The 113,713-nt window shown below is 41.5% G+C and overlaps 1 protein-coding gene and 1 long non-coding RNA gene across 10 annotated transcripts; one reads left to right on the forward strand and one right to left on the reverse strand.

Annotated features, from left to right (window-relative positions):
- Positions 1 to 7,128: 7,128 nt before the first annotated feature.
- Positions 7,129 to 107,149, reverse strand: LOC145446766 (voltage-dependent L-type calcium channel subunit alpha-1D-like). 9 transcript variants are annotated; one of them, XM_080325126.1, is made up of 41 exons: positions 107,003 to 107,149; positions 82,327 to 82,636; positions 77,709 to 77,814; positions 68,566 to 68,705; positions 67,708 to 67,817; positions 64,583 to 64,735; positions 61,980 to 62,182; positions 61,775 to 61,878; positions 57,762 to 57,925; positions 55,379 to 55,454; positions 54,536 to 54,562; positions 52,320 to 52,480; positions 46,503 to 46,660; positions 45,707 to 45,774; positions 45,435 to 45,645; positions 42,660 to 42,910; positions 41,659 to 41,772; positions 40,338 to 40,523; positions 39,476 to 39,613; positions 39,240 to 39,416; positions 38,117 to 38,235; positions 36,354 to 36,483; positions 35,498 to 35,644; positions 35,231 to 35,432; positions 34,181 to 34,339; positions 33,318 to 33,428; positions 31,642 to 31,728; positions 28,663 to 28,788; positions 27,337 to 27,494; positions 25,720 to 25,894; positions 25,534 to 25,661; positions 23,673 to 23,872; positions 22,505 to 22,606; positions 22,298 to 22,440; positions 21,070 to 21,195; positions 20,552 to 20,694; positions 19,100 to 19,441; positions 17,812 to 18,429; positions 14,885 to 15,047; positions 9,870 to 9,955; positions 7,129 to 8,270 (listed from the first exon to the last, which is right to left on the reverse strand). In XM_080325126.1, exons 1-41 carry the CDS (start codon positions 107,034 to 107,036, stop codon positions 8,129 to 8,131), a joined length of 6,498 nt encoding a protein of 2,165 aa, XP_080181252.1. In that variant the 5' UTR covers positions 107,037 to 107,149; the 3' UTR covers positions 7,129 to 8,128. The 9 variants fall into 9 exon arrangements, with proteins under 9 accessions (XP_080181252.1, XP_080181251.1, XP_080181250.1 ...); XM_080325125.1 differs by lacking the exons at positions 31,642 to 31,728; positions 107,003 to 107,149 and adding exons at positions 30,976 to 31,056; positions 97,227 to 97,533 and having other exon boundaries at positions 28,663 to 28,785; XM_080325124.1 differs by lacking the exons at positions 31,642 to 31,728; positions 107,003 to 107,149 and adding exons at positions 30,976 to 31,056; positions 97,227 to 97,533.
- LOC145446770 (uncharacterized) lies at positions 25,894 to 27,336 on the forward strand. Its single transcript, XR_013917345.1, has 2 exons — positions 25,894 to 26,268; positions 26,901 to 27,336. It is a non-coding gene; the product is annotated as an uncharacterized LOC145446770 (long non-coding RNA).
- Positions 107,150 to 113,713: the final 6,564 nt, after the last annotated feature.

Below are 113,713 nucleotides of genomic sequence, written 5' to 3' on the forward strand. Positions count from 1 at the left end.
CTTAAATTTTACTAAGGTACACCTCGTAATTACTGATGAGAGTTCTTTGACCTCGGAAACTGTTAGGTTAACGTGAGATAGTATAACTGTAATTACACGGAAGTTACTTGTGTAAGGCTATAATGAGAGTAGTTTACCACGCTCTTTAACACCTCTGATTATATTATCGCCAAATGTTAGTTAAATGACCGAGGGTTTCAGCATTGTTCAGGTTGATTAGATTGAGGCTTCCGTAAACGAAAATCTATTTGTGAATACTGAATCATTTCGCATTGACGATGGTGCATGATGAATCAAACTAGACGGAGAGATATGGATGATCATTGCAAGAGTCAGCGTCGAAGATACGGAAATGAATCGCATATATAGGTTGGTCAGATCAGGGGTTCCTAAACATGCATGGGCTGAGGTCCAAATTTGGGTCACGAAACCTTCCAGATAGAGTCGCGAAATATTTTAGGTTCACCGGAAATAGAAACATTGTATTTTCCTAATAATGAACTTTTCAAACCTGTCTAAAATTATAATTATCATCGCACTGCATGGCGTAAAAGCCCGCTCGGTATAAAATAAAACGGTACTCTGATTCAAAATTTTCGAGCTTTCTTGGTCATGATACAAGGAAATGGGCCTAAATGTTACGTAGAATCGCTAAAGCATCCTTTTATCGTGACCCAAAATGGAACGCTAAGATTGTCGCATTACATTCCATCAACGAAGCATAGCGCCATAAGTGAACAATATGAGATTTAATATTCCAATGATTGTTGAATTTGTTGAGGATAAGGCATTGCATACTTATGTGCAGTGTGATCATGCTGAGTTTTCTGCTTTGTCTTACCTAAAAAGCAGACGGATTGCCATCTTTAGTATTTAACCTCGAATTATGATGGTGCTTAACGGCCTGGTGCTCTGTGGTCTGTGATGAGTATAGGTTAATATACTACTACACACACACGAAATACACCACAAGTCGCACATGTATCACCGGGGATGATAACTTCATTCTTACTCTCATACGTTTTACTAGTGATGGTGTGAACCTCATGACGTCACATGACGTCATGTTGCTAATTCCAACCCTATATTCCAGGGACGTCATAGTCTATATTAATGTACTTGTATATACACGATACCAGCGACGACTCGGGCCACATAATGCCACAATGCCGAAGTACATATTGGCGTTTTAAACGTCTCTAAATGTATCAACTGAAGCGATCAAATTATATAATAATCCCATAAAATCAATGTCTTCCGTCGCTTTGCCCACAATTAAGTTATACAGCAGTATACATCCCATACGCGCGGATTTGGTTTTTATAATACAGTAAACATATGAAGTCAAGATTGACCCCCTACGCCTGTTAGATTTTTTACATCAGAAAACGATATCAATCTCACTGATTGGTTGAATAAGGAGCATTCGCTGACTACATGTAGTGTATTTCGTTATTTCGTTCTTGATGTTGTGTGATTGCGGGTCAAGCTCACGGCAGAGAGCCACTAAATATTCACAAACCGATAGCTGGATATTTCGAGCCAACTTTGTAACAACGCAAGTAAAATTTTTGAGATTATCAGGGTGCATGCTCGTTTAGTATTGATTTATTTTATGCTGCCAGCCAGCGCCATGCATAGAGTGGCCCGCATTTGAAACGCAATAAATTTAGACCAAAGATGTTATAATGAAGTGAAAATTGTAATATATGAAAAAATTTCACAGTGCAGAACCTACCAAGGTTCGTTTATGAACGTGAACCTCTAAATTTCTGAGGTTTACACACAGAACGCGAACGTTCACCTCACATTCACACCATCCCCACGTTTTAGATGTCAAATTTCATTTTCATTAATATTTCATCAGTTCAAAAAGCCACCAGATTGCGATTTAATGGTAAAGCCTTTTCGCACTGTATTTTGTGAAAAATTTACAAGTGACAAGAACAGTCTTCTAATAGTAATATTAAGTTGCATGAAATTTTACACAAAATTGCTTCTTAACAAAATGCGTGAGTCGCGAGATCGAAAAAGTATTTGAAAACCCCTGGGTTAGATAACATGCGAAAGTGGGAGCACGATGTTTTCTGCATTATAGCTTGGTATTGTACTGCATCACGTTGTACTGTTGATCTGTTTACTTTGTTATTTCAAGACCTCATGTGAATATGTCTCCAGTACACGCATCCTCCATTTCCCGTGCATTCAATCCATATGTGAAGATTTTAACTAATTTCAATTCATTACGATATAGCTCACAATCATTGGTAATTCATAAACGAGAGGTATATAACTAGCTACAGTTCTTTGGAGGCCATTTCGCGAGGTTGGTTATGTTCGCGTCGAACTCAAAAAACTCTCTTGGACTTCTGCGGTCAGTTCAGGTCGTTGGATCACATATACATATAGCCTGTACTCTTGAGAAGTCTCACGACTCACATTTAGTTCACGCGAGGATGAATGCTATTGTCCGTTCGCACTGACGTGTCATGTTGCGCTGATTTATAGCGCGAAATCATTATATTTTAAACTGCTTATTATCGCCGAATTCGTATGGTTCTATTCACTACTGATCATGGTATGGTATAAGAAGCGTTTAATTACACATATAGTGTTCAGCAATACATATAAATTTTGGTGACGACAGAAGGCCACTTCTTGAATGCTCGCGTAGAATGAGATATACATGTATTCGATTATTTTCATGCATGTATATGGTTTAATTGTACAATATGTTGAATATAGTCGTGGAATGCACACTGTATGTCAAATAAATGTGATGTTAGTTTGATTCCGCAAATTGTAGCAGTGACAACGACTTTTGTGACAGACATCTGAATAATTTTGCGCTGATATAATTCGGTTTGGGGGAGTCATATCAATGCACGATACACCCAGCCGACGCCTGTAGGTTGTGTTTGACTGAGTATCAAGGATGCAAATCACTCATTTCAGCGTCCACTAATGATCTATGCGTGACATACGTAACCGAGATCGCTGTTGAGTTAAGGCCACCATGCGTTTCAAGTTATACGTAGTCACTGAAAATTTCATTTACATCATACATACATATTGCATTAGACATTTCTATATCATGGTGTCAATTGCATAGGGTTACCATACGTCCTCTTTTAAGTGGATTCGTCCTCTTTTTTGACTTTTTTTAAAGGGTCTTCGGAGGTCGCCCTTTTGTCCTTTTTTTGAGATTTTGTCCTCTTTTCTGAGAATTTTGGTCATATTTATAGCAAAATTCGACTGAGATGCTGTAAATTAACACCGAAGTGACGCTCCGGCGGGTATTTCGGGAGCCGAGTGGAAAGTTGACCTTTTTTTAGTCAACCGACCACAAAGTGGGAAAAATTTACCATTTTTTGAGGATTCTACTCCGATTTTGCAAGTCTGAATATTCTGAAAAAGTGTCCTCTTTTTAGATTTCCAAAATATGGTAATCCTACCATTGCAGCATATCGAGCCATACCAGACCGGTTGTTCTCACTTCTCATAAAGGAAAGATGAATCCTAATCGTCTTGACGCAACAAACTTGCACCTCTAAATGCTGAATCATTTCTTTCATACACAACGACAATATGTCACGGCGCGCACATGATATGACGCAGTTTACATGAGTATAATGAAATTTTTCTAATCATGTTTTGTAATTGCAGAAAGGGTTGCGGAAGCGACACATTACATGCCTATCCCATTCAATCTCATTCCACGTGAAGTCAACCCAAAAACCAATAGCGTAGCCGCAGTAAATGACTTTATACGACGCTAAATTTCAATTAGAACAGGGGATTTCAACTTATATTGGTCATGACGCTGTTGTCAGCGTGCCATTGAGGTTACATGGTATACAGCAGGGGTCGCCAACTCAAAACGGGTCGCGGGCCACGTACTTTTCAAATTTCGTAGAGGCCGCGGGCCGGAGAAATGCAATATTGGGACCAAATTGCCGCACCGTTTAGCAACCACGTTGTTCAAACTTTACGTTAGTACAACGCCGTGCTCCCTAACATTGGCGACTGTCATAATAGGTACCACAAAAGAAGCAATAATGTATAAAAGTAGTGAAAACACAACAAGAAATATCATGTTAATTACTTTCGTTTTATTTTGAACTATCAGCTGCGCACGATACCCGGCAACGCTTTGCATCGACAAAGCACTACAGCAGTGGCGGCCAACCAGTGACCCGTGAGATATCTCTCGAAATTAGTTAAAACATCAAAAAATAAATTTATCCAGGTAATTTATTGTGAACTTGCAAGACCAACCAAAGTTTGATTACCCTGACGGCGAAATTTCGGATATTAAGGACCAAAATATCAGTTCCGAAGCATTTGCGTAGCCAGGGGCCAGCCACATTTTTCGTAGATCTTTGTATATGACCACGGAGTAGAATATTTCGTGGAGATTTATTTGACTCGATATTTTTCTTGGCACTTCGAATGATTTATTGTCACTCGAATTTTTGCTTTTAGTATTGGTGCCTCTCCAGAAAATTAAAAATACCCCAAATTTACAGAATTATATTCGCAATTATGAGAGAACGTGCCGTCCAACAAGCGACTTCGCTTCCACACTCACAGAAAGATCGTCGTCGATGAAACCTTAGCGCAAAATGATAAATGCATGTTCACCGAATCTTCGATATCAATATGTCCGTCCATGCGCCGGAAAATCCTGTCCTTGCCAAATGAGCATGTAGAAGTAATATTGTTATTAAGCAAATTTATCTATAAACTTTGAATATATTTTGCGCTTTGCGCGGCTACCGCTTTCCTGCGCGGGAGTTTTCATTACATAATTGTTATAGATTTTGATGCGTAGTAATATAAGTCTTGCTTTCACCGTTACCTTATCCGGTTCGCTCCTATTGGATGACTATACAAGAGGTCATCAACATTCAAGTGGCTTGATCTCATGTGGCCCCTGGGCCGAAAAGGTTGGCCACCCATGCACTAAGGGAATCAATATTGAGGCTGGCGAGACACGTTACTTTAGCTGAAAGACTGTCTTCTCCTAAAGCTTGATCTTGTGGGAAAGCCGTAAGTCATTTCTAAGCGTCTTGGTCTTGGCAGTGTCTGGGTCATTGAACTTCGCGGCCATATGCCCAATATGCCCATTGCCCAATGCCCATTCATATCGGCTGATTCTCCTTCGATGGCATCCTGTTGGCAGCGTCGAAGCCGTTGTAGCCAGTGAGGAATAGTGATGTTGGGCACTGGCGAATAGCTTATTTTGAAACAGCAATAACAACAACATTTTGAAACTGAAATATATTTCTGCATTTCTAAATACTTTACTTATCGTTCTTTCGAAATCTGAAATCGCAAAACATGACCTCGCGGGCCGCGTGTTGGTGACCCCTGGTCCCTCTATTCCTATCAAAGTTACAATACGGAATTCTTTGTTGGGGTGCTGCCTGCAAGAATACAATTGACCCACTGCAAAAACTTCAAAATCGAATCATCCGTATCATTGCCAAAGCCCCACAGGGGCCTGGATGTGCAACTGATAAATCGCTTCTCAAAAGATTTGGTGTTCTAAACTTAGAAGATATGAGAAAGCTAGAAATTGCCAAGTTTGTGTATCAGTTCCATTGCGGTCAATGTCCCTCAAATTTCAACGACTATACTTCACCTCAAAAACAAAAGCGCACAAGTACAGCACACGCGCGTCATCGAAGAACAACTACCATATGATCAGGACTGAATACAAGAAAACGCATTGCTCTATCAAGTATGCCGGACCCCAATTGTGGAACAGCATCTCGCCGGCTATCCGACAGTCGTCGAGCATGCCCGCATTCAAGTCGAAATACAAGCAATTTCTTCTAAATCAATACTAGCCAGTCTTAAGGATTACCGGACCACGACCTAACATCGACCTCGCCCTCCGCCACATGCCACCTCATTTTGTCGCTTGCGTCTTATATTCTCTGCATTACTTTTCATTCAGTGTGCATGCGTCTTATTTACTTCGCCTAGGCTAAGGTGGGTGTCTGATCTTAATGGTTACTCCAAGTTGTTTCGACACCTTCCTATCTTTTCATTGTATCGCAGTCTTGTGATGTTTTGAAACGATAAAAATATTAATAAACCTGATTGATTGATCCCTGATATACAGTGATATCAGTTATCATGTTAATATTTCCTCATCATATCCACAAATCAGTAAAAATTGTCTTATGCAATTGCCATTCACTACAACGTAACTGGATGAGTCAGCATTTCCATCCAAACCGCGCAACCGACTTGATGCTGCAGCTGACATTGGCTGCTCGCGCTTATCGACAGCATCCAGAATATAAAGTCATGAAGACAACAGATGGCAACGACCTTTCCATTATATTGCAGTAAATTCTTATTGGATTAATTTCGTGTGTTGCTGAAACTCGGCCGCAGAGCCTCACGATGATGGTGTATAAATGATGAGTTTCTACAGCATAAAAATGTAATTGTTTGAACTTGTTTTAGTAACATCTTATCAAATAGCAAACAGGGGAAATAAAGAATTAAATTCCAAAGAATTGTTTCGTGGAAACATGTCGCCTCGCAACTACAATTACCAGCTGGTACCGAGGATCGAGTGAGCAGGAATGCGCATTCCGCAGTCTAGCAGAATTATTCGGGCGCTTGGAAATGCGACAGGGCATTTGCCTTGTTATATGTTAATGATTTCTGCGCCCCGAGTCTCATACGGCTAAGAAACCACCTCAGTCACATCGCAAACGTTCCTATACCGCGAGGTCAAATTTGTTCGTGAACTGGTCTGAACTCAGCAGCACTGCGCGAAAATACCAGGCAAATCTCATTGTCCGTACTTCCATTGGAACAACAGGCTGAAGATCCGCTTTGTACCAGCATAATATGCAGCACGGAAGCCATATATTTAGGCGCGCTCAGGGAGCTTTGAAGTCGTGGGTGGGATGATTTTCGCACAGTGCGCTATGGAACCGTTTAGGCGCCACTTTATGCAGTCTTGTTGCCTCCAGGTTATTGTTAACTTTTGTCGAGCACTCATTTCCGAGTAGTAATAACCACTGACCACGTCCAACGACCCTAATCATCTGCACTAATCGCATAGTAATATCATCACGAAATCACGTCGCAATAGACACATTCGGTAAAACCATATAGCATTTATTTCGTCATTCAAAATCAGTAACCACAGTATAGATGTTGATAAAGACAAGTCACCACAGACGCAGACCCTCACTTTGGAGTGACGAAACGACCAGTACAAGAAATATTCGCGAACGGCGACCCAGCGAAGGTAAAATGGATTTGTGTACACCAGTACAAAATAACAATATTCACAAAGACGCCCTTCGTAATCAGGCCGTTTTATCGTACGCCTATCGTGAACCAAAACCCGGAATATCAAAAAACGTACAAAACAAGCCAATTGGTCATGGCTCTGTCATTAACAGGAGTTGCCCCTATTCGACAACAAGACAGCCTATTGCCGATACTTGACTTTACGGTCGACCTTGCTGAGATACAATACCGGCGCATTCGATTAGTTGCAACTCTATGTTACGTCATAGCGATGTCATGGTATCCGTCGTCAAAAGGTAAGAATTGATAACATTCACAGAAACGGAGTTCAATGTACTGATGAGTGATAGCGCGCTTTATACAACAAGGTCGTGATAACGTGCGATCAACACTAACAATTAAGGTGCTCCAGGATTGTAAATCGGTCTCAAGTTAACCGACAAAGGTATGATATCTGAAATAGGTTACTGCAATTCATGTATCATCTTCGGGTTGAAAAATCGAATGCTATTATGAGCCCAGACAGTCGCATACCTTAGATATAAAGAATATAATATTGATAAGCCAAGAACTCTGCCTCCTGAGCGCGGCTGGACCGTGGTGGTGCGCGCTAGGTGATGCATTAAAAATGCGGGCCAAGTTAAAGTGAGGGCCGAAATGGTCGTTGCTCGAAATCTGCTGCTCAAACACTGTGAAGGGGATACCATTCCGCAATGACTCTTGGTCAACACCGTCGTAATAAAGAAATGTTTGTATTCGGCGTCAACCAACTCCTTGTCGCCTACCGCCAGGCTTGTGAGGCTCCTATCAACGCGAGGACATTCGCCACCGCGCCGCTGGCTCATTTGGCTTTGGGCACGATTATTTCGTCGGCCAAATCCGGTTCCGCGTCGTTGCTATCCGGTATCCTCAGGCTGGTCGCTTCTTTACGAAAGTTAGGCATCGGACGGGGTCCTTCTTTAGTCGAGTCATCTTCGGATACCCTGCAAGGATCGATGACTGGTGACGAATCGTTAATAGAAAGCAGTTTCGGGATGAAAGTGCGTCAGATTTATAAGTGAAATTGACACTACCGGGGCCGTATCATCGTAACGTATTAAAGTTTCGAAAATTCTACCTATTCGTAGTGTCATTGAACATTTTTGATGCATCTTGCAATTTCAAACGTAACCACAGCTAAATGCTTGCGATCCCTAGACCAGATTTACTACTTCCCTCAGAAATTGTCAGGCCTTTAATATTCTACTTCCGCTTGAAGTAGTTTTGACATGTCTTGAAAATCTCCACTTCTACTTGTAATTTAGTAGAAATTCACGACATTATTTCTATTCCTGCTTGAGTAGCTTTGGTGACTGACTCCGCTACCTCTGTATAACGCACGCCACCTGGTTTGACATGTGCGGCACACATATCACGTGTCTGTTGTAATCCGGTATCAATTCTATCTGGATATACGGCACATCCATCAAAAAGTGGCAGTGATCAGTTCTACAAGAACTAATATTTTAATATTCCAGTGTTATAGAATATATACAATTATACATACAGGGCTGGCTGGCCTCATTTTCACCTAGTTGACAGTTGACACTATCTATTGACTAAAAAATAAAAAAGGATATCATTTTTGACCAGCCCTATAATCACGGACCCATTACCGGCAATTGAATCTATGATGAGCACTATGAATAAGACAAATTATGGACATACGGTGTGTCAAACGGGGCGAACATGTAGGTTTATAACACTAATTCATTCCTGCTATAGTTTCTTCCAACAGTGGTGTAGCAGCCACTTGGCGGTTGTGGCTCTGAGCCAGGGGCGGCAGGCTGCAAGGGGGCGGCAAAATGTGAATGAGAAACTTTTTTTAGTCAACACATCGAGATTTCCAGTAAATATAATTGAAAAGATTGAAACTTTTTCAATATTTCAATATCTGAGCGGCATTTTCAACGAAAGCTAGAGTCGGCAGCACATGCTCCTATGCCACTGCTTCGCAATAAGGACTGATGTTATAAATAACTACTACACGGAAACCTTGTGTACATAGCTGCAGCATGATGAAACTTATTTGACGTGGGAGGGGGAGGTGACAGGTGCACACGGAATTTCTTAATACCACGGGGCCACGGCAGCGTAATAAGAACATATCATGTTGTTCTGGGGTAGATAGAGGGAAGAATGCGTCTTCCACTTCTGAATGCACGTTATTCTAGTTATATAGGACCCTTGGCGGAATTGGTCGGCTAATTATGTCACCGTATAATCTATTGACACCACAGACAAATTTTTACTACGGCGATCGTTCTTCACATCACCATTCACCAGTTCCGTTAGTAAGTTTGTGTCGTATTGCATAGCATCACGTTGATGAATGGCCGTGACGTGCACGCTTCAAGGGTCGTTCAAACTGTCTCTTGACGGCCTACTTTATTCAACATGACGCAGCATTTCTTTACCATGCATCAAATAATTACCTACATGCAGTGACTGCAGGTCCATTGTTCTATTCATTATTCGCTATAGGTCCTGGTCTCGCCAAATAGTACACACCATTTCAAATCATCAACATTCAATAACCATACCTTTCTTGGCGGCAGAGCTTATTCGTCGCTGAACCCGACAATCGGTACCGGTTGTCTGCCAAATGCTGTTTCCTGCCGTTCCGTTGCTATAAACAGAGGATAGGATTTAGGACAAACCGCAGCCACAGCGCGTGGAGTGTTTTGAAAATATCACGTAGGATATGGATATGGGATATCCGGCAATGGAAAAAGCGCGACGTATTGGGTTGCGCAGTCACGTTTCAAATGAATATTATGATTTACAAAAAGGGGCCAATTACGACGATGCCAATACCAACTGTCTCGACAGTCAATGTGTCGCAAGCATTCGAAGAGACGATGCAATTCTGCATCAAAGCAACCCCGATTGGGATTCAATCTGCCCAGCACTGCTCAATACTGCAGGTAAAGGATGCAAATGCATAGACATTTTTTTCTCGCTGAATCACTTGTGACGGAGCGGTCAACTAGGCTGTATCCGCGCTAGATACATTCACCTAATTACTGATTCATGCAACGCGTCAGTCATTACATACCCTCACTCGACGACATGGTTATTTGGATCTCCATTTTGAGTGTTGCGTGCCGACTTCACTGTCAACCCAGATTGTTAGGCTCAAACCGCACAATCAAAGGGGTCGCTCCCATCAACATGGCAATGGGTGTATGAATTAGGCTATTCTGAATAAAGGAACGAAATACACGCATCGATCACAGCGTTTGCGGTCAATGTATTTGTGATGTAACAATGGAGGCCCGGCGTATCGTTAAGAAGCCGAACTAAGCGATTTAGCCGACACCGGTTACTTGATGACTTGAAATTGACTCGTAAACTTCGCTTCGAGCCCCGAGTAAATCCACATTTCTGAAACGTCGTATCAAGTCAAGTCATTTTGCAAAGTGACTCGATTCATCCCAACACTGATACGTGAGCGTGAGGCCAGGGGTAAACGTGGCTAGTAGTGGGACAGAACCAGAGTACGTTTGGCACTTGCACCACATAGCCAAGTGGTTATCTTTTTAAACTCTGAAAAGGTTTTGAGGCAAAATTACTTACTTTTTACCATTCGTATTTGAAAAGTAAAAATTAGATTTAAGGTTAAGTTTTTATCACTTTTATGAGCGAAATTTCCACAACAGCCGTGTGAAACAGCCCGTGTATCACGAAAACTGTACGTATATTCGAGGCAGGGCTGTAATGACCGGAGTCACGACTCGAGTCGCGATTTTTGGTGACTCGACTTGACTTGAGTAATTTTATCAAATGCGTACAATGACGCGACTCGACACAAATGAATTTTTGTAATGACTCGACTTGTACTCGTGGTGCACTACTCGAACCAAGTCATATGACTCGAGACTAGGAAAGCAAAGACAGACATTGTATAGTAACATCGATGAATAGTAAAGTTACCACTATACGTGTTTCGTCTCTGAGTCCTGACAGTTGGGAAATAGGGCCAGAAACTGTTAAGACCGAGGTAAATTACTACATTGTGAATGCGAGACATTCTATATCACCCGTGCAGAGTTGAAAAAAGACGGTTGAACCGGATTGAACTGAAAACTGAACAATGAACATGATGACTTGGACTCGGGCTCGACCCTATACTCCCTGACTTGGACTTGACTCGGTGGTGAATTGAAAATGACTAGACTTGACTCGAGTCAAAACTATAAAAGTGAGAATGACTTGTGACACGGAAACTTGCGACTTGACTACAACCCTGATTCGATGATTACATCTATTCGTAACGTCAATAATCGTTTTGCGTTAGTCACGAATAAACATTGCAATTTTGAAGGGCCCACCAACTACAAAAGCATGCGACTCCACGACAAGTGTGCTTTTTGAAACTATTATACTTGAGTACTAGTCAAACTGTTCATTTTCTACTTTCACTTCTACTTTTACTTGAGTACTGGGACTACTTCGACCACCTCTGAACAGAACCTAAAAGTAGCTCGTACAGCGAGATCGATTTCGGATATATCTGATACTAAAAGGACTTTCCGTTTGATCTTTTATCCAGAATTCACGGCACAGTGCATCAATTGAGATATCTATCTCAAATGAAACGATAAAGCGATGAAAACTAGCAGTACGCATCTGCCCAACCGTCATTAACGGAGAGCTACTAGGAGCTGAAAATCATCCCGGATAACCTAGCCCCAATACGGCAAAACTAACGCGGCATGAGCACAGTAAATAAACATCAGTATACCTTGCAATTGGCGCGAAGTGGGCTATTAGTTTTCGAGTTGGAGTGTATAATAAGGAAATAGCGGCATTGCATAGAACAATACTCCAATCCCGCCTACTGTATTCACAGCGTCGGGCTAAATCCGAATAAACAAGGAATATGCAAATTTTGTAAAGTGTAGCATGTTAGATGCGTGTGATACAATGCTGATGATGCAAATTCAAAGAAGACTTGAACGTGAATAGCTGCGTTCGACATTCCATTGTCTAGTCCGGTCAGTGCCGGGAACAAAAATGCTAACGGCGGACTAACCATTCACAGCATTTAGACTAGGATTGATAACAATCACGTATCGCAAGTGCATTATCAGGCTTCTTCGATGTCTTTACAAATACCAGTCTTTATGCGGGCGTTGTAATATAACACGCTATTCACTTCGTATCGCTTTATAGTGTGTACAGTTAATTCACGCAACACCCCGAAACCATAGCGGCTAAAGTTCAATTTCAGTTGATTTACGCGTCAGCGATATAATACCCGACTACATTCCCATTCAAGTGATACGGTTACAATCCCGCAGTTTCCTGTGCAGAAACGCGGGAAAGACGAGGGAAACCCGTCGTAGTCGGCCTACCAGTCGAATCGCGTTTTGCCAACGCAGTTTCGCGGTAACGTTTATGGGATACGGCGATGACCTCTAGCAGCCATACCTTGACTATCTAGCGACTGTCTTGATCGTGATCATTGATCGCGTAATCAATCACAAAATTTACTCAGGGAAGCACTGTGCGTCCAATATCACTTTCTAAGGCGATGTGAACTCAGACTGATCTTAAATCCGGCCGAATGACCGCTCGAATAATCACGGTATATAAATTGTGAGTCTACGGGCTGAAATCAGACATTGGACAATATCAAACTTCGGGTTCGGACCAAAACTATCGAGTTCTCGTCGAACATGCACGACCCGAGTTCCCCATAAGCACTCGCGTCCGGTATCCGTCGGTATATTCAAGTAGGTTTTGCCTATACTTGCGCTGCTTACTTAACAACTTCCACTTCTACTTAACAGCTTTGTGACAAAACTACTTTTTACAATTTGTATTTTGTAAAGTAGAAAGAAGCTGGGGAGATGTTTGCATCGTCTTTATGAATTTAATTATCATTACGACTGGTCGAAACACCCCCTGTATCCATTTTCAAAAATACCATTACTTGACATGCCATTAATCATTTTGAGTCAGTAGCGAAGATAGATCTTGCAATTCCGAAAGCAGCCACATTCGATTAACTGCTTACAGTACGCGTCCCCTCGAAGAAATCTATTTTTAACCATACATGGCTACTACGACCACCCTGGTCACGCCTACGGACGAAACTACGTAATTCAAGGACAGAATAATATATTATACAATTTACACTCGTCGCGTTGATAAAATTCGGAATAATTCGGAATCCTGTGTCATTGGCGTGCGGTTATTGATTGCAGCAGCAACGAATATGAAGCTATTGCGTTGTCGCACGCCGCACGTTTGGACATCGCTCTATTTCTAGCACCGCCGACGTAACTAACGATCGAGGGAACTCGCGTAAACGACGGTCGCTCTGTCACGAAACACATGATAACTTGGAATTCGTGATCGCGCGCAAAGTGAATCACTAAAGCAGAGGTTAACAGTTCAAGAATACAGCCAGCGGTGGTCAAAGTTGACATCGTTGGCAGTCAAGCAGAAGAAGCTATTTCCAAGTTAGTAATAAGTATTCTGGACGTAGTTTTGCACAATTACTGAAACCTGTTCAGTAGAAGTAGTCCAAAATGACAATCCCAATAGTGTAAGTACGCAAAACATACTGAGTACTCCGAAAAAGTAAAAGTAATTCGTTACTGACCACCGCAGAATGCAGTTACGGGTTCAATACTGCGAAAATCCGCACGAGCCTTTGTCATTGTCGTGCACTCTGCTCGTCGTGGTTGGCAGCGTTAAAAAGTCTCATTACTAGGGTTGGGCGCCAAGATGCGAGCACTCGAATCAGAATCAAGTATTTATTGGTCGAGTCGAATAGTGGAAGACGAGTCTATTATACACTCAGTTCCATTAAGATTTCACTCGTCAACGAGAATTATGGTATCGATACAATTTTGCCACCTCGGACGACTTGAAACCTGGACTGGTCGTAAGAAACATGTAGTACAAAGCATGTTGGTGGAAACGGCATTTCTGTGGTATACCCACAACATCAGCAAAGTGCAATGAAATAGGTATGGTCGAAAATACTAAATTCTCTTTAATGTGATGTGGGACAGGCATTATTTCTCATGGGTCACATAAAAGGTACGAGATAACGCAGTGGTATAATCCACAGCTTCAACACCAATGGGTGGCGGGTTCGATTCCGACCGAGGACGACTCCAGAATTCCTACCCAAGTATTGAAGGTTTATCTAAGCTGCACCTCGCCATCTGATCTGCGCAAGCGGTGTCTTAAAAAAGTCTAGAAGTGGGCCGTATACTACAAGTCGGCAGATACAGAATCAAACAAAAGACAATCGGCCTGGTGTAAAAGGTTATTGTTGTCAACAAACACCACGAATAGCACAAACAAACATAAAAGGTTGATATTGGAACTTTCCCGTCCTCCATTGTCATTTGACGACATATTGAGTGTTACCCCAATAGATTTTCAGCCTAATAATTTACGCGATGCAGAATCAAATGACCGAGGTACCCGATTTAGACCAGCCTTTTACTCGATACAATGTCAATTGTTGAGTATGCACAGTTCACACATTTTCTGCAAGCGCGATGCGCAATTAGAACACACGGATCCATACCTGAAGAAATTGCATATCCCTCTGCCTGGCGTTTCGAGCGTCACTTGCCACGCCACAGCGGATGACGTCGCCGGGCGCTTGATCACGCGGGCCGCCCGCTTCATAGTCGTCGTCTTCCAAGGAGTTCCCCATCACGACGCCGCAGTTTCGCAACGCTGGCAATCTGTCGCGGAATGCGTGGTCATGAGGTGCAGTCGCGCTTTGCTTAGAGTCGGCGGAGGTCACATTACGTCGTTCATTTCACCATATAACCGGGCAGAATGAATTGCGTAACATTTCAGAACGGCCGCAATATTATTTTTATTGATTTGCTAAATCCGTGTAGAATTACCCAAAGCACGCAATGTGTAATATATTTAACGGACTGGGATACTGTCAGTGAAATCGCTGAGTCGCATTTACTTTCGGGAAACGCATAATATATTCGCTCAACTGGGAGATGTCGCTTCACGCAATTTTCGTATCCACATTTTCATCATGCAGCAAAATCGACTTCTTCTGCGATTCATATAGAATTAAATTACCGCAGGCTGTCAAAGAAGTTATCACTGCTACTCAAGTAGAAGTAATAGCGTAAATTTCTACTCAATCAGAAGTAGAAATTCCACAATAAGTGAAGAAGTGTTCGTTCTAGGCCTGTTTTTGCCTAAAACAGAAGAAAATTGTGCATGACGTGAAGACACTATGGAACAGGTTTTCGACAAAATGACAACATTTCAAATCTACGCAGAGCACCCCACCATCACACTTTGAATACCAATGCAACAAATATATCTAACACATCGTACATTGCACTGATACCAAGTCAAAACTTTATTTTTATCATAACTGCCAAATGATTCTCCACTGAACGGAGAGGCCATCGAATGGCTAATACGTCACGCATATGGCGAGTAGTTGAATGCGTCACAGATTGTACGTACGTTTGACATGATACTGCTAAAAGGGAATACATTGATTCGGCAATAGATCGTATTCTTTTCACGTGAACAAGAATACACGGCTATGTGCAGAACGTTGCATCAATAATGGACCAAATTAAAAAGTAAGTTTGTCGCTGCTACCCCACTCATGTTGTATAGCGTCGGGTCATACTATCGAGCATACCGCAGGCCGGCTTGCAATCTTGAGTATTTCCGCGGCTTTTGTGCATAAAGCAATCGAAACAGACGCCACTACTTCCAAGCGTGCTCGGGTACAATGTCAGTGCACGCGATCTTTAAATTTGTAACCGTTTGTCGAATTATCTGCCGGCGAAAATCCCCGAAATCTGGCAGCGCGCGACGCGTGCACTTCGCAGAATCATGTCACGTGAGCGTTACACACATAATGGCAGCCGGTCACTCGTTCCCGGAATGCACTGGAAGGTCACGTGCCGGATTCCATTTTAATCCACTTTTCGGTGCAACATGTCGTGACCCGTTATAATTGTCACGCATACCCGCACGCGCTCGAGCAGAGTTACTGAAATAGCCGAGATCAAAAAGAAAGGAAGGCGTTATAAAACTGTTTCCGAAAAGTCCAAGTTCCGCTCGCGTTGGGGCTGAATAGTCCTAGCACCCCGGATGCGATGAATAAGGATCACCTATAGAGCTGAGCACAATTATCCATGTACTCCAATATCAACTGAATATTAAAACATTAATTACAATGATTCAAGCAGACTGAGAGAAATTAGACACGCCTCGCGATTAACTAAGAGTTGTATCATCAACGAGAGTTTGGTTTCGATGTTTTTCCATCGCGGAAGCCTTGAAACATCGATTGGCCGCATCAGAGCATCTAAAACATGTACTATAGTACAACGCAACGCACGGCAGTAGAAATGACATTTCTGAGAAGTCGACAACAACATCGGCATTGTCGCTAAAGACAATGAAATAGGTATGGTCCAAAAATAATAAATAACGTGCATATCATTATGTGGTGTAGAACAGGCGTTGTTTTCTTTGCGGTCGCATAAAATGTACATATTGGCCCTTTCCACAGCATCCATACTCTTATAACGTAATAGTGAGTTATACTCGAATATTGGACTCGACCTAATCATCGCCCTACAAACTGCTCACTTTTCAAAACTCGCAACTAGAACTGGCACTAGAACTAACGAGCGACCTTTAAAAAACACAACAAACTCGATTCAATCCCAAAGGAACTCGGTTATTTTAATTTCGGAATCGGATCGGGTTTCCACATGAACTTCAATACAAGTTTAACATGGGAGTGGTTTCTGCTCCAATGGGTTACCGTATTTTGGCAATCTGAAAAGAGAGCACTTTTTGAAAATTTCTCAGACTCAAAATTCTGGAGTAAATCAGGAAAAAGTGGTAAATTCTTTTCCCGATTTTATGGTTGGTTGACTAAAATAAAAAAAAAAGTCAGCTTTCCGGCTCAGCTTCCGAAATATCGAATTTCTATGAGATTTTCCGTTGGTTGACTAAAATAAAGTCATTTTTCTGGCTCAAGTCCCGAAAAGCCCGCCGGACCGTCACTTGAGCGCTTATTTCCTATATCTCAGTCCAATTCCCGCGTACATTTAACGAAGATTTAAAAAAACAGCACAAATTCTCAAAAAAGAGGACATTTAAGCGTCCTCCGAGGACACTTTCAAAAAAGTAAAAAAAGAGGACAAAGAGGTCGTATGGTAATCCTATGGTTACGCCACTGTTGGTAATGATGACTCTGAGTAACCGATGGCTGCAGGAATATCACACAACATAACACGATTAACACCCGTACCAAATTCGCGCCAAACGAGTACACCTGATTTTTAGTTTTTCTGCCACTGAAGTGTTACTTAAATGCGCAACTATAACGAGAACTCATATTTCTCAAAAAGACAGTATAGTTAGTTGACCGTATGAACTAACTAGCTGGTAGTTTGTACAAATCTGCCAACGATGGCTACTTTAATCACCGCAGCTCACCTCCTGTATGAGTTTTCCGCTCTGTTGGTGAACAGCGGCGTCTGCTCCGTCGTAAAATCGCCAGAACCTCGCTCGCCCCTGCGTTGCGGGCTCCTATGCACGACAGCCGGCACCAGCCGCGCTCCGGCAGCGGTCGGAATCTGCGGCAGCCTCCTACGCGGTCGCGGCTGGCTCGGCGAGCGACCGCTGAAGGCACTGGGAAGCAGCGGGCTGTTGACAGTTCGCGCATGCGCGCACGCATCGTCCGAGTCTACGCCTTCGTCGGAGCGGTAGTCGTCCGAAAACGAAGACGACGAAGAGCTGGACGCGATCTCCTCGATGTTAAATGAGTCCGAGCCTTGCCTAGTCAGCTGATTTCTGCGTTGCCTTTCTATCTTACGAGACAGCTCTAGCTCGGTGGGGAGGTCCCCGGTGGTTGGGGATTTGTCGCGCAGCTGCGGGCGGTCCGCGCGCGGTTTTTCCGCGGCCAGCGACAGTCTGTAGCCTTTTTTAACGAGGTTGCGCGATTTACCGCAATAGCACGGGCGCGCGTCGCTTCCCAGGGACTTGGACGTTTGCAGCTCGCCCCTGCGGTCCAGGGAGCAGAAAGACGTGCCGTCGTACTTTTGCTTGCCCCTCCTGCAAGTAGATAGGAGGTTCAGGTTGTATTTAAAGTGTTAAAAGCAGTTATAATTCCTATGCAAGTTGAAGTAGCGGTTTTCATGATGTTCCAAAACTACTTCAGCTAGGAGAAAATAGATGCAAGGTCCAACAAATACTGGAATAGCTATAGGTTAAAAAGTAGATTTGGTTGAGGAATCGCATATTTTTAGCTGCCAATAGTTAATCGCAGTTGGCTGTTTTGGAAATCGCAAAATGCATCTTCGCGGCCGATGAAAAATGACTAATCAAAGTAAAGATAGTATTAGTGCAATTTTCCAAATAAAATCAGTTACTTTGATTCAGGGTCTCTTTCGCTCAGTTGTTATTGAAATTGTACTCATTTAGGTGATACAAACCTCAAAAGTACTCCATAATATACAAAATAGAAACTAGGAAAAGTCGTTTTTGTCGAAAAAATCGGTCAAGTAGAAGTGGAAGTAATCTAAAAACATACCTAATTGAGTAAGTAGTACAATTAGGCAAAACATACTTGAGTACTCCACAAACATGGAGGTACTTTGTACGTAATCACCTCTGACTACTTCCATACCGCCAAACTCCAGCGCAGCGACATATTATGCAGGCCTAGCACTGTTATTACGGGGCTTGACCAAGCCAAAACGAAAGCGCTTATGTTAAAACTCACATCTCCTCCTCCAAAGACAACGCCCGCCGCTCGGAGCTACCGAAACACCTTTGCTTCCGTGGCAACGGCAGCTTCCCGGCGGCAGAGTTGTTGTTATTATTGTGACTCGGGCTAGCGTAACTCTCGCCGTGCAGGACAGCATCGCCGCGACTACCAGTAGGCAGAGATTTGATCGCTACCGGCTTGTAACTGTCAGTGGATTTGCTGGAAGATTGATGTTTCGGCGTGTTGCATACGCTCTCGGCGTGGCCGTTATTGGGATCGTGCGTGGATGACGTCACGGCGGGTGTGTCGCGGGAGTTGCTCGCGACGCTGCCAGGCGCTGGGCGATTCGCGACAGGACTGGAAATTGAGAGACAGGCTTAATATGTCATGTAATGTCGGAATTGATGTCACGCGTCAGAGAATGACCGTGCGTTTTCATGCACCAGTTTAGGCATGAGCTTTATCAAGTTTTCGACTTGGCATAACCTCCATGTAACACGGATCTGGTAGGCCTACGCAAGCTTCAACATTAGTTCAGTCGTAGTATAGGGCACTGTTGGGATAACTTGAGTCAATTTTTTCGTATGACTCGACTTGACTCGAGTCACTTTGCAAAAATGACTAGACTTGACTCGGCACTTCAGAAATGTGGGAGTAAAATTTTCGAGTCAATTTCAAGTCATTAAGTAAACGGTGTCGATTAAATCACCCTATCTTATGTATGTTCGGGTTGTTTGCGATACGCCGGTGTCACTTGTGAGAGAAACCAGTCATTCAATGATCGTACGTTTCACTGATTCTCCATTGCTACATCACAAATAAGTTGCCGCAAACGAAACGATCACAGCTTATGTTGTATAGGTAGTAGCAGTAGATTTATCTACTAATAGCAGTAGCGCATGGTCATTAATGAAGTACTACTTTTTCGGGGTGGGCTACCCAATTAGGTTTTGCCAATATACGTGGTTTTGCTTTCAGAATACTTCCACCTCTTGAGGTTGCTCGTCAAAGCTACGGTTATTACACCATTTACCACGGTATTATGTAAAGTAGAAAGGAATGTTGGGATAGGTTTCGATCACGTTTGTGAGTGAAATCGTCGTACCAAATGGGCGGAATAGACCCTTTATCGCAACGATTTGCACTGCCATAAGTCATTTTGCGTTAGTCGCAAAGATGCATCGTATAATTTCTTAGGTAGCCACCGCGTATGTATAATAGAATAAAATAGATAAATAATCAGAATTTTAGAGCGTTACATCTACTTCTACTCGAGTAAGTCTAGCTACTTTGACCTTTGACTTCGGACTACTTTGATGTCCTCTGGATATACATACTGTGTATATGCAGTGCGCTTAAATGGTTAGGTATTTCGTCGAAAACAACACGGCCATAGGTATATTCAACGTAACTGCAGAGTAACCCGATGCCGTAACGAAAACAATACCGGAAACTACGTAGTCGCACCTTTTCTCTGGCCGTTCGTCGCGCCTACCAGAGTCCTGATCCGCGATTTCGTTTTGCATTTTCAACGGGCGAATCGCGGCGTCCAACCTTACGTCCGTCTTCGCGTGTTCTGGCTTACCCGCCCCAAACAAGCCGTGACGGCGCTGCGCGAAGAAATTACGTCACAATCACGCTAAATTACAAGCACAGGTAGGCCTATATATGAACACTGAACAGAGGTTCGAGATTTGCCGTGAGCAATACTGGTATCCACCTATTCTCTTAGCCTAGCCTCATTTTGCTGATACCGGTACATCTGCTTTGGTACAGTTACGATCAGTCGTCGCCAGTCGGGTTCAAGTTGGTTCTATCACAAAAGTGAAATTTTCAGCTGGCTCTGTTACAAAAAGTGATTGCCAGTAACCAGTAATGCTAACCGGTTCGGTGATCTCATAACATGTCGCGAGACGGTTTGTAAAACAGCTGCAAACCAGTAGAAGCCGACCGCTGCTCACGACAATTGCTTGTGAATCCCTTACCCGATGGATCGGCTCGTTTTCGGACATGAGCGACGCCCGGTCTGACTCGTCGCCGTTAGTAAGCAGTGTACCGGAGATGGCGCGCTTCAATTCCGGACCGTAGTCTTGTACCATGCGTATGCCAGCCTGCGTAATAATATTATTCACTGAGTGCGTACGGTTGAGTGTAACGAAACGGGTTAGAGTTTGAGCGTGCTTGGCCCTGTCACGTAGTGTATAGTTTTATACAGAGGTAGTAACGAAGTACATCTACATTTCGGAGTACTCTAGTTCTAGTACAGTGGTTCTCAACCGTTTTAACCTAGCGGACCGGCAAAATTTCAAAATCCATAATTCGCCACAAATTTAATTACGACGACTTGAATGTAATATTGGAAACTCCATTTACCGATGACTTTTTGATACTACATATTTATACGTCGTTCCATTGAAGTTACTGTTGAATAGTATAATCATATTGAAATGAACCCGAATATTTTCGGCTGACACTCGTCAGTGGTAATCGTCAGTGAAGTTCTGTACCTCCAAGAAGCTCTTGAAGTTACTGTAAGTGTAAGGCGAAGTTCGCGATGTCTTGTTAAAGACCACCAACTTGATTGTGATTGTTCGGTATCCTTTGAAAGAACTCGATCGCGGACCCCCTTTGTGCGCGCGTACCCCAAATATTTGAGAAGCCGCTGACTGGAAAGTCATATCAAGCTGCACTAAATTTACGTTATTACATGCCTGAAATAAGCTAACTAATGACTAGACAAGGTAGACCTGACGTCATTCTCAAAGTATCATCTGTTTATGTGCTTTCATGATGACGACCCTAAGGGCTCCGTGGACCCCATTTCAAGAACCCCTGCTGTAGGCTCTATTATAATGCCCAGAGTTGCTCAATTGACGTTTGTTTAAAATTCTCCAAGTGACCTATACGGCGATTATCTGCGAAAATGATGCGACCCATCAGGACTTTTTAGATCTTCGTTTTCAACATCTACATGAAGTAGATTTTAGATGATTTGGAAATTTTGGTTGATTCATGGTGTTAGGTATTGCTATATGTACTGCGTTCCTGCGTACTACATTTGAGCTTATTCTAATTTGTCAAGCATCATTTGGTTTAATATGTTGTGTTTGATTTGTACCGCTGTATAATTCTGAGGTATGATCTGTTTTCTTGTGTCATATTTTGGGTGTGAATATACACACTCTTTTCTGTAAGATTGCAGGTTCTGTATACCTGCAGTGTATACGCGTTTGTGTTGTTCCCCTGAGCGTTCGTTTTCGCCTCCAGCGCCTCCTTTTCCTTGCGCTTTCTGAACTTCCGAAAATAGTCCTGTATCAGATGCGTGGCGTAAAACTTCCCGACCGTGATGTCGTCGTCTGTTACAAAAACCGGAGCCGGGCGTGAGCATAGTTTAGGGCGCTTTTAAACCGCGCTACATACTTCCACCGGCAGGCACGACCTGATCCAGCAGCGTGTCGCTGGTGCGCTTCCACATTTTCTTAATCACGGCCCGCAGTTCGTCGTTGGCTTGGTCGATGTTACCTTAGGAGAACGGCGACCGGTTAGCGAAATCGGAAACGTACGCGCTGCGATACGGAGTGATACGATACGCAAAGGAAATGGCACGGTCGCGCGCATCCTGTGCAGTGTGCATTCACACGAGACGTACCTCTAGTCAATAATCGGTGTTCCTTACCGAGGGCTGGGCACAATGATTAAGTGCTAGAATGCGAAGCGAGTATTACTTGTCAGGATTTGAGTTTTCGAGTGCTGAAATTACACGCCCCGTTCTACCAGGAGTTGATTGATCAATGTGAATTATAGGTTCGATATGTTGTGACAAACGTGGAAGCGATGAAACCTCGATTGATCGTATCAGAGCATCCGACACACGAACAACAACAGCTGAGTATGCGACACTTTACTCTATAACCCCCAAACTAACCTTTATCCCAACCCTAAACCCGAAATTAACGCTTACTCAAACCCTGACCGAGTCCGACCCTCACACAAACTTTAACCGACATTCTCGACTGTCGCATGCTCATATGTCTACGGCCATCCGAAACATGTAGTGGAAAGCTCTGCATGTGGAACGACATATCTGTGAAGTAGCGATCAACCAACAGCATTGTTGCAAAGTGTAATGACTAGGGCAGTCAAATCCGCGGAAAGTTGCATTTATTTTTCACAAAGTCGCACTAAAAAGTTGCATTTATGGAGAAGTTCCTTGGTATTATTAGGGCATGAGATACTCGAATCGATCTATATGCAAGACGCTGTAGCAAAACACAGTGTTGGCGCCTTCAACAAAATCAATAGCCTGAAAAAATTGACTTAGGGAAAATAGAATTTTCGACGGTCTTGCCCTAGTAATGACATAGAAATGGCCGACGGCCGTACAAATCATCTTTATGTGGAGTAGAACTGTCTTCATTTTATTTGCGGCCGCCTGAAAGGTACGAATTTGAACTTTCCAGATCATCCACACTCCTATGACGTCATAATGAGTGACACGTGAATACCAGACTTGACTCGAGGCATGATGCTCGATTCAGTATTTCATTAAGTACTCAATTTTGCTCAGCGCTATATGAAACCTCCTTACCTTGTGTTTTGATTTTGAGTGACGTGCGTACCAACGCGAACAGCGTGGCGTTAAACATCACAGTGCCGTCGTGATTCAAGGGCATGTTCATCGTGACCAGCTTTCTACAGGCAGTGCGCTGGGGACAGACCCGGCCGAAGCCCAGAGGCGGGTTAATGCTTCGCAGTAGGTTGACGACTTCCATGTGCTTCAAACGGCCACTGTTGAATGACAAGTGTGAAAAGAACAACGTCGGTGTATACGTGGTGCGTAAAAGCAAGCGATTTGAAGTTTGATTCCGCTTTGTTTTGACATCATTAGTGAGTTACTTCGCCACAGATAAACCATAACGCAGTGGCGGCCCGCCCCATAGGGCAATATGACAATATCAACCACACTTTCTTTTTTTATAAACGAAGAGCGAGGAGCATGTATTAAAATTAGATTTTCTCTCGTATACTGGTTCAACCTTCCAAGATAGGCCAAGAGTATTTGATTACATATAGTTTCAAGAGGAAGTTCGTGTAGATTGTCAATTGATTGGTGGCAAATATTAAATATTTCAAAACGCTAATACAATCATGATGTTGCTATTGGCTACGACACCATCATATAGGCCCCATCGAACCACTCTTTTATTACGATTTCTTCGTTAAACACGCTCCAAGCCACGATGAACTGACGTTTCTGGTTGACACAATTTCCGTCGTTGGGGGCAGACGTGGACAACTAGATAACTGCGTTAATTAGAGCGAAATGCCTCTAATTTAATTCTATTCTAATTTGTAAAATGTTCCTTTACGCTAATTCTAATTATAATAGAATTTGTGAAATGTTTCCATTCTCTATTTTCAATTCAATTCTAATCTAATTTCTGGATTTCCTGAAAATGCTACGGGGAACTGTATAGTGCGAAACGAGCCAAGCTTGGTGTTCAGACATTTGCTATTCTCATGCTTACGAGAATGGAATCTGATTCGATATGATATGACCTCAATCCAGTGTCCACGTTTTCGCGAATCCAGTAATTCCAATTCTAATCATGTTGGGGAAGTTATTCTGACTTCCGAAACGGTTGAATCAGAAGTGAACTTGGTTCAATAACCAAACCACACGGGTCGGTACCGCATGTGTAGAATGGGCGTATTGATTTGATTTTTGCTGCTCTCAAGTAGCGTATTTACGATGCAAAATTTATCATCACAGATTAGGTGTCACACGGGCGTGAACATAGTTTCCCTTGACTGTGGCTGATAGACATCGATGGATTGGATGCATAGCGCCGTCACGTGGATTCCAAAATGATTCGCAATGGATGAATGTATGTATAGGTGGGGGGGGGGGGGTGCTTCTCGGCAAACTGAGGCGTTTTGCACCATGCCTGTTTATTCAAGGAACTATAAGTCCCCAGTGGACAATATAACGAAGTCTTACAGCTTTTCAATAGCGAACTAAACGAAAGTGGAATATTGTGACTGTGTGCAGATTGAACTAGATGAACCCTGTATCAATCGTAGCGATTGCATGATGTAACAAAATGCTCGAGCGTCTCTGGTTGATTACATGTGTCACACAGTCGAAATAGATGTAGGATAACAAAATCGCATTCTACCATTCGCAAATGGGATATGCAGCTCGCGGACGTTTAGAAATCCCTACACACCGATCAGCTACTCTTTTCAATATTTATTATGATATATATGTATTTATTATGTATTTCCATAGGGATTTGTGAAGTTGATTCGTTTTTACCCACCGGAATGGGTGTGAAAGCAAAATTCGGTACCAGAATGAGCCGTTTACCGGATTTGCACCTGCGCCATGGTGGATCTGGAAGTGCGCGTTTTTCAGTTACAGTGTATAAATAATAAGTAATCGGTACCTAGCAGACGGGTCATATTCCGACCACACCCTGGCAAATTCATCTAAATGGTGTAGTCCCAGAATGGACCAATCGCGTGTGAGGTAATCAAAGTTGTCCATGATGACAGCGACGAATAGATTGATAATCTGCAAAGGAAAGCGATGTCAAACGCAAATCACCAGCCTATGAACAACAAAGCCATACCAAGAAAGCGCACAGCATGTAAAACGATAAGAAATATGAATAAGCGAAATTGCTGCCGCAGGTGAACTTTGCCTCTTCCCCGGCTCCCGCGGCTTGCCAATCGGACCTGTCGTCGCATTCCTTGCCAGCTGCGCACGCCAGCATAACCTCCTGCCACGCTTCTCCGGTGGCGCATCTGTTGTTATGAGCGACGGTTCGCATAAATTGAGAAGTCTATTTCATGGTGAATATCGAGTGAGTAATCCGACAATGTGATATTAAAGTTGAACGATGAATATCCGCACAATTTCGAACCAAACTGTTGACAAAGTCCATTGAACAGATTATTCATATCAGAGGTAGCTAATGTAGTCAGCGTTGTTAAAAGTGATGCAAACCGATCTAAACAATACTTTGTACTGCACAGAAGCCAAAGGTTAAAACGTTGAAGTGAAAGTTGTCTGAAACCTGAGTAAGTATAGCGAAAGTATACAATACCAAATAGAGTACCCATGTAAACGTAGAAGTACTTTGCTAGGTACCCCTCTGATCAGTATGTACACTAGGGCTGTTCAAAAATAACTTTTTTCTCCCGATTCAAGCCGGTCACCTCTTAAATCGTCAGGTTGCAGTAGAAAACCTTGCTCACCAAATTTCACTCGATTCCAACCAGTAAAGGCCTCCGCAGATCCAATTAAAATTTTTAATTTATTATGGAAAATTTTTAAAATAAAATTCCAAATTTTTCTGCCAACCCCATGAAATTGTTAAGCTTTCTTCAAAGACGTTGCAAAACAAATTTGAGTCAATTCCGACCAGTAGAAGCGGAGTTATGTGAGTTTTTCGTTGATAAATCGCGGATTATCCACCAATCAAGGATAATCCGAGAAATATCATCGAAAAACTCACATAACTCCGCTTCTACTGGTCGGAATTGACTCAAATTTGTTTTGCAACGTCTTTGAAGAAAGCTCAACAATTTCATGGGGTTGGCAGAAAAATTTGGAAATTTTTATTTTTTATTTTCCATAATAAATTAAAAATTTTAATTGGATCTGCGGAGGCCTTTACTGGTTGGAATCGAGTGAAATTTGGTGAGCAAGGTTTTTTACTGCAACCTGACGATTTGAGAGGTGACCGGCTTGAATCGGGAGAAAAAAGTTATTTTTGAACAGCCCTAATGTACACTGTACGTTAACAAGCAGACGTGGTAAAGTAGGCGTACATGATGCTCAAGTACAAGAAGTAATGTAGAAAAATTATACTGGTTACTGGAGCAATTTTCAAGCGAAAATTACTTCTTGTGAAAGTACAAATTGCAAAGTCAGATGAATAAAATATTTAGTTTTAATAAGTGGATTGGGATTCGGAGCAGTAGCTTTCTGCTATTCAATCTCCGGAGAGAGTTTCATTTATTGCAAGATACATTATCGCAACTAACGCAAAATGAGCATATGGCGCGCGCAAATATGGCAGCAATTATCGAAATTATATTCAGTCAACGTGATGTAGGGACTACGTCTCTGATTTTTTGGACTCATGTGGATGATCCAGATCTGCATAAATAGCACTTTCCGCTTGAAAAAAATACGAAAGGACCCCGATTCAATTCACGAGAGTGCGATAACAATCCACAACCTGAAGAGCAGAAGCACCGAAACCATGAACGTCTGGAAATTGTTGTTGCGGTTGATTTGCTCGCCGTCGATGGGTTTGATTTTACCGAAGATCTGCATTCCGATGACCGCGTAAATGAAGAAGAGCAGCACGATGAGCAGGGCCACGTAGGGCAGGGCCTGAACAAATATGTCCATCAGAAATTTTGAAGGATAAAATTTAAAATATACACGGGATGATATTCCGGCGCGATAAACATTTACTGGGAAAGGAAACGTGCGTGAAAGATTAGCTGTCACATCGCATCGGTAAGAATATAATTGATGGCAAAATCGTGATCCACATATGTGTATTCTGTATCAGTTGCATGTATCTTATTTTGTATCCTTATTGATAAATGGTTCGCTTTACTTGTAGTTTCATTTATTTATTTCCATTGTAATGCGCCATTGATTGTAATGTGTGTACTTCTTCAGGTGCCGACTGTATAGTAAGGCCGCGCGCCTATAAACTAAGACATTTTACAAAGTAACTGCGTTCATTGTGTCCATTACTTTGATTAGTTCGCTGGTGAATAATAGATGAGCGCACCAGGCAAGCGGGATCTTCAATACCTAAATAACTGTACTCCGAGACACAAAGACTGCATGGCACTAATTTTTATTGCCAGATGGGCGCTTATTGAGTCGCAGACTACTCATGCCTAATTCATTTAGTACCGTGATCACACGCAATATAGACCTAGCTGACCACTCCGACGACTGTATAATACCTCTGCTTTGCCTACACTAAGACGGGGATCAATTCTAATCCGTAACGTCTGTTCTAAATGATCGATTTACTAAATCTCGCAATGTCCGTATTAAATAGCAGAATCAGTCAACATCGTTAATTAGTGGATGCATCTTCAAGATGACAGATAAAAGCGACACAAGTTGCATTGTTGCATGTCTATTATGGGTTGTACTTATTTCAAGTTACAAGGAAATATAGTGGCGCTTTGATTGGAATCAGGCTTGGATAACTTTGCAATCATTCAGTCCTCGACTCTCTTTGCTTGCAACCATAAATTGACGATGGGATTTGGCTCTATTCGCGTCAAGATCAACCAATTTGATGTATATTGTATAATATGAACTTAATACAGCCAAATACTCCAATTTTGATCACGTGCTATGAGGGCAGGCGAAATCGTTGGTGCAATCGGTTCAATTACTCCAAACGACTAGACCGAAATGCGACTCTTTTGCTGCTCCTACTTCTCTTCCGAGCACTGTACACGGTCATTGATATTTCAAATCACCAGAATGACTCGAATCGGCGGGGCTTTACAAACGAAACACTCACTTGGAATGACTTGATGAAAGTCCAGAGCAACGTTCTAATCCCTTCTCCGCGACTCAGCAACTTGACGAGTCGAAGCACGCGGAACAGACGGAAGAAATTGATGCTGAAAGATTTTTCTCCCCCCTGCTGAGTTTTAGCACAGCGTTAAGACAAAACAAACGAGGGCTAAAGATCCACGGAAGTGCATGCAAAGCGAACGTGTCGAATTTACGGGCAGTACGCAGTAGTACGAGTGAGGCACGAAGTTAGATATGAACAGGGTCGTATACTTTGAACACGGTGAGAATTCTTAAATATGAAAAGCGGACTATACACGGAGCAAAATTGAATTGAAGTTGAATCGCGCGAGGCGCAATTTTGTTTTAGTTGACTGCCGCATCGCCCCCCCCCCCCAGTTTGAGAACCATTGCTTTGGAGGATCTGGAGTTTCATTTACGGAGCAGCATTGACTGGGAATGGGGTCAGGGTCAAACTAATCGCAAGTCACGCGATAGAATGGATGGTGACTGCCACCTACCGGTAGAGGTGGTCGCTGACTTCTACTTTTAACTGAGTCGAAAGTTGAGTCGTTGCTTATACTTCAGCATCAGCGATGCCTACCTTGACTCCATTTGGCAACACAAAGGTCACAGTGGGATAGTAATGATCACTGGTCAGCGTTGTGCGGATGCTGGTGGTGAATTTGGTGTGTGGTTAACTCCAAATCATGACTATTGCTCTATGTATAGTCCGAATATCATATTTGAGAATCCTCCCATCAACAGTCACAACATTGCATGCCATCAAACTATCCGTTGGGATTGCTAGCATTCTGGTTGTATTTTGTGATAAGACGATAAGGGTAGGGTTACCATACGTCCTCTTTTAAGAGGATTTGTCCTCTTTTTTGACTTTTTTGAAAGTGTCCTCGGAGGACGCCCTTTTGTCCTCTTTTTTGAGATTTTGTCCTCTTTTTTGAAAATTTAGGTCAGATTTAGAGCAAATTGCGACTGATATGCCGTAAATAAGCACAGAAGTGACGCTCTGGCGGGTATTTCGGAGTGAAAAACGGTGATTTTAGCTCTTTTAGCTCTTTTTTTTTTTTTTAGTCAACCGATCACAAAGTGGGAAAAATTCACCGGTTTTTGAGAATTCTTCTCCGGTTTTGCAAGTCTCAAATTTCTGAAAAAGTGTCCTCTTTTAAGATTTACAAAATATGGTAAGCCTAGATAAGGGGGGGGGGGGGGGGGGCACGAAAGTTTTCACTGTAATAAAGGGGGCGTGTCTAAAAAAATTGAGAAACACTGTAGTAGGGTGACGAGCTAGGTCAACATGTACCATAGAATCTCAACAGCGAGACGACAAATGCAGTATAAAGTAGGCCTACTTGAATGTTCAGATGCATGATTGATGGCAATTTCTTAATTCCAACAAGAAAATGGGTCAATTTTTTCAGCACCGGTGTTCGAGCAAAGCTGACTTCGTGACTTAAGCGAATGATGAACAGCTGTGCATAATTATAGTTGCTGGTATACAGATTGTGTGTGCCACATTGATCCCATGCCATCACTGCATCGCTGCAGTCGGATATTGTAACGACACCGCACTACATAATACAATCTACATTCATTCGGTTAGTTACATTCGTAGGATAGATCCATGCAATCTCATTCTATGCACCAAGTCAGCGCGCTACAAGCGGTCCAATTTAAGCATGGCACTATTGAAGAGTCAAGACGCATGCAGAAGGCAGCAGGTCGCATGCTCCACAAGTATGCAAGATTATGTGAATGCAGTAAAGTGTGCTAAGCATGAGGAGTGTATAAATTATGGATTAAGACTGCGAGTAAATTATCTGCATTAAATACATGTAGAATATATACTTGGGTCAGTTGTGCACACTGTGAGCTCGCAGAATTTTCGACCAAGTCACAAATGAAAACCAATGCTGTAATTACATTAAATACATGTTAAATGTACACTTTGGACAGTTGTGTACACTCACTACACTGTCAGCTCCTAAGATGTTCGATCAAGTCACAAACGAAAACGTAAATCAGTATATGCAAAAACTGCAACTGGGACCATTCAAAACATGTTTCACCTTTTATCTTGATTTTATACCTTACAACATTTGTATCTGTTGAGAGTCGACCGACACCCTGGGAGCGAACCGATTTAAGCGGCCGTTAAGAGCAATGCACCACAACGTATCTAGTTTATGCAGTTTAAGCATCGGCCTAATCTACATAATCATATTTAGAAGTGTAAAAGGTTGTACTAAATGACCTATATGCATCCAACCGCTTCGGTCGAGCGATGCCAAACACTTACGATGAAAGCAGCGACTACATCCACCAAACTTCCAAGCACGACGAACATGTCAAAGACATTCCACAAGTCGCGAACATAATTCTGAGAAAAGAAGAAAGAGAGATGGAAAAGATGACAGCTTACGGAAGCACAGATTCAAGACAGACGAAGGAAAGATATAGAGAAATGAAAGTTTAGGACGGCGGATACGCTGTACGTTAGATGTAGAATGTCATCGTGTACACTGGGCCACAACCCGACAACTCAAAACAAAATGTTGGAACTATAATTTGATGTGAAATTTGTTGCTGTCTTTTGGATGTTAGGCTGGTTATGCGTGGTTTTAGTGAAGTTTCTGAAATCCAAAGTACTGTTGAATCCACTCACAGAAAGTCATTGGTATACATCAATGTACTCTGTAGTGCAATTCCAGTAGTGTTTGTGTTCAGGAAAAGAGCGGCATCGTATGAATATACAGAACGACCAATTGTACCTACCCACGGTCGCACATTCATGGCTACGTTACAGACAGGCAGACATCAAAACCCGGAAGAATATTGAGTCAATATTCATTCCTTGGTTAGAGTTAAGCAACAGACGCTACGCATATAATCAGCAGAAGTCTTCTCTGCATCCGAAAGTGCGTTTACAGACACCGATACAGCCGAGCGGAACAGGCATACTCACGGAATGGAACTCGGAGAATACAATATCGACTACGCTGCCAAGGACTATGAGCGAGTCAAATACATTCCAAGGGTCTTGAAGGTAGACCTACATTATACGGATAGGAATGTAAACACTTGACCCTACACGCAAAATGAAAGTCGTGTAAACTATATCCTTCCATCCCACCACAGGTAAATAAAGACATCAGCACGGTGTAAATGAGCCTAATATACCATATCATGTTATGCATATCTATATACACATCAACAAATAAAGCCTTGTCTCCCTTTCTGAGCATTGTCGTATTCATATAATAAATGAATAAATGAACATATGCATTTAATGCCGCATCACAGTTGCCTTCGAATTTACCTTCAAGAGCTGAATGATAACCTTCTTGTTATAGGAATGGGATGCGCCAGAACACGCCGATGTAAATAGCCTTAGGGTTGCCATACGTCCGGAATTTCCCGGATATGTCCGGAATTTCACTGTAAAAACTGCGTCCGGGAGGAAATTCGAAAATATGCCTAAATGTCCGGAATTTTGAAGGCTTGAAGTAGGCTTAAAATATTTTCGTATATCAACATAAATAATATTATTTTTAAGCAGATGTATGCTATTTGAAATTTTCTTCGCGCTGTGCGCGATTTAACACAAGCATTTTGGTATTAATATGGGGACCACGCACCACCTTCGCAAAAAATGCAATCAAAAATAAATAAAAATAACCATCCTTTACTGAAATAAGTGTAATTGCAGTCGCAATTATAAGATAACGGTATATTCCTAGAGTTGGTTAGGGCCGTTTGGATGCTTTAGTTTAGTCAAAGACAGTTGTTCGTTGTTCTAAACCTGGGGTCGTTTGCCTATTATTTTTGAGCTGGACCGATTAGAGATGGCCTAATTCAAAACCTATGTTGAACTCCACTCCTGTAGACAGTCGTTAGGCGAAGCTTTACTAGTGTGACGTCATATTGACCGACAATGTAATCATACATTATTGTAAAATCCACTAGTGGGCGCTAAAGAGTGTCCGGAATTTGATCCACCAAAATATGGTAACCGTAATAGCTGGAAGCAAGCAATGTGACCTTTCATTTCATAATTCGGGTGACATAATTACGTGCATATTTGTGGATTTGGTCCACTCTCCCGTGATAGCTAGCAGAGATGAGCGGATTTGAAATTTCTATGTCCTAATCCAATCCAAATCCGAACCTTCAAATCCAAATCCAAATCTCTACCTTTTTTAGATTCTAGTCCATGTCCAATCCTAATCCGATTCCAACTGGAAATTCAGAAAAAATACTAATTTATGCAATGGGGGGATTCGAAAATTTTCTTTCACAACCAACGATTCACTTGATTCAAGATAACTAAGTAACCATAATTACATTAATAACTGATCTGAATAAAGTTTGTCGCGATTCGCCACACGACATTTCAATCTCCCAGAAAATAGGTAAAGCCAATCCAAATCCTAATCCGTTCTGAAAAAAATGTCTAATCCAAATCCAATCCAAATCCGACAAAATTTCACAAATCCTGTTTTTTCAAAACCTAATCCTAATCCATGCTCATCTCTGATAGCTAGCTCATCGCGGTCCTGATTTCAAAATTACTTCGCCAATGTTGAACGGTAATGATATCATCAGTGAAAATCAATTAGTAATCAACATCGTTTGCCTTACCCTGAGCCGATACGCGATCAGTTTGAAGATCATCTCGGCCGTAAATAAAGCGGTGAAGATGTAGTTCATAATGTTGAAAACTTTCTCCATTTCATCAGATTGATTGTGGTGCTGAAAAAACAGGGAGATATAGTCACGTGGATATCAGCGCGACTCCACGCGGGAAGCGCGAAAATCAGAAGTGGATGATTCTCAAGAGAAGGTAGTGCTATTTGTGGTGCTTGATTGTATGTACATAGAGAAGAGTGCCGCTTTCAAAACAACGCAACTGAGCAGGCTGGTTAAAACGTGTTAATAGAAGAAAGTGATGTATAGAGACATCTAGATCTCTAGATATTTCTGATTATTTCTTCGTTATTCGCCAATCTAATCAGATATCATACTCTCCAATTCACGGTACGGCCGCTAATGATACAAATATAAGTACATTCAAATACTTAAGTTGCCATGTACATTGTACAAGGACGTTATTTTAGTGTGCCTCCTAATAAAATTGATGCAACCTACCCATTTTTATAGATAAGGCACAAAAATTACCTTCTGCGACTAAAGTAGTGTAAAAGAAACATTGGGGACAAGAGCGTGGATGAAAGCTATCAAATGTGAGCGAATTCGGATTGAATAATCCCGATTGGATAACGAATTTTAACGTAAACTTCCTGTGAAAATCCGAGTTCGTATCTAGCTAGTAGCTATGTGTTGAATATGTCCTAATCCAAGATTCTGATTCGATTTCTCAAAATATGCAAAACCAATTCATCTTGCCTACGTGCAGTCAGATAGAATTATTACCCTTACTGACCAGCTCTATAAGCGCTGTCCATATTGGTGTACCGGGCATTTACAGTCAGCACATTCCTTACCTGTAACGCTAAGCACACCGTGTTCAGTAAAATGAGCGCAAGCATGAAGAACTCAAAGTAGGTAGACGTTGTAACGGCCCACACCGTGTGCTGGCACCTATTCGTGGGTATGTATCTTTTCGTCGGCTTTGCCGTTAGAGCGTACTCCAGACATTGCCTCTGAAAGAAAACAGCGAAGGGTCAATTTGCATGACAGCGTATTGTGTCCTGTGAATGACCAACAACCACAACGTGTCCAATGAAGCGGGCGTGTAGTGCATTAGCCTTTTCCACAAAGATTGAATTGAAGAGGCCATTCGGTGTACAGTACTTCATAATTACACTATAACAATACTTCCATACTGTTTGTTTATTCGAAAACAGCTTTTCGAACGACTCTAATAAGTCAAAAGGTGAATTGATAATATAGGAAGTGGTTTGTTTTTGCGTCATAATTAGGGGATCCGCATATCAATTGCAATGGTTCGAGTACAGTTGTACCAGACGATTTTTCTAGTGCCGAAATCAGCTAACCCCGTAACAATTCCATGCAGCAGGAAGCGCAAGGACACGCATGTTCGTATCAATATCGAGCCTGTCAATTAATTGACTCGCAGCGTTGTCATAAAGGGCTGTAACATTCTGGTTATGGTTATAAAAACGAAATCATATTTGGTGTTCTGGAGCTGGCATTGTTTCATTGGCTGGGCCAAACAATATATCTTCATATGCCGTTGGTCTTCTGTACAAGCTACTTATTTCAGCTGTGTTACTATATGTGACGTCAAAATGATCGATATTAGACTCAAAGCTTTATAATAGAGTTGATTTGAAGATCGAATCGAAATCGAGTCAGTCAAGCACTCGATTTTACTATGGATTACTAACCTGCCAACCTACCGTAGGTTAGTGATCTATAATGTTTATCAGCAATAGCCGTAATAATAGTATATATAGAGTACTAGTAGAGAGTATAGTAACGATATAGTAACGGTACACAGGAGACAGTAACGTGCTCACTGCTCATATTCGCTCGCCTCGCCGAACTCTCATGAAGAAAACTCATCTCACCTGGTTTTTGTCCAGTTCGCAGTTCTGGTACTCTTGCTCGCCCTGCTCTTGAAAAGTGACGATCACGAAACCCACGAAAATATTCATCATAAAGAAGGCAATCACAATAATATAAATGATGTAAAACAGAGCCACCGCCGGCCTGGCGTCGTACTTCGGACCGCGGTCCTCTTCCCACGAGTCGATCGAGCTGTACAGCAGTCTGCGGAATACCATTGGGATAAATTAGTTCGAATCGTGCAAGATAGGAAGAGATCCGCTTCCTACCCGGGCCATCCTTCGAAGGTAGCCACTACGAACAGCGCCAGCATAGCGTTCCAAACGTTGTCGTAGTTGAAATCATTGTTGGTCCATTCACGTTCGACTACTTTCACGCTGTCGTCGTCTGCGCTTGAATACTGTTGGTATCGCCCCCTGAACAGGACCGTATGCCGAGTTTAAACTTAGGAACAGAGGTAGTCACCGTGATAATTCTTGGATTATCCAACGATCGAGGATAATCCGAGAATTATCAAAGAAAAACTCAAATAACCCCGCTTCTACAGGTTGGAATTGAGTCAAATTTGCTTTGCATCGTTTTTGAAAACAGCGCAACAATTTCATGGAGTTGACAGTAAATTTTAACATATTTTTTTTGCAGTTTTGGGTCAATTCAAAATTTTCAAACTGTACGAAATCCGTGAGTACTGGTTGGAATGAATTCAAATTACGTGTGCATTGTTTTTTAAGGCAACCTAACGAATTAATCACGTAGCCAACAAGATTCAGGAAAAAATGTTTTTTTTTGAACAGCCCATGGTCAGCAATGAATTAATTCTACCTCTTTTTGTGACATGATGAATAAATTTCACTCTCTCTCTCTTTCTCTTTCTTTCTCTTTCTCTCTCTCTCCTTTTCTCTCTCTCAATTGGACATTAGCATCCAAATCCAAATTGACTTTCAAATAAATTCTACATTCAAACCCGGTACGAACCAGGGCGTAATATTCGAATTCGGTCAGTCCTCAGGCGAAGTCCAGATCAAGATCAACCCGGATCCGAGATCCGTACGAAATTGATCACGTGACTGCCACGTGTGCGACACATTCCAACACGACGCGATATATAGTCCACAGTCAACTTACACGCACTCTTCTTCCGTCAGTTTCGACAGGTCGCTACACCTTGAAAATCGGCCCTTGAAAAGCTGCACTCCGATACACGCGAACATGAACTGCAGCAGCGTAGTGATGATCATAATGTTGCCGATGGTACCTGGGGAAATATATGGCATCAAATGAGTGAATACAAGTACGGATATCCAAAGGTGGTACTCAAGTAAAGGTAGCGGTATCGGCGTAGATTTCTAGTACTTTACAAGTAGAAATGCAGATTTCCAAACATCTCAAAACTACTTCAGGTGGAAGCAGAAAATGAATATATGAAAGTAGGCCTACTTAAGTGTCAAAAATTAGAAACGTAGATGGTGATCACTTTTGAAATCGCAGTTGCATTTTCGCTGGTAACGTAAAATTAATGTCACTACAAATTCGTGGAATTTCCGAAAATATACTCAGTTGCCGTGATACAAGGGCTATTTCACGCCGTCTTTATTACAGAAACATATCCCAAACATATTTCTACTTTAAAAAATCCGAAGTCTAAAGTAAGTAGTTTAATGGAAAAAACTGTTGAGTAGAAGTGGATATAGTCAAGAAAAGTCAACGGTGGAAGCTGGCAGAACTTAAATGAGCACTCCGAAAGAATACAAGTATTTCGTTGATGATCATATCTGCAGATATGCGGATGTTACTGTACAAGTGTACAGACGGGTAAGTTGATACGCCATACATGTCAAGCCAGTCAAGGTCGTCAGGGAATTTCAGAACAATTATCTCGCTGGAGTGGTTGCGTCGGTTATTTCGCAATCGGTGATATCATTTAATCGCCACGGATCTACCATGCCGAGTACCATACGTTGCGAGTTCGTCAATGCGTAATCACAATCACGCATGGCGTAATCACTAACAGCACTGCGATTTCAATTACGCGACGATGTTGGTAATCAACAGGCATAGACAATTATCACCGAAATATCAAGTCGTCGAAGGATGCATCATGATGTATTATGCTCGATGCTACAGTTGGTGGCAATGGTTGTACTATTCAGTTAACAAAACTGCCAGCACACATATCACGTGCGTCAAGTCAAGAAACTATGTGGCGCTGCATTGTGTAACGTAAAAATATAAGTTAATTCGGACTGGGTCACAACAGACACGCAGATGCGCACTACGCAGTCATCTTATGGAATGGGTTTCACAATTTTTTCCAAAGCGACTTGGTGTTGGCAGATGAGGTTTGGAATGACATTTAAAAGAATATGATTTGTTGCTCGATAAGGAGATTGGATGAAGACGTGACAGTAAACGCGTTGTGGCTTCGGATTGCGAAATATCGCACCAACTCATCACTGGTAATTGGCACTTTTCGACACGAATGTCAAACCATTATTTAGCGAGTATCATGTACTGCAATATGCGTACGGAACACCGAATCATAGTATGTATTTGAGATCACCGGCGCCACACGTTCATTTGGATTAAGCAGAATGAAGATTTGACTATATAGTCAGATTGCTTAGACATTAATTCTCGACGTGGTACGAATTCAATTATATTTTATTTCCTCTTTCATTTCGAATCTTTTGTCGCTACTGATATCATGAAATCAAGCTCCCGAACGCCCAGTATATGAATATGTCAAGACTGCGTGCATCTATTGTACCAAATGTACCAAATGTACCAAATGCCTTCTTCATTTTGTATCTATCATCGATATTAATATCATGAAATCATGCTCTCGAAAATAGAGTATGCAAATATGTCAAGAAACCCTGCAGACTTACTGATCGCCACAATGACGCACTGCACGACGTGTTTGAGACCTTTCGCGCGGTTTATGGCTCGCAACGGACGAAGCACGCGGAAGACACGGAGAATCTTGATGGCGGAGAGCGTGTCCGATCTAAACGCAATAAAAATCCTAAGACGCTTCGAATGGAATGTGCCCGGGAATATATGTACTATTGGACACTCTGATGTGATATCGAGAGTCATAAATCCTTTGTTAAGACAGTGAATAGATGTTCAAAATTCAACTCCTCCGGAAAATGGTCGGATATAATATGCAAGCGTTAGCCGTAATGTCTTCACAATCATGATAATGAAAACAGATTTTGTCGACGGTTGCCAGTGAATTCGACATTCGGTGAGTTCGGAAATAGAAATGTAAATGCTAGTAATAATATTAGTATGCAAGCGATGCATCAATAATATGTTACTAAATTCAGACGAGAATGTTTCGCTAAATGTAAGCGTAAATTGTGATATACGGCACTTGGTTAATTCGGCATGCATGTATTAATGTATTCGCCATTATAAATGTAATAAATATTATTATAATAAAAGAGATGTACCAATATTGTATATTGTATTAATAAATTCGAATATGTCTGTTTCACTCACTAAATGTGTGAGCGTGAAGTGTGATATACGGAGGTCAGAAAATAAATCCGATTTAATAACAAAGAAAAAGGCAGTCGTTCAAGATATTTTGGAAACAACTAACAACAAAAGAATTTTTGATCCCATAAAAAAAACTTGGCATCTGCAGTGCGACAAATATTTCAAGTTACAAAGGAGCATCATTGTATCGATGAAATCGCAACATATCTCTCGATTCTTGACATGCGCGCGATCGGAGAACCAATAAATTATAGCATAATTTCGTCAGACAAGTGATGAAATGTGATCGTCTCGAGGAAACCAGAATGCGAATTCGACTATAGTGGTTTCTCTTCTAGAATTTGTGTTGGAATTTGTGAATAATCAGCGTATGCGTGAGATAGCAATCGCACAAAATTCAAATCCTAAGCACTGTTTCGGCGGTGACATCAAAGGCATTTCACTAATATTAGTACATGAAATCGGAAAAAATCCCTCAAGCAGTGACCTGAGCAGCAAACTTACTTTCCCGAGTTGACAAGCTGGCTGAATATCGACACGAGAGACACCACGACCACCAGAAGATCCAGCAGGTTAAAATAGTTCCGACAAAACGAGCCCTTGTGCAGCACCACCCCGTACGCGACCACTTTCAGCACAATCTCGACCGAAAAGATCGCGGTGAAAACGTAATCCACGTATCTGCGAAAGTAATAATCCACTCGTGAAACGATGACTTGTGCGGGAGCGCAGTACCGCACGTTAAAATTTGGTTGCGCTGGGACGACGGGTCCACGGGATCTTCGCAAGCCAGCGCTATGCTGCTGAGTATGATGCACGCGAGTGTGCCGTTGTTGAATATGTTGTTGTTGACGATTTTGTGGCATAGGATGCGGAATCTGTAGGAAGATAACGGTTACCAGCTGGATATACTGTATACAGAGTTGGTTAGTAACGAATAAGGTTGCATTTAAAACAATCGGCGTTTTAAAACAATTTATTTAAAACATGTTTTAAACAGTGTTTTAAACAAAGGCCTTTGAAAAAAATTGAGTTTTTTTAAGTTGTAAAATTATGCCATAATTGTGTAAATACTTTAAAAAACATGTTGTATGAGCCTACGGACAATTACATCCCGATATAGCCGACGTATATTCCGATATAGGATGGTTGGAACCCTCAAAATAGTCGGTTCAACATTTATAGTGCAGATATTTCGTCAAATGAGCTATTATTTACCCTACATTTTCAATTGTCAATGTCAATCCATTATGACATCACAATTGAATATTCGTGACGACATGGCTTAAAAAATGTTGTAAATTAGGGCCTTGTTTAAACATGTTTGTTTTAAATTGATTTTTGTTTTATATGCAACCCTAGTAACGAAGTACTTCTACTTTTCGAAGTACTGAGGTGGGTATTGCCCACCGGCACCACTTACTCAAGTTGTTATGTTTTCACTTCCACTTCCGGTTGGATCGCTACTTCTATTTTTGCATGAATAGATCTGTACGACATTACTCGACTTTATGAGACTACATGAACAAGACACGAGAGGCATGTTGAATCGTACACCGCGCTACATCACAATTTCAAAACGCCCCGACGACAGTCACTTGCCTGTTATGTCTCGTAAACACAAAGAAAGAGGTGGCCGCAGGCATGGGTACTTCTTCCAATTTCAGCGCGCTTTTGGACAAGCGCCTCGGCCTGGGCCCAACAGGTATCTCCGGCGGGCTGTCGGCGTCGCTCCACTCCGGCAAGTGCTTATCCGAGTTCGTATCGGAAGCCTCCGTGATTTCTATCCTGCGTGGTAAGGTCAAAAGTCTCACATCGAGGACACTTGTACATCGCCACTTACAATCCAGTCATATCATTCAAGATATTATGTAAAGTATGTGGCTGCGCGAAAACTTGATAATTCGTTGCTGACTATGTCAATTACCCGCAAGAGTCTAGCAATGTCACTGTGGAAAAGCGGTTCACCATAAGCATGCGATTCTCTGTTTGATTAGTTTGGTGGCTTCCTTATGCGACCAACGCAATTCAGCAGCGCGACCACACAGTCACGAATGTAAGTAGCACGCGACTATAAGATCTAAACTGACGTAACAGAATCGTATCGCTGAATTGTGAGTGTATATGGAGAAGGGATAGTACTTTACGTCATTATCATTCCGATGGTTTTAAATCGGATTTAATGGAAGTCTGGGCCGTCTGCACTCATAGCTAGTCATTCGTATTCAATTCGGAGTGTATTGGCTAAATAAAACTTCAAAACATCTAGCTGCTACGCGTAATCTGTTCGCAGGAACACTGTAAATACATTGCTACAAATAGAAGTATTTGCTAGATTTCCGCCTTAGCGTATAATGATTCAAGTCCTGCTATCCGCACTTTCTTGCACCAATATTTGCTGTCACGCCTTGAGAGAGAGTTAAAGACACCAATGCCTTTGGAGATATATCTCGGGGTTTACAGTGGTTCTGGGGGTGGTGCATAAAAACGGAAGCCACCTCACGGCTGTCATATATCTTCACCGGAATTGGCGTGTTTGACTCGTTTTCACCCATTTAAATGGGCGTGGAAGCAAGACTTAGCACCAGAGACTTCGGTTTACCTGATACGATCGAAATCGGCGAAATACACGTTTTCATAGGTTTTGGTCATAAAAAGAAATCAATAAAGGTTCTCTAATACAAGACTAGAGGTTTCGAGTTCCAGTCCAATGTCTCTACCGGCATGGTAGCATATTCGCGTTACAAAATTCGGATTCGCAGTTCAAAGCGTCAAAGTTTGAACACTGAAACGCATTGGTGATCGTGATCGAATCGTGACGGCAAATTCTTCAACGAAATAATAGGTCCCGAAAAGAGCTGTGTTCTGTGCAAATTCTCGTGGCCGGGTACCTGATCGCGACTAATCACGAAATTGTTCAAACCTGATCGCTGTGTCTTCGTGAAAAGATCCCTCCTCGTCCACTCGACTCAACGCGTTCCTTTCAACGGGATCCGGAACGTCTTGGCTCGTCTGCTCCTTCTTTTTAAAAAGATTTCTGAAAGGAACCACGCGTCAGCAGCTGAAGACCGAATAAGCGCGGGGATAGACAGCGAGACTAAATTCAGAAATGTCGCTACGGCTCCGAAACCAGAGGGGAACAGAAATTAATAATTACGTAGTCCAACTTTTTGGAGTACTCAAGTAAGTTTTGGCGATTTGTACCTATTACTCGTGTGGTTATGTTCTTAGACTACTTCTACGTCAACTTCAACAGCTGCTTTTAACACTTTCGGTTTTAAAACGTCGAAAGTATAGCCATAGCAAAACTTCGCGCATCACCTTTATCGGTGGAATTGTCATAAGAAGTGATAAGAACCGTGACAGACAGACCCTGTATCACAATAAGTAAATATACTTTAAGTGTATGCGTCTATTTGTAGTGCTATTAGTAATTTTGCGTTAGTCGCTAAGATCCATCTTGAAATTTTGAAAGCAGCCGCATCCCACATCCGATCAACAGCTAAGAGCATGTGACACCTCAAACAAATCTACTTTATAAACCTACTTGGTACGAGTATTATTCAGAGTTTTATTCTTCCAATTGTAGTAGTAGAGATTTGTTGCTTTGAACTACGTTAACTAGTTGAAATCAACTAAGCAGATCCAATTCCGAAGCAACTCATTAATTTCTATTTTATCGGAATCTGGTCGGTTTTCCACAGGAACATCAGTACTACTGTTATCATACGGCAACATGTGTTTTATGTGCTTTTAATGCGCAACCAGAACTAGAACTACTTAATTTTAAAAATGCGCAACTAAAACTAGACTACTCAATTAAAAGAAAATCCGCAACTAGAACTAGAACTACTAAAAACAATAGTTAGCTGACTAACAACTATAGCTAGATTGGTGGATTGTACAGGTATGCTCGGAACTTACCGTATTTTCGTGAGTCTCGCGGTTTTCTTTCGCTTCTTCTCCTCCTCCTTCTCCTTCTGAGCGGCGCCCAAGCTTTCCGCGTCCGCCAGGTTGTCGACCGCGATGGCCAAGAAGACGTTGAGCAGAATGTAATTTCCGCCCACGAACAATATGATGAAGTAGATGCAGGTCACGAAGCCGACGCTTTTCGCGCCGCCGTACGCCGCGATGCCGTTGTACATCACCACGTTCCAGTCCTCGCCGGTCAGGATCTGGAGGCAACAGGCGTCAACTGGGATACACTACCATATTCGAACTAGTAGCTACGATTATACGCACAAAAGCGTGAACTGGAAATTGGGGATGTTCCTTTCGTTTTTATGCACTCCAAATAGATTAGCGGGAAATATACAGGTGTGGTAACCAGTGGTCAGTAATGGAATACTTTTAGTTTTTCGGGGTACTCAAGTAGGTATTGCCTACTTCCGCTACCGACTAAGGTAGTTATGTTTAAGATTAGTTCCACTTCTACTTAACAGATTTTTTAGTCAAAACAACCTCACAGCAATTGGAGAAAATTGGCCTTTTATCACAGTAACTGAACAAATGTTCGAAAATTGGACCCATTTGTGGAATCACTATTTGTTATTGGTCGCGAAGACGCACTTTGGGATCTCAAAAGTAATCAACTTCGATTAACTGCTAAATTTATGCGACTACATACTTCACTAATCTTCAGACCTATATTTTGTGGTTCAACTCGAGGTAGTTTTGGCATAGAAATTGCTACTTCTACTTTTACTTGAGTAGCAACGCTGACTACATGGACCTACTCTGGTGTTAAGCAATTTTCCACCATGTCCATAGCGTATGATGCAAATCAGGCCATCGGTACTTTCTTGCAACCTTATATTGCACCACCCCGGGATATATCTCCACTCGGATTGGTGATTTTGAAACGTTTCCATCCCTTGGAATGGGTGTGAAAGTAGATGTTTGTACCGAAAGGTGTCGCTAACATCAGTTGCATGTTATAAGCTATGGTAGCGATACTCAATTGACGGACCTTTGAAGTACTGTATCCGGACCCTTATCGGCTATAGTATCCATAAGCGGAATATTAGGATATGGCAGACAGGCGGGAGAGTTGACCTTTTTTAATCACTACCACCAGTATAACCAACCATAAAATTGTGGCGAGGTAGCGCATAGTGGTATAATCCACATGTGCAACACCAATGGGTTGTGGATTCGAGTCCGACCGAGGTAGACTCCAGAATTCCTACCCTAGTGTTAGAGGTTTATCCATACGCCTCCTTGTCATCTCATCCGCGTATCCGGTGTCTTACAAAAAGCCTAGAAGTGGGCCGCGCCATAAGTCGGTAGCTACGGGATCAAAATAAGGAATATAGGCCTGGTGTAAATGACCATTGTCACACCATGAATACCACAAAATAACAACAACCGACAAAAATAGGTCGGTGAGATTTCTAGAGTATGGACCTATGGTGCAGATGGGCGACATACACGATTTCCATTTAGTGTGGCACATACGCGTTGGATTGGATAATTCGGTACACTGTTCGTCAGTCGACACCTCGCCGCAGTTAGAATTGAACTTTACACTTAACTAGAACCACAGAATTTAGTCTGGCGTAAATCGGATCGCCATTATTTCAGCATGACTGGGAAGCTTAAATCTGGAACTGAACATTACAAAACAGAACTATCGAGTCGGGGGATTCAAATGCAAACACAGATCTTGAACTCGAAGAAATTCATTACTGGCGTTCAATCATCGGTATACCAGCAGCGAATTGTTGCTCTTCATCCGATATTTGTTCACGAAACCGGCCGGCGGCCTTGAGTGTCTGCTTCTATACACCGCAATTGCATTTCAAAATACACTTCGATAATCCCCCTTAACTCCTAAGATTGATCGGTTTTAAATCCAGCACTAATCTGACGGTGACCTCTGCCCACATGGAACGTGCAACAAGATAAAGGTAACAGTTTCATCAGCTATTTTCATGTCAATTGAGGCGCCGAACATAAAGTGTATAATGTATATGCAATCCGTGTAGTATAGCCTAGAGGTGGCCAAGCAGTCAGGGTCGACTAACCCCATTTTTACTGTGTTACCGGAAAGGGACGCATCACATACACCGAAAGTGGTCAAATCATATAGAAGTGTGAAGAAATTTCTACTGCATTACGAGAATAGAAGTAGAGAGACATGTCAAATAAACTTGAAGTAGTTTCGAAAAGCATATTTCATAGTCTATCGAATAGTAGTCTACTTATTCTATTCAAAATCCACAGTGTGAGAAACAAATCGTTTTTCCTAAAAACTGTAGAATTGGAAGTAGTTCAAGATCATAACCAATGCAGTAAGAAGTGGAAGTACACGCAACACTATACTTGGAATGAGTAGAAGTCCGTTACAGACAACATCTGTATTTTAGCCACCCAACATATTATCAAGTTTATAATGTATGCAATATGCCAATCATTCAGAACCTAAGTGCAGGATTTGTTCACGTGTTACCGCAATAAGCCGCATCATGATGATGATGATGATGATTGGTTTATTAGCAATTTTATCAGTTCAATAAACCACAAAAATGCGATACAATGAAAAGACAGGAAGATGTCGAAGCGACAAGGAGTAGTCTATGGAATCTGACACCCATATATACAATCAATTGGACAAATAACCATATGACTTCGCCTCCCCTCTTACACTCAGACATTTGATTACGCATATTCATTGAAAACATCACCGTATACCGTTACCTGGAACACGGTCAACAGCGCTTGCGGGAACGTGTCGAAATTGGAGCGGATCTTCTCGGTGGACGAGATGCCCACGAACCGCCCGCCGAAAAGCTGCATCCCGAGCAGCGCGAAGATGATAATAAATAGAAAAAGCAAAACCAGCAAGCTGGCGATGGAGCGGATGGAATTGAGCAGAGACGCGACGAGATTGCTCAGCGATTTCCAATACCTGCGCGGATAGAAACCGAAACGTAACGACGGACGATACAACCTTTAGAACCGCGACGAACCTCGTGACTTTAAAAATACGAAGCAGCCGCACGCAACGCAGGACCGAGATGCCTAAAGGCTCCATCACCTGAAAACAGAGTTGGTCATTGGTCAGTTACCATTCAACAGCTGTTCTTCTCAACTTCCACTTCTCTTTGACAAACTTCTCAGGTCAGACTGCTTGAATTCTACGATTTGAATTTTGAAACGTAAAATGTAATAATGTGATACGTTTGCATCACCTATATGAGTGGAATTGTATCACAGTCCCCTAGTATCAAAGTGACGGAATCTGTTTTCGAAGATTGCATCTGTTTATGTCGTGCCGTTAGTTATTTTGCATTAGTCGCGAAGATACATCTTGCAATTTCGAAGGCGTCTCAGATTAACTACTAAAATCATACGACCGACCGACCAAATTTACGTTTTGAAACTACTTATCTGATTAGTTTTGATACCGTTTATGCTTTATTTCCACTTGAAAACGTTGCTTATACTTTTATTTGTGCAGTAATTTTCGGCGTTACTTCTAACTTCTACTTGAGTGGCTAGCTTGAGAACCTATGCTCTGGAATGCCATCAGTTTGTCGATGTAGACCAGAATTTGGAACGGTAAACCACAAGTAAAGTGAACGGTCAAATTTATGGTGTAGAACTGGTACATTTCATCGTTATGTAACTTTTGCACGTAGCTGTAATTGTCTACCATCTGCAAATAGACAAAAGTTCATCCAGTGCCTACCACATCACGGAGAAAATACGTCCCAGATCGCCAACGTTACAGTACACGCAATCACCATAGCTCCATCCAATTACCTTTGAACTTGTCAATATGAGCTCTAGTATCCCGCTCAACACGACGAAGCAATCGAACCGGTTGAAAAGAGAGACGAGGTATTGCTCGAGTCCGCGCGAATATATTTTCATCAACATCTCCAGAGTGAAGAGAACCAGCAAGATCTTGTTCGCCAGATCTGTAGAGGGGCGTTGGTTTTACTGGCGATAATGCATGAATGTCGGCTCACGTATACGTATCAGATGCTATTAAGGCTTTGATGGGTGGATATGTATTGAGGACCAATATATATTGAGAATCAGAACATCGTGCAAGGAAGGAAGACCACCTATTACATCAAGGGGCGGATTTATTCGTAGTCTTGGCTGGGTCAGAAAGTATATTTTGGATGACTTGTGCAGTGTATGTACGACGTACATTGTACAAAGGTTCGGGCTATTTGAAGTGCTTAGTTAATGAATATCACTGGTTCTGAACCTTTAGTAAAAATCTATGGATTTGATAGTTTGATCGAAAGTAAATTTGCAGCGAGAACTTTATATTGGAACGCTATTACACCATATTTTGACAGCGCTTCAATGATGTCCTTCCAAGTATTTTCGTTCTTTCAAAATCAAAAACACCTCAGTAGCGACGAGGTTCCGAAGCACTGATGTAAATGGACAGGATTCGAACTAGCAGCCACCACAACTTGAAACAGCGCACATACAAACTTGACTGGTTCAGAAATACGAGACACATTTCAAAATCCGTTAAATTTGCATGAGCATCGGACCTATATCAACTTGATGCAATGCATTTCGCATTTAGCAGAAAGTATAGTTATAAAATATAGGCGATTAGGGGCATGTCTATTATATAGGGTTACCATAGTTTGGAAATCTGAAAAGAGGACACTTTTTCAAAATTTTCAGACTTGCAATACCGGAGGTAAATCCTGAAAAAATGGTAAATTTTCACCCATTTCGTGTTCGGTTGACTAAAAATAAAGATTTCCTATATTTCAGCCGCATTTTATCCGATTTCCAAAAAAGAGGACAAATCCTCTTCAAAGAGGACGTATGGTAACCCTAGTCTATCATTTAATCGCGGGTTTCCGGAGATCACAAGAAGATCAATAAGTACACTCCAACAATTCAACAGGACATTCACGGCATTTTTGCAAAAATAGATATCCCGCGCGCGCCAAATAGAGCGATCCTTATCAGAGACAATCTGCGCAATGAACACATACCAGAAAATTGGATCAGACGACAATATATGGTTAAAGAGAGATAGCGATCTACCAGGCCACCAGGTGCTTACGTAACACCACTGTGGTAACACCGCACGACATTTCTACTGGGCGGTCATTTATCATTGTGACGCAATATTGGCGCTTTGCAAATTGTGATCGACCAGCGATACAGGCTTATTATGATGCTATTACCGATACTCTTGAAACACTGTACTATTTGACACTATGGAAGGTTGTAAACCTAGATTGGTTGCAATGGCATATCTGTGAAGTCGTGAGCAACTCATAGCATTGTCGCAAAGTGCAATGAAATTGGAATAGTCGAAAAAATAACAAATAATCTTTAATATGATGTAGAACTGGCATAATATTCTTTGTGGTTGCATAGAAGGTACATATTTGAACTTTCCAAATCATTGCGTGTGGTCGTTCACGCCGTGACAATCTCTTGATAGGAGATGAAGTACCGCCGTGCATGTATGATAGAAAACGGGGCTAACGATAAAGGCCACTTGTATGTGTTCTAAGGCGGGGATTCGTTTGATTTAACGGTTTATCACGACCATTACAAAACCTATCCATATTTACGTTACGCGTCTCTGACAGCGGCAAACGCCGAGACGCAATTCCAAGCGAGTCCTCCGCGAAAGCACTCGATGAGTGATCTAATCGCAGGAAAATTTGATGGATCATTGCCACTGCATGGACGCGACATGTAGATTAGCCGTAACCAGACCAGCTATAACATTTGAAGGGCTGATTCCGGTAGCGCGGCAAGGATAGCCACTATAGCCTGTGATAAATGAATGCCACAGGCGGGATTTAGCGTATGCGTTAAGCGTGGAAAGTCCTTGGATACGATTCGCCGCCATGGTGGCATGGCGGGTCTCTCGGCGCGTAAAAATCCGAGACTAACAACAGAGTAATCGTAAGTGGGTCGCGCTATACGTGAAAAATGAGCAATGACCATTGATATAGAACAGGGATTTCCAAACTAGTGGTCGCGAGCCCCGTGGGATCGGTTGCCTGTTCTTAGGGGTCGCGAAGTCAAAAATTAAATACCAATGACCATTGCAAGAATGCCAATTAATCGGATGCTATCGGCGGCTCATTTCAGAATATTTTAGTTCATTTTTCATTATAGAAGAAAACTCGAGCTCCGAGGACTCCGAACCCGGTAAACAAGGCATCCGATTAGTCGAAGCGCCATTTTATAGCGCCACCTGATATAACTTGGTTGGTGCCTGGACTCTGGATATCACTCACTATGAAGTATACTGTCAGTATAATACATACATACACACACGCTCGGCACGGTCGAATAATTTATAGATCGTCAACTGTATTTCGCGTGACGCAACATTTCATGTAGCAGTACTTGACTGTAGTTCCATTTGACATAGATAGAAGTCTTCCAAAATACCTATATAACGTTGCTATAGTCATAGCGTAACGTAGCTATAGTCTTGACTGAGTTCATAATTGCTATTGCTGCGCACATAGTCGCCAGCTTCATACATAGGCCGCGAGTAGCTTTGGCCGAGGGCGCTGACCATTTTGTATTAGCAACCAGCACGCCAAATTGAGAGGTGGGTTCGCGCAGAATATCCAAATCGAAACTTGGTGTCACGACCATAAAAAGTTTGGGAACCACAGATGTAGAACAATATGCATAACAAAACAACACAGTAAATATGTCTTTTGACCTCGACCAGAGGTCCTTGCACGATATACACAGATATGAGTTTTCTTTGGAATGCAAAACCCGCGTAAATACAGATGAATACTATATGTACATCTCACGGAGTAGGATATTGGGATACATTCAGTCCGTTCATTGCAAATGCATATGCGATCGACATAAATACTACGACTAAGACTTCTACGACGCAGTGTGTCTGGTTTCTCAACGGTATTATGTCAGACCAGTGGTTCTCAAACTTTTTTGATAGCGGAACCCTTCAAGTATTCAGGGCGGACTAAAAAAGCCCTCCAATTGGTGGCCCAATCTCGATTTAGGCTATTTGATGCCTGAGAAGTTAACCGATGACTAAAAATGCCACCTCTCTTAATTCTATTTAGGCCAACTAATGACTCGAAAAGCCAGTTACAGCCCCACTCACGGCGTCTTTGCCAATGATTTATCTTTTTTTCAAGTTTCTTAATGATGTATTTAAACCAGTGGTTCCCAACCTTTTTCGGTGGCAGGGACAAATTTAGAATTTCAGAGTACGGTCGGGGCCGCACGAATACCAGGGCAATGAAAGAAACTCAAAATAGTCACCAAAATATGAAAATTGGCATTGTTCCGATCATTCGCTTGACGCCATTGGCAATTGTGTTGCAGCGCTCCCGTTGTTCAGAACAATCAACCTTTGCTGGCTATTTCAGAGTAGTTTTAATGCCCTGGCGAGATTTCAATTGGTATTTTTGGAATCAGTGTGACACTAGCTTTCGATAAACACCGACATATCAAATTATTCGGACGCTTGGGACGCGAGCTATAGGACCACCAATTATGCTACTTTTTGCCGGCTAAGCAGTACGCATCTCGGCGTATTCAATCGTGAGTCACTTGTTGCACATCTATCCGTAAATTAGTTATCAATACACAGAGCCGTAACAGCACTTCGTCAGCCCCCCTCAAAACGTTGCTCTTGGGCCCCCATAGGGTGATAAACCGAACTTCGAAGATCCCCAGACCCCGCTCAGGCTAGATGGCTGTATATCGCTATTTGTCATCTAAATCGGGTGACCGTTTTAGGCAGCTTCTCTCGACTAATCGCGTGCAGCGCAATTCATGATTGAATCGGTCAATATGATCGGCAATTGCATATATATTGGTATCAATTTATATCCTCTCTCTGCTCACGCAATCAGATTGACCGGTTGAGCCGAGTGAGTTGTGTTTGAAAAAGTAAGACCACTCAATAATAATTAAACATCTTCGGGCGTATACCGTTAGCAGGAACGAACAGCACTTCGTTAGGCCCCCCAAAACACTTAGGTCTTGTGCTCCCATAGGGTGATAAACCAAACCCCCCTTCCCGTCCGGTTGTTCGCTTCTGCCACGAAATCAGGATCACCATTTAGTGAGCCAGCGTGGAGTGCGAAAATTTCCAAGGTCAATAAGATCGGGAATTGCATATATATTGCTATCAATTACTTGTCCTCTCTGCTGACGTAATCAAATTTGCCGGTAGAGCTGAGTGAGGTGTCTTGGAAACTGTATAGGGCCCGTATATAATAATTAAACATATTCGGACGGGCGGACCCGTTGGTACGACTTCGTTACATGATGTTATTTCGTGACCTCCAGTCTGCTATATCAAAAAATATGGAATCGCCCAAACGTACTAAACTAAAAGATGTACACGATTTCAAATTGGTAGTTCTTCACTGGCATATAATTCTTCCCTGCGGGATTGTAGCCTATTTGTCTCGTGAGGTTCAGATTGCCAAGACAGGAGCATTCGGCGCCAGTCATTTAGGCGCCTATGGTCAATTATACGCTACCTGTATGTATTTTGTATATACATAACGAAGTTTTCGGTCAGCGTAAGGGCAGTCCTTTTCGGCCAAGGTTTTCTCGCTCTGGCACACTTCTTGGAGTCGCATGTTACATGGCCTAAAACTTTATACGTCTTCGTGCGTCGTGGCGCGGTAATGGCCAACGCCGATATGCCTACTTCTATAGGTCTTGCGTATTTGATCTTGCTGGAAGAGTACCCAATAATTAAGGTATTTTCAGATATGAAATCGCGCGCAGCACGAAAAATTTTTGAAAAAGTTGCATAAAATTTCATAAAATACTCTATAATTTATGCTAAATTCACTAAATAATTTTGGGCCCCCTTCGCGCTCACCCCCCCCCCCCCAATTGGGGGCTTGGGGTGCGGCAGTCACGTTCCTGTCGATACCTATATCTATACCTATAGGTACTGCTCGTTCAACAGGAAAGTTAGCGCACATTACATTGAAACAGCAGTGACGTAATCTTAGCAGTCTACTCACAACTTTCCTGCAATTCTAATTGAAAACTCCAGACTCCAAGCCAAGCAAAAGTCGATTTCTCAATATTTTTGTGGGGGCCGCAAGAAGGCTGGTTGGGGGCCGCATGCGGCCCTCAGGGCCGCGGTTGGGAATCACTGATTTAAACAGTGCATTTTCAACCTCGATTTAAGAACCCCTGCGTTAGCTGATTGGAAGTTGAATATATATTTGTATTTGGACAGTTGAACACGCAGAATACAAATGTTTTTCAAATCGAAATAGGGATTCGGATTTACCATGCCGAATTCAGGTAAAATTAATTCATAGCACGATTTCAACACATGCATCCTAATTAGGTATGTCCCAGTTCAGCAGAGATGTACTTGCGAATAGTGAGGCACTAGTACAAGTCAATACCGGTGACTCAACAAGTACCCGCGAAAAATACTATTATAGGGAGTTGTGGCTCTGCACGATATGCGGTAGACGCCAGAAGGTAAATGTTCAATATGTGACAGGCATAGCAAAATCGCACAAGTTACTACATGAGGAAGCGACTGATCACAAGTAATAAGATCTCAGATTTGCAAAAGCAAGATTCACATACCTTGCACTACTCCAAGCCAATCTGGTTGGTTATGGTGCTCTGACGCTAAAGATACCGCGTTGAGGAATACGAGGGCTATGACTAGCCAATAAAACGTTTTCGACTTTACGATCGCCCGACACCTCCGCCGTGCAATTCGATTCCAATTCTGCCATCGCTGACTGAAATGGAAAGAGACTATGGCATACTATACCGTACTATGCAATCTAGTCAATAGTCGTGTGGGAGAGGTGACAGGGTTGCAAACGCGCCCCCAAACGTGCAACAACGTCCGGTATTTGTGGAAATGTTGACAGGAATTTGGGAAGAAGAATTAAAATAGCGGTCATTTCTCCGGAGACATTACAAAATTTCCGGTGTCACGTGTTAGCTTGCATGACATTTCGTAGCTTTGTTAATATCAACTAGTTTAATGGTGTTATGAATCTCTGTCAGGCATTTTTGAACCCACAAGTTTCATATGTCTCCTTCACCTATGATTCTAGCAATCCAAGAACCGCTATCCAGATTTCACATGCTTCGGGATGACAGTATCGGTCAAAGGATCAGCATAGCGACCAGTATCATAATAAATGACAATCACAATACCGAATAGAGAATTAGACGAGATGGATGGGCTTTTATTGCATATGTAGGGCCATTCGTACATACACTTGCGGCATCCAATCTTGGTGGCTCCAAAAATATCTGCGTAATAACCAGCATCAACTACTATTGACTTATTGATATGGAAAAATCAATTTTACGCCTGGAATTCGAATATTGTGCGATCAATCAATTGCCTAGCAATAGGGAAATGGATGGTGGTGAAAACGCTTATTTATGCATATCTACGTCATGCCTTGATACGGCCCACGACAACGGCAGAAAGTCTCTGTGCGCTCGCGGGCATATGTACATTGTACGATGAGGGTTGTTCAAAAATAGCTTTTTTTCCGGATTCCAGCGGTTCACGGATTAAATTGTCAGGTTACCCTAAAAAACGCTGCACACCAAATTTGGTTCAGTTCTAACAAGTCTGAGCGGCCGCAGAGCTAATTAAAATGTTTAATTTATTAGGAAAAATTGTAAAAAAAAACTAACTTTTCTTTCAAACCCATGAAATTGTTGAGTTGTCTTCAAAAACAATACAAAACAAATTTGAATCAATTCCAACTATTAGAAGCGGAGTTATTTGAGTTTTTCGTTGATACTTCTTGGATTATCCACCGATGAAGAAAAATCCGAGAACTATGGACGAAAAACTCAAATAACTCCGCTTGTATGGGTTGGAATCGAGTCAAATTAGGGTATTAGGGTAACCTGACAGTGAATGGCTGGAATCCGGGAAAAAAATTGTTTTTGAACAACCCTAATTTACAATTAAGGTTGCATTTAAAACAAATGGTTGTTTAAAACACTTTGTTTACAACATGTTTTCAACAGTGTTTTAAACGAAGGCCTTTTAGAAAGAATTGTGTTTTTTTAAGTTGCATAATTATGCCATAATTGTGTAAATACTTTCAAAAAAACCTGTTTTATGAGCCAACGGACGATTACCACCCGATATAGCCGACGGGATGGATGGTTGGAACCCTCAAAATAGTCGGTTCAACAGCTATAATACGTAGATATTTCGTCAAAGGAGCTATATTTACCGTATATTTTCAATTGTCAATGTCAATCCACTATGACGTCACAATTGAATATGTGTGACGTCATGGCTTGAAAAAAATAATAATAAAAAAACATGTTTTAAACAAGGGCCTTGTTTATGTTTGTTTTAAATTGATTTTTGTTTTAAATGCAACCCTGTACAATGTACAATGTACATGTCAGAACTATCTTTGGGTCTTGCTTGAATATATTGATTCACCCCCAAATATTCTACTCTCGTATCATGCCGCATCCAGTTCGATTTATTATCAATCTCGTTAAGTCAGGACAAGATCAAGAGGAAAAACTTAATTAGTTTCACTCACTGAATAAGAAGTTCATTTCAATCCAATGACTGTGGCGGATTCCCAGATTCGAGGCCAAACAAAGACTATTTATCAGCGTAATTCAATCGTAATACTTATTCGCCATGAAAACCGAGCATGAAATTCGGCAAATTTCCAATGTCTGGCATAGTCACAACGATACGTAAAGCAGCAGTATGAAGATGCTTTTAAGAAACATGAAGCGAATCCCTAATTAACACACGAAACAAAATGGAAGAATATAATCATACCGACCTGTAGCACAGCTTACAAAGTTTCCGCCTTCATAAATACATTGTAGTTAGATGGTGACGATGTTGTTGACGACAAAGAGGCGAAACATGGAAACAAAACGAAAATAGAAACGTAAAATTTTCTTCCAAGGGATACAAACGAAAAGCAGCAATTTTGTTGGCATGGAATAACGGAAATAGCTTTTTTAGCAACGTGCAGTTAGCGCCATCGCAGACGGGGATGCTTTTCGCGGTAGCCGTGTTGTTCAATGCTTGTGCACTGTGCAGAGGACATGGACCTTACACGTGACAGATATAGAAGACATGGTTTGTAGTTTGAATGGAAAATAAGTAAGCGCGGTAACGAATAGCCCAAGTGCTTTGGTACAGTCAGGGTGTATGGGTGCATGGGTGCCGGAAAGCGACACCAGCATTCAATAACATGAGCGCAGAGTGACGAATAATGCGCATAACGTCAATGCAGTACCCCGTGCCAACGCGATGATGGATGGAGGTACAGTAATGCTTCTGGCAATCCGTAAAACGGTCGAAACATCGTTGAATTATTCACGATATCACAAATCGAAATGTGCACGTGAACCCGTTTGATTTGCGGTAATTAGCTGGAGTGTTTCGAATCAGCTTGTAGCCACTGTGTATATACACGAGTGTCGCATGGAAATCACCGACGTCATATCCCATTATTTAATCGATAAAACGTTTTGAGACAAACGCAACGGAAAGGTCATCGGTATACGCCTACCACACCGAATTTGCGTCAAATTGCACGAATTTGCACGAAATTGCACGAATTTGCACGGATGAATACTTGCTAACGATCCATGGGTGAAAATGATCAGCGCACCTTTGCATCTGCCACCAATTTTCGTCCAGCTGCAGTCCGGACCAGTCACTCGTCCCGTCATCGTATTGCTCGCCATCTACATCAAATACGAACGTTGTTGAATTCGATATTAGAAAACACGGTGGGGATCAGTTTTATATTACCATGAAAACGATGTAGATTTCGCCCTGTGTTTAAAGATCTATTCCTACACAACTTTAATGTTGGCCACCGCAAACACACCACAAATGCTGGTGAATACAAATTAACTCAGGGTATAATTTAAAATGGACACGGTGCCAGAGCTATCTGTTAAATATGTATGTAATGTTTGTTGAATTTATTGTAAAAAATCCTGCGACAGTTTATACATATCCAAGGTCACTGTGTTGGGTACTGTAGCCAATAAGCGAGACATGCAGAAAATGTGGCTTTAGGATGAGAATTCACGATAAGATGTGTCCGACTGGTTTTTCTGGAAAACTTTATCGAAGACCGTTGGGATGAACTAGTGTAGGCCTGTAGGGGTTTGCAATGAGCGAGTTCAGGCCTATGAGACTTATTAATTTCGAGGCCAAGCCTTTCTGCGTCGGGACACATAAAGACGTAAATTTTGGCCCACAAACTGCTGATAAAATGCGGCGCTAAAACATAAACGACGACATAACCTTGGTCTAAAAATGACCGATGCTGGATGGCCAGACCTTTCGATATGGATATGCTCCGTTATCAGCACGGAATAGTCCCGTTCATGCAATCTGATTAGACAGTAGTATAACTGTGACTGTGACACGCAGAGCATTTTGATTTTCCCTAATTTGAAATCGCGTGCGGCAGATATGTTTTGTAGACTGTAGAGCTATGTTGGGTAGAATTGAGGTGTACGCGTTCTGTATGTCATACATGTCCGAAGAATCATGGAATACAACTGTAGTATTAAAAATGAATTCATTTTCGTGGGTGAGGCTCGTGTTCCAAGACATAATGCAAAAGCCTCAACACGAACATGCGGGTTTTTCGCCCTTTCGACAAACTGCAGCCTCCGGTACCTTTGTGTCAGCTCTCGAAAACGATTTCTGCCAGCAAGCGTATTTCACTCGCGAAAAACACGCTGTATTTTGGACAGGAGTGCAGAACAGATTTTAAGACCTGGCCATCCAAGCACTAGTAGACGTTCATGTACAAAACCCAACAACTCGTTTGACCGAGAAGGGTTTTAGTGAAATAGTTGAAATCAAAACGAGCGAATTCGATTAGTTTGTGCGAATGAAATTTATTTTACCAAAAAAAGTGCGAACGGAGTTCCAAAAGGTTGAAAAGCACTGGTGTAATAGTTAGCAATTCTCGTGTAGTTGAGCAGAACAATCAAAAATAATCCCATCAAACAACTCGAAAGTATAGAGATGCAAACAAACTAAATAATTCATGATTTCACGATGCTACCATTACACACTAATTATTATGATCGATGTGGCTATGCTTTACTACAGGGACAAACCCAATGCTGACATCGCGACGATTTGTGTGAATTTTCAAAAGCTCACATCTAAGGGAACAAATAATCGTGACGGATGCATTACAGTAAATTATTTGGAATGCAGATATAGATAAATGCTTCAGTCTTCAGCTGGTATGTTCGCTAATGGTCTCAGTTTTAATGGTGTCCGGTCAATACCGAGAAAACCATTACCGAGAATGCCATTACCGAGAATGGACATCGCCGAGAATGGATATTTCCGAGAATAGACACCACCGAGAATTGACATTACCGAGAATGCAATATATGCAATGCAGGCATGTTATGCATATGCACAGGTCGTGTGAGTGCATTACGGCGTTGCCACATTCGGTATCGATGCTCAGGCATAAATTTCTCGACAACATCAGTCCCAGTACGCTATATTCTTGACATTGGCCATTCTCGGTAATGTCCATTCTCGGTGGTGTCCATTCTCGGTAATGTCCATTCTCGGTAATGGCATTTTCGGTAATGTCCATTCTCGGTAATGGTTTTCTCGGTATTGGTATAGAACCGTTTTAATTACATACAAGTGCATTTTGTTGTCAATGTCAATGAGTGGTAGGCCGTGATTTGTTCAACAGAGTTAGGCGTAAGTCAGGTAAATATTCGCGAGAATTCATAGCGGGCCATAAGCAGCATTCTAAAATTCGTTGTAGGTTGGAAGTAATTTCCCAGCTTTATACAGCTGCTATTAAAACGCTTGTCTTTCATGACTTCATTTCGAAAAGTCAGCAACAAAAGCGGATATCTACAAAGCGAAACTAGATTGCGAATCGAACGATAAGAATCAACTCCCAATTTCGACGCCAATTCGATTCCCCCGGCGATTTTTCATTCTCATTTATCGAATAACGGGACAGCGCAGGCGGCCTTATCACTCACTGCCTTCCGTCTTGCCATTCTCGTCGTACGCCACCGGATCCAGATCTTCGCCTTGCATTATCCAGGCCTGATATCCGCGGATATCGTCCTCGACTTGTTGAATTTCCCGTAACTTTTGAAACTCGCCGCGGGAATTCGCCTTTTCTCTCTCCTTCGAAAATTCACTGAACGGAAATAGGTACTGAACGGAAAGAAATGCGTTTCTAATATTCGCATGATGCAATTTACGGGTATGAAACAGAGAAGATGCAGATAACTAGTTGTAGTAGGCAATATAGTAATATGAATCGAGATCGATTCATTGATTTATTTATTATTGACACAATGATTCAGTGGGAATGATGTCACTGAAAGTTCTCCTTTATAGTATTTTTAATTCACGACTTTATTCTATTGTGTGCTGTGTGTACAACTGTACACTGTACAGTGTACAATGTACATCAACCGTTTCCAACCTTTTACTAGTCACAGACTCCTTACAGCAGTGGTCGGGAACCTTCGTTGTCCGAAGAGCCGTATTGGCCCTATTTTTTCAATCTCAACTCCCAAAGAGCCATACATGCTAATGAACTGTTACGTCACAAAAGAATATTTGTGACGTCATGTTAGGACTTATTCGAACGCACTACACGGAATTCCTTGTGTGCACCATATTTTCTCTGTAAAACTGGTATTTATTGTTCGAAAATTAAGCTCGAAACGAGAGGTAAGGTATAGACGGGCCAAGCCTCACCATTAATAACGCAATTAATCGTTAATAGCTTAGAATTTATTATAACTGATATTAATCGAATGTGACTGTCACACTAATTCCGAAGTTCTAAATATCCGGCTGTAACATTTACATAACGTTGCGCTACACGACTGCATTTTATCGCCGGTACTACACAGAGCTAAGCTTACTAATCAAGAACGTGGATAGCTATGACGTTGTTTGTAATTCGAGTTTGTAATTGTCACATCCATGCACAACAGTTCATTTCTCACCGTAGATCAAAAAGACAATGCGTATTGGAAAACAGCGTTTTGAAATGGGCGTCGCCATGTATGCTATGCTCTTTGATTAATCAACGCATCGCACAGTTCAAGATTTTGAGTCGGGTACCTAGAATTCGTGAGTGATATTGGCCGCCGGCGTGACAATAGCTTAAATTTGAGGATTTTGAAAAGAGGGGGTCCGAGCCCCTAAACCTGAAGACGACATCGTCTTTACCTCTCAAAGACATGTTTATACTGCCACGACAATAATTGTTCTGGCCGTGATGAAAATTTACCAACCAGTCGCTGCAATATGGATCAATTCAGCAAAAAATAAATATTTGGCAAGGAGCAATATCTTATACCCAAAAGAGCCATATATGACTCGCGAGCCATAGGTTCCCGACCACTGCCTTACAGGAAGGGTTCAAGCTCGTGGGACACTGAATCGTTGAAATCGGTGGTAACCAATGAATTATTTTATAACACTATGCAAGTACGCATTGATCAATGTGTTTAACATTGTACAACCTTAAAATGCGCGAGGTTGCTATGACTTAGATCAGAACTTCTATCATCTTCTGCGACCCAAATTTATGCCTTTTGGGCCCGTGCTTTGGTCGCGCCGCATACTCTGTGAATTACTAGTATATCCGGATCGACCGAGTTCATGGGTGCACACTGCACAGTGCACAGACTGCACAGCACAGTACAAATTACATATCGCCGTTGGTTCTTGCTTTAGATAAGCGAATGCTGTTTTATCATTGGCGGAGCAACGTTCGCGCTATACAATCGGTTACTTTGAACCTGGATACTTGGATACCCTTAATCAAGTTCACAGTTAGGGAGATAGGTATGCATGTCAGCGCCACTCGAATTGAACCTTGTATAATAATCTGCGATTCCAGCAAGCGCCGATGAAGTTATCGATCCGGGCCTATAGTTGCAATGTCACTAGCAAAACTCGCCTCAACCTATCGCTACATTACATAGCTCACGCCATCCAATTTCTAAAACTTGACCACTAGAATATATATAGGAAACGACAACACAAAAATGTGTCGGAAACATTACCCTACTAATCTTCAGTCGTCACAATATAGTAGAATCTCATGGCCCAACTAAACTAAGATATATCATATAATGCAGCCTTTAAATTACCCCTATACATCACATTCATGGTCATTAAACAATATAATATACATATCCCAAGAAAGATGACTGGAGAATGATGGAGATCATTTGTAACTACTGTATTAGGCCCTTTGCTATATCGCCATGCGATGGGAACACCACACATATCAGCTGGAATACTTCAATTGACATAAGCTGCTAACAGTATAGCCTCCGTGTAGACCAAGGATCGGCAACCTACGGCCCGCGGGCCGGATCCGGCCCGCCAAGCGAAATCGTCCGGCCCGCGACATGATAATTAGTTATCACAAGAATACGGCCCGCCGCTTCATAATGAGTTTCAATCTGCAGTGCAGCGCTGCATGAAAAAATGCGGCATTGCTACGATATAATAGTAGCCTACATCGTATTAGTCTATTGTTACGCCATAAAGCGAAGGTGGTTGAAGTAGGAGATGGAGATAGACTAGACTGGATCAGTGCTTATCAATCGGGTATATCTCGCAACCGAAGGTGTTCCATCCTATTTAAAGGGCTGATCACTCTAACGGGGTGTGACAATAAAGGTGTTCTTCCTTAGCTTCAAAAGCGCTTGGTGCATCTCAGACGCAATGACGGAATCTCAAATTATTCAATTATAGATAACTAGCCTCCGTATGTTAGTTAGCCTGTCTATAGTTTGATTTTCCAGAAGGCATATTGTGTGCCAAGACAAAAAACCTGAATAGTGTTTTGGCCACAATGGTGAAAACTGTTAATATGATTTTTGTCTCATCAACTGTATCAGTTACGCCAGATATTACTAGATGCTGAGAATCAATATGGCGATGTCATGTAGGCCTATATCTGTCATGTTCGCTCATTGAGTCGAGCAGCTATGCTTACACGAGTGTATGATCTGCGAAATGAAATAGCAACTTTCGTCAATATTACAAATATCGCCGACTCATAATCTTGTAATCGAATATGGGTATCTCATCTTGCTTTCCTGGTACATTTAACGTCACATCTGAACAAATTGAACTTGCAACTTCAGGGGGAAAACAACTACATACATGAGATGTTGAGGCGCCTTCAAAACAAATCTGTGACGCTGGAAATGTCAACAGTACAACGAAAATTATGCTCACTTTCCTATACTGGAGGAGAGAAAACCTAGTACCAACACTACATTTGTAACTGTGATACGAAATTTAACTACTGAATATTCACCCGCTTTTCCGACATTTCTTGCTTACAAAATGAATTCTGACTATTCAGTACTGTGTTTAATATGGACGCCAATACCATTGCCTGCAAATTTCAAATGGGCCTTTCTGAAATGCGATGCAGTTGAATTGAATGACAAATTTCATACAAAGAGCATATCGCTGCATGACTTTGACAAAGAGTACGTTCTTGAAATTGGTCTTTATCCCAGCTTGACCAGCAATGCAAAAAAAATTGCATCGATTTTTGAAAGCACGTACGCAGGTCAACAATAGTTTCGAACAATGAAATTCACGAAGAGCAAGCTAAGATCACGTATTTCGGACGTCCATTTTGAATAGGGTCTGATTCTTGTTTCATCTGACTTGTTACCAGAAGTTGAAAACCTTACACAAAGCAAGCTGCGTCAATTGTCACAATTATTCTGTGTCGTTGAAGTGTAAATACATGTGTCTTAGGATTGGTATGATTGAGATTGCAGCAATGTAGGATAATATACCGAAGTGAGCGTAAAATATAGTACTAAGAAAAAATCCGGCCCGCCGAAAGGTTGTACACCCGAAATTTGGCCCGCGACTAGCAAAAGGTTGCCGACCCCTGGTGTAGACGCACGGCCGTAAATGCACATAATTTTACTGCCTCAAAAAGTGTTGCAGTTGCATCAAACCTAACACATATCAATACGCTTACCCACTTAAAACACCAAGAATGAGATTCATAACGAAGAATGACCCGATGATGATTAGCGATACAAAATAGAGCCACGGCAGTGCGGCGCCCATAGAGTCGTTCATCTGAAATACAGCTATGATACATTCATTCTGCGCGTGAACCTCGCAATTTCAGCGAGTTCCCGATTAGGCGCGAAGCCCGAAACGTTGTAAAATACACTCACCATGTACAAGACGTCGGTCCAACCTTCCATGGTAATACACTGAAACACTGTTAACACTGAGTAGTACATATTATCGAAATTGACTATTCCCATATTAGGCCCTTCCCACATGTCCAGGCATTCGGTGCCGTTCGGACAATGCCTTCCGCTCCTGTCGTCGAAAGCACACGGCGTGGGCTCTTCTTCAGCAAACTCCAAATGACCTGAAGCGATACGAATTGGCTATAATTATGAAATGGTTTGCGAAGAGGTTTGAGATGGACTTATAACGAAGACCTGTTACAGACTCACAGTTAAGCATAATACAAGGGTCAGTAACGAAATACTTCGGCTTTTTTCGGGTACTCGTGTAGGTTTTGGACTTGGACAAGTATAGTAATGATTTTGTACTACTTCCACTTCTGCTTCAGTGTTTTGTAGGTAAAACTGCATACTTGATACAATTTGTAGTTTGTAAAATAGAATGTAGTTTTGGGACTAGCCCGCATCTCTTTATTAGTGAATTTGCCATGACAAGCGGACTATAGTATAGTCACTATACTATAGTGTCATCGGTAACGAGCATATGTTTAGCGTTAATCGTCTTGCAATTTCGAATACGGCCACCGTAGATTAACTGGTAACATTATACGCGCCAATCTACTTCTTGAGACTACTTGCTTCAGTACTTCATAGGTCTTAGGGCGGAGATCATAAAGGTAGCTGATACGGGAGACTGCGAAACATGTGATTAAAAACTGCTCATCGGGACGCATTCTAGGCGGAGATCAGAAAGTTAGGCGATACGGTAGAATACTAATCGTCTGATTAAAAACTGCTATACGCGACGCATAACGTTGGAAAACGTGATGATTACTTGAGGCGTCCCGAGTTTCCAATCAAATTGTGTTATCTGTCGCATCATAATGCGAAAACGTGTTATTGGTTGTCAGTTGTCAATTGGTTGAATGAAACAGAAGCTTGCTGATAACGATACTGTACTGTGATCGTAACAGGTAGAATTCTAGCCATCGCGAAATCAAAGTCGCGTGTTGTCAGTACGGTGCTGCGAAACAACGGATTTGTTGATAGATTTATCGTCCTACAATGGTGTTTATGTAATTCGTTGATTGTCTGATTGCTTAGTGCAGCCATTACCTAGGAGACAATCGTCACGATCATTATCGGATATATTTGCGCGCATGAATGTTACGCTGTGTACACTGCATAGTTCGCTCCGGTTTATTAAATCATGAGATTGAAGCTGACTTTATGCTCTGCGATCAACCGGTTTCCTTAATCCTGGGTTGTTAAATCCTGATGAACGCGATAATCAACTTTATGACCTCCGCCCTAAAATTGCTACTTCTGCGTGTAATTGAGTAAAAATATATCGTGTTACTTCTACTTTAGTAGCATCGGCGGTTACTTAGACGACGTCTGCATTCAAGGCACAGTAAAATTAGACGATGAGGAGCAATTACCAAGCTCATAATGTACCATGACCGTGACCTGTCTGGCATAATACATATAATGCTTATTTTCTACCAATCGATAGTTGCTTTCCAAAAGTAACTGCACTATAGGGGGACCGAATCGATGATTCTTTACAAATTTAATGAGGTCACGATCAGGAGATATTGCCAAGCGTAGAGCACACGTTCCTGACTCGGCGAAATTCTTGACGCAGAGTGACTCGACGATGGCCCCTAATTATTATCAGGCAATTATTCGGTCCTCTACGAGTTCTCGTCTTCGCAGCGCAAGGTGCGGAAAGTCGATATTGCTGATTCCTACGTATTGCATTATCCACCGTCAATAAAAGACGGTGCTAATTTTCCAGAAAATCAATGATCCATTAGCACAGTGGTTCTTCACCATTTTAGAGGCACCGAACCTGACATGCTCCACCTATACATTCATGTAACCCTAAGCTGGTGAAAAATGAAAATATTAATAGGTATATTTTCGGAAATCTTACAGCTGGTGGTTCATGCCAAAAATTCAATACAACCGGTCTTAGTTGAAGAATGCTGCGGCACTGAATTCGATCATGGCCCTGGGAACTTCCGGAAAATCACTCCCAAACATGAAATTGCATAGATTTTCTGATAGATTCCAAGAGGACTGGCTATTCGGCGTCGCCTTGGAAAATGCCACTGTCTTATCATTTTCGTGACCATCTATTTTGCTTTTCTTCGTATATATAAATACCATCCTTGAAATAGCTGATCGTCCACTATACCTTCAAACCGACCGGAAGTAGTTTTTCGAGAAATCAACTGACATGCCAAAGGTTGACTTTTGCGATCATACTTTAGCCTAGCACCCGGTTCGAAACCCGAGTCTTTGGGGTGAAGTATAACTACAATCCTAATTATTACAGGCTTCAGTAACCATCATGGATGCTGCATGGTATTTTACTGAGATCTGTTTTGTGTATTGTACCGCATTGGAGGTTTTATGTTTTTTCCTTAGTATAATTTTGGACTGTGTCCCTTTATAGTGAGGTGCACAGTTTCCCTGTGAGTCAAATTGAGCAGAATCCGCCTCAACGCATCGCCCTATTTCACGAACTTACAAATGATATACCAACAGAGTAACTTCATACACAACAAACTTACCGCTTTCGTTCCGATAGCAAGTTTTGTGCAATCTGCCTCTGAAGAGTTCTAATCCTACGATCGCATAAATGACAATGACGAAAAACACGAGCAGCGCAATGTGGAGGAGCGGCACCATGGCGCGGATGATTGCATTCAAAACGACTTGCAGACCTGAAAAGTTGGATATGTACGGAAATCTGGTAACGAAACATTTCTAGCCTCTTTAGTCCATGCCGAATTGCAACGTTATTGTGACCTACGCGTGAATGGATTTGTTGACAACTGTTGTTGACAACTGATTTGTATTGCAGTCATATCTGGCTATCGCTCAGGTCGGGTATACCACACTGTGGTAGGCAACATTTAAAGATACACGGTGATAGGAAAGGCACTACCGGTTCACTTGTTTTCGATCGAGGTTAGATCAAGATGCATAGAATGCTGAAAAAATACAATATATAACAGGGGTGGGTAGACCTGCTTCATGCGCGAGCCGCATATTAAAAATCTTAGCTTAGAAAGAGTCACAACACAAAAATTCAAAAATACGATTTTCTGACGTCACAATGAAATGTAAGCTATCGGTTCAAGTTTATTATCGTGTGATGATAGGGTGCGTCTCCACCTGGACTGCAAGGTCTTTGAAATCAGGCTGATATGACGTCTAAGCAGCTCGGAGCAGTTCCTTCAAGTGCTGGTGAGAATTTAAGGAAGATTTTAGCTCGGTAATCTCGACGACATTTTCTTGGCCAAATTCTGCAGTTATTGCCAGCCCAGAAATGATTGTGACCTGCGCTGGAGTATTAATTATCAAGTTCATTGTTGAACACAATGATATATCATTGACTGATAAGCAGGCATCCATTGTTGCAGAAGAAACGTTAATGTGGCCTCGATTCGAGAGTTCAATTGCAAATTTCTGACCCTGTAGTTCCACCTTCCCCTAAATTTTATACAAGTCTTGCGTAAACCATAAGGGAAGAAACAACACGAAAACAATTCGTAAGTTTTAATACGCAATAAAATGCATCAATTTATAATCAGGTTAAACCTCTCCAGCAAAATTGGAGAAACGCATGTGCAATCATTAAAGAGCCGCAATCAAAGACCGAAAGAGCCGCAGTTTGCCCACCCCAGATATTTAATTATAATTATAATCTATCTGTATCACCACAAACATATAATCGATTTAAGAGCAGATAATGATGATGAAAAACAACCCACGACATGGATAAACTGATACACAACGAGACCACTACCTCGATTCCAATGCGGCAAATAAATATGCTGAATGGAAACCTTGTCGATTCGAATAAGGCGTTGTTTAAAACCGTAAATACAAATGCCGAATTCCCTTGAAACCGTGACGCAAATTCGCGAAACTAATGTCAATTTCACGAAGACTTCTAATTCAATTTTAAAATAGTCGCCATGTATGACGACCATTTGCGCTGCCACGTAACGAATCCAGCCCCCAAGAGACTGTACTATCGGCTGCCGGTGTGAAAGGCTCGCGCGCTTATACGCAGCAGCGAGCATTTTACTACAAAGGCTCCGCTATCGTACAAATCTCAGTGCTTTGAACGTAGAGAGCAAGAATAAACTTCGAAGTCCAAACCATAAACATTGGATCAACAACATGAATTGTAAGCTATTTGCGAGCGGCAGGCACCACGCTGGCTGTTGAGACATCTATACCAGCAACGTCACACGGCCTTGCAGTTTATGTGCGAGAAAGGTGCCAGCAAGTACAGAATGCCAACGTAACGCAGGCCTAATATCATAAATATCGACTTGTTTAGCCACAATCGGCCAGATGGATGACTCATACACGCTTCTATCTGGAGTTTAGTAAGGTTTCATGACCAAGGCGCGATTTATTGATCCGAGTCCAACAAACACAGGCCCTAGTGAAAGACCACTGACATCAGAAGAAAGTGAACACTATTCAAAATTTTATCCATGTATAGTTGACGAAATATGTCACAAGTTTAACACATATGTAACATAATGAGCGATCGCGATTGATAATGGTAAAACCAAGTTCTCATCCAAAGTATGAGCAACAGCTGTGCGCGCAATACAGCCTGGCACAAGCACGCTATTATGTTCCAGGAAGAGCAATCTACGGGATGTATTTGCAGATGCTGTTCTCCAGGGATGCGTACACATTACAAAATTTCTATGCAAAATACCACATATCATTTTTCATAGTAAATGCGTAATGTGGCATTCCACAAGAGGGCGCGGAGTCCTGAGAAATATATTTGTGGCTGATCTGCTCGACATCGACGGAATTAATTACGTGTTACAACAAAAAAATGATCACGATCACGTCGTAAACATTAATTATCCTTATCGAAAAACCATGAGTAAATTGAGTTCTCCAATCGGCGGTTACTGTTGGAGATTTCTGTGTGCTGATTAACCAGCATTTGGTTGGGATATTTGGATACGTCATCAAGCTAATTGGTTGCGGTAGAAATGTCAGATTGATTTACCACACGCCACCATTGGTCGACGAGCTTTGTGGTATTTGTCTGTTTGCGAACAATTCCCACATGGGAAAAGACAATGACTAAATAATAGCTTCATAACCAAGTCATACCTTATTGCCACATCTACTGTGAATAGTATATTCGATAAAATATGATCGTCGCAGTGATAAATTCGACATTAAGCAGTGTGCGGTCGGTTGAACATGTAAATTTCACATTACATGTTCTGGTAGCTAGTATGACAAAGATTGCATATCAAAAATTAGGATATAATGCTGTAAGTATAGTAAATACTCTCAGCAGGTAAGCATACAAGGTTGGACGCATCAATGTAGGACGGGTAAGATGCCTGGCCGCTGGCCGTGTTATTAAGATCCAGGCCTTATGCAAATCAGACAGCTCAAATTGTTTTCCTATCTGACCTATCATAAAATTGAAAAGCCTTGGTTCGAATCCCACCCTTTAATGCGACTACAGGTGTTTTTCAAGTCAGCCTTTAAGGTGTGCAAACCAATAAAAGACGATGCCGTACATACCCATCACTTTCCAATATGTGGAGAGTTTGATGGGTAAGATATAGTTTAGGAGCAGAAAATAGGAAAAGAATGAGGCAAGCAGCAATACAAAAATTTCGACATGCCATACTTGGTACACCAGACACGAGTCGCAACGGCCGAAGAACTCTGAAGGCACGGAGTGCTCGAACTTTGTCAGTACTTCCAACGCTTGCTTTTTCTAGTACGATGCTCAGCAAGCTGAAAATTAATGTTGCTGTATTTCCAAGATCGAACTAGCGTCTTTGAATACACACGTTACTTCACTGTCCCAAGTGTCCCAGTTTTGAGAGTCGGACATGGAAATGGCCAATATTCTACACAAAGAAGTAAGTTACGGTGTCTGATTTGCCGTATTATCATAGGACATGAACCATAGGATTAATGATTCATAATCGCTTCGAATCATTTCGATACCGTAGAATTAGAATCATGCATCTCGAATGGAATCAGGTTTTTCGATGTCAAATCATATGATTTGAAGCGAGTCTACAGAAATAGTTAGATTGTGAGCAGGCGCTCACGGAGGCCTAAATTAAAAACTAACGCATATGGGCAATGGGCATTGCGCATTGGGCATGCATGTTTCAAAGCAATGATGTTTGCACTGCACAGGGCACTTTCTCATTCAATACACCGAAACACTGGTGTTTTATTTCGATTCGTTAAGATATAGTTTAGGACGCGATTCGATTTGAAAGGGGTGCAATTCGGGAGTGGGTATTAGAGTTTGGTTCCAATCGAATACGGTTCCAGTGAGCTTAACCCTTTTGTTATATATGCCTTATATATGATTGAGAAAACCTATTTGACGGGATTCATCAACCAACCCTGTTCCATGATCAATCCGACCCAAGCGCGTAAATTCTATTATTGACTTATCATACTGGTCACAGTGGAACATGGTTGTAGTACAATCCTAGACGGCTGCCGTTCGAGAGGAACATACCCGATGATAACGATTGAGAAATCGATGAAGTTCCATGCGTTTCGCAAGTACGCGTTTTCATGGCACACGAATCCGAGGGCGCCTATCTTCAAAATACATTCGATGGTGAACACACCGAGAAACCCCCATTCCACGATTTCCTGAAACACAAGTAATAGGACGATTATAATTCGGACAAGACATGCTATGCATCTCAGCAACGCGCGATTCATGCTGCATTTTTACCTAAAATAGTGCGCATTCACATCCAAAAGTTGGTACACGAAAACGAAACCTATCTCATTTTACAGAAACCCGGTTCTCGAGGTGTAGATCGGATATTTCACCTGGCTTGTTAGGCACTGAACAGCATTTCCTTATTTGTGCGCTTCAATTTAATTATCGCACATATGCACGGTTTGAGCCAATCATCATTATTATCAATAGTTGATTCTCTAAATATATTCAATCGCTAGCATGTTTTTTTTCGGGCCACATATTGGGTGTTAAGTGACTTAACACTCTTCTCGCTAAGAGTATGAGAGTGTGCCGACTTGACAACTTCGTATGGGGTTGGTATCTTAAGAATGTTGGAGATCGAAGGACCACGTCAGGTGCGAAGTGATGGACACTGTTGCAAAACAGCTGCCACATTTCGCAGACAGATTTTTACGATGCCGATCATCAATATAGTGATAAATGATAATAAATATATTCTCTGACTGCTATGAGAAAACATTCACGTGTCACTAACGGCCGGATTTACTAATGCAGTAGTAGCCTATAAACTAGATTATAATTTACTATATAAGGTCATGTGAAATTTATGAACATCTCTATCAATATGCTTGATTCCTGACATCGGATACACCGTCTGCTCAAGTAAATAGATCCAGATTGGGATGCGTGTATAACCTACCTGTGTCGAATTCGTATCGAATCACTCCGCCAATGACTTGTACGAATCAGAGGATTTATGAAGTTAATTTCTTCAATTTACGGCGTGTCTGAGAAATTGTGGGACGGGCTAGGATAATGTAGTGATTTTATTGCGATAGCCCGAAACAATTCATACTATTTCCGACCCCCACAGACACATGGATGAGGCTAATAGTCCCCAAGCAAATAACTGGTCGCGGTAGTCTCGGTGACATTCGATGCATACGCCGATCACGTAGCGGCCATAGCCTAATATTTAAACGAGAGTGTTTGATCGCTTGCAACGTACTACTCCCATCGCTTGTGACGGCAACGTGTCAACAGCTGGTATTACTCGGTCGCCTGCAATCCAACAACTTCATAGCAATTTACAGCGTGAGTCTATGATCACATTGATCAGCACCCCCGTTAGCTTAAATGCATCGATTGAAATCTAGGTTACGTCTTGACTCATCATGCGAGAGAATATATACCATCGCTAATCTTAGCCCATATCTCCTTCCTTAAAAAAGCACACGGCTTGTCAACAGTATGGGTAGTTACTTGCTCTTTTTCACCATGTAGTATACGCTCATCTCGTCATATAAGTATACACTACTTAGCCGGATATGATCCTTATCAACCTTCGTAAAAGTGGCATTCAAAGCGGATGTCAAGAAATTAACTGCTCAGTGGTACACGGATAGACATATTCAATTATTTTGTCACAGCAACGAAATTCGGGTATGGCGACAATGGACCGCGAGGTCTCAGTGCGCATTGACCACCTGTAGCAGTACGAACAGTCGCACAATGTTTACATTTATAGTGGAGAATAATGAAATATAAGTCTCTGGACACCGAATAGAAAACTTTCCTTACCCCATAAACTCAAAATTCAGAATCAATGCCAGACGTAATCACAGATACAAAAGTTATGTTATGGGGACACCGCAGACCCTTGTTGTGATGCCAAAATACCGATGTAGCGGGGTTCCTCATCTAATCTCTAGATACGATTCAAGATGCGAATATTCGGAGGTCCATGCGTTTTAGGCACGGTTCACTTTCATTTAAGTCCCAACCGTAGACACCCAAATCTGTAAGATCGATCCAACGCAAATAACCAACAATCGATGTGCTGAATTTAAAAATATTATTGATGAAAGGGACTCATATTTTATAGCCATGTATTTTCGCTATCCTTGCCTTGACTGGGCTTTTGCAGAATGGATGCTGCATTATTTGCATGAGGAGTATGAGCGCACCACCATCAATACACAATGACGGACTTCACTTCTCGTGCGTCGATATTCCACGAATTAATGTAACTGGAAAAGTATTATGCGGAGGGCACGTTTATACGACTCAACGTATGAAGATGCGGTGTGTCGAGAGCCTGGCGGATACCATTAGTTGAACCCACGACCTACTAAGCATGAAACTGGACGCTCTACCATTAAGCTATGTCGTAGGCCGCCATGAAGACCGGCAATATACTTGGTTCTTTCGCAGAACGTCGCAGGTGCGAGATTCATGTCACATATATAAATAATCATAAAAATGGACATGATAAAGTGCCATTGTACTATTAACATCCGTATCTTAAGCACGGCGTGCGTCATATTACGCACAGATATGCAGGTCCCATTTAAGGCAGGGATGTCAAACATACGACCCGCGGACCACATCCGACCCGCCAAATGATTTCATCCGGCTCGCGAAGCAATTCTGAGTAAATCGAAAAATGCGTGTATTATCCAGCACATTTCTAACAAATGTTGAGATTTTTCGTTAGAAATACTTTCATTAAGTAGTCATTCAAGAGAACACATATCGGGGATGTTTATAGGCCACATTGTAACCACCCGACTGCGCTGTTGTGGTTTCTAGTCACCATTAGGAGCAGGTCGCTGACATTGACACCCAATTGCGAGAAGGAAGGAAAGTACGAATTCATTTCGCCTACCAAAAACTAGTTATTCACAGACGCGAAAACGCCAATGTGAAACCCTGATAGGTTACATGGAAATTAAAATAGAGGTCTCCAGCCTCCAGAGAAACCCGAACCGCGATATAATAATATGAAGCAAATGCCAACGTCCTCGTTTACAATTAAATCTTTTGCATTCCTCACAACGCATACGCAATGTTGATGCAAATTTATCACTAAAATGAAGGGAGTATTGAAATATGCCAAGTTATATCATCGTTAGAACCACTGTTTGATCGGTTAATAACTGTATTCAGGCTCCCAATCAGCGAATAAAGGTGCAGCTAGAGTAGTTAATTAAGTATTAAAAAGATACATAAGAGCAGGAATATTGAGGTATTTTGGGATTGAGGAATTTTGGTGTGGCCTGCGAGCCATCTGAAGCGTTGAATCCGGCCCGCGACGTCAGTTGAGTTTGACACTCCTGCATTAAGGGCTTACGCAATACCAGCGAATGCGATAACGTGGTCGACTTTATGACGGCGATTAATAGTGTAGTGTTCTCACACTTTATATCTACTACATATAATATGAGCGGTAGATCTGATTAACAGGGATAAAAGGTTGTTTGGTATGCAAAATCTCATCTAATTCATTATACCAGATAGGTGTACGGAATCATAATTCCACAATCACGCCTTCGCGGCATACATCGCGCATCGTAAGATCGGACAGATTGAATAGCAAATCATTACAAAGTATCAAATTCGCTGTGGTCAAGATGTAGCTAAGTGTCCGCGAAGGGAACATTTGCGCCGTAGACTATAGAGCAGGGGTGGGCAAACTGCGGCCCGCAACACCGTTATGTGCGGCCCGCGAGAGTCTAAAACAGTGGTTCTTAACCTTTTTTTAGATACGCCACCCTATATGATAGTGAAAAATTTCGCGCCCCTCCTATCGTCATATCACAAAATCCAACCGGGATGTTAACAACCCCAACAGATTGTTCGATGGCATGGAAGGTTATGGCTGTTTATGAGAGAATTAAAAAATATGAAATTCGGTCCATATATAGAGAAACACACGTGAATTCGAGGAAAATCGCCCAGAGCGCGAAATTTTTTCAGTTAACCGCTTCTTCGCGCCCCCTTTCAGATGTTTCACGCCCCCCCAAGGGGGGCGCGCCCTCAGGTTTAGAACCACTGGTCTAAAGAAACTTTAAAAAAATATTGATAAAATGCGTACTAAAAATCGAATTAATGCAGGGACTTGATTAACTTTTTCTTAGTATATTTCACCATGATAATTCTAAGACAGTGGTTCTCAAACTGGTGGGCGCGCGACCCTTGGGGGAGTGAAAGCATCTGAAGGGGGGCGCGAAGCTGAGCTCAATTGAAAAAATTCCACGCTCTGCGCGACCTACATCCAATTCATAGTTATTGCCCTGTATTTAGTCTGAATTACATATTTGAAAATCTCTCATCCACAGTCGTAACCTTCCATGCCATCAAACTACCCGGGCGCGCGAAATCTTTCACCACCATGAGGGGGGGCGTGTCGTAAAAAGAGCTCAAAAGTTTGCCCACCTCTGCTATAGAGGCTGACGATTGTTTCGAGTACTGAAAGAGTCCGCCCCTGTCCACAAAGAGCTCTACCGGTATTAGAAATGAAAATTACACTTTCGATATTGTTCCAGCCCTCGAAGTCCATGATTTCTCGTACCACAGCATCCAAAACATGCAGAGCAAATTCACGCACGTTCGTGGAAATGACTTTCTGGACATGATCAACCCCCAGCATTATCGCAAAGTGCAATGACATAGTTATGATCAAATAAATACCAAATTATCATGTGCCGTAGAACTAGCAATGTTTTCTTTGTGGTCGCAGAAAAGGTACGTGTTTGAACATTCCACGTTATCCATACCGTTGCGACGTCTTAATGAAACCTCGACCTGTTTGCGGGTTGTAGTGAGGTTCGCGACTCCAACGGATGGATGCTTGTTTGTTGTTGAATTCGGATGTGGGCGATTTACTATACGAAAATTTAGTTCGATTGTATTGATCATCATTGATTTTATACCCTTCACAACGGTTCAACAGCAGTTGACGTTGGTGAGTATGCATCCGCGACAACTTTTGTAGACGCGCACGCGCGCACGGGACGCGGTCTATGCGTGTGATATTTTGCATTGTCTAGTACAGTGGTTCCCAACCTTTTTCGACCCATCGCCCCCTTTTCAAGCCCAACACCGATCATCGCCCCCCAAATTTTGTGTACCGGAAATTGGGCATACAAACTGTAATCACCAGAGGGTTGGCTATAAAAAAAAAAGGTCAACTTTACGGCTCGAAGCCTAATTTGACACTTTAGTAACTAAATTTCCGTGGGTTGACTAAAAAAAAAAAAGTCAGCTGTTTTGACGCGTCATCGCCCTCTATCGCCCCCTTCGCTATTTTCGCCCCCCGTCGCCCCCTTTGTCCATTTTCGCCCCCTATCGCCCCTTCGTCATTTTCGCCCCCCTAGACCGCCAAATCGCCCCCTGGAGGGCGATATCGCCCACCACTGGTCTAGTATAAGTACCAGCATGTGTTAGAGCCTGTGTGTCACAGGCAGGTCATCAAAAATACGGACTTGATAAGTTGGCGTTAGTAAAATTTGAATTCTCTGCTATTGCACAAGCCGGGGTTGTAATGACTCGAGTCACCGAGTCGAGTCATGATGTTTTGATGACTCGACATGACTCGAGTCATTTTTTCAAACTGGTAGAATGACTCGACTCGAGTCAATTTGTGTATACACTTGACTTGTACTCGAGTGTGCATGACTCGAACCACGTCATATGACTCGTGACTAGGACAGCCAAGACATACATTTCATTGTTACTTCGAAGAATAGTAAAGTCACCACATCATTGATATTTCGTCTTTCAGTACTGCTAATTGGAAAATAGGCCCAGAAACTGTGAGAACTGAGGAAAATTACGATATTATGAAGGCGAACCATTCTATATAACTCGAGCAGAATTGAAAAAAGTGGATTGAACCGCATTGAACTCAACACTGAACCGTGAACACAGTGACTTAGACTCGGGCTCGAGTCACAATACTATGACTCGACTCGACCCACTACCTATCGACTTAGACTTGACTCGGCGGTGAATTGAAAATGATTCGATTTTACTCGAATCAAAACTATAAAAGTGAGACTGACTTGTGAATCGGAACCTTGTGACTTGGTTACAACCCTGGCATAAGCACATTATATGCAGGCTTTAGATAACAGACTATTATATAGCTGGGCGCGACCTGAAATCAAATACCCAAAGTAGGAAATAATATGATATCGGTAAATACACGGGATTATTGAGTCATCCGAAAGATGATATGTGTAATGCAGTGGTTCTCAACCGGTGTGAGTGTTGGACTGGTCAAGAGTGCCGCTTTAAAATGCGGTGAATAAGGTCAACGTATAGCATTAATTAAATAATCCAAATTATTACTGCGGCATTGTCGTTGGTTCTAATATTTTTGCCGCTCAGGACACACAATGTCCAGTGCGGTGTAATGAACAGATAGGGGAATGTCGAAAAGACCAAGTACGGTCCCTCAATCTGGCATCCCCCTCATCCTAATGGCCGATATAGCAGAATTTGATCTTTATCTTCCCTTTTTTAGGCTTTCTCCATGTGATGCATTATCTTGTCTAATTTGTCCTTGATCAGATATTTTTCTGGGCTTTTTCTGTAACTACACCGCGAGTGCGGCGACGTAGGGGGGTGGACTCCGCCGTCAATGGCGGTAGAACGCCAACTCGCCCACATATGATATCATTTGGGAAGGCGAAAACTCAAGATAATATCTCGGGAAATTCGATCGTGATGCAAAGGTTTGACCGAAGGTGTTGACCTTGTTCTAGTCACCCCTATCAGAACCAAGGGCTTGACATTGACATGACGATGGTTGATGACCTTTCATATATTTCTGTTTAGTCATCTTCTTGCCAAATCTTGCACTCACGGTACTTGTTCATGTTCATGGTATTTCGACATCGTCATTGGTCATTTTACACCATACAGATATTACATACTATTATTCCTTAAATTCCAACTCATAGCGCGGCTCACTATAGCAACGTACCGCTGCGCTATGCTCGCCACTCGAGATAGTCGAATTGCAAGGCCGCAAACTATTGTTTCCTTTGAAAATGTGCCGCGAGTTCAAAAAGGTTGAGAGCCACTAGTGTAATGTGTACCCGATGCATTGTAACTCTAAGCACTTCAGATTATGCATGTACTCAATATTCTGAGTGCCTGTAGAATAGTTGGAAACTATAGTTGAGACCCCGAACGGGCTTAATAGATAGAAATAGAATCCACAATACTCAAGGAAACAGAGACAGGATGCATAGTTGTGTTGGGAAACCTGACCTTTACGCTCTCTATAGCGATACATGTTGTATCACGTGAGCCGGTTAAAAACAGTTGATATTCAATAGAAAAGTGGCATTACAAGCAGCGGGGTAGCCAACATGAAAATTTCAGCAATGGCCCATCACTACAGAGATCTCGTGATGTGCAATTATCGCAAGCGCTTTTAAAAACAATACGTCTTCCAGCCGAAAGTTAAGGTATATAGGGACAGATTGCATCGATGATCTAAGTGCGTGTCGTGTTTGCAAACTTATCATTCGCTTCCGCAGACAATGAGCACGTGTCGTCTCTATTGATGGATTTCATTCATTTGCAAATCTTTGGCAAGAATAACCTTATTTTGGCTTGGCGATGCAGTGTTACTGCATAAAACCACTCTGGAGTCGGCACAAGTTATGAATATATTACATGATTACATGATGTGACCCTTTAGGAACACCCGCATGGTCCCACATACTCCCCCCCCACCCCCCGCCGCTTTCCGCCGGCCCATTCCTTCACTTCGGAAGTAAGAGTTTAAATATATATACACCGTGTTTATATTATATCTATTCGCGCCAGGCGCGAGACTAATTGGAACTCATTACCGAATTTGGTCAATAATATTGGTAATTTATATATATTACTATCCTTTTTATACTCTTATGATCAGATTTGCCGGTTGTATAGTGGTGGTATCAGATTGCAATGACATTAGTATTTGTCACCAGCCGTTTAGGTTTCTATGGACTATGGACAATTTGACACACAGACGCCGAACTCTAATTTATTATCGGTAGGCATACCCAGGGTTGTTATGACTCGGGTCACGATTTTCTGATGACTCGACTTGACTCGAGTCATTTTCTCAAAATACGGAAATAACTCGACTCGAGTTAATCTGTGTATTGACTCGACTTGGACTCGAGTCATTGCGCATGACTCGAGACTCATACGGCCAAGACCGACATTTCATTGTAATTTCGAAGAATAGTAAAGTAACACATTATTGGGATTTCGTCTCTTGGTACTGGTACTTGAAAATGCGACCAGAAACTGCTAAACGTGAGGGAAATTAGTATATTATATATCCGAACCATTCGATATCACCAAACAGAGTTATAAGAAGTGGGTTTAACAAGACTTAACTGGAACCTGAGCAGTCAGCACAATGACTTGGACTCGGACTCGAGTCATAATACCATGACTCTGACTCGACCCTCTGTTCGCTGACTTGGACTCGGACTTGACTCGGTGGTGAATTGAAAATGTATCGACTTGTCTAGAGTCAAAATTATAAAAGTGAGAAGGACTTGTGACTCGGAGCCTTGTGACTTGGTTACAACCCTGGGCAGACCTAGCGTACCTGAGATCAGCGCCTATATGATTGGACAATGGGCGGGGCATTGATATATATACAGTATATCGAAGAATACGGCAATTTCCGGCCAAGGTTTTCTCGCCACCGAACTTTTGGCAGCACACTTCGCCGAGTCACATGTTAGCCTAAAATCATATGTTGGTGGTCAAATCAAGAAATCCAGAAACTTTAAATCACGTGAAGTACAAGGAAATTTTCAAGTGCAACAAATCTCTCAAAAAATAGCCCATCCACGTAATAATTTTGGGTCCCTTCGAGCTCGACCCCCGCCCCAATTGGGGGGTTTGGGGAGCGTCAGTTGCTGCCCTGCACGCAGATAACATAAGCACTAAGCAATACTGTTCTGATCCCAAATTTATACAGAGGGGGATGAAACCATTAATACGAGTAATACGACCTCACAAAAATATACTTCATACCAACGTGATCTTCTACGTATAGATATCCAAAGCGACGAACACGGGTTAGTATGAACCCAAACATTTTGGACATCTCCACAATAATAGACAAGTATTCTCACCAATATCCCGTTGGTAAAGTTGGTATCATCACTTGGAAAAGGTACGTAGAAGGCGAGGGCGACACAGTTGGCGAAGATTGTAAGAAGGATTATAATTTCGAATGCCCTGCAAGAGTAATATACTTCTGGATCCCATGAATGGCTTTACCTACCGTATGTCTTACAAACACCACAAATTCTGTACAATTATACGAGTTGCATAGAGACATGTGTAAACGACACTACAACGGTTTCGAGAATTGGAAGATTACTGCTTTATCATTATTCAATAATTTGCGGCGTTTATGTATATATCGAATTATCATCGATGAAAGTCGGATTCATATAAAATACACAATAGCGCCATATCTACAATATAATAAGACACTCTATATATACACCGAATAATACGCCAAGCTATGAAAGCATGATGTTGGTGTCATAGCGCTTCGTGCGCGGGCCGGAGAAAACTGGGATGCTAAAATTTGAGATCAAAATGTTGGAAACCACAATTCGGTGGTGATGAATACGAATTAAGCCTGGTGATTAACGACGTCGGTCAGGCAGCATTTTATGTTTTCTGAAAATAATCCAGTGCCCAATGCCCCACGCCACATACAGAATTGTTTTTCTCTATCATAGATTTGACAGTGATCAATTAAATCAGCGGTTCTCAAACTTTTTCAGACACGCCCCCCTTTATGATAGTGAAAAATTTCGCGCCCCACTTGTCGTCATATCACAGAATGCAACCAGAATGCTGGCAATCCCAACGGATAGTTGGATGGCATGGAAGGTTATGTGTGACTGTTGATGAGAGAATTCTCAAATATGAAATTCGGACTATTTACAGAGCAATAACTATGAATTGAAGGTAAATCGCGCCGAGCGCAAATAAAATGTTTCAGTTCACCGTAGCTTCGCGCCCCCCTCCAGATGATTTCACGCCCCAAGTTTCAGAACCACTGGATTACTGTATCTAGCCAACGCGAATGGGAGACAGAGCAATGGGTCGCTCGCATACAAAAATATCTCTACCTAGGGCAGTCGCAATCGGGAAAGAAACAATCCTTCCACCAGTTGCGAAAATACTGGTGTAGTTACGACGAAGAGATAGAGTGCACCCGTTTAGGAGTAACCAAGATCAAAATTTAGGAACGGGCGATTTTTTTTTAACAATGACTCAAAACCACGCATCCATTGGGAAACAGTAGAGCATATTACGTCACAATGTAAAAGTCAGAAATGCCCACTGGCTACCCATATGAGTACAGCGTTCAATTACTAAATCTATAGAATATTTCACGTGCTTTACGAAATCACAAGTCTATCACTATTACATGAACCGTCACCATATTGAGAAGGGCTAATGATATGTAAATGGTGCGATATGTTAACGATGCCATGGGTGTATCTATTTTGTCAATGTCGCGAATCGACTAGGTCGCCAATGTTGACTATATTGTAAACATAGCTATTTGATGTATGTTATTGTTGGGGACTGGAAGTATACTATTTTCGAATGAGGGGTGACATGAGCTATATAACAGGGGCAGTGGGCACTTGTCAGTCATGGGTATGATTGAGACCATCTGAAGTGTGAGTAAGCAGTATATATGTAGGCTACCTTACAATTATTACACCCATTCACCCAGACTGCTTGCACCATCGGAGATTTTATGCAATTCAACATAATATGAGTTTGAGTATACAAACGAAAATTACCATTGTATCTCTCGCGTCGAGGTAGTTGCCGACGTGATGCTTCTACAGTAAAATTATGAAACATTTCCAGGTAGAGTCGAGTTACTTTTCGACATTGATGCTAATCAAGTAGAATAGTTGGCGACATTGTCGATTAGCGACATTAACAAAATAGATACACCCCGATGCCATTACTTATGATATTGCCACATGATGTATTACTACTGTATATTCATGATAAAGGATATGTTAGAATATTGTGATGCGATATATTGCAATATAAGCCGCTGGGACTTTGTCACAAGACCTCTCGATTAGGTGCTGCTAGAAAAGTGAAGTTGTGTTGTGAAGACTGCTTATCAATCTAGTTTTCGACGAGAGCCATATTTATGACAACGCAGCGAACACCCTCGTGGCAAGGAAGTCCTTCGTAATGACACACTTCATCGCCTCGAGGATGACGAAAACAGGCTAAAAGCGAACGCCACGAACCATGCAATTAAACTATTTCCCGCGCGGCGATGTAGAAAATTGAGCTGGTAATTCAACAAATGTTAACAGCGGCTGCTCATTTTACCACACCAAAGAACAAGCCGGGCGATGTTATGATTTTTGCCTCATTTCTTGGGTTCTCGATCACTTGCAAAGTACATATCGTGTCTGGGTCAACTATATCAACTCAGTTTAGGAAAACTGGCGATCCGCCTTTTACGGTCATATGCCCGAGGGATATTTTGTACAGCATCCATGCGAAAACCAAGTGTTTGCGAAAAAACACAGAGTGAATTAGCTCAAATTGAGTGGCACATATTGCCGATTGCAGACCACAGTCGTCACGGTACTAAGAATAATGACGTGCGTCATCATAACAAGAGAAGTGTGTTAATAACTCATTGTGGATTTTGTTGTAATAACATGAAATAATAAAGAAAATGCAGAGTTTGCTTAATTGCCGATGCGGTAGCCGTAATCCTACCATTTACTGTATTGTAAGATATCATGCGGTAACAGGAAAATAATACTGATGGGTGACGATCCTGCTGTAAGCAAAATACAGCAAACCCCTCTGGACAACAGCTATGCAGTGTAGAGGAACAATGCAGTTTAGAACCCTAAACGCAGTTTCATGATGATTTTTAAACCAAGATAACGTCACCAAGTGTAACTCGTAAAGTAACACTACGAATAGTCTGCCGGAAATCGGTATAATCACAGCATCTTGCAATGTGCTAGCTGTAAGTACAGTACAATCATTCCAATCGGTCATCGACACAGCTGTTGCATTCTGACGTCATTGAGCATTTAATTATATTGAACGCTTAAAAGTAAAGCGCAGTTGGATACGGCTGGACAAAACTAAAACACTACCATGTTGCAGTACACTGCAGCTATCGCATCAAAATAGCAGGAGGCGCCGTCCATTACTCTACTACATCACTATTCATGATTAATAGAGCGACAGTATGAAATGATGCGACCAATAGATGGGGAATGCGATTTCACCCTGAACGACCAAACAAAACCGATAAATATACAGATTGTATCCAAAAATCGGCCCAAGTAACATTTTCAAATACTTCTCTCGAAGTATTCCAACTATGTCACGACTACGTTCGCCGCTGTCAGAAATTGTTAAACTTATCAATGTCAAATGCGTCTGTTAGTGGTAGTGTCATTTGAAGTTATACAAATTCTATACCAGGACTGGGAACCTTTTTAGTGTTGCGGGCCGCATATGATGTTTTCATTTTCGAATTCCGCATAAAAATCCAAAGCACACGAGTGATGTTACATATCTATTGTGCGAATCAAACGATCTTAGCTCAAACTGAACGTGAACAAATTTGAAATTTTTATTTGAACTTCAATATATTGTGAAATTTGCTGCTTTTTGATACCTGTTATGCGGTTCTATTAAAGTTCCTACAACGCAACGTCCTGGTAAAACCGCCAGATCGATTTTGTATGTTGGGTTTCTTCTGAAAGAAATGCGACACCGCTCTTTGCTATAGATTCTATTATAATTATACTGTCAAATGTCGCTAATTGTACAGTGAAACTTGGTCAAATTTGTTGAATAGATTATTAGCTTTTACGTATTACTGGTCGTAAATGACTAGTACGGTACTTTTAAACAGTTTCGTACAACACATTGCAGCATTGCGACGTGGGATAAGTCGAAAGTAGACCATGCACTCTACATAACGCCAAAAAGCATTCTAAATTTCGTTCTAAATCAGTTTAAAATCTGGAGTTTTGTCTCAAATTTATGGACAAGCTTCTTACATTTTGCAGTTGAGAGTAAAATTGAAATGCATAGGGTCGACTGGTAGTTGAGAGCCACTGTTCCAGATCCTAATAGAATTAGTCACGGCATTACCTGCCTGTAACGAGGTTGTAGCAGACGTTATTTCGACAAAAAATTACTAGTCTTTCCATTCATTTTGGAGAACCACCTTCCTTACCCATATATCTAATCCATCAGTTTTTTCCGTAAATCAAAAACAATGTATAAATCAAATATCAAGAAAATAAATAATCTAAATATGGGATATTGCCATATTTCCAGTAAAGTGTACAAACACGTTGAAGCTAGCATCATGTCCAAGGTAACTGACTATTCAGTGCAGGGACAGGCAATCGAATGGTTGTATTACTTCAGATATATAGCATTATAACAAGTGCTTAAATATGTGACAATTTGTACGAAAGTTCCCGTCATCAAGTTTAATGGGGATAAATTGGTGGTAAATCAGCAATAAGTTCATTTTACTTCATTGGACAAATTATACAGAGTTACGCTTGTGGAGCCTGTACCTCGCCCCTGTTCTACACAAGTTGGAGCGCGTGTCCCACTATTCTGGGCACTTTACAGAATTTTGGAGAACATATCTATCGCCCTCCACCCTACACTACAAAAACTCAACGATTTTACCTGGAGTCTACTATTTTTATAAACAGCCTCCGTATAGGATTCTTCACTCCGCAACACAAAGCCTTGGGATGTTCTTTTTCCTTCTCTTTGCGCTTCGATGTAGCAGCAGTCACGGGCATGATGTTAAGCTCCCTGGCAGTTTTGATCACTTGGCCCCAATCGAAAGCGGGTTTATTATTCTCAGCCCGTATTGGTCGCCCGACTGTCCTGCGTTCGCCAAGTAATCCGTGCCTCTCCGAGTGTCCTCTGTCTTGGATATCTTCGTTCTTTTTATCCAACTCTCCACGGGCCACTGTGTCATTTTGCGAGCCTTAATAGATATAAATAAAACCAATTACGTCGAAGCGCGGGAATTGTTGTACACCATAGCGGCGTATCTGCGCGTGTCTCGCAACCGGTCAAGTTAGAGGTTGCTTTTGGAATTGTGAGATAAGGGAAGCATTCCCACGGGCACGTCGCCATTTACATAATCAAAACGGCAAGGAACCATCACCAGTATGCAATTAATTAAGAGGAAATGCTGCCTGCCTGAAAATGCACAAGTTGGCTAAACAGCGTGGTATCTGTCGTCACTTATATCGATACTCTCGCAATCGTAGTCTGAGGATATATCTGTTTAATAAAGCAAATTGCAATGTGGAGCTGCTTGACGGTAAATCAGGGTACTCCCAGGAAGGCGATGCTCAATTTACACGGTATTACGTAACAAAGTTCGAGTCTGTACTCATTCACCTAATTGCGGAGGAAACGTGTATTCTATCATGGGATCATAAGCTATGATCCATAACACGGGCTTGCGCAGGGAATAACTTTTAGTCTATTCGACCTGTCTTATCAAATGCACCATAATGAAACCGGCGTGTATGCAACAGCAACAATGCAACATACTAAACTACACTATAATCCCGACTAGCTAGTTGCCTGGGACAAGAACTAAGGAGTATGCGTTTCTATCATAAATAACGTAGACATGACCCATCATAAACTTGAATATCAAGGAGCCTACCAACGCACCGATCGATAGCAAATCCGATATATGGTATCGACTGCGTTACGTAGACGCGTTTGACAGCGTCAAAATATACCCAACTCGATAGATTGTTCGCCAACATGCCTTTACAAACAAGGGTCGAGTGCTATCCACTCCATCACGATGTATCGCGAGAAAAACCTATTTACCTGCACATGGTCACTTGGTCAGTCGACAACTCTACTCCTCCAGTACCTTCTACGTCCCGAAAGAAATCGCTATAAATTGACACGGGAACAACGTGACAGTAATCGAATTTTGAAATCGTGCGCTTGGCGGCTACCGCGAACACCGCATATATCAGACGGTAATATGGTCAACTTCAGTGGAACTACCGAAGTGTAACAAGTGAGATCACACTAAATTCGTCTCGTCCTGAAGCACCATACAAATACCGAAAATCCACACTAAAGAAGTTTAAACTGACTAGTCCTCAAAAATATCGCCGCATATACGGCGGTGGATGATATACCTGACTTTTCCGAAAGCTAATCTCAATTATTGGCGAAATTGCGTGTATTTGGTAGTAGTTATCGAAATCATTTATCTGCCCACATTGATACCACGAAAGTCCTACAACGCTTTGGACATATTCGCCGATTTTTGATACGACTTTGGAATGTCTACCGAAGCCATTTTATATCCTTAGGCTAGCGTGGTTCGTTTCAACGTTGACTTTCCTGCACAACTCATGTTACAGCACATCATACTGTTGCTGTAGGTAACAATGCAAGGCTGGCGCGCAATTCTAAAATGCCGTTACCACGCAGCACTCATACGCTGTATGAGCGACCAATGCAATCTATCGATTGTGTTCCAACCTCCCTCTCGCGACATATACAGGAGCTATCAATAATACGCACTCAACGCTAAAACGTTAATTTCACTTTATACGTTTCGGACGTTCATAACCAACTATGATTTTGATGACTATGACTGAATCTATAGGCGGGGGGGGGGGGGGGCATAGCCAGAATTAAAATTGGGGAGGGAGGGATGGAAACAAGGGGGCATGCAGAATTTTTACCAACGACATGACCTCGCTGATTTATTGGGACGTAGTTATAAAGATATGGCGTCAGAATGCCGAAGTCGGTAATTTTAGGGGGCCGAAGGCGCCTTGCCCACTCCCTGACTCACAGATATCATTTAAAAACAGCGGAGATTGTACACTTCGACGGTTTGTGAGTCCTCGCCGTAACAGCGGGACGACTAAGTCACAGTCGCTTGATCAATAGCATCTGTATTATTTCAGAGCATGATGATTTCACATTTTAATGACATAATATACATTTTACATTATCTATGATCCAGAACCTTTGCTCAGCGTCAGTGTAATGTTCATACAGATTGAAGTTCAGCGTGAACAATTTAAGTCAATTGAGAAGGGGATACAAGATCCCAGATGCAGGTGGGTGAACAAATGAGGTCACAAAATTCATATTCGAAATACTCTGCGAGAAGCTAATTTTACCATATAAAACCTTGGTAGCCACAATGCCCACGACGCAGCTCGTGATAAACTCCTGATTGACATTTCTCAATGCGCTATGTATCAACTCTTTTGAAGACTTGTTTGATTTCATCATATTATACACATTCATGGACTTGTTCGCCTCCGAAGCGACGGATTACGACCATAAGTTCATAAAACCTAGAATATTGCGATTCCGACGGTATGTACCAAAGTCATGGGAATTTCGACTATCGATACATCGATATTTTCCATACTCCCTATCCAAAAGTAAGTCACGTTTTAAATAAGGTGATGATATGACAACGTCCAAAATATATGTCTTAACCGTCGCTGACGCAACGAATAATTGTTTAAGCTCACGTATAAATAAGAAAAAACCTTGAACATATTATTCATATGGATTGGTCTCTGGACATCATATACCACGCCAGTTATCAGGCAACGCCACTGCCATCGGTTGGTTGTTTTTTCCTTGGTTTGAATTGCATTTCGCCCTCTAACATTACATAGTCATATCAGCTGAACCGGTGCGACATTGATACCACAAGTCGTGGTGGTTTCATGTATTGAGAAAATCTTCTGCTTGATGTGTTATTAGTTAGCATGTGTAACAGTTGGTTCAGCAATTTAGTGAAATTCGCTGCACTCTTTTGATGTTGCAATGGTTATTCCTTTGATAGCAGAGCAACTAATGTAGCGTAGAAGTTTTCCATAATAGTGGAAGACTGATTGAAAAAGTATGTTTGGTGTTGGTGGCATCATATTCGTTTTATTAATTCTGCCTCGTTGTTACTTCAGGGCATTCACAGAAAGCCCGGAGAACAGAGATCATAAACAATATCCCTCAATGTGATCGTAATGTCGGGCATTAACTGTAATATACGATTACCAGTTGCTAAGGCGTTTTTGGTTTGATTAACACACAACATTTAGTCGAAACAATCGTACTATTATATACTAGTAACATTACATTGCCAACGTGCCGGTCATAAGTTTGACATGAACAATATTTGACAATATGATACTTGGTCAGTATTACAAGTATTACAAAGACTACACTACAATACGGGACGACACATGTCCAGAGATGGAAAGAAACAATTCCTTCACGAACTATACCGTATAGTCATTGTCATTGCCTACAGAGATGCCCGCCCGTGGAAAGCATTGTTGTACGAACCACCAATTTTGTTAGTAGACGGTCAACTAAATACTGTTTTAGTAGTTCGAGTTGCGAATTTTAAAAATCGAGTTAGTTATAGTTGCGCATTTTAAAAATAATTTAGTATTGTAACAGCTAGAAAAACCTGTCGTCGTTTGGCGTGAATCGTGATATCGCGGTGTGATGTTCTTGCAGGCATCGCTAGCTCAGAGCCATCACAACTGACAGTGGCGTTAGTTGTGTTTTATATAGTTAGTTGCAGATTTTTGAGGTCGTTAGTTCTAGTTCTAGTGCTAGTTTCGAAAAATGAGTAGATTCAGTAACGCATTTTGAATATCCAGTAATTTGTACCAAGTTCTGTGGGAATGTGATTAGTGATTACAAGATGTCTGTCATATCTTATTTCCGCGATTCGTACTCATGAGTGTTACGCGATCCAAGCCTGCCTTTGGTGTCTGCGCCATCACGCGGATATGTGAATGTACTTTTCGCCTACGAATATGACGTCATAGTTACACAGTCAGTTAGTATGTTTTATTCATCTCACCAACAAACATAACATGTGAATTGGTATGGGTTGGGAGACGAACGGGGACCGAAAGATCCTAGATTCCGGAGGAGAAATTAGATTAGAAAGTATTGAACACGGTACAATGTGTGCGTTGAAACACGAAACACAACTCGAACAACAAATCAAAGTTGACATATATTGCATTCGCTAAATATGGCGTCGGTTTGGAATCTGATTTCAGCCCGAACGGAACCTCGCTGGGAATATATGCGTGAAGCCCGTCTATGCGCACGATAACGATAAACACTGCTGATACAATTAGGAAGATACGCAAAATTATATGCTGGTGGGGCAAAAATATAATATTCATCTGATGATTCTGATGTAACCACTGTAAGTAACGCCAAATAGTATGCTCTTTATCAGAAAGGGCGTGTTATTACCGACCACATTGGTTGTTTATGCCGCCCGCGAATAGGCAACAATTTTGGGGGCTCGAGAAATGGGTTTCTAAATTAGCTGGTGTGGAACCTTCGAGTCAAGTTCGACTGGGCTAAGTAAGAGAATCGCGAAAATAACGCTAAAATCACCAATACAGATCGTTCTAAGTATAACGTGCCGTATACAAATATACATACAATCGATGTAACCATATATGTAGAAATATCTTCTATTTTACCGTAGAGTGAGTACAGCAAACTATCTGGTTTATAGAATTATATAACGTCGACATCTCACAAAAACGCAAATAGCAACTTCTAAATGTTTAAGGAGTAATTTTGAGCCAGCACAATTTCGCTTAAGTCGTCATACGTTGTTCTCTACCACGAAAAGCATCACCGACTATCGTAAAATACGGAATGCAATTGATTTATTTGATGAATACTTCAAAGGGCTCCGTGAAGTCGCCGATCTATACCCTGCTACATTTCGCCGTTAACAATCATAAACGACAGATCATGTACAAACAATATGCAATTGTGCAATGTGCATTGTTGTAATCGGGTCCGTAGGTCGATTAAGTCATGGATCACAAACAATTTCGAAGCAAATGTTGATCTGCCAATGGAATGCTCGTGGATGAACGACTCCATTTCACTTCAACAAGGCTCTTGTCACTTAAGGAAAGAACGTTTTCCCCTGGATAAATCAGGTACTACGGGAATGCATCTAAGTTTGCGTACGATAGTTTCAATCTCGCAGGAAACGGAACTACCAGATACCTCTGTAGGACCTATAACCATTTAGCTCATTCTGGAGGAGTATATAACCGGGTACTCGTGTTCAACAAGACAGGGCTTCTTCGCTTCTCGATTTATAAGTAACCGCTACATTGCGCAGTGTGCTTCCACGATTCACAAGGATTTACGGATACTGTTATTCCAACAAATAGCATATTTTCATTCTATAATCGAATATCAATTCATACAATCCAAACAATAACAATTCGTTGTTGAGCCACAGTCGACTCATCTCGTTGCTTTGTCCTCGTTAATTCAAGCGCGGAAAATCGGATTTGGACAATTGTTAACGCTAAACGATATAAAATCGGGTCACTAAAATTGTACCCTATCTCGCATACTGACTTATCCCAGTGCAAATTCGCATTGCTGCTTACATCGTACGAAGCTTGAAGAATAGGGCGCTACGGTCCGTTTCGAAACATTACCAATGCTTTGCCTCGGTTGCAATTCAAACAACGTTGTTTATACCCTTTCCCAGATTCTAAACGTGTCTTACGCTATTGAGAATAATGTATTATATATACCGGATACACACAGAATTCAAAAGCTTACGGCTTGTTTTAGATATGCAACATCAACGCGCGTATAAACCGGTTATGCTGGTCCGGCGCGAGTATACTGTAAATATGTGGGTGAAAAACGGCGTATTGGCCAGATTCCATACATATCGTATAGGGTGTGAATCAGGCCCCCGGTACTTCTAGTAGCGAATTTCCCTTTAACGCCAATTCCAAGGGGTGAGATGATACCAATCCTTTTTGAGATACACCCCAAGGGTGTAGTGGATTCTGTTTGCAAGTTATACCACCTTTTTGCGCCTTCGTGGTGCAATACACGAAAAAATAACTCACTCCGTGTCGATGGGATCAATTTTCATATGAATTGATGTATTGGACCCGTTTTCACCGATTGGAATGGTTGAGAAAGCTAAACTTTGTACCGGAAAGATCAGTTTAGATGATTTGCACCCTCGCATATGGTCGAAATCGCGAAATACTCGATTTTCGCTGTATCATGAAGTAGAACTGGCGGGTTTCAGCGAAACCTTTATGGAAGTAAGAAAGTTGTTGAATGTTTCAAGTCGAATCGCATTTAATGTAGAGCTGGCAAGTTTTTTTCGCGTGGCTGCTCACTTACAGTGTTATATTGACCCATGCTCTCAGTTTTTATGGCAATGTCCAAATATTTGTGGCATTTGACAAAAAACCTTTAATGACATTCGAAGGTTTTCCTCATTCCTCGATCAGGATCCATTCCAAAACTCATTAGGCTGTCATCCCCCATCACATTAAATGTATTTATACTGTTTGAGTATCTTCAATACATTGATTTTGCCACTTGAATCTTGAGACATGACATGGGAATTAAAGTTACTAATTCATTTCATGTGCGACTCTGATTACATCGAATACAACAGACACCTTCTGTCAAGTGTGCAAATTTGGATACCATAATATTGTTTGATGCCTATGCTCATGGAAACGGTATTCTGCTAACAGCGATTTTACGACATTACTTCCACATCCCATTATTCGCAGCACAATCGAAGCGTATGTTTATGAGGCAAAACATGACCTATCAATCACTAGGTAAGTAACTAATTTGAGGGTTGAAATATCAAGCTTGAGACTAGTAGGTTACATATATATTCAGCGCATGAAATATTCCCACCATTTAGAATGCGATTCAATGCCTTAAATCAAACGGTATCTGTAAGGGTTTCGATGGTGTTGATCACCGAGCTCAACGAAAGTCAACGTATTGATTTCGCGAACATATAGGTAAAAAGACGCTTAGTTATCAGCTCTCCTTTACCAGGGTCGAGATCGCTGTGTCATTTGAAGCGCGCGATATCACTGAACAATCGTGACGTCGATCTAATAAATGGTCGCAGCGGAGTTACGCCAGAGCACCGCATACGCCGTAGTTCTGCATAACACACCAATTACCCATAATTTGTATACTCAAGCAAGGAAAGCAAGAAATGATAAATTGGTGACATCGTTACTTATTTTAGATTGTGATAATGGCCCAACTGATATCAGTCTCCTGATAATTAGCGGTATCGGCCAAATCCGTGGATATTCGTCGGTCTAAAAATGTTTGAAGTGAAAGGATCTTCAGAACTGTTGATATGATTATGAGGACCATTAGAGTTCTTTTCTAGGTGAAAATGCTCAAATGTGCTAAAAGTTGTGTTTGCTGAACTACAATATTCGTCTGTTGGACTGGGACAGGCGGAGTTCGATTGTAAATATATGAAATTTATGTGGGATATATTTCTCAAATTACTTCCTTTAAGTTCTGGTTAAAATATAGCATATGAGTTTGATATCGAAAGAAAACATCGGTTTTATGTGCAAAAATATGTTGTATCGACGATATCGGTATCGATCACCTCAAAATTCTGATGTCCGTGGGCCTTAATTGTGATGTCACAAGGATACATGTAATGCATAGACAGCATGTGCCTCAGCGGTAGCTTGTGCTTGTCACATGCAGCACTGTTGGTTAGTTGGTTTTTCGTGCGATCGATTAAGCGATTTCATAACCCTGAGAGTTTACCATACTAATTGCAGTGAAAGCGCATGCCATATGACATATGGTCTTCTTCGAAATTGCGACGGGAGATATTTTTCCACGAATCAAGAGTGTGAATCGCATTAGCTCGACTTGTACTATTGTCGCCACGGCCGCAGATGGCGTGATTTGTTAATTACATCACCGATACAAAATGGATGCCAACTCAAACCTGAAGCGGCATTAGACTGACCAGTCGACTTATCAGGATGCAAAACATACCTCTGCTACAAATTTTGGAGTTCTGGCATGTTGGCGTCATTTTCGATACGCCACAGTTTTTCTGCGACTTCTCAGGATTGCACGATCTTCAAAAATGATCAGAAACTCCTGACATATGTAAGTGTTTTACGCCTGAAAGAACTCCAACGGAAAATAGGCTGTGTCCGTGAGTTTGAGTACGCGTGGTATGTAACTCTGAGGTCTCAATTGTGATCGCTGTAACGACGCGTTACATCAAAATCGACAAGATATTGATTAATCAACGTCAGTTTGTAGTATGTTGACTGAATTTCAACATCAGCAACATAACGACGATCAAGCTCGATTTGAAACCCATTCGGTCTATACCTGCCACGTCTGAAACACATTAAAGAAGTATCCTAAATAAGTTTCCAAACACTGTAATTTCGGCGTCCCGATATCTCTACGCATTCGAGAATCAAAACAATCATTATACTCTTGGCCTGCGGATATGAAGAGGAAGATTCCATCACAATAACCACGATTAACTCTAGCATTGGACATCATCACAATACTTCATCCCACTAATTGATAGCTTGAGGATATTCAAGCACCGATGTCAGAAGTACATATTTTCTATTGTGGCTGTTTGCCATTGTCAATTATGATCAAAGTCTTGGCACAGCGATAACAAACCCCAGGAGTAATAAAATTACCAGCGACAAGCTTATTAAATAACCAAGAGTATAGGCTAACATATGAACGATGGAGATCTATTTCAAAACCACAATGTTGCTTCAAATATATAGAAAAGTAGCCTATTCTTCATCAAATACGTGTGGAAAGTGCTTAACCATAGGCGGCGATAGACCTACAGGAAAATGAAATAGTTAAGTAGGTCAAAGCCTTTGACAGTGGTGGCATTCTAATGCGATGTCTCCTGTTTGTGTGCCTTTCTGAAATTCAAACCTACTCGTCTCAAAAAATTGCATCTTGATACCACGAGTGCTTGGTAATTACACTTATACTGTAACTACAGTACATAGTAGCAAGGTATAGGCATACAAATGTCATCAAAGCCGGAGAATCCGTCGAATTGGACGGAGTCACCGATGTTTTAATGCGGTTTTGTCCCTAGAACTTTTGGATTGGCAACATCTCAGTCTTCGCGGTAATTGATATTTGATATATCGGCTTTTCGAAGTAGAGAAGTTCAATATTGCAGCAAACAATACTTTCATGCTGCCAAATTTATTACACTCGAAAATTTTCGACTGACTCGCTTCAGAAGCGAACGCCAGTAAATGAGGTTAACCAAGTTATAGATATAGAAATAATTTTGCCATTGTGACGTAATAATGACAAGTACACAGAGTCGCCAGAAGGAAATCTCTACACGCTGGGAATCTTCCATTAGTGTTGTTTTGTCATTCGGCTGTTTTACCGTGTCCTATTCCTATATGGTGTGGACAGGACACCAGCAAATCTCACGGCTCAATGAAATTGTTCTACGTCACACTTTCCATTTGGCTGAAGGCAATTTGACGGTAATTTTCGACCAGCTTGCCGAGCATTAAAATTATTTCGCTCGTGGCCCTGAAACCCCCACAATCAGCCTCGAAAATTTTTCATTGTTATGGAGGTTGGCATAGTGACGCGACAATGCTGTCTGGCGAAACGAGAGGGTATAGCTCACGAGCGCAAATGAGTGCTCGTGCTCCATACCGATCATCGCCCCCCAAATATCTGGAACCGAAAAATGGGAATACAAACTGTAATCACAGGCGAGTTGACTAAACGTCAACGTTTCGGCTCGACCTCAAAATTACACTTTTACAGCTAAATACTCGCGAGTTGACTAAAAAAAGGTAATTTCTCCGACTTGACTTCAATATAGCCGTTTTAACGCGCCATCGCCCCGTCGTTATTTTCGCCCCCTCCGTCCGTTTTCGCCCCCCCCTATCGCCCCCTTCGTTATTTTCGCTCCCCTAGACTGCCAAATCGCCCCCTGGGAACCACTGCTCTAAACAGATCGCTTTTCTTTACCGATAGTTGGTGAGGTCAGTAGCCTACGCCAACACGTCGATAGTTTGTTCATGGAGACGCTCGCTATACTGTACGACGTGTACGTGAACTGTACAACGTCACATAACAACCCGATAAGTTATAACAAATCTACTGGCTGGATTCATTCATAAATAAATATTTTTTTGCCATGAAAATACTAGGATCACCCCATGAATAAATATCAAGCCGCATTTTGACATATATTCATCATTTAGTTAGTACAAGGATCAGTTACCAATGTTTTCAATCCTTGGGGCTAATATTGTTAAAGCATCTCCACTCCACGGTTATCGTCGATTCGAGACTACACGATGTAAGAATTTACAGGCTATAATCACAGAAAATGATCACGCAGCGAACCCACAGTGTACTCAAAACCTTGAATTAGGCACTGCAGGACGAAATGTCAGATTATGTACAGCGTACGATTGTACGATATAGTACGTGTTCTGTACAAGCGTGGGTGCGCGGGTAAGAGATAGACGCCAGTATTTTGAATTGTCCGATGTCTACCATTGTTAGATAACAATATCACAACCACTTAGCGTTCTATTTCGGAAGACAATATTTCTCTATGAAATGCTGTTAGTCAACTGCGATGTCCAGGCGTCCTTAACCCTATTGTATCGGTCTTTACTTTGTGGAAATTCAGGTAAACTCGAGAATTTTAATGTCAGTGAAATCACAATTCACAATTACAAATATATGTAACATTACACAATTTTAATATTATCTGAAGTATAATGAGACGTATAAATAAGCAAGGTGCTAATTTCCAAGGGCACAAAAGTGCAACAAGAAGTGTCCCCAGACTGCATGATACAAAATATCTGACAACCAAAACAAGCAAGATGTATTCTAATATTAAATTCAGTGTCATTCCTTCGTAACCACTAGGTGGCGGATCCAGAATGCGTGTCTGGTCTAGTATTGACTCTTGACTGTTTATCCACATTCAGTGGTGCCACTGCTAGTGTTTTAACACTAGATCTAGTGTTTTTCCGGTCGTCCTAGTGTTCTAGTGTTTTTTTCGCACAATTTTGCAAATCTAGTGTTTTTCTGCAATTGTGGAACAATGAATATTTTAACATTAGAATACCAAATTACACGCTAAATTTATCGCTAATAAGGCGAATTGGTGGCTCTGGCTGTGTGTGTTTTCAACAATTCTATGTGGTGGCAGTAACAAGCAATTATTACGTAACAGTGTGTGCTGTGAATCCGCACTTATGAGCGAAAGTCTCGGAAAAAATGAAATGCGATTTCGCTCTGATGCTCTGTCGTTTCTTGTTGAACTCACTCTGCAGATTCGGGATTTTCATTTGCCGAGTACAGCATATCCGTTAACAGTCTTATCAACTATAGATAACTAACCTACGGATAGATACGCAACACCCGTCGTCACCCTTGCTTGCCCAGAGGTAATTACTGCTCAGCAATCTGAACGCAACATAATTGCTGATCCCATAGCTGACCACCCGATCGAGCATTCATATCAAATAAAGTTGATTTTATTTGAAAGCTACTGTCGCACTGATTCCGAAAATATACAGTAAAATCTAATCAGGGCAATAGAACCCCTCGAAATACACCTCAAAGTCTGAAAATCGGCATTGTTCTGAACAATCGTAACCACGCAAGGTTCATTGGTATGGTCATGGTGCAGCGTCGCCGGACTTTGAAGGCTATTTCGGGATGGTTCCGTTACCTTAATGAAGTTTTAATGTATATTTTCAGAATCAGCACGACAGTAGCTTTCAAATAAGATCAAATATATTTAATCTGAGCGCTCGGTTCGCCAGCAATGGAATTAGCCATTATGTTGCGTTCAAATTGCTGAGCAGTCATTGCCTCTGGACAAGCAAGCGTGACGACGGGTGTTGCGTATCTATCCGTAGGTTATAGTTATCTATATATCAACACAACGAAAAGTAAAATCAATCACTCCTCTAGCTGTGCAATTTCCCTCATTGATATTATTTGATGAACTTGATCATTTGTCGGAAGAACGGGCTGCTTTGGCAAATTCGCAAAATGGGCTCCAGGTTATCAGTCAATGCTCTCCAACAGAATTTTGGCAAAAATTGAAATCTGTGCACAATGGATTTGGTGAATCAAAATTCCCTTTACTAGAAAAGCTCATGACGAATCTGTTGGCATTTCACATTCCATTATGCCACCTCATTTTGTGGCTTATCTGCATTACTTTTCATTCAGAGTAGCCTATGCCTCTTCTTTACTTCGCCTAGGCCAAGGTAGGTGTCTGATCTTAAAGTTCTTTTGACACCTTCCCATCTTTCCTTCATTGTTTCGCAGTTTTTTGGTGTTTTGAAACGATGAAAATATTACTGAAACTGATTGATTCCACTGTGTGAGAGGAAATGAAGTATGCTGTACGTACATGGACAGCTGGACAGTGGACACCTCCCCGTTGTTAGGTTGCAGATGTATGGTAGTGAGCAAGATGCCACACAAAAGATACTTATGTTTGATGGACGGTGTACAATCGAAAGATAATTTTTATGATGCCGTACAATTCGAAAGCGACAATATTTGATTTTTTCTTATCCTGTTGAATTCGTTTCATTAATTGGCATTGAATAATCATGCATTATATCAATTCGTTTCATTAATTTTCGTTGAAGAATCACGCAGAATATCAAGCATATGTATAGAATTCATGTGTGGATCACTTCTTATCTATGGGTTTGTACCTTGGTCATCATGATTACTTGGCAACGACAAAGTTTTATTGCAATTTATTAATCTAATGTTTTTTTCTCCAATCTAGTGTTTTTTCACGACATAATCTAGTGTTTTCCAGGAACCTAGAGTGACAACACTGTCCACATTCTGCACTACATTACCACAACCACCCTTTGCTACATGAAAACCAGATACTGTCAACAGGTATTACAATGCGATTATTCAATTGGGCATTAGAGGACCGTAAGTTGAGCCTTATGGTGGAAAATACCAAAATTGCGGATAACCAAGTCTTCGGTTGACAACCGTATGATAGGGATTTTGACGTAGCTGCTGCACATTTGTATAGGCAGTTTCTACTAGTATTACTGCTATGGTGCATACTCCACAGTGCGCACTGAGTTTACGAGCATATTCCCGTTTGGATGGCTACATTGAAACTGCATAGGCAACAGCAAGTGCCATTGCTTCGTCGCCGAAAATTCACAACCACCCTGCTATCCGTTTGCATAAGCCGACCCAAAAATCGAATTGGCGCGGTATTGCCACATGAAGGATGCGCAAGCAGTAAGTAGACAGGCTTTACACCGCACCTCCCATGGGTTTCATTTGTTGATTTTACGCGCGGAATCCGCGTGAAACCGCAAACTGATGCTGCGGAGGCTTCGCGCAGTGACATAGCTAGCGACTAGAGATCGACGGTGTTCGATATGCTCAATTGACAACTTGTCTGCAGAATGTTATTGGGGTAGTCACGGAGAGTAGCGCGTCGCGTCGCGCGTATTGATCATCCTACGTTCTGCCAGGCGTTGCGCGTGATCGGGTTGTACTGTCGCATGATATATATTGTGTACCTAACATCACCAAAAACAAAATAACGACTGATGATAAAAGAGGGTGATACGCTGCCATTTAACTGTGAACAACCCCCTATATCTCGATGAAAATCAGTTAATACAACATTAGTTATGGATATCGATTAGATGGTTTTTACAGTATGAAGAGGGGGATTGACTACGATTCATATCCATTATTGGATTTTAAACGCTTTTCCAACATTTGTGACCAAGAAAATTTTCGTGGCTGGCGCCAAAACGTCAAATAGAGTTCAATAACGTTAGCAAATCGTTACTCTCCGTAGATTGCCAGAACAGTGCGGAACATAAAACATTCTGATCGTATCTTCAGGATAATAACCTACGCCCGACGGAACAATAGGCAGAAGAAATATGAATAGATTTCTCCGTTATCTCGTCGCGACCAAATCTACCAGCAAGAGCAACCATACATATTTTATAAGCATTCCTAAGTTACAAGTAAGTCGCGGAGATACTACAGTTTCCGATTTGTTAGCAAGGAAGCTAAACAGAAAAACCACAAACGTTATCACTATTACCGGGGGGTATATATAACCCCTTCAAATATTATCTGGCAAGTTTTGAGTAGGTATCGCGTCCATGTGCCATTGGGGCGGCGAATACTGCCGATATTCATAATTTATGCACATGTAACTAGCGTATTGCATTGAACAGAGTACTGATATGCTACTGCGGAGAGGGACAAACGGCTCCATTTCTTTGTGGTGGGTGGAAAGCGATTATTTATCAATGAGCATTTTCCAGTTACCATGGAACGTAATGAAAATATCACTACAACACCGAAAGATATTTCAATATATTTGTCACGGCGACACTACAATTCTGATGTCGACACCGTTGTTCAGTACACCATGAGATTACAATTTCAAATTTCTCTATTTCGTGCCGATAGCAAGCAGCAATAGTCGTTGCGAACTCTTGTCAGTAGCAAATAAATCGATATACGTATATTTACGATGCAGGGGTAATAGGCGCAGTGAAACCAAAAGCTTCATCTCGAAACGCGTCTCCGCAAATACGGATGCTATTACTTTTACAAGCATTGGCAAGTGCTAGAATTACCTTCCGCCGGTACATCTTGCTCGTTAGTTTTTCTTTTGTCGTTGACTTTCACAACAGATATCACTACCTTTCCGGTATGTTGCTGGGGCTCCATGATAACGAAATAAGCCTTGAAGAACGCTGTTCCAATCGAAAATGACCCTCATATATTGGAGATTATATCTAAAACGCTACGCGGCTGCCGAATTCCATGATGTCGCCACGATGTTTGATTCTTAGCGCAAAGAAAACAACTGAGCGATGGACTCAGAGAGACCGACGCGGCCTAAGCGACCTTATACGAAATATACGAATTCAGTCAAGGATAGCAATCTCGGATAGAGAAACTTTTGTGTCGAACCAGCGACACCTTGACTTTTTTCCTTTGCTAGAAACGCAACTCACTTTACCAACTAGCGGATATGATTACCGTCGCTAGCAGGTACGTTTCATAAACCAACATATGGGGACTTACGAATACTCTATGCGGCAGGGCTGGCCAAACTCCAATACCTCAGTGATTCGATTTCGAGCAGTGTATTAAGAGCCGAGTGCAGTATCCGAGTTCCACCTATGCAATAACAGTTATATTGACGCAGAAAATCTAAATATGTATCGTTCTGCGACCACTATGAAAATAATGTCAGTTGCACGTGATCAAAAATAGTTTTGATATTTCGTGTACATGATTATTTCATAATGGTTTGTGGCTATGTTGTGGTTCGATTACTACGAAACAGAAATTCATTTCCGTGAATATCAGTAGCATTGTGCGATATGTTTTGGACGATATTTGGACCACAGAAACTGCTAAAAATTTCAGCCGAAATAAGAAGTTACCACAGCATACAACACATCTCATTCTTGTAACTGTAAGCGATGTCATATGAAAGCGTAGAAGTAGGCCGTGCTACAAGTCGGTAGCTGCGGATTAAAAAAATGAAGCAAAATGGCCTGGTATAAATGACCATAGTGGTCGACAAACACCATGAATACTACAAACAAGAACGACAACAACAACAAAATACAACACGCTGACACGGTTGACGGGAATGTCGGGCATTATGCTTCCCAGGACGTACAGTATAGAACGCATTGGAGAAAGTTAGAGTATGCCGCGGTCTTCAAACAATACTGAATAGATTAGAAAATTGCAAAATATTGGCCTCTTCAGAAGAATCCAATTGGTAAGATGATTGGGGCATGATTGGGGCGTAGAGTACGTATTACATAAATTACACGGCATACGTAATCATACGGATCGCAATGCGTAATTTACAGAGCATACGCAATTATGATGCTTAATAATAATCATGATCAGGAGTTCTACACAATGTACAATGCGATACACAGGGCACAATGCAATGTATTTGACAGTGACGAGGATGTTGAAACGACCAAGTGTGCTCTATCAATCTAACATCCGAATAGGCCTGCTGGTATTACATGTATCAATGCCCGATGAGTACTGTTCGATCTTAACATTTTGACGCTTACTCCCTTCTGTCACTCGTCCTTCATTGGGTCTCTTTTACTAGGCTTTTTGTAGAGACGCTGTGCCCACACTCCACACTGATGAAGGGGGGTCTGACAATCTGAGGGGCACGAAGCCTCCTGAGAAAACTTAAGCGATCTTGAACTCATAATGAGTTTGATTTGTTTTGTAACTGCGACGTCTTTAACGATAGCAACGATCCATTATTCCAGATTTTGACGGATGACGCATAACGGGCATCTTACCGACCAGAAAACATATCTGAGTAAAGAGTAACTGGTGAATGCGCGTGGCTGTTAGATGTTTGGTTCTTTAAAGATATTATCTGGTTGATCCGAGTCAGAGATCCTGTATCAGTCCAGGTCAAGCATCGGTGCAGAGTGTGAAGCAAGAAACGCACTAAGTTATGGATAAGAGAGATGCCCAATTATAACGCATTTTGTAGAATGTCACTCTTATGAAACAGCGCATTCTATGGAAACACCATTTTAACCGAACGCCATTTGGCCGTCGATGTATGCGTTGCGTAAGAATCGTTCAAATCCAGGACCAAACCTGAATCGGCTGAACACATACAAATCAAGTGAAAGGTGTGCGTCATCGACCATAGCAGAGGCGTACAACATTCAACCCGCGGAGAACAATTGACCAGCGAAGAAGTTCTAATTTTGAATGGTGAGGTTATGGCCTTGTACGTTTGAGCTAAGCTCAAGTGGGCTAATGGAAGGTAGAACACATTCATTTGCCACTAAAATAAGGATATGCGGACTTCTTACAAATATTCAATAACATGTAAATATTTTCCGTGCTTCACGCGCTTTATCTTGAAGTATCAATGATTACTCGGTGTAGTCTGATATCGATTTCTTAAATCTCTAAACCAGTGATTCCTAAACTGTTGTCCGCGAGACAATATTTCGGACCGCGAATCACCTTAATAAAAATTCACACGATGCATGTAGATTTTATGGAAGTTTGGATTTATGGATTATAATAATTTTCAGGCAACGTATTGTCCTAACCAAAATCGAAGGTGGCCCAAAATTATTTCGTAAGTCAACATAAAGCAGAGTATTTTAACGCAGAGCTATTGAAATTGAAATTTGAGTCGCTCTTTGCGTGATTTAGTTTCACTACATTTCTTAATATCACGAACAAAATACGCATAATTTTACAGAAGCAAGTCGAACTGTATTCGCAATTATGACAGTATCGCTTGGGGCGAATAGAATGGTGTAGGGAAGTGCAACCTGCGAGTGCATCATCGGAGCTTCAACGCTGACCACGGCCACGGCACACGGACTTGTTAAGGTTTAGCTAACATAGAACTCCGCGCAGTACCCTGTTATAAAATAATTTTTCCCGTGTTGAAATGTGAATTGAAAAGGATTTTTTTCTTTTGTTTGGTCTGGTACGTGTGAGTGAGTCCAATATCTTCTAAGTAGCCACAATCACTACCTCCACGAAATAACAACATGCTTCAACAATGTAATTATTACCAATGAATCGCCCGAATCTAACACGCGTAAAACTTATGACTAGGGCTGGGCAAAATCGAGTACCTGAGTGATTCGATTCTGAATCACCTAATATGCTTCGAGTCGAGTCGAGTAATCGAGTATCACTCATTATGACGTCACAACATAATATACTATGTCAAAGTTCAAGTATGTACCTTTTATGCCACCACAAAGAACATAATGGCTGTTATCCGTCACATTAAAGATGCTTTTGTATTTTTTCGACCATACCCATTTCATTGCACTTTTTGACAATGTTGTGGGATGATCATGACTTCGGAAATGTGTTATTTCCGGTAGGCCTAACGTTCCTAGCTTTTGTACTATGTCTGGTATGCTGCGACACGGCCAATCAAGGTTTCAAGGCTTCCTCTCGTTAGTAAATTAAATATCAGTTGCGAGGAGCATATAATTTCAGTACTCGAAAAATCATCTTTTACTACTCGACTCGAATCATTAAAATTAATACTCGATTCAGATTCGAGTACTCGAATCATTGTGCCCAGCCCTACTTATGACGTCTTAACTGTGAGGCATGAACATTGAACAATTGAACCAGACATGGGGTAATCGTGATTAGTAATCGTAATCGATTACAACGATTACAGCATTTCCAAGTAATCGTAATCGCAATCGATTACATTCGGAAAAAATCCGAAGTAATCGTAATCGTAATCGACTACTTCACATATCTAATCGATTTCTTTGTGAAAGAACGATTACTTTTCATTCGTGCAATGCCAATGATATAAACTGAACTATGAACATTCATGAGCAACGAAGAGTGTGATTTAAAACAGGATTTGGATAGCAGAAATGTCGGGTTTTCAAACGCCTCTATACTCATTATTGCGTCACAAGTATTAGCTTGGTTCTTGATTGCGTAACGAATTATCCGCACGTAGTAAATAGCTATTCGATGTAAATAATGTAGTACTGTGATTGTAAGAGCACCCGCTGTGGATTATGTCACTGCACTGATCATTACACTACACACGCCACTACCTCGCAGCAGGATAATAATCACCACACGGCCTAGTTTCGAATAGTAACGTATAGGTACAAATTGTACATTGTACAATGTATAGATGTTTTGTTATGCTTAGGTAAACGTAATCTGACTGTAGCTGATTGGCGAGCGGTAGGCCTATTTGCGTATACAATGGACAACGATTTGAAATTTTGTACCCGTCAAATTGAACATGACAATTTGGGTCCTTTCGACCCAAGAGTGACCTATTAAGGCGCTTGTGGCAATAGCAACATGGTGTAGTGCCATGCGGCTGCCACAAGCGTAACGGGGTGGAGGTTTACTGCGGTTCCTCCAGGTTACCCCTAAATAAAAAAATAAATTAAAAAAACGTAATCTGACTGTAGCTGATTGGCGAGCGGTAGGCCTATTTGCGTATACAATGGACAACGATTTGAAATTTTGTACCCGTCAAATTAAACATGACAATTTCTACATCGAAGCATGAAAAACCAGGCTGATGATAAAAAAATCATAGCCGAGCCGTTATTTTCCGTTACTCGTATAACGGCAGATCGAAATATATGTATTAAGTGGATTGCAGTCAGAAGTTGATGTTTACCTTATCATATTCTCATACGGCCCTACTTAAAAGGGGCAACAATTGTTCTTTCGCAATTTTATACTCATCATTCGGATATGCCACTAGCCATCCGCTTACACACTATGTTAGCGTGGATTTCAGCTAGAATCAGTACCGAAACAGCACTGAGCCACCGCCATTCTCACAAATCGTGATCTTGTGCTCCCCATAAGGCGATCAATAAAGCTTGTGGCGGGCGAAGTCCCCCAGAACCCCCTTAAAGGCCGTGCTTTTCACAAGAACTGGAAAACACGATTTGATGCGATGGATCCGCTGTGAATTTACTGTCAAGTCGCGCCAGACGCGAATATTTAGGCACATAATTTACGACCATAACTTTATTGTATGTTGTTAACTCGTGACCTCCTGTCTGCTATATAGTCAGCAGATATTGGAGTCGCCCAAACGTAGCGGACGAAAAGAAAACTAAACGAAAAACTTTTGTGAGACGCAGCAAAAATTGTCATTTATGCACGTGGTTCATTATTTTCCTCAATGAGTGCCCCCGGTGGCATTTGTATTGTGGGGCTGAGATTGAGAAGACTATTCTTCGCGACCATCCAGCGCGGCTATGGAAAATGGACAAATACACAATGTTTCGGCCAATGTAGCATGTCTTGTTGTGTTGCGGCGCGGTATTGGCTGGCACTGAAATGTCTATTTCTGTGTGAATTATGCCATGGTATATTATGTCATACACAGGAAATGACGTCATTATATCTCATTTATAAATAAAGACCTTCGCTCATGAGGCCTTTTCATCGCATTGTTGTCTTCCAAAGATAACTTCTCAGAAGCAAAATGAATGTAATCGTGAGTAATCGTGATTACTTTTCCAAAGTAATCGTAATCGCAATCGACTACTCGCGGATTTTGCTGTAATCGTAATCGTAATCGTAATCGCGTGATTCATAAGTAATCGTAATCGCAATCGATTACATTCATGAAGTAATCACCCCATGTCTGAATTGAACATGAACATATGGTTTAAGAGGTATGATTTTGTCCTATTTCGGCTCGTTCGTGAATTGCGTAACACCATTAGTTAATCGGGTGTTTGAAAGGTAATGAATATATTACCCGTAGAGGTACGAGGGGTCTGACAGCTTCGTCGCCCGAGGGATGATCACCTAGTGAAGGCAAAGACCAGCGCTTACGGGGGTTGAATGTGAATTTTAACCGATTGATGTGATTGAATGCACCCGTTACCTACGCTAATCGATATTTGAATTTACGACTCTCGTTAGTGAAATTTGCGATTATTAACTATAATAATTGAACATTACAAACATTTGTACCCCCGACCCGACAATTTCAATCAACGAATACTGCTTATTGGTTCAGGCAGCATGAAGTATCCTAAATTTCAACCAGACTGAGTCGTGATAACTGGCGTACATTTCGTCAATCCTAACACACGCGATAGAATACGAATACGAATGCATACTAAAGTTTTGAAATAGGCTTAGTTCCACTCAATTATTAGTCACCAATCATCTCTGCGGTACGTTCAGATCGATATGTTCCGTGTGGCTATACCTGGAAATGCCACTGTAGTGTAAATTGCGTGGGTATGATCCTAACTATGGATAGTTGGATAATGGATAATTAGTACTCGAATCTGAATCGAGTATTAATTTTAATGATTCGAGTCGAGTAGTAAAAGATGATTTTTCGAGTACTGAAATTATATGCTCCTCGCAACTGATATTTAATTTACTAACGCGAGGAAGCCTTGAAACCTTGATTGGCCGTGTCGCAGCATATATATATATATGAATTACAAAATTCGGGAATAGCCTACTCGCCGAGCTATCGTGAGTAAATATTGCAAACCCTAGGTTCCTCACCCTCATCGCTAATATAACTGCTGAAGCGGTCAAAATTACTGGGTAAGTATGGAACGAAGGTGAGTCACATTAACGTTTGATCAAAGAGAGCATTAAATACCAAATCCAGGCGTAACCAGCAAGCAAGTCATATTGTACCTAAAAAATAAATGAAAATCGTTTGGAATCAACCAAGATTGCACTCTGCATACAATATCGTGTTGTAACTCGTGTGGTTCCACTGTCGTTAAACAAGAGACGTGCTGTCATCCCATTGCTCTGATATCTTGAATATATCCATTAGATTCCTAACTGGCGTGAGCAGATATGCTGCCAGTAAGTGCCATTCTGCATGCAAGCTAGCGACAGGCGAATAACATCAGACCAGGCAAGAGGACGCGGTGTCACATTGAACAGAGCTGCGGTGATTTATTTTTGTCGCTGCTGCGTCAACGAAGATGTCGGCGATTATACCTTGCAATAATACACGTGCCGTAAATGAGTTTACAACAATTCTTTTCTGTTTATTCTTGTTTTAACATGAGAGGAAGGCAGTTTTTACCGTCTGCGTCATCGCGATGCGTCTGACGATGGAGATGCAAATATACCACGAGAGGATCCTGTCTTCACCCCCATGCCCCACTTTATACAATCTCAGAGCACTGATTGCCTGGCGGGAAAGTCGCGGATATCAGTTTTGTAATCCAGTATTTTGTCTGATGAGGCCGTGGATTTGAACCCAAGACCCGGAGCAGATACTATACCACTGTCGTATCGGGTCGGCAAACATCTTCCAGTTAATATCATCGGACTCAAATTCTCTAAATAAAAAATGGAAAACCCCTGGCGCTCATGAACCGCGTTGTTTATTGCTCTTAGTACAATGCGGATAATCGGGATTAGAGAGAGAGGTTACATGCTCGAAAACGGTTTGGGAGATTGCATATTATTATAGCCGAGATTAGTGACCACCTCATGTGTTTATCTTAATTCTTGAGCTATGCGGTAAGGTTATGGTAGAAATATCAGCCTAAACCTTCTGATTTATTCCTACATAAGCAAGTAGGCTAATTATATTGACTACAATACTCGGGAAATCAACGGGGATAAAGCATAGATACAGATATAGTGCTACGAAACGAAAACTTCCTGGAACGATGAATTTAAGATTGCTGGGAGGATAAGGAGAAATCATTATCCCCTGTTATCAATATAATGGTATATATATATAATACTCATTCTTCTTTCAGTGTTGGAATATAGTTCCCTACAAAATATTGTTGTAGTAATTGCATAGCGACGGCGTATGACGCATACAACGTACGTCAAAACCGTTTACAAATAAAGGAGTATAAAATTATATCAGCAAACCAGTGGCCTATAACTGGGCTAGCGAGAGCGATTTTATTCAGATTGTTAATGCAGATGTATCATTGTCATTGGTAGTCACGTTGTAGCCGTAACGTCATTGTGGCACGGAAAACAGTGACAAGTTGCTTTTATTTTGACGACGCCCAGTACAGCATCAACCATCAGTGTTACCAATGTTACGCAATATTTTAACCAGATCGTGAAATAATAAGGAAGAACAATACGCTATATGAATGATTATTAATTTGCGAAACCCGAAACGGTTAGCGGGTGCCTATTTATTTCATGGCACATGCAACGTTTCGCACGAGTGTCTCCATGAAACGTATTTCGAAATTACGAAAACTTCTCTCTGCTGTTCTTGTCACCTAATTAAATATGTCTGTTCTCCTAATGACGGTACCCCTGCGATCTGATAGTGGCAGTGACCTTTGAAAATACGCATCAACCGCGTTTCTGCAAAATGACGAGCAGTCACGACTGTTAAATCAGCAAATCACGTTACTGAATGGTATGAATATTCCAATAGTATGCAAACTGAAACTGAACTAACACAGATACACATCATAACAGCATTGTTCGTATACAAACCTTCGCATATCGAACGGCAGCGACGATGACTCTGGAAGAATCGTGTTAAACACTCTACGTACAGCGCTAATTCCGGAAAATCTGATATACTAAAATCGATCAGCTGTCAATGCCGCTCTAGCGGAAGTTTCATTTCTTATAATTTTCAACACATTAATATTAAATATTTAACAGCAAACTGCCGAACCTCGACTGACCCCTATCCAAGAGTTGAGGCCAAGGTATGGGACTATGGTTATTAGCATTGTGACGCATTACATAGGAACTATGGGGGGTGGAAATATAGTCTTCGCGCAATTTTCGAGTGAACACAAGTGCTTGGGAATATATCTGGTATCTATACGCGTCACTGTGTATTCATTACACGAAAATGAATCCCTGACATCACAAACCTGTTGAAATGTTCCCCTCAAAATCTGCAACTGCAAACCTTATCCAATTTTCATCCTAGTTATGACATTTCCAGTAAAGCTGTCCGATCATATGCCTGAAGGTATAGGTACATATGTGAGGGGTGCTGTTGTGTATTCAGTATCCACTGTCTATATGTGTGATGCAGGTCTTCACGGAAAAAATACATTAAAATGTGGCTATTCTGCCTTGAAGGGTTGGCAACTCGTACCCAGGCGTTCAACAGAAGAAGATAGTTCCATAAGGTAATCGGGTGACTTAACAATATATAAGAAACTCTGCTGACCTTTATTGATCCGTATTTGCATATACGGCACTGGAGCAGGTACGTAGACAGTAAACCGAAATATTGAACTGAGTTAGAGAATAGATTACCGTTACGTACTATCGCTGATAGTATATATTGCAACTCAAAAGTATGAAGTCATTCATGAAAGTACGTTGCGCACAATGGCCGAGTTAACATTTGTGGGCGTTTGGAGCAATATTAACCCCGATATCCTCTTTCCGCCTAGAAATATACCTTGCAGCGGTACAAGAACAGCATTGTGTTGGAACATCATTTATGAAAATCACAACTCCTTAAATTTCGCCCTTCATTGAATCGTCGCATGTCTTGTATACGCCTATGAATGCATATCATATTCACTATCTTATTCATCATGATGTCGTTTGCAGCGGTTCGTCCCTAATTTATCCAACGAAAAAATGACTACAAACCGGGTTCTAAATACATAAATTACAGGCGCAAACACTAATTCTTACTTCTTTCTTTGAATGCACAACTAACATATCTATGATATCTATAATATTGTAATTTAGAAGCGAGTTGATATGCATAGCATACGGAATCGTGCTGTTTACGATGCCATTTAAGGGCGCTCCGATCTCATCGAAATTTTTCTTGAGAAAACCGTGTGATGTCTTCGCGATTACAAGTTTCATATCAGTTGACAATATCACTTACCCAACGGAGCATCCGATACATCCCTGAAAGGCATTCTTTTTCTGTTGTCACGTAATCCTTTCTCGTTGTTTATTACAACAAACCACCCTCGTTATCAGAATACGTTCACTATATAGTTACCTTACATTTCCTCTGCAACAAAGTTCAGCGATTAGCATTTACAGACCACAGACAGCACCACGACGAATGCGCCGTCGTGCGCGCTGAGAGAAACCGGCTCAGCTCGACATTGTTCGAAGGTGTGCAAACCAGAGAAGATAGGCGTCTGGCTGGAATCATTGGGGACCGTTGACATGCGACGCATCAATGTTGTTGACAGGTCAAGCTGATCTCATTCTGTTTTCTAACCAACCAGCCAATCGATTGAAAGTGACAATAATCGCTTGATCGCAGCTGACTTTCTCAATCTGGCGTGTGCCGTTGCGCGAGAGTTTGTGCTTCATGCCAGGATTCATAGGCAATATCCGTAGAGAGTGCACGTAAGTGAATTATCGGCCACAACGCAGCGACACAGGTTTTGCGTGTGGATGCGATCGATTGTTCGCCACTGATCGATCTTGATTAGATAGCGGAGCAGTTAAAGACGAGAGAGAAAACAATGCAATTGTCATGTGGCTGCATAATACGCCGAGGTGAACGTTGTTCAGATGCGACCAAATTATATACATAAGACTATTGATATCCAAGTGCATTTAACAGTAGAGTCATACTTATCAATGGCCATGCACCCGCATAAATGAGCACATGAGGAACTACACAAATCCCATGATGTCGTCCCATGAATGCGTAGTTCAAAAGATCTTCCTTTATCCGTGGATTTCAAGTTCATGGCGATATCGCTGCCGTAATTTGCTATTATCGTATACAGACAAATACATTACGTCTCTGGAGAATACCAACTGACTGCATTATGTCTAAGAACTTACATTAGGTCATGCGCACAACTAGTGTAATTACAATGTATCTCGAATTCGCAAATACCCAGACTGCTCCAGTAAATCCCGAGTGTGTAACACCAGGCCGCAGCTGTCTGCATGTATACTACCTTTCTGTAAATTCCCGTATGGTGTCAAACCCACATAACAAATTGGAACAAGCGTACAGCTGAACGACTATAGCGACAAATCAAAGCGAAACGCGTTGATCAAAGCTCGTTGAGAATTTCTCCGACTCAACTCCTTATAGAATAACTATGATCAGCAATTAGATATTATAACTATATCTTCAGTATGCACTATGCATGTCGTCAAACGAGGACTTTATTCCTTATCAATCCTTACCATATATAATCACCCGATTTCAAAAACCAGGGACCGAAAACAAATACCGGTATATGTAGCATCCGCATTCCGCATGTTCGTGGATTGAAGAGCAGAGCTATAACTTCGGGTCTGGGATGAATTTCAAAATGTGAGTAAGTACCAATGCCTGTTTTGATCCCTTTGATGGCGTCAGGTATTGTGCAATGTGCTGGGATGTGACCAGGTGAACACTCATAATGTTTTGATATATGGATTTCTCTTAACATTTTATAGGATGTGGTAAATAACACGCGTCGTCTTACAGAATACAGAAGTGGCCGGGAACGAATGAGAAAGTTTTCGGGGGAAAATGTGGTTATTATGTGGGCAATTATTAGAAGGTACTTCAGAACAAAGCGGCTGAAGAAAATGCATATGTCTGCAATTCGGTCATTTGTATAATATGGGCAGAATTCCAATACTCCCATTATTTTAACGATATCAGCACCATATGAAGCTATAAATCTTATTCTCTCAACGATATGTCACAATGTGCGTTGAGCAGATGACGAATAACCTTATTCAATATTCATATTTATAGGACTATTTGCGAAATTTACAGGCACATGCTGCGATAGAGAGAAGTCGACTTGACATGAAAGCGAGCTAGGCTGCATTCGTTCCGGAGTCAATTGGCCAATGTCCCTTCAATCTCGAAAATACTCTATTCAATTGCTTAACACCGAACAGATTATGGAAGAGGGCCGATTACATAAAATACTCGTACGTTTTCGAAGTAGGTTTACCCAACTTGCACTATACCCTCTCAAGTGATTATATTTCTTGAATATACCTCCACTGTGTTTTAGGATGAGTTCAGCTTGTGTCACTTTTATGTGCGGCAAATAACCGCATGAAACAGCCAATACAGTAAATGGTGGATATGCTTTCGTGCACCTATTTGGGGTGAATGATACTGTTTATGTTTAATGTTTATATATAGACCATAGTCATCCAGCCATTTGTGAAAGTAACCGCCTCATATTTACTACCAAAAGTATGCGACCCGTCAACCAAATCTTACTTACTTAAGAACTTTTCAGTCCTTTTATTTTCTCCTTCAACTCGAAGTAGTTTGACGTGTTTTGGAAATTGCTAGTTTTGCGTGCGACTGACTAAAAATTTACGACATTCTAACTGAGTTGCAACCAGGGCTTTGGAGCCGGAGCCAGGAGCCGGAGCCCCGGAGCCGTGCATTTTCAGCGGAGCCGGAGCTGGAGCCGGTTCAATGAACAGTAGCTCCGGCTCCGATGTATTTCATAAGATGCTATGCTTTTACTGATGGCTGAATTCACTTTATTTTACGATAATCGCTCAAAAAATTAAGAATTGTTGCCTCGTTGACACCACCTTTTCTATCTAAGCATTAACCATGTTTAATTGTTAATGCGTGTCACAAAACTGGATTAATGCTTATGTGAGTGAGATGAGCAATATACCTAATTAGTATTGAGACGAATACATAACCGACGACATAGGATATAACCAATAACCATGACATCGCTGCACATTGCACAATGCACATGATGAATTAGAGGGGCGCATGCCGCGCGCTAGCAAACATTGTCTCCTTTCTGAATTGGACGCGCTAATGCACTCTCTTCGTTGATAGTTTTTTAATCGTCGCGCCAAATTGGATAGTTTGATTATAGATAACTAACCTACGGAGGTTAGGATGGTTAGTTATCTATACTGTGATATCGTTTTTGCCTATAAATTGAAATTCATTCAAGCGCACGATCGTTTACTCCATTAACGATTTGCGAACGTAAATAGGGAAATGCATCGAAGCAGTCCAGATCGCTAATATTGTCCGCATAGCCTACAATCGCCGCGATGCGAGCTAGTCAATGCGGTGTCCGAACCCTGCCCTGGTGATAAGATGGCAATTAGTGATTGGATGCGCGATTTCAAATTTCTAATCATCAATTTTGAGTATTCATTCTTGAGTCAGTTTTGTGTATTCAGACTCGAGTCAACTTTTTCGTATGACTTGACTTGACTCGAGTCACTTTGGAAAAATGACTTGACTTGACTTGACTCGGCGCTTCAGAAATGTGGATTGACTCGTGACTCGGAGCAAAATTTACGAGTCAATTTCAAGTCATCAATAAGTAAATGGTGTCGATAAAATCCCTCTATGTTCGGATTATCCGCGATACGCCGGTGACACGCCGGTGATAGCAACTAGTCATTCACTGATTGTACATTTCACTGGTCCTCCATTGTTACATCTCAAATATATTGACCGCAATAGAAATGATCATAGCTTACGTTGCCGCAGTAGTAGTAGATAAACAGCAGCGTATCTCCTTTTCGTATAGACGGCTCACTACTTATATTGCGCAGTGCTCGCCTTTATCAACCCTCTTGTATGATTTAAATTGAATGAATATAGTTTATCCGTGTATATTCTCACGGATGTGTAGATGGGTATTGTATTCTACCATATCAATTTGTTTAAACTTTTCGAGGCTTCGTATTCGATCCTCTATTTTGGCTGATAATAACAGACTGTAGCATATAACTATACAGTTACTCACGTGTTTTATTAGCAGTTCTACGTGTGCGTGTGCGATCGATTCAACGCCTTTTTTGCATGTATATTTAACTTTATATTCGTTATTTGATTCAAGATAAATGGCTAATTGATCTGTCTTTCACACAGCTGGCCAAATGCTATGAGTTTGAATCATCACTCGCACTTCGAAAATTCAATTTTTCTTGAATTGTGACTTGACTTGTGAGTCGTGACTCAACTTGACTTGACTCGACTTGACTCGAGTCACCTCCAAAAATCGAGTGACTTGACTTGACTCGAGTCACCTTCGAAAATCTATTGACTTGAAATCGAGTCAAAATCTGCAATGACTCGAGATGACTCGTTACTCGAAGGTAGTGACTTGATCCTAACACTGGTATGTACCTTTTATGCCACCACAAAGAGCATAATGCCTGTTATCAGTGTTATCCGTCACATTGAAGATACTTTGGAATTTTTTCGACCATACCGATTTCATTGCACTTCTTGACAATGTTGTGGGAAGATCATGACTTTGGAAATGTGATATCTCCAGTTACGTTCGTAGCTTTGGACTATGTCTCGTATGCTGCGACACGGCCAATCAAGGTTTCGAGGCTTCCTCAGTGGAAAATAATATCAAAACAATAATTCTCGTTAGGAAATTAACTTTCAGTTGCGAGGAGCGTATAATCTCAGTACTCGAAAAAAATTGTCTTTTACTACTCGATTCGAATCATTAAAATTAATACTCGATTCAGATTCGAGTACTCGAATCATTGTGCCCAGCGCTTAGTCATATGACTCGAGACTCAGACGGCCCAAACCGACATTTCCTTGTAATTTCGAAGAATAGTAAAGTAACCACACTTTTGGGATTTCGACTATTAGTACTGGTACTTGAAAATGCGACCAGAAACTGCCAAAAGCGAGGAAAATTAGTACATTATAATTGCGAACCATTCGATATCACCAAACAGAGTTATAAAAATTGGATTTAAAAATACTTTAACAGGAAACTGAGTTGTCAACACAATGGCTTGGACTCGGAATCGCGTCATAATATCATGACACGGACTCGACCCTCTCTTCGCTGACTTGGACTCGGATTTGACTCGGAGGTGAATTGAAAATCACTCGACTTGACTTGAGTCAAAACTACAAAAGTGAGATTGACCTGTTACTCGGAGCCTTGTGACTTGGTTACTACCCTGCGTATGGTAACCTTAGTATTACCCGAGTCGCTTCTTACCATACTGCAATCGCACGGGAAACACATTTCATATGTCTATGAATATCCACAACCCAGTGATACACAGCACACGCTCTCGAGTGGGAATATATATAGACTTGCTCCATAGTTTTTTAGGCTGGGATAAGTTTGCATCAGACAAACATTTATTGGTCCGTCAAACATAGAATTTGACTGGAGGTTAGGATACGACCTGAGGGTTGGGTAATGTCGAGTAGGCCTACCTGATGAGTAATTCGATTCTGAATCGAGGTTTGGCCTTTGAATCGAGTATCACTCATTATGACGACATAACTGCATGACGGATGTGGAGAGTTCACATATGTAAATTTTATCCTACCCATGGCTTTGGAGTCGGAGCCACGGAGCCGGAGCTACAGAGCCGTGCAGGCGTGCATTTTCAGCGAAGCCGGAGCTCTACATAAAATTCAAGTGGAGCCGGAGCTGGAGCGGGTTGTTTGAACGGTAGCTCCGGCTCCGATGTATTTCATAAGATGCTTGTGCATTTACTAATGGTTGAATTCACATAACTTTACGATAATCGTTCACAAGATTAAGAATTGTTGCCTAATTGTTCTCTAACTAACCAGAATCCATGTTCATTAGGGCTCTTCAAAAATGACTTTTATTCTCAAATCGTACTGGCTACTTGATAAAATTGTTAGGTTACCTAATTTAAGCCTACACACAAATTTTGGTTTAATTCCAGCCAGTAACCGCTTTGCAACAGGAGAAGAAAGTTTATATTTATCATATAAAAATAAATAATAAAAAATTTGAAAATTTTCTGTTCACCCCATGAAAGTGTTAGGCTGTCTATAAAAACGATCCTCACCAAATTTGGTTCAATTCCAACCAGTGGAAACGGAGTTATTGCCGTCGAAAAATTTTGATTTGATTAAAATAGTATTTACGGTGAGCACAACTATAATAAATAAACAAAGAATCGGTCACCGTAAATACTATTTTATTCAAATCAAAATTTTTCGACGGCAATATCTCCGCTTCCACTGGTTGGAATTGAACCAAATTTGGTGAGCATCGTTTCTATAGACAGCCTAACACTTTCATGAGGTGATCAGAAAATTTTCAAATTTTTCATTATTTATTTTTATATAATAAATAGAAACTTTCTTCTCCTGTAGCAAAGCGGTTTTTGGCTGGAATTGAACCAAATTTTGTGTGTAGGCTTAAATTAGGAAACCTAACAATTTTATCAAGTAGCCAGTACGATTTGAGAAAAAAAGTCATTTTTGAAGAGCCCTAATGTTCATTTTCATTGTTCATACATAGGCACCAAACATAGATAGGCTGGATTTGCCGCGCTTACTCCGTAATTACCTTATTATGGGTATACCCGCAATTTCGTTTTCAGCACAAAAACGATGGCCAGTTTTGTGGTTCGAAAAATAATAAAAACCATGCATGTCACGAAGCGGGATTGATACTTATGTGAGCTGAGCAGTTTAGATAATTAGAAGTATACGAATAAGCGACGCCAGAGAATGAAAACGTGACCTTGCTGCACATTTCGCTTGAAGGCACGCATGCCACATGCCAAGAAACGTCGTCTCCATTCTGAATTGGATGAGCAAATGCACGACATTGGTTGATAGTTATTTAATCGTAGCGCCAAA

The sequence above is a fragment of the Botryllus schlosseri genome, chromosome 9 (assembly GCF_051294905.1).
Source record: "Botryllus schlosseri isolate E-star chromosome 9, Bs_hap1, whole genome shotgun sequence".
NCBI classification, from domain to species: domain Eukaryota; kingdom Metazoa; phylum Chordata; class Ascidiacea; order Stolidobranchia; family Styelidae; genus Botryllus; species Botryllus schlosseri.

Bases quoted from the DNA above. Each gene is read 5' to 3' on its own strand.
- LOC145446766 (XM_080325122.1), bottom strand. From the start codon at position 97,320: ATGGAGCCCCAGCAACATACCGGAAAGGTAGTGATATCTGTTGTGAAA. The intron at 22,441-22,504 runs GTATGTAGCGCG...TTTTTGTAACAG, and splicing joins GGTCGTGCCTGCCGGTGGAA to ACGACGACATCACGGTCGGG. The intron at 8,271-9,869 runs GTATGGTTATTG...CGATCCTTGCAG, and splicing joins AAGCTCTGCCGCCAAGAAAG to GGTATCCGAAGATGACTCGA.